At 42.7% G+C, this 110603-nt stretch overlaps 1 protein-coding gene and 1 non-coding gene across 3 annotated transcripts; one reads left to right on the plus strand and one right to left on the minus strand.

Moving 5' to 3' along the window:
• The first annotated feature begins 12458 nt into the window (after positions 1 to 12458).
• On the plus strand, positions 12459 to 88890 carry chst10 (carbohydrate sulfotransferase 10). 2 transcript variants are annotated; one of them, XM_041198960.1, is made up of 7 exons: positions 12475 to 12621; positions 35956 to 36088; positions 58761 to 58855; positions 75076 to 75310; positions 84772 to 84877; positions 85084 to 85185; positions 87334 to 88890. In XM_041198960.1, exons 2-7 carry the CDS (start codon positions 35977 to 35979, stop codon positions 87656 to 87658), a joined length of 975 nt encoding a protein of 324 aa, XP_041054894.1. In that variant the 5' UTR covers positions 12475 to 12621; positions 35956 to 35976; the 3' UTR covers positions 87659 to 88890. The 2 variants fall into 2 exon arrangements, with proteins under 2 accessions (XP_041054893.1, XP_041054894.1); XM_041198959.1 differs by lacking the exon at positions 87334 to 88890 and having other exon boundaries at positions 12459 to 12621; positions 85084 to 86739.
• Positions 63729 to 63801, minus strand: trnak-uuu. Its single transcript has one exon. It is a non-coding gene; the product is annotated as a tRNA-Lys (tRNA).
• Positions 88891 to 110603: the final 21713 nt, after the last annotated feature.

The following is a 110603-nucleotide window of genomic DNA, read 5'->3' on the forward strand; positions in this document are numbered from 1 at the left end:
AACTTTGTGATAACTTTGCTGTATTTAATCTATAAGGATGTTATTGAATGCCTTCTTGAAGATAAATCTTCTACACTCACATCATGTATAGCTAAATTTGTCTTCCCCAGCTTATTCCCACAAATATCTTTGTGTGGCTGCAATAACTTCTCCAAATTACTTTGATGCTTGTCTGGGAGGTAACTCAATATTACATTTAAATTTTCAAGTACTTCCTCATTATTCAATTTGATTAGAGGAAAATCAATTTCAGAATCCTTCATTTCTACCTCTTTCTCCTTATCTACCACCACTAATTCCACCTTTTGGTCCTCTTCCCTGTCAAAGTACTTTTAAAGCATATTTACATGACACTCCCTCTGCTTCTTTCTTCTATCTGGAGTATTCATTTTTTTTCAATCCTGTATGGCCCACCAAACCTTGCCTTTAATGAATCATCCAGTATGGCTAACAAAGCTAACACTTTTTCCCCAGCAACAAAATTATGAGCTGTGGCTCTCCTATCCGCCTTCACTTTCATCACTTGTTGTGATATCTTTAACCTACTTTTACAATAAGTCACACTTATATTATGAGAATTATTATAATTTCATGACAGCTCAAAGAAACAATTAGCCAGTTCACAACTAGATGTCGAGACAAAGGCAAAGATTATGATTTTTCAATTGCAGAACTCTCTAAGGGAATCATGGAGCTGGTAATTGCATCAACTCCAATAGAAGCATTCCAAAAGATCTGCTTGATAAGAAAAAAGGATAGGCCATTGACAATCTACACAAAGTTGGCAGAAAATATGAAGCCATACCTGCGAGCAGGCAATATATACAAGGGCTTGGGACAGCAACAACCAAAAGTTGAGCCAGCCAAGGCACCTAGACAGGACAAGGTATGTGGCAAGCATTGTTTCAAGCATCAGCCACAATACTATCCTGCACTTAGAGACATGCAAGGCGTGTGGCCTAAAGAGACACTGCGTAAGATTGTTTAGAAAGTCTGGCAGTGAAGAAGCGGTCAGATGCCACAGCAAGCCACAGCTCAACAGAAAGCAGATGCCGCCTAGTGGCTAAAGAAAAAAACAGATTACTGAGAACCATTCAAGTATGTCCATGAGGTAGGCAGAAATGTGGACAGCAAAGAAAGTACTTAGAGAGGCATTCTCAAGCTTGAAAGTTAACAAGCGCTCCATACAATGACAATCACAACATATGGATGCAATCACACAATTGGAAGCTTTCACTACAGTTGAAATCATGGGGCCAAATCTTCTGAGGAATGGCAATCTCGAATTGCCATTCCATTCCTATTTTCTTACCTTGCAAGAGAGCTCCACATTTCTGGCCTGGACTTCCAAATCAAGCTTCTTCAGAAATACAGAACATATTTGTTCTTTGAGTCTTCCCTCCTTGCGCAGGATCATCAAAGGAAGTCAAGCCACACCCCCTTTTTGCAGCACTAGTTGCTGTATTTCGACATGTCTTCATTCACTAACACAGTAAAAAGCCTTGGGACGTCTAAATAGATTTTCACTGTAATGAATGTGAGTGAGGTAAGTGGGTAGAGTAGGCAGAGTGCATAGGATGGCAGGGGGTAAGGTGCCAGGGTAATAGCATGGATGGGTGCCAGCTGGGTAGGGTGGCTGGGTGGGTAGGGTGGTGAGGTCCAGTCAGGTCAGATCAGGTGGGGGGAGCCAGAAGGTAAGGAATGTAGTCAGAGGGTCAGGGGTGGGTTGGAAGGTTGTAGGGAGTTGGGGTGATGAGGGGATCGGAGGGTCAGGGGAGACTGGAGGTCGGAAGATTAGTCAGGTCAGGTCAGGGGGGTGTCGGACGGTCTGGGGGATAGTTGGGCGGGTGCTGGTGGGATGGTTAGTTCAGGTCGGGAGGCGTTGGAGGGTCAGGAGGAGTCAGGGGGTCTGGGGGCAGTCGGGGCTTTCAAGGTGGGGGTTGGAGGTCAGGTGAGGGGAGTTCAGGGGCTCAGTGTGAGTGATTATGTATAGTTACCCAGGAAATGTTGGATAGAAAAAACACAGTTCTAACTCCTGGATAACCATTACGGTAATTACGTGGGAACCATCTAAGGTCTCCAACTGCAACTTAGAGGGTGGAATTTTCCATGTTGTTGGCAGTGGGCGTGTTTGGCGGTGTGAATAGACAATATGGCGAGAAGGCCAAAAATCGGTTTCATGATGTCGTGAACCCTGTTTGCAATCGTCTGCTCTGCCCGTCAACAGTGGGCCTCGTTTCCTGCCGTGGGACTTTGGGAACTTCACTGTAATACATCTGCATAAGCCCAGCTCACTGGAATCATTCCCCCTTGAGGGATCGCAACAGCATATATAAGGCATGCACCTGGTGAGCTGCACTTTGAAGGGAACTCGGAGGTGAGTGCACAGTAACGTTGCACAGTGCTCGCCAAGGTTGTCTATTGGGCTTCAAGGTTGAGGCACTCAGGCAAGTGCACAGGCAAGTTGCTTTTTCATGGCTGGCTGACAGTACGGTGCTAGGTCAAGAACTGCGCTGTGGATGAGGTAACTTGGGGGTGGGGGGGGGGGTGGTGGCAAGGGTTGCCCTGCGATTGTGACGAGTTGGGATGGGCAAAGGCAGCCCTATGGTTGAGTCAACTTGGGGGGTGGGAGGGGGTGGGGTGGGGTGCAAGGGCTGCCCTGTGGTTGAGGCAACTTGGTGGGGGGGAAATCAGGGCCTTTCACCCTGCCACCCTACCTAGCTGGCACCCTACTCACCCTATCACCCTGCCACCCTGCCATCTGCCATCCTACCCACCCTGCTCACTCTACCCACTTACCTCATTCACACACATACACCGCAGTGCAGCGCTTGCCTTCCGCAAGGGCTGCCCTGCAGTTTAGGTGACTTGGGGTGTGGAAAGGAAGGGCTGCCCTGTGGTCCAGGCGACTTGTGGGGGGGGGGGTGGCAAGAGCTGCCCCGCAGTTGAGCAACTTGGGCCAGGGGAAAGGGCTGCACTGCGGTTGAGGTGACTTGGGTGGGGGCAGGGCTGCACTGCGGTTGAAGGCAGTGCAAAAGCATGTGTGTGGTTGCGGGGAAGGAAATGGCCACACATAAGGGAAAACTTGCATAAAGTGACCATTCCTCCACAGCTCAGACAGTTCAGACACAGTCACATCAACATGCTTGGGCCTCTAGCTTATCTGCCCACTCAAACAACACAGAGACATCAAAGTGCCACCAAGTGCTCCAAAGCTTTTCACCCCTTGGGCACAGACTGCAAAGTAATAAGCATTTTAGTGGACTGCAGAACAGTTGGATGACAGGGCACGTTGTACAATCTCCTAAAGCTGACCACTGGAGCAGTCACTGGTGGAGACACTCACAGCCCCAGGCAATGTCATTATCCCAGTTTGGACCAGTCTCTCCCTTGGGGGAAGCCAACAGAGCAGCCTTGCAGTGCGGGTTAGGAGAATGCCTCCGCTTGAGCTGAGAGCACAGCATGCAGTCCAGTGGGCAAAGCTGCTGCCAATCAGTCAGGTGGAGTGGGACTGAGTTGGGTGGAGTCTCAGGCAGTCTTGCAGTGCACTAAACTCCAAGTGGTGGCCAGCAATCTCTGGGATGCATTAAGGGGCCTTCAGACTTAACCAAGGCAGGTTCTTAGCACACCCATGCTAACCCATGCATCTCTCTCTTTCATCCTGCAGGAGGAGTGCATCAGGATCATGGAGCCTGATGACCTAGATGTCTGCCTCACAGCTTACAGAGAGCAGGGACAAAGGAGAAGAGAGCAATGGAGGTGCCTGGCTGAGCAGAGGAAGGAGCAGCACCCTCAGGAAGAAGGGGCAGCTGGGGCTCCCACACACACTGGTGAAGAGCCACAGTGAGCCGTCACTGGTCGGTGCCTCACTGGACACAGGGCCAAAGACACTGTCTTTCGTTCCTGCAGATGACCAAAAACCAGTGTCACTGAAGACTGCACATGTCTGGTCGGTCATATCTGCCAGCTACTGCAGAATTTGGCGCCATGGGGACATGGAGAGCATCCACTGCCCGTGGCAGTAAAAGTGACTGTGGCACTCAATTTTTATGCCAGTGGCTCCTTTCAGGGCTCCACATGTGACCTCTGTGGGACATTGCAAGACTCCACCCACAAATGCATCCATGAGGTTACGGACGCCATCTTCGTGAAGGCACACAACTTTGTGCATTTCGCCTGGGACCAGGAAAGCCAGGGTGCAAGAGCGATTGGATTTGCCTAGATCTCTGGATTCCCACAGGTGCCAGGTGTCATTAGCTGCACTCATGTGGCGCTCAGATCTCCATCGCAACACTCAGTGGACTACATCAAACACAAGGGCTTTCATTCACTGATTGTGCAGCTGGTATGTGACCACCAGAAGTGCAGGTATGCGCACGGTTTCCAGAAAGTGTGCACAATGCCTACATCTTCAGTCAGTCACAGGTACATGGAGTCTTCCAGAGTCCACAGAGGCTGCAGGGATGGCTCCTCGAAGACAAGGGCTATCTGCAGAGGCCGTGGCTGATGAGACCCATGTGGCAACTCACAACTTGGTGGAACAAACCGTCGGGATGCTGAAAATGAGGTTCTGGTGCCTAGACCGGTCTGGTGGAGCCCTGCAATACAGTCCACAGAGGGTGTCACACATCGTTGTTGCCTGCTGCGCCCTTTACAACCTGGTGCTGCAATGGGGCAAGAAACTGGCTGAGGAAGAGATGGAGGAGCTGGATGTCTCCTCCAATGAGGACAACGCCAATGGGGATGAGGGCAAGAAGGTCCTCGAAGGTGACGATGACGGCGATGAGGCCAATGCATTGGCCAGACAAGAAAGGCACGTTCAGGAGGTCCTCACAGATGCTAGATTTGTGGAGGATGATGACAACATGCAGTGAGGAGACATCATAGCTCCTCACTTTTCATCTGTGAATGTTTGTCTCTGGTCTGGCTGATGGCAGCGCACATATCCCCTGTACTAAGGCTCTTGTCATGTAGACAAGTGGTGGCCTTAATAATTGCTCGATTCCAGGAGGATGATGATGACATGCAGTGAGGACACTCTGTGGATCTTCACATTGCCTCTGTGAATGTCTGGCTCCCATCTGGCCGAGCGCAGTTCTCTTGCGCTCTGTGATCAGGGTCACATCATAGAGACGCAGCTGTGAAACCTTAAATGAACCCAATCCTTTGTCAGCCTTCAGCACCTGAGCCCTTCAGGAGCACAGAGTCACTGGTCACAGATGCTGAAGAGGTGGGAGTCAGCCCCACCTCAAAGTGCTGAGAGCACACAGAGAGAAAGATGGAACTCTGTGATGCCTGCCCACGACATTCTGGCAGCAATGACAAGCACCATCGAGGTGCAGGGTTCACTGATGTGTCCAGTGAGTGTGAAGCTGGACCATCACTTTGGTCTGAAGGTTACACACTGCACAGGGAAGAGACCCGGGACTGAGACACCTGCCTTTATCTTGTGCAAGAACCGATCTTTCACATCTGTGTGACAGGAACACTGCTCAACAGAAAAAGGAGCCATAGGCAAGGAGACATCTTGGGAGTTTATTTACAATAGTGAACATTATGTACAAGTGATTAACACCCATGCCCAGGCTGTGCAATTACATCTTCTTCACCTTCCTAATCCTGCCCCTACCTCTTGGTGCTCTCCTGACATCTACAGTGGAGGTGGAGGCAGCCTGCTGACTGCTACACCCTGTCTGTGATGACCTTGGCCGGCGTCCACTGGAGGGTTGAGACCTAGAGCCCCCAGCCTGCTTTCTGGGCCCTGCTGTGTGGCGGTGGCACCCTCCTTGGCCTTTGGAGCTGGAGCTGCTGAGGTCACAGGAAGAGGGGATTCGGATGGGCTGAACACTCCCGGAGTCACCTGGGTAGATGGCCCTGGGGTGTGCAACTGCTGATCCTCCTCCCTGTGGGTGCCCAAGGGCCCTTGGCTGACTCATTGAGGAGAAGGGGAAGCTAGAGTGGGATCGAGCTGCCCCGCACTCCTCTCACGTTGATTCTGCTGGAGGCCAACTATGGTGTCAACGATGGAGTTCAGCCCACACAGCAGTGCAGGACTGATGTCCTGGACCAAGGTCTCTAAGGCAACCGCTAGCCTACCAGTGTTGACCCTGGTGCGTTGGCCTACTGGCGCTATCGCCTCTTTCTGAAGGCAGACGGACTCCTCCATCATGCTTTGCAATCTGAGGAGTGCAGCATACATCCCTTCCTGATGTTCCTGAGCTTGCCTTTGCAGCTGCAGCAACTGAGACACAACCGAGTCCAGTGGCTCATCACCTGACTTGTACACAGCAGGTTTCTGGTCTCCAGCAGTCCTCTGAGTGCCGGGGGCCTGGGAAGTCCCTGCTGCCACCTGCTGTGGATCAGATAGTGCAATGTGCTCACCAGGTAGTGAGCCTGAGGCTATTCTAAAGCCAGGTCCCACTGAGATGTGTACCTCTGCGCTCAGGGGAGGGTGTGGGTGAGCACTGGGACAGGACTTCAGCAGGGCTGCCTGCCTTCAGATTCTTCTTCTGATGTTTCTTTTGGCGATTGATTGGAGGCACTAGGTCATGGGCTCCGTCAGCTGTTTCCCAGACGTGCCTGCAAAAGCAAGGGGAGATAATTAGTGCATGGCAGTGGCCTCTGAAACAGGACACACCACTCACAGCATGGTTGCCTGATAGATGTTGCACTGCTGGATTCTCACCTGGTAGAGCAGCGCCGACCTCACAGTCAGCACAGGACCAGTCCAGAACATCGACGGCCAGCTGGATGACTATTTCCAAAGTCCGTGAGGACCTTGATTTCAGGCATTCCTCCGGCAAGTTGTGACCTCTACCTTTTGTCGTGTGCCAGCTTGTCCTGCATGAATACAGATGGAGAGAGTATAAGCAGAACATCTGCCAGGCCAGATGATAAGTCTGCCTGGCAATGTATGGGTGGTGAGCGATCCCATGGATGGATGAGGACAATGAAGGTGTGGTCAGAGAGTGAGTGATGATGTCCCTTGAACCGGCAGTAAGTGAGGGCCCTGTGGATGTGTCGTGGGTTTGTGAGTATGAGAGTTGAGAGTGATAAGAAAAGTGACTTACCCTGGCGGAACAGAAGAGATCATTCATCCTCTTTTTGCACTGGGTGTCTGTCCTCTTTTTCCAGATTGGTGATGTTGCTGCCCCTCCTGCAGCCAGAGCAGGGGTAGAGGTCATCACAGCAGGCCTCCATGGCATCCAAAAGGCACTCGAGGAATGCTCGGGGCACTGCTGACTCCTTGCCTTTCGGGGCCATGTCTTCTTTGCAGCAATCCTGGGCTGGAAGCACTGAGAGGTGTGTGTGGCTGCGCTTTAAATGCCCAGCATGAGGAAGTGACGAGGTGACAGCGTGACGGGCGAATTGGAGGCCGCCCACCATCAAAACAGTGTGTTTCCCGGGAATGCATGATTAATGACGTGGGATTGGGATGATACGGCGTGAAAAGCCGCCATTGCGGCCAGCAGGTAAACGTTCTTTTTTGCCCCCCTGCTACCACATTTAGTGCAAACCTGAAACAATTCCTCCCATAATTGGAGACTTTTTCAGAGGGTTCCAAATGCAGGGAAATTTCCCACTGGAAGTCCAAACTCTCCAGCAATTCCCTCATTATCAATGCATCTGGATTTCTGAGGGGTCCTGTAGCTCATCTTGGGGGTTACCTCTGCGGTACAACCATCTGGAGATTGGAAGTTGTGGGGCTACGTGTCCTAACAAAAGTGGCAAGCGCAAAATAAGATTGAGGATAGGTACTTTTTAAAATTTATTCTTTCATGGGATGTGGGTGTCATTGGCTAAGCCAGCATTTATTGCCCATTCCTAATTGCCCATGAGAAAGTGGTGGTGAGCTGCTTTCTTGGACATCCAAGGTGGTTCCAGGATTTTGACCCAGTGACAGTGAAGGAATGGCTATATATTTCCAAGTCAGGATGGGGAACTTGCAGGTGGTCGTGTTCCCATGCATCTGTTGTTCTTGTCCTTCTAGATGGTAGAAATCGTGGGTTTGGAAAGTGCTGTTGAAGGAGCTTTGTTGTGTTGCTGCAGTGCATATTGTAGATGGTACACACTGCTGCTACGGTATATTGGTGGTGGTGGGTGTGAATGTACAGGGTGGTGGATGAGGTGCCAATCAAGAGAGGTGCTTTGTCCTGTGTGATGTTAAGCTTCTCGAGTGTCATCGGAGCTGCACGCATTCCAGGGAAGTGGAGAATATTCCATCACACTCCTGACTTGTGCCTTATAGATGGTGAACTGGCTTTGGGGAGTCAGGAGTTGAGTTACATGCTGCAGAATTCCCAGCCCCTGACCTCCCTTGTAGACACAGTATTTATATGGCTAGTCCAGTTCAGTTTCTGGTCAATGGTAACCCCCAGGATGTTAATACAGGGGGATTCAGCAATAGTAATGCCATTGACTGTCAAGGGGAGGTGTTAAATTCTTTCTTGTTGGAGATGGTCATTGCCTGGCAATTGTGTGATGCAAATGATACTTGCCACTTGGTCAGCCCAAGCCTGAATATGTCCAGCTCTTGCTGCATATGAAGACAGACTGTTTCAGTATCTAAGAAGTCATGAGAGGTGCTGAACATTGTGCAATCATCAGTGAACATCCCCAATTCTGACCTTATGTTGAAGGGAAGGTCATTGATGAAGCAGCTGAAGGTGGTTGAGCCTAGGAGACTACCCTGAGGAACTCATGCTGCGATGTCCTGGGATTGAGATGATTGACCTCCATTCTCATTGACTTCAATTTTGCTAGGGCTCTTTGATGCCACATTCAGTCAAATGCTGTCTTGATGTCAAGGGCAGTCACTCATCTCAACTCTTGAGTTCAGCTCTTTTGTCCATGTTTGGACCAAGACTGTAATGAGAAGCTGATTGGCCCTGGCAGAACCCAAACTGGGGCAAACACCAACATTTTGCCATTCCAAACACTCAAAGATATGTTAAAAGCAAAATATTGGGTATACTGGAAATCTGAGATAAAAATGGAAATGCTGGAAATGTTCAGCAGGTCTGACAGCATCTGTGGAGAGAGAAACAGAGTTAACATTTAGGGTCTGTATGGCTCTTCTTCTGAGCCTCAAAGATATGTACCTGGTGAAGTGGGAGTCTATGTTATATCCAACAGGAGCTAAACTCACTGCATAGAATGGTTCACTAATCTTCTGCATGGGAGTATTGACGTTGAAGTGCAGATATGGAAGTTCTGCATGATCGCCACAACTCTTCTACATTGTTGACACCAGCGAACCAACGGTAGCAGGACTGCCAGCTTTCAGTGAACTCCGGATTGTGATGATTCATGAAAGCAGTAAAGCACCAATGCTAGATGGTCAAGGCAAGTGACTATTTGAGTCTATTCAAGTTCTGCAACAGAAATACCTGGTTATGTCTACCCAACTCCAAGAAGACAGAAGATATACTGTTGGATGACCAAGTGGAGAAAGATGTGAAAAGAATTGACTTAATGAAATTTGGACAGAAAAGCTGAACAGCCTTAGAGAGAAACTTCCAGGGATCCTGTCCTCAAGACATAATGGCAGCTCATTGTAAATGGATGGCCAGATATAAGAGTTTCCCACAGACCTCAGAAACTTTTGGCCCTACTGTAACAAATTCAGCATTTTCAAGGGCAAACAGATATTGATTCCAAAAATGCTTCATCAATATATCCTTACCCAATTACTCAAGGTCACATGGGCATTGAAAGGAGAAGACAACTTGCATGTGAGACAGTTTATTGGCCAGAGGGAGGACAGTGAGGATGTGTGATGCATTGGATTGGAGTGAATATCTACCAATGGCTGAAGGTAGCAGGACAGATTGATAAGGTGGTTAAGAAGACATATGGAGTTATTTCATTTCTTAGCTGAGGCATAGAACATAAGAGCAGGGAGGCTATGTTGTAACTATTATTATGGCACAGCCTATGGTAAATGTGGAGCTGCTCAAATCCCAAAGGGAAACTTGAAACAACTGCCACAATTATTTTGTAATTTGTATAAATTTCAAGATGCATGCCTTGAATTCAGCAGTAATAAGACCACTGAGTCTTATAGATTTCTTACAAAACTAAATTAAACATTTATTAATTGAAGAAATGACTTTAAGCACACACATAGATCTACAAATTACTGCTATGATAACTTTTAAATCCCCTAGTTAATCTGACTCATTAAGGCAACAGTAAGACATATAGATTTTAAAAGACCCAGGCAGAGAAACACAATACCCTGAACAATCTAATTCAATCGGAGTTTTCTTAGCTTCAGTTTTTTGTTGGCGGCAGCTTGAGGCTTAGATACTGGAGGCTTCTTTACACTTGTTTTAGATCTTAGAATGCCTACCCTTACATGCAGCCGTCTCACCTTTGTACATATTTTCTCCTTTGAATGCAAATTCCCATTGTTTCACTATGTCTTTGGACTTTCCCCCTCTAATAATAAAAACCTCTCATAGTACCAATTTTACCAGTAATCTTTGGGAAAAATAAACACACTGTTTCTTAACTTCTCTTGGCTAGGTGAAAAACTTCACTCCCTCTTTTGAATTCAATCTGTTCTGGTTTATTTAAAAATACAAATGTTCCCTTCATACCTATGTTTATCTACTGAACATTTCAAACCTAGCTTATCTTCTGTTACATCAAAAACTTCAGACCAGCAGCCTTTAATTCAATTAAGTCACACAAACACACACACACACATAGACACAGACCCCACTATTACTCTACCTTACAATAAATTCTGATAACATTATGAAAAATATTATACCTTCCTAACACTATATAAAACATTTGTTAGGCCACAGCTTGAGTACTGTGTGAAGTTCTGGTCACCTCATTACAGGAAGGATGTAATTGCATTAGAGAGGGTACAAGGATGTTGCCAGGACTGGAAAATTGCAGCTATGAGGAAAGATCGGATAGGCTGGGGTTGTTCTCCTTGGTACAGAGGAGGCTAAGGAGAGATTTGAGTGAGATGTACAAAATTGTGAGGGGCCTGGAGAGAGGTGGGAAGGGCCTATTTACTTTAGCAGAGAGGTCAGTGACTCGGGGACAAAGATTTAAAGTGATTGGCAGAAAGATTAGAGGGGAGATGAGGAAAACAGTTATTATCCATAGGTTTCTGGGGGTCTGGAACTCACTGAATGAAAAGGCATTAGAGGCAGGAACCCTCAACTCATTTAAAAGGTCTCTGGATATGTACCTCACGTGCCATAACTTGCAGGGTTTATGGACTAAATACTGGAAAGTGGGATTAGGCTGGATGGCACAATTTTCGGCCGGTGCAAACATGATGGGCCAAGTGGCTTCTTTCTGAGACGAAAACATTCTATGATTTTATGTCAGGGGCCTCAGCTGAGTTGCAACATAAAGAGCCACACCATCCTCATGATGTTCCAACACATCCATGGCGAAGAATAACGATTGATTTATTCAATGTTAGAGGTGATGGCTTCTTACTTGTTGTCGACTACTTCTCCAAATTTCCCTAAAATTTTCCAAATGATGGATACACTGAGCATATCAATAGCAAACATAATGAGTGCCATTTTCAGTCTTTTGCAGTTCACCTAGAGGATCCTGATGCTGTATTGCTGGACTGTATCCGCCAGCAGGATAAAAGCAAAATACTGCAGATGATGGAAATCTGAACCTGAACATGTTAAAAAAAATTTTTCTCCACAGATGCTGTTAGTCCTGAGTTTTTCCAGCATCTTCTGTTTTTGTTCCATCAGGAGGACCTTGGTGCTGCAGTGCCAGGCAGTGTCCATCAGGAGGACCTTGGCGCTGCAATACCAGACTGTGTCTACGAGAAAGACATAGGCATTGCAGTGCTGGATTATGTCCATGAGAAAGACCTTGGTGCTGCAGTGCTGGACTGTGTCCACTAAGAGGACCTTGGCGCTGTAGTGCCAGACTGTGTCCACCTGGAGGACCTTGGCGCTGCAGTGCTGGTCTGTGTCCACTAGGAGGACCTTGGCACTGCAGTGCCAGACTGTGTCCAGCAGGAGGACCTTGGCGCTGCAGTGCTGGATTATGTCCACCAGGAGTACCTTGGTACTGCAGTGCTAGACTATGTCTAGATAAAAACAAAAAACTGCGGATGCTGGAAATCCAAAACAAAAACAGAATTACCTGGAAAAACTCAGCAGGTCTGGCAGCATCGGCGGAGAAGAAAAGAGTTGACGTTTCGAGTCCTCATGACCCTTCAACAGAACTAAAGGAGGACCTTGGCGCTGCAGTGCTGAACTCTGTCCACCAGGAGGACCTTGGCGCTGCAGTGCTGGATTATGTCCACCAGGAGGACCTTGGCGCTGCAGTGCTGGATTATGTCCACCAGGAGGACCTTGGCGCTGCAATGCTGGGTTGTATCCACTAGGAGGACCTTGGCGCTGCAGTGCTGGATTGTGTCCAGCAGGAGGACCTTGGCGCTGCAGTGCTGGGTTGTGTCCACCAGGAGGACCTTAGCGCTGCAGTGCTGGTCAGTTGGCGGTGAAGTTGTTGTTGTGGTTGTCATGGACGGCCGGCTGGAAAGCGGTACTCGGCTCGGTTTTGTGGTGTTGGAGTAGACGGGTTGACGCGGCTTCCTTAGACCCGGGAGTTGAGCAGGTGGGTGAAGGGTGTTTTGTGATTGGTGGCGCTGAGGAGTGCCGGACTGTGAGGTGTGGTTAAGGTCCGGGCCTGGGTCTGACTGAGGGAGGAGCCGGGGGTTTGCTGCTGTTGATCAGCGTCCTCGGGCTCTCACTCCCCGGCTGCCACCTTGTTTCGGGCTGGGAGAGGAGAGTGAGGGCGCCAGGGCTGCCCCGTGGACCCCCCTCCAAGTAAACGGACCGGCATCATTTAATTAAATGGGTGGGGAGATGAGCGATGGATTTGGCCTCCTCACATGTTTCTGGCGATAAGTGAGCAGGAGTGAAAGTGGGAGCGATTACAACCCAGACATTTAATCAAAGATGTTTATGTGATTTCATACACAGAATATTAGCTGGATATTGTGATCAAGATTTAAGATTTACAACACCTCCATCTCAGTTGTTGATACTTTAAATTTATGCGAGCATTTTATTTTCAATACCACTTGATGGAAGGACTTAGAATTCAGGCAAGGCAGAGCCTTTCTTATCTCGTGGAATTGAGCCCGGGGTTGGCAGCAGGAGTGCAGGAGGATGTGTTGAAGGCAATTGGGAAGCAGAGTACCTGAGAGTGGAGAAGTGAAAGGAGGCATGGCCATAGAAGAGAATCTAAGAGGGATAAAGAGAAACAAGTTAAAATAAAGAGTAAAAATGGAATTAATTTGATAGGCTTAGGTCCGGAAGAATTGCCAAATTCCCCACACAAATAGACATGAGAGTGCAAGTTACATAGGTCTCTTTACAGGAACGTGATAGTAAATCGGCAATATGCAGTAGATGGTGATGAGAGGAAATAGTCCCCAGCAGTGTTCCCTCTGAGTTCGGTGCCTGTGCGGCTGCACAACAATCCGTCAAATGTAAATAAAAGCTAAATACTGCGGATGCTGGAAATCTGAAGCAAAAACAGAAAATGCTGGGAAAACTCAACAGGTCTAACAGCATCTGTGGGGAGAAAAAAACAGTTAACATTTCGAGTCCTTATGACTCTTTAGAGCTTTCTGACTCTTCTGAAAACTATTGAGTTTTTCCGGCATTTTGTGTTTTTGAAATGTTGTGTGCTCAGTTATTATAGCCGCGTCATCCTGAGGTTTAATGAGATTTACTGCCATTCTAGCCCATGAGCAAAGAACTGGTGGAATTCCCCACGGCAAGAAATTAAGGGACGGGAGCCAAACCTGACATGATTACTTAGGTGGAATGAGTTCCTGGAGCCTGAAGCTCTGTCAGCACTTGGCTTTCCTGCGGCTTTCTCGCTTGCCAACCCTTCCCCTCCTCGACCCCACCACTTGCCGCTTCTCCCTCCTGCTTGCTGCTTCCCTACCCCCTGATGGCCGCTTTCCCCCCGGAACCTCCCACTCGCAGCCCCTCTTGCTGCCTCAGTCGCTTCCCTTCCCTCAAGTTCTCGTTCACAGCGAGGTTCGGGAGAGGGAAGCAGAGTGTGAGTTGGAGGCGGCAAGCGGGAGGGTCGAGGAGGGAAGCTGCAAGTCTGGAGAGGTGGTGAGCTGGAGTGATTCAGGGGCAAGAATGAGGTAAGTTTTAAGAATTACGAAGAGTTAGTAAGAGGATTTCTGGGCTAGTTAATATCACTGATCTAGTCATTCTGCTGCAGTTGGGTTTTGTAGATTTATTAAAGGAAGATTGATCCCGAAGACACTTGACACATGTAAAAACATTCAAAGACATCTCTAAAGAGTTTGTGAAAAGTTGGATTCGTAGTCCAGATATCCGATTAATAACGCAAAGGGTCTTGTGAGGTTAACTCATGTGACACTAAACCATGCATACTCTCCAGGTTACATATGTTTGCATGCTAGACACAGTTTATTTTTAAAATGGTCAACTGGATTATTACTTCACAATTCATAGATTTTTTTAAATCTAAAAAACGCTGTCGGTGGAATGAATCGCACTACTTCCCAAAAACTACCATAAAACATGTGATTCCAGACTCTCAACAATGTGGTTGACTTTTAAATGCCCTCTGAACAAGGGCAATTAGGAACAGGTAATAAATGCTGGCCTAGCCTGCAATGCCCACATCCCATGAATGAATAATAAAAAAAGTCTCCTTCTAGGAAGAATTCTCTCTTCACAATGTTCTCTCTGTTTTCAGATGAAAGAGTAAGAAAGAGTAAGTTTATTAGTTACTAAACGTAAGAAAAAAAAGTAATAACAATATAACACATGTTGGAGATTAATCACACCGAGGCATCATTTCGTACGTAGAAACCGCATTTATTACTTGTGCACAAGGGAGACAGCACAATGAGAGCACAGTCTCGTAGAAGAATGCACGCAGATTTGTTAAAAGCATTTTTACAGCCAATCAGTAAGTTTTGCAACAAACCTATCTGTTTATTTGCATAAGTTAACTGACCAATCCCTGTTCCAGTAAATTTCTATTTTCCTCACAACGGATGTTTGGTTACGCAGTTGCTTATAACAACCGGCTTGAGAAAGAACAAAATGAAATGTCTCAGGGCTCATCCTACAACTGTGGTCAGACAAGATTGTATTCTTCTCAAGATTGTAGTATTTTTCTCTTAGGCCTAGGCGTACAATCAACTTCTTATTAACCCTTCCAGCACCAAATGGGCTCCCTGCAGTTGCCTAGGCCACCACACTTCCCCCCTTTTGTCCTAAAAGGACAATCCAATGCCTTTAGCCAAGTTCAATGTATCCTAGTCGCCGGGCTTCACCCTCAACGGGGTCCTGATTCCTGAGGAGAGGGAGAGAATAGATAGCTGGCTTGTCACCAGGACTTTGGAGGTTCTTCTCAAGGTTGTAGTATTTTTCTCTTAGGCCTAGGCGTACAATCAACTTCTCATTAACCCTTCCAGCACCAAATGGGCTCCCTGCAGTTTCCTAGGCCACCCCAGACACACATTAGAATTGAGAAATTGAGTCCAAAAATAAAAGTTAAAAAGATATATAAATCAGTCCTTTGGCTTGTCCGTGGGGAGTAGATGGTGAAACACTGCAGCGGTTAAATTGGGGTGAGTCCTTTAGCACTGACTTTGGCGGTTGGGTATTTGGATTGGACATTATTGGTCTGCAGGCTAGCTGACAGGAGTTGTCCTGTTTCCTTTTCAACTGTGGCTTTGCTGACTTATGACTTGCTTCTGACAATTAGACGGAAAGAGTTTTTTTTCACCTCCAAGCTCAGGCATGCCCAGCTGACGTTCTTCAACTGTGACCCTCACAACACATAACACACCAGAAAAGAACACCAGACTAGCACACCAAACTAGGGTTGCCGTTGGCTTTTTTTTAAACCCCTTGTGTATTCCTGGAAGGGAAAGAACAAACATGTCTTTCGCCCAGATCTGTTTTCTTTTCAACTCAGTTCATGTTCCCAGCCTGGGCTATAACTCAACAGGAGGTAGTTTTGGCTGAGATGATAATCATTTTCCATAATCTCTGCAACCACAGGTGATTACAGTTCAGTTTGCATTGTATCTTTTCCTTTGAAGTGCCTCTGTCCGAAGGAGGCTGTGTCACACCTTTTATGTGTGACATTCCGTTCTCTCTGAACTAGTTGGTCAAGTAATCCATATAGGAATTTTCCAGAAAGTGGATACCTTACAGTGTCAGCCAGCTTTTGCTTGTATGTCCTTTTTAAAAAAAAAAACATGCCTTACTTAAAAGTTCAATATGTCTATAAGTCATTTAGGTATAGGATCCTTGGTCATGACCGTATCCATTTAATTTACAGGACAGTGTCTCTCTGTCCTTCACCTCTTTCTAAATTCAGAGACACTTTATCTCAGCCTGAATATATTTTTTGATTTGAAGAAATAACTGAGCTATTTTGCTCACTATTCATAGCAGTTTTAAGTAAATACTCAATACGCTGAAAAAACTAAAAGTTGCCTTTTCTACATTTTCTATCAATTTAAAAGGCAAGCCCCCCTGGCTGGTTCAGCCTGTCAAATTGAAACAAAAGATCCTTATCTTAAGCCATCGCCACCCATTCAACTTTTCTTCTGTCAAATGATTAAAATACAAGCTACAATATAAAAACCAACAAATATCTCTCATGCATGGTAGTGTAGTGGTTATAGTCCTAAACTTAAAACCTAGAGGTTGTGAGTTCAAATGCCACCATGTAACATTTAAATTCAGTAAATCTGGTAATTTGTGGACTAGCATGTTACTGTATCAATGGCTGGCAGTTATATTTTTTCTTTTACTCCCACACCTATGATAACTTTCTAAAATTATATATTGTATATATTTGTTTTTATTTCTACTGGTGGCGCATATCCATGCAGTATCTTGACATTGGTGCACGTAACAAAATTCATTCAACATATGGATGGAAAAAAGTTAGAGGGAACATTGGTCCAGAGTTACAATCAGGAGTCCCGTGGTGGAATAAAGACAACTTAGGAAGGGTGGATCAGCATGAAGCATCAACGAGGTGTTGTTCCAGTTTGGAGACAGGTGAAGCGAGTGAAGTCCAGTAGCAGTTTGAGTATAGAGTATGGGAGGACACACTGATGGAATTATGTTTGTAGGAATGAATATTCAGGAGATGTATAGACACAGTTGCAGAACAGGAAGATGAAGGCCAAGTTGGAGGACACCATAAAATGCAAAATCAGCAGAGTGTTGCTCTTCTGATATTCTGACCAGAAACTGACCATAGCTGAAAAACGAGTCAAGTGAGGAGCCACACCCAGCTCAGTTTATCCATCTAATTGTAGCCAGAGAATCACCTACAATGGCTTCACTTCCCACTCCTGCACCATTAGCTCAGGTCCCCGTTCCCACCCCTTCCTCACCCACTCCAATATGTGGATTTATCCTTAGCCCCCTCCTATTTCTCATCTACATTCTGCTCCTTGGTGAACTCATCTGAAAACACAATATCATTTCCTACATATGCTGACAACACTGAGTTCTACCTCACTACCACCTTTGTTAATCGCTACCTCTACACTGTCAGACTGCTGTAATGGTACAACAGAAAATTCCTCCATTTAAACATTATGAAAACCATAGCCATTATCTTCAGTCGCAGCGACAAACTCTGTTTGCTAGCAACCAACTTGAACCCTGTCCCTGGCAAGTGTTTGAGATTGAGCCAGACTGTTTACAACTTTGGTGTCATATTTAATCCCGAAATGAGCTTCCAATCATGTCCACGTGATCACTCAGGCCTCCTATTTTCACCGCGGTAGGATCACCGACTCTGTCCCTGTCTTGGCTCATCTGCTACTGATACCCTCATCCATGCATTTGTTATCTCCACACTTGACAATTCCAAAGCACTCCTGACTGGCCTTTCATATTCTACATTCCATAAACTTGAAGCCATCCAAAGCTCTGTTGCTTATGTTCTAATTCGCGCCAAGTCCCATTCCTCTATCACACCTACATTGGCTGTCAATTAGGCAATGCCTTGCTTTTAAAATTGTCAGGCTTATTTTCAAATCCTTCCATGGTCTTAGTTCCCCCAGCTCTATAAACACCTCCAGTTTCACAACCCTCCAAGATATCCACATTTCTATAATTCTGATATCAATAGCATCCCTGATTTTAATTGTTCCACCGTTGGTGACTGTGCCTTCAACTACCTTGGCTCAAACTCTGGAATTCCCTTCCAAAACTTCTCTAACTTTCTACCTCTCTCTCTTCCTTTAGAATGCTCTTTAAAACCTACCTCTTTAACCAAGCTTTGGATCATCTGCTCGAATATCCTTATATGGCTCAGTTTCAAATTTTTGTTTTATAATGTTCCTGTGAAGTATGTTGTAACTTTTTACTGTGTTAGAGATGCTATATAAATAATAGTTGTTGTTGGGATCTTTTATAATGTTGTTTTAATGTCTTATCTGAAAACCATTACCTCCAACAGTTCAGCACTTCCTCAGTGCTGCACTCTGTGTGTCAGCCTAGCATTATACACCCGAGTCCCTGGGATGAGACTTGAGCCCATAACCTTCCAAACCAGAGGGAAAATGTTTCCCATGAGCCAAGGTTAATATTTACCTAAAGAAGTCTTATATTGTATAAATCAATACTGGACGAGCAGCACAAATTCATGAGTGATTTGAGTTTTTAAAACGATAATCTGTTCCCTACACTGCTGTGGATGTAAGCAAGCAATATTGAAAACCTGAGAGTTTAAGAAATATGTGTATTTATTGTGATTAGGTTGCATAGGCTATACTTTGGGTTTATTTTGTTCCCTCTTGTCATAGTAAAAGTAGCAAATTTAGTTTTTTCATTAAAATGTAACCAGTTTTATTTTGGAAAGTTTAAAAATTATTGACAGTTCACAAAATTCACAATTATTTGTATTCAAAGATTTTCAATCTGTGATTTAGTACAGATTATCAGGTTTACTAAAATATATCTTTATGTAAAAACTCAAAGTTTTAATATGAATCATTTTAGTTAAACAAGGAAAACCATTATATCATTTAATAGATATGTGTGCAGTCCAGGACATGAGTGAAAAATTAAGCCCTCGTTCACCAGATGCAGTAATAGGTTGAAAAAGTCACTGTTCATGGAAAAAATTAGTAAAATATTCATATATTATGATTGTAGTATGAACTGCCAACTCCCCACCCTTATAAATTTTGAGGGAAGGTGATATGATTTGAAGGTGGAATAGCCATCCCACAAATGGAAAAAAGCATATACTTCGCTTTCAAAATTCAGCTTTCTGTTCCATAGTAAAATAACATTATTTCGACTTTCTTATTGTTACTGCCTGTAAGGAAATACCTATCTCTTCACATTTTCATTTATAAATGGTTCTAGAAATGTGCTGCAACAATAAGTGATCAATTCTGCCTTTTACCTGCTATTCTAACACTGTACCACACTTCTACCCTTTTTTAGGTGTTGGAGGCCAACACTCTGTTCCCTAGCTACCGACTCCATACCTCTCCCTTGCAACTGCCTGAGCCTGAACCAGATTGCTGGCAACCTTGGTATCATATGTGACCCTGAGATGAGCTTCTGACCACACATCTGTGCCATTTCTTAAGACCACCTTTTTCTGACTCTGCTCATCAGCTGCTAAAGCCTTCATCCATGCTTCAAGACTTGACTATTACAATACACTCCTGGCCAGCCTCTTACATTCGACCTATCATAAATTTGAGGTCGTCCAAGCACTACTGCCTGTGTCATTAGTCACATCAAGACTACAACCACCAGCCCTGTGCATGTTGACCTGCTTTGGCTCCTGGTTAAGCAATGCACAATTTTAAAATTCTCATCCTAATTTTCAAATTCTTCCATGGCCTCAGCCCTCCCTGTCTCTGTGATCTCCTCCAGCCTCACAACCCTGTAAATTGCTTCGCACCTCTAATTCTGGACTCGAGCATTTCCGATTTTAATTGCTCCACTATTGGTGTCCGAGCCTTTACTGCCTCAGGAGTATCCTCCCCAAAATTCTTGCCTCCCTATCTTGCATAAAGATGCCCCTTAAAAATGATCTCTTTAACCAAGCTTTCGATCATCTGCCTAATAAAAAAGGAGAGTAACTAAAATATGCATTTTATGCATATTTTAGCCTAGAGGCAGAGAGAGAAGTTATCACAAGGAACAAGGAAATGGCAGAGATGTTGACTAGATATTTTATGTCTCTCTTCACAGTAGAAGATACAAATTACATACCAGAAAAAGAAGATAACCTATGGACAAATAGGAGTGAAAAGCTTTAGGTAATTAATATCAGCAGAGGGAAAGTATTAGAGATACCAAAAGAACTAAAAGCCAACAAATCCACAGGACCTGATGGTATATGTCCTACGGTTCGAAAAGAGGTAACTGCAGAGATAGTGGATGCACTGGTTATAATCTCCCAAAATTCCCTAGATTCTACAATTGGTCCCAACAGATTGGAAGTTAGCAAATATAACTCTGTTAGTCTAGAAGGAAGAAGGAGAGAAAACAGGAAACTACAGGCCAGATAGCCTGATGGCAGTTGTCATGAAAATACCGGAAGCTATTATTAGGAAAGTCTTAGCAATGCACTTGGAAATTCAACATGGTTTTATGAAAAGGAAGGGTGTTTGACAAATTTATTAGAGTTTTTTTGAGGACGTGACTAGTAGGGTGGATAAGGGGTGGGGAGGGTAGGAACCAGAAGATGTATTTTTGGATTTCTAAAAGGCATTCAATAAGGTACCACATAATACTAATACACAAGATAAAGGCGCATGGAGTTGGAGGTAATAGTACAGGTAGAGGATTGGGTAAAGCACAGGAAGCAGAGAATAGAGATAAATGGGGCATTTTCAACTTGGCAGGCTATAACTAGTGGATTTGATTGGTTAGGACTGATGAGCAACTTCTTCACTCAGTTTTGAATCTTTGGAATTCTGTGTCCAGAGATTGTGGATAGTCCATTGTTGAGTATATTTAAGGCTGCGATAGACAAATTTTTGGAGTCTCAGTGAATCAAGGGATGTGGGAGTGGGCAGAAAAATGGAGTTGAGGCAGAATAACCATGATCATACTGAATGACAAAACAGACTCAAGGGCAATATGGTTTGCTCCTGCTCCTATTGCTTATGTTCTTAATATCTCCTTATGTGGATCAGTGTTAAATCCTGCCATATAATGCTCCTGTGTAATGCCTTAGGATGTTTTATTCTATTAAAGGTGCAATACAAGTACAAATTATTGTAGGTTGTGAAGTAGCTACTGAAGAAGCCTTGTAGCCACAGTCTGCCAACATTGGAGGAGTCTAAACAAGTGGATAAGATGCCATTTAAATGGACTGCTTTGGTCCTGAATGCCTGAAGGTTTTTTGCATCTTTTTGCAGATGTATCATAAGAACGTAAGACGTAGAAGTAGAAGTAGGCCATTCGGCCCATTGAGTCTGCCATGCCATTCAGTGAGATCATGGCTGATTTGATAATCCTCAACTCCACTTTCCTGCCTTTTCCCCATAGCCCTTGATTCCCTGACTGATGAAAAAATCTGTCTATCTCAACCTTGAATATACTTAACAACCCAGCCTCTACAGTAAAGAATTCCACAGATTCATCACCCTCTGAGAGAAGAAATTTCTCCTCATCTCTGTCTTAAATGGGCAACCCCTTATTCTGAGATTATGCCCTCTGTTCCTAGGCTCTCCCAGCCGCTCAGCATCCACCTTGTCAAGCCCCCTAAGAATCTTATGTTTCAATAAGGTCACCTCTTATCCTTCTAAACTCCAATGAGTACAGGCTCAACCTCTCCTCATAAGAAAATCCCTCCGTACCCAAGATCAACCCAGTGAACCTTCTCTGGACTGCCTCCAATGCCAATATATCTTTCCTTAGATAAGGGGACTAAAACTAAACTTGGCAATAGTACATTCACTTCCCTTATCCAAGTCATTCATATATATTGTAAATAATTGCGGCCCCAGCACTGATCCCTGTGGCACTCCACTAGTTACAGGTTGCCATCCTGAAAATGCCCCCCTTATCCTAAATCTTTGTCTTCTATTGGTTAGCCAATCCTCTATCCATTCTACTGTACTACCCACAACACCATGGGCTCTTCTTAAGTAGTCTTATGTGTAGTACCTTATCGAATGCCTTTTGGAAATCCAAAAATATCACATCTGCTTCCCCTTTATCTCTCCTGCTTGTTACCTCCTCAAAGAATTTTAATAGATTTGTTAGGCATGATTTCCCCTTCATGAAGCCACGCTGACTCTGTTTGATTATATTGTGCAATTCTAAATGCTCTGCTATTACATCCTTTATAATTGACTCTAACATTTTCCCAATGATGAATGTTAAGCTAACTGGCCTATAGTTACCTGTTTTTTGTCCCCTTCCCTTTTTGAATTTATCTATCTGAGCAAGGGGGAGAGCTTCCATCACACTGGTGACTTGTGCTTTCTAGGTGGCATAGAGACTTTGGGGAGTCGGGAAGTGAGCCATTTTTCTCAGGATATGCAGCCTCTGTCCTGATCCGCTCAAGCAGTGATGGCATTTAAGTGAACTTCTGGTCGATGGTGTGTGCCACAATGTTGTTGATGGGGAACTAAGAGATAATAATGCCCTTGAATGTCATGAGAAAGTGGTTAAACTGTCTCCTTGGAGAAAGTCATTACTTGGCACTTGTGTGGCACAGATGTTTCTTTGCCCAAGTCTGGTGCTTCATTATCTGAAGAATTACAAATGGAGCTGAACAATGTGCAATCATAATCAATCAGCCCCCTCCCCTGACCTTATGATGAAACCTCGGATGCTGTGCGGAGAAGCTTCTGCAGTGATCACCTAGGGCTTAAATGATTGGTCTTCAACAACCCTCAAAATTTCCTTTTTGCCAGTTATGACCCCAGCCACTGGAGTGTGTTCCGCCAAATCACCATTGACTTCAACTTTACTACTGCACTGATGTAAAGGACAGTTTTGTACCTCACCTCTGAAATCCAGCTCGTTCCCATGTTTGCACCAAACATTGTTCTTGCAACACTCTGCTCATTCTTACAATACTCTCTTTGAATAAGTATGTGCCATACTATATTTGAGTCATTCGGACAAAGTCTATTTGCCTTCTAAAGCAAATCTTTCAGCATTCAGAAGGCTAGAGGTATTTCAGATTGTCACTGAAATTGTCTATATTCGACTGATGATGGAATTTATAGCTGATGTATTAACATCAGTGAGCAGAAAACTGAAACGAAAGGAAGAAATACTTGCATTTATATAGCGCCTTTCGTGACATCCAGACACCTCAAAGTGCTTAAAACCAATGAAGTACTTTTGAAGTGGAGTAACTGTTGTAATCCATGAAACACGGCAGCCAATTTGTGCACAGTAAGCTTTTGCAAGCAGCCGTGTGGTAATGACCATATAATCTGTTTGTGTGGTGCTGATTGAGGAATAAATGTTGGCCAAAACACTGGGGATAGTTTCCCTACTCTTCTTCAAAATAGTGCCAAGGGAACTTTTACATCCATCTGAGAGGGCATATGTGGCTTCGGTTTAATGTCGCATCCGAAAGACGACATCTCTGACAGTGCAGCACTCCCTCAGTGCTGCACTGGAATGTCAGCCTTGATGTGCTCAAGTCCTGGAACAAGACTTGAACCCAGAACTTTCTGACTTAAAGATAAGACTGCTACCAGCTGACATACAATTGGTGCTTAGGTGTTGTTTGATTGCACTTTTAATGACTATTTTCATCATTTGGCTGATAATTGAAATTAAGTTGATAGGCTGATAATTGGTCAGGTTGTATTTGTACTACTTTTTCAGGACAAAGCATGCCTGAATTTCCTGCATTTTCAGGTGGATGCCAATGTTGTGGTTATATTTGTATAGCTTGCCTAGGAGCGCGGTTACTTCTGGAGCAGACATGATTATAACACGTTATCTGGGCCCGTAGCCTTTGTTATGTTCAGAGCACTCAGCACTGATGTCAGTGGAGTGAATTGAATTGATAACTGGTATATGTGACTGTGGAGACTTTAAGAAGAAGTCAAGATAGACCATCCACTCAGCTCAGTGGTAGCACTCCAGCGTCTGAGGAGGAGTGGGTTCAATTCCCACTGCAGAGACTTGGTACATTGGTTCACCTGTGCAGTATTGAGGATCACTGCACTCTCAGAGGTATCAGCTTTCAGATTAAATGCTAAACCATGGCCTCATCTGACCTTTCAGGTGGAAGTAAAAAAAAATCCCATGGTACTATTGGGAGTTCTTTCAATAGCCTGAATAATACTTATCTGTGAACCAACATCCCTAAAACACCTGGTCATAATCACATTGTTATTTGTAGGACCTTGCTTTGTGCAAATTGGCTACCCTGCATCCTATATTACAAATAACTACACTTCGAAAGAACTTCATTTTTTGTAAAGCACTTTGGGACACCATGAAAGATGCTAGTTAAATACAAGCTTTTTTTTCACTTCTGAGTAAAGATGGCTGCAAATGCTTCAGGCTTTCTCCTGCACTCAACCGCTAAACTCCACCATCATTGATAATGGCAATGTTCATGAAAGTTCTTCTTGCCATTGGTTGCTTAATTGCCCCCCTCCATTATCAAACTGCTAAATGTTTCTAATATTTTTGGCTACACAATTTAACCATATCTCAAAGCTAAGCTTTGAGTCCATACTTTCCATTTAAGTAGGACCATGAGGGGGCACACTGCTCATTCTTTCATTAGTCCTTTCACATGAATAGGTGGTGTTATACATTACAGTCATTGAGACAGTCATCCAGTTGCCTCAAAAGCAAGTAATAAATCCATATACTTTTCTCTTGGGAAAGCATTGTTATCTAGCTTTGAAAGCAATGAAACCATGATCACATTATGAAAAGGTAGATACAATCAAGTAAGTCATTTGGCACAAGGTGGGAAACCTGCATGAGAGAGGGGGAAAAAAGAACTTATATATAGCATTATCATGTTCTCAGCATGTGCCAAAGCACTTTGCAGCCAATTAATTACTTTTAAAGTGCAGCCGTTGAGCTTTATAGGCCAATCCAGCAATCAATTTGTGCACAGCAAGAGTTTGTAAGAAGCAGTGAGATAAATAGCCAGATATTTATTTTGATGGCAATGGTTGAGGGATAATTTTGGCCAAGACACCAAGAAAATTCCCCTGCTCTTCGTTGAATAGGATTTTTTACATCGCAGGAACTCCACACCTGAAAGGCACTACCTCCAACAATAGCCCAGATTTTTCTCTCAGCAGCAAAGGAGCAAGCAACACTGACTGTTCACCTTGCTGACAGCTGTCCACAAAATTTCTTCTAGTTTGGTGTTTTTGCCAGCACAACGCCTTCTACTGGGGATCTATGAGTGTGGTATGCAGGGCAAGCAGCAGCAAAACTCTTCAACCAATCAGATTGAAGTATCCTCACTGGGACACAGAGTCCAAACCAGAAGTATAAAGCAAGAAATATAAATTAGATTTAAATGATGTTGTTCTGAACATGTGCTATGTAAAATATTAATTTATAATATTATCAGTGGAACACATATATTGAACTTTTTTGAAAAGAACACTTTTCCTCAGCAAAGGACACTGGCTTAAAGCAGCTACTATGTTATACTTGCAAAGGGCACAGGATGCTTTTATGGAGACAGTCTCTACAGAGCTGTCAGAGAGAGGTCATGTGATCCAGCTCTTGGGTGAAAAGATACTGGATTTTGTATTGTCAGAGAGACTGCCACAGGGGCAACAGTCTTATCCCATCTCTCTTCTGAAACCTCTTTTATCAAAGCTGAGTTGTTTTGATTTGAAAAACCCCCCTCATTGCTGCAAATTGACAGTTCTTAAAGCAGAATTCCAAATCATCGGCTATGACTGCAGATCGCCTGCTCCACAATGGAAAGGGACACTTCAGCTGTAAACAAGCATCTGGACGCTCCGTGAATATTTTTGTTTCTGACTTTACTTGTATTTTGCCAATATGAAATACCTGAAACTCTGCAAAATTTTACTTTTTTGCATGCTTGTGAGAGGGATGGGGTAGGAAGATTGTGTGTTTTTTGCGTTAGTGGGTAGTTGGACATATTTGTACATGTTAGGCAATGGAGATAGTTTATGTAAGTTATATTTGTATTTTTGAATGTTAGGAATGAGTTTTAGCTGTAATTTTTAAGTTTAATTTGTATTCCTAAATCTGTGTTAAGAAAAGGTCAAATTGAGTTTTAGTTTCACTTTTAAAAGGTGCCTGCATTTCTAATGAGGCTCTTGGGATTGTTGCAGCTAAGGTAAACAAACAAGGGTGGAAGAATTGGGCTGTTGCCTAGCAACAAGGGTCCAGGGAGGTTGGTCCCTGCCACAAACACACACACACACACACACACACACACACACACAAACTAGAAACAGCAGTTTGTTTTGGAAGTTCGAATTCAGTTGGTTTGAAGACAACTGTCAAGCAGAAGCAACCTAGAAGGGGCAGATAGCCTGGCCCAAGCTAAAGTTGGTTGAAAGTAACTACAGGAAAGACTGGAGCAAAGGGGGCAGATAGCGAGTCCCAAGCTAAAGAAAAACCCCAAGAATCCAAGGGAATGGAACAGGGGACAGCCCCAAGACAAACTTATAGTCAAAGGGAGGACAGAAACTTCGAAAAGGTCCTGGGGCAGGGAGGAAGTCTCCAAGCTTCAGATTTAAAGAGACAAAAGCTGCAGATAGCAGATTTAAAGTGAGAATAACTTACAAGAGGCAAGAAGGTCCAAAGAGACAACTGAAAGTCTGTAACTCTTGCTGTGGGCAAGTGAAGCAGTGGTACTGTTGTTGACAGCTGACAGTGCGTGGAAGACAACTCAAATGCATGTGGTGACCCAGGGAAGAGGAACATCAGAAGGAGAGTTAGAAACCCTGGAGGTGAACCCTTGTGGAAGGCGTCTGAGAGAAAGTGTCAGTTTGGGAGAAGATCTCAAAGCAAGTTCTTGGAGAGTGGAGATTGGAAACCCTCATGTGAAAGACAGAGTTCAATGAGACTGATTGGCTCACGGTGTGACAAGTGTCTTGGGGGAGTTGAGGAGAGATCCATAGCATTTGCTTGAGGTGGCACCTGTCACTTGGTTTTGGAATGTGTTTTGTCTGACCACAGGCTGCTTAATGGTACAGCATAATATAGCTTTTGTAACTTGTGCTATCCTTACAAATCTGTATATATCTGTAAAGGTATAGTTGTGGGTGAAGGAGTATTGTAATATAGTTCATCTTTTCTTGTTGAATAAATGTTTTATTTTTTTGTTAAAAGTTCCTTAACTGACTCCTGTGACTTTACTCAGCAGCTGCTCTCCATGTATCTACACAAATAAATAAAAGTTGGGATCCATCAAGCTGGGTTCTACTCTGGGATCAAGCTTGTCCAAGGGTAACCTCAGCTGGGATCATCGTAGTACATTTTAAACTTTTAAATAATTTCTGCACCTTTACCTTGGTAAGTTTTAGCAATAAAACTAAATCTTTATTCGTTAACTTAAAGAACCTGATTGGCTTGTTTCTTGCACTGAACCACACACTGTTAAATATACATTAAATTTGCAATATTATCTTCCTTTTAAATTCAAACTCTGTTATAACCAACTCAGGAGTAGGACAAAGAAAGGAGTCATTTTACCCCTGCTAACCTGGTTATAGCAAGTGTTTGGGCGCTTATGTCTGGCATTTGAACCCATAGACAAATGAGTGTAATTGGATGTGGAAATTAATTAATTCCTAGACATAATTTAAAAACACCAGACTCGTGTACTAGAATGAGCCCATACTAACCAAAATGCCCATTTTTGAGACTAGTGTGTTTTAGAACAGAGTGAAATAACCTGAAGTAGATTAAAGGCATTGTCCGTTGACAAATTGAAAAGCGTGGCTAGGTGATTGGATTAAGAATTTCGACTGAAAGCAAGGAAACAAGCAATTCAAAAACTAATGGCCAGCAATCGTGAAATTGAATTGGAAGAGTAGAAAAAGGCGTAGAACCAGAAACAGACAAGCTAGTTTTAGCAAAAATACATTTGGAACAGAAGAGGCTAATGGTAGAATTTTAGGAGAGGGGAAAAAGGAAAGAGAGGGGCAGGAGAGGGGAGAAGGAAAGAGAGGGGCAGGATTGAAGGGAAGAAAAAGAATTTCAATTAAAACAACTTGAACTAAGAGGGGAAACTTTCTCTGAACCCAGGGAAATTACCAATAGGGAGAGACCTGCTCCCAACTTAGAGCCAAGTGCAAAGCTGTTTAAATTTGCCCAAGTAACCCCAAAACTATATGATAGGAATGTAGAGGCAGTTTTCATTTCATTTGTGAAAATTTGCAAAACGTATGAAATGGCCTGTGGAAGGTTGGATGCTGAAATGCAAAGCCAGTTAACAGACAAAGCCCACAGGGTTTATGACATTCTTTCTGAGGAGATCTCCGCAGATTATGAGATGGCCAAAAAGGCTATCCTGTAGGTTTTTGAGTTAGTGCCTGAAGCTTATAGATAGAGATTTGAAACCTCCGAAAACAGCCCGAGCAAATTTACATAGAGCTTGAGAGGGTTGAGCAACTTGCCTTTGACGGCTGGATGCTGGTACTTAAATTAGAGGCCACATACGAAAGTCTCAGAGAGGTAGTTCTTGAAGAATTTGAAAACTCACCCCCTACCTCTGCAGACACATGTGGAGAACCAAAAGGTTTCGAAAGCTATACAAGCAACTGTGATGCCTGATGACTATGGCTTGTCCACAATCCCCCCAAGGGAATCCCTTTTTTCTTCAACCCCACAAGCTGAAGATAACTAGAAGGTAGGAAGGCAAACAGCTAGGGGCAAGAAGGGAAAACTGGGAAAGCAAGGTGGTCCCTTCCTCAGGCCAAAAAAGAAAGTGCTGAGAGTAGAAATGATGCACTGAAGTCTATGTGCTCCCACTACAGTAAGATAGGGCACCTTTATGCTGATTGCTAGAAGTTACAGGAAAAGCCTATACAATTTGTTGGGGTTACACCAGGTCAATGCAGGCCCTGACCAAGAGCACAGCAGACAAAACTATGACTGTGACCAGTAAGTCCTGGTAAAAACATTACTGTGGGTGCGGGTGAGGTGAACAAGATCCCTGAGAGTTATCAAAATTTCTTATCTAAAGGAAAAGTGACTCCATACCCCTCAGGTGAAACAGGCAAACCTGCAGTCATACTTAGGGATACAGGGGCCACCAAACTCTTTTCCTGAGGAAAGACATGACCTTTCCACCAGAGAGTGCATTGAATGCCAAGGTTTTAGTAAATGGCCTCGGTGGTGAGTATATACCCATACTTTGTATCAGGTGCACCTAGAGTGCAACATAATGCCTGAGCCGGTAACCGTGGGGATTGTCCATGGTTTACCTGTAGACAGGGTTGACTTGCTCCTTGGAAATGACTTGGTAGGGGCGAAGGTAGTAGATTCCCCAGTAGTTTCAAAGAAACCACGTGAAGTCAAGGAAATAGAGCAGTTAGAGGAAAAGGTTCCTGGCATTTTCTCAGCCTCTGTAGTGACCCAGTGGATGGCCAAACAAGCCCTGTAATTAAAAGCTAAATTGGCACCACAGATGGATTACTCTGCGGTCTGGTTTTCCAAACCCTTTTTTTTTGAAGATTTGGATGACTCAAAGGAAGTGATAAGCAGGCTTTCCACGGTCCAGGCCCAGCCAGCTAACCAAGAGTTAAAAAACTTAGGACAAACTGCCCAAGCTGAAGCTGAAGCAGAGGGAGTTCCGCAGTGCTATTATTTAAAAAATGGGGTGCTAATGAGAAAGTGGAGACCCTCTCACAGACCTGAGTGTGAAGAGTGGACAGTGGTCTACCAGATAATAGTGTCAGCCAGATACCCTAGGGAGATATTGAGGATAGCCCATGGAATCCTCATGACTGGGCATGTGGATATTTGGAAGACCCAGGCCCGCATAAACCAGCATTTTACAGGCCATGCCTCCACAAGGACATGATGCAGTTCTGTAAAACTGTGGGAACACCCCAACCTGTAATAAAACTAGCACCCCTGATTCCCAAACTAGCTTTTGGAGAGCCATTCAAGAAGATATTGTTAGATTGTGTGGGACCCCTGCTGAAAACAAAAGGGGGCCATCAGTATACCCTCACTATTATGGATGTGGCTACATCTCAGAGGTCATCCTCCGAGAACTATTTCTGCCAAGGTAGTGGTAGAGAAGTCAACCCAGTTCTTTGCCTGATGCAGATTACCAGCTGCGATCCAGTTGGATCAGCGTACTAATTTATGTCCAGAAATTTTCAGAAAGTCATTGAGTAATCTGGGTATGACCTGGCTAAAGTCCTCATTAGCCTACCATCAACAGTCACAAGGGGCTTTTAGAATGATACATCAGATCCTTAAGACAATGATCAGGACATACTATCTTGATTACCCCCATGACTGGGACAAAGTACTGGGGTTTCTTCAGTTTGCCATCTGGGATTCACCCAATGAGTCCACTGGCTTTAGTGCCTTTGAATTAGTCTATGGACATGAGGAAAGAAGTCTTCTGAAACTAATCAAGGAAAAGTTCTTAAAGCAAAGAGACAAATCTTCTATGTTGGATTACGTATCTGTATTCTAGAAGTGGCTCACGAGAGTCTATAACATAGCCAAGGAGCACCTTGAAATTTCACCGGTAGTCATGAAAAAACGAGCAGACAAGTACGTCAAGAACCAAACGTTTCAACCAAGGCTCCGTGTGTTAGTGTTACTACCCTTACAGGGTGAACCGCAGAAAGCCCGGTTCAGTGGCTCATAGAGAAGCAAAATGGATTGATGAATTATTTAATTGATACCCAGACCGCAGAAAAAAGACCAGGCTGTGTGACATCAACATGCTTAAACAGTACCACCGCTGGAAGGAGGATTAAAAAACACAAGTCTGTCAGGCTGTAAGGATAGTGAGTATGAGGCAGAGGTCGGCCTGTCAATTCCCAAATTGAACCCCCTAGTATCTGGTTAACTGACACTGAACTATTAGAGAGATTAGATGCTGTATTATCCTATTTAAATGCAAAGCGGAAAGGAAACCTGACAGGCTGCTTACAGTGTTTAAAGAAGAGTGAGGGACAAACCAGGATGTACAACCCCTAAATCATACATGATTTAGATATAGGAGAGACCTCTCCCATAAAACAGCATCGTTATGGCCTAGGTACCGAGAACCTAGCCCAGGTGAAAGCAGAAACCCAGTTCTTGTTGGAAAACAACCTGATTGGACCCAGTCACACTTGTTGAAATTCCACAGTCATGCTACAGCCTAAGCTCAATGGATTAACCAGACTTTGCATTGACTACAGAAAGGTTAATGCAGTGACCAGGGTGACTCCTACCCAGTTCCTCATCTGGAGGACTCAATTGACAGGGTAGGAAGGGCCCCATTTATAACAAAAGTAGATCTGCTGAAGAGATACTGACAGTTTCCCTTGACACCCGGGGTAAGAAATATTGGCCTCTGTCATCCCAGGCAGCCTTTTCCAATACCAAGTACTGTCTTCCAGAGGTTAATGAACCAGGTAGTGGCCGGGCTGCCTAACTTGTGTGGTGTACTTTTTGACCCACTGTAGTATACAGTGACACTTGGAAGGACGCTTGGAACAGCTGGAAGCCCTTTTCGGAAGATAATAGCTGATTTAGTGGTAAATCTTGCACAGAGCGAGTTTGAAAAAACCTGAGCAACACACCTAGGACATATAGTGGGTCAGGGACAGATGTTGCCAAGAACAGCAAAAGTGCAGGCATTGATGGACTTGCCCACCCCCAAGACTAAATGAGAAAATCATGCAGTTTTTAGTGATATGTGGCTTCTATCGCAAATTTGCCCCAAACTTCAGCATTATAGCTGCCCCAATGATGCACCTGTTGTGGGAAATTGAGGGTAGTGTGGTCAAGGGAGTGCCAAGCAGCTTTTGAAAGGCTGAAAGCTATCTTAATCAGCAAACCAGTGCTGGCCACCCTAAACTTCAATAAGCTCTTCAAGATAGTTATTGATGCTAGTGACATGGGAGTCCTGCTCTAAGAAGGGCATAGAGAGGCCAGTCAGGTACTTCTCCAAAATGTTAAATCTACACCAAAAGAGATACTCCACTGTGGAGAAGAAAACCCTGGGAATATTACTGGCTCTTAAACACTTTGAAGTATATGTTGCCACGGATATGGGCGACCTTAGTATATACTGATCTCAACCACCTAACCTTTGTGAAAAAATTCAAAACCAGAATGCCAGGCTATCTTAGTGGAGTTTTTTATTACAGCCCTATTGCTTAAAGATTGCCCACATTGCAGGGCGAAACAATAAGATAACTGATGCTCTGTCTAGAATTTAACTCTGGTCAGAATTACCTGGCTCCCAAGATTGATAAAGATTTCAGCTGTATTACTTGAACTTTAGGTGTGCATGTGTTTCCTATTTTTTCCATTATTATTTTTGACACCTTGTAATGAAACATGCCTACAAGTCACGTTTTGTTCCCTGAAGTGTTATGAGGATGTATTATATTAAATTTTAATTTATAATGTCATCAGCTGGAAATACATATGCATTGAACTGTTTTGAAAAGAATACTTTTCCTAAGCAAAAGTCACTGGCCTACAGCAGCTACTATGTTGCATTTGTGTAGGACATGAGCTGCTTTTAGGGGGACACAGTCTTTATGGAGCTCTCAGAAAGAGGTCACGTAATCCATTTCTTGGGTGAAAAAGTACTGGATTTTGTATCGTCAGAGAGACTACCATAGGGACAACAGTCTTACCCCATCTCTCTATCTTCTGAAACCTCTCTTATCAAAGCTGAGTTGTTTGTGATTTAAAAAACCCACCCAAAGACCTCATTGCTGCAAACCAAAAGTTCTTAAAGCTGAATTCTGAGTCAACCAGCCACAGACTGCTCCACAGTGGAAAAGGATCCTTCAGCAGTAAACAAGCAATAGGATACTCTGATTTTTTTTTCTGCTTTTACTTGTTTAATCCCTGATACTCTGCAGTTTTCTTTTCATCCTTCGGGTTGGGGTGGTGGGGGGGGCGGTGGTTGGTGGTGTTGGTAGAGATGGTTTCAGATTGTATATGTGTTGTTTTTGTATTAATGGGTAGTTGGACATATTTGTACATTTTAAACTTTTGTTAATTTTTGCATCTTTACCTGAGTTTTAGCAATAAAACTAATTATTGTTAACTTAAGGAACCTGGCTGGCTTATTTCTTGCACCGAGCTATACACAGTTAAATTTGTATTAAATTGGTAATATCACTTCCTTTTTAAATTCAAAACTCTGTTATAACCAATTCAGGAGTAGACAAAGGTAAGATTCAGTTCACCCTTGTTAACCTGGTTGTAAAAATGCACAGAAAGCACAATAAAGATTGGTAACTACACATGGGATTAAGAAACAAAAATACAAGAAACAGACAGACAAAGTGAAGTGAAATTTATTCAAGAAACTATCTCCCACACTAATTTTCTTCCAAGGAAATGAGATTCAATACTTGTAAAATTAATTTTACAGGGCTAAAAAGGTTGTTCAGCTGTATTTATCATGGTGTTAGAAACCCACAAAATTGTGAAGGCACCAGCCTTAACTTTTCAAAGCTGTTTTTAGCATGGAACTAGTGGGCAAGTGCACCAAGATCATGCCATTGCCAAATGACAAATCTATCAGCAAGGATTTCAACAGCACGCCCTGTGGAGGAGCAATGTATCTCTGACACCAACGTCTAAATTTCCATGTTTAAATGTGCAAGTGTTATTCCAGAATTTGTTATCAGATTCTGTCCATTATAATGCTGAGTGCTGATGGTCTGACTGTAATTGACATCGTAAATTCTAGGCCAATGTTACACTTCCTCAGTACTGCATTGAATTGTCAACTAAAATTAATTGACTTGAATTCTCTCCCAGACCACTGACCACATGCTGTTACAGATCTGCTGTTCAGGAGGAGCAAAACAATCTTGTAACATAGGTCTTTTTAAATACTGCTTTTAAATCTTTTACTGTTATTCTCAAACTGACAAAAGATTAAAAAGTGATGGATTGTAAGGATAACTATGTCTATAAAGATCAGCACAGTGACAACATTTGGGAGTAATTACTGGAGGAAATGATTGAAAGACCACTAGGATGTGTGTATTGATCAGCTCTTAGAGTAACTTCTTAATGAGATTCTCCTTACAATTCTTTTGAAATCTTCCATCAGTTTCAGAAAACTCAAAGGATTTGAAAGGAACTATAGAAAAGGAACTATCATATTCTCTTGATGCTGTCAGTGAGCTTTTGCTGATCCTGGGGATCTTTCATCCTTTGCCTTCAGCAATATCTTCCTAATTCCTGCCACTACCATCAATCCTTTTGCACACAATTTACCGTACATCCTCCCTGTGTGTATGTGTATATTATATCTCCACTGTTCTACACAGCAGGTCATTGAGTTCCTTCCTAGAATTAAACTTCCTATGTATCAGTCTAATCCTCACCATTGTGATGGTGAAACCAGATTCACTATGCAATGAGACCTCATTTTAGCAAACTTTCATTTAGGCAAATGTTGTTGCGTATTTTGGTTGTTTCTCCAGTTGAACTGTCAGTAATGTTCAAGGCTTAATAGCTGATCCTTCATTAAGAACCAACTTATTAGTGCTTGTGAGTTTTTCCTTTATACAGAAGATTAATAGTATTCGTTTTAGCCTTACTCTGGAAACTGAGGATTATATAGATAAAGGACACAGGAATTCCCTATGATCTAGTTTAGAGAGCTTTTAACAATATTTCAAATGAGGGGAAAAAAGCTTCTATTTAAATTGAAAACCCCAAGAATCCAGGGAGAACATGGAACTGAATAACAAACTGGTTAATAAGTACAGAAGAGTGTTCATGAAAAGGGTAGTGTTAGACTGTGGAAAAATTTTGAGTGAAGGCTCACAAAGGTTGAATGAAGGTAAAATGAACGTTCAAACCAACAGTATTATGCAATTAGGCAGATACATGACAATTTAAAGTTAATACTGATGAATATAAAGTATTACATGTTGAAAAATTGAGGTACATGGAATTGTATTAGTACAAAGTAACTTGGAAAGGGACCTGGAAATAATGGTAGACAAGTCACTTTCAGTTTTAGACTATGTAAAGAAGCATTAAATAGCATAATATTGTTTTCAAGACCATCTAGCCAAATCATTAGAAAATAATTCTGTAGAAATTATGGTAAAGTTTCATAAGTGTTGATCAAACAATACTGAAGAATACTGTGTTTGATTTAAACCATTATTCAACAAAAAGATCTTGAATTATCACTTTAAAGTATACTAAAAATTGTAACATGAGTCACAATGGAAATTAATGAAATTAGAACAAATATCAGTTATCAGTGATAAATACTTGAAATAATCTACTGAGCAAGTTAGAGGCAAAACATTCTATATTATTCAAAGCACAATAAGGTGCATTTTTGATGAGCACGTTAAATGTTATAGAGCTATGGGCTTCAATAGGTTTGATGGCTTTTTCTTGTTTCATAATGACATAAATCTCTAAATTAATAAATAATCTGGTACATTTAATTAAAGTACAAAATGGGAAAAAATAAACTTGTGTTTATATAGCACCTTTAAGTTAATAAAATGTCCCAAAGCAAGGAAAGCTCAATGGTAATGGGGGGAAAATCAGTTTTAAATTGTTACATATTATGAATAATGTTTCTTTCACTCCAGAAATCATTTTGAATTGATTAAGTTGAAAAACTGATGGACACAATGCTGTAAATGTAAGCTTAGTGTCTTTTATGCTTGTTTTTCCTTCTGAGTCTGCAGATTGGGGATATAGATAATGCTGTAATTACTCTTTAAATATTCTATTTCTTTTGCAGAACACATGCGGGCGATGGCTTATGTCTGAAAACATGCGGCACCGATGCTTGCTGCTGGCTGTGTGTGGATGGGCAGTTTTCATGTTGCTGTTTGTCAGTAAATTTATTACCTTAACTCTCAGAGATAAAGAAGGTAAGTCAGGCAAGAATGATTATCAATTTTTGCTTTCAGAATAATCAGCCTTTGGGATTTATCATTTGTGGTCTTAGTTTGTTAATTGTAGCAATTGTACTATTATGAAAAACAAAAACAGAATTACCTGGAAAAACTCAGCAGGTCTGGCAGCATCGGCGGAGAAGAAAAGAGTTGAGGTTTCAAGTCCTCATGACCCTTCAACAGAACTACCTAGTTCTGTTGAAGGGTCATGAGTACTCAAAACGTCAACTCTTTTCTTCTCCGCCGATGCTGCCAGACCTGCTGAGTTTTTCCAGGTAATTCTGTTTTTGTTTTGGATTTCCAGCATCCGCAGTTTTTTGTTTTTATTTTTAGTACTATTATGAAATGTGTTTTACCACCTTGCTGACCTCATTAGAGAGCCTCCTCCAAAGACTATTCCACAGTTGTTCAGGCAGACAGGGTAGTACCCTATACTAGGCCTCTGTTTACGAATTATACATGAGTAGCTCAAGTGCAATACTATTGAAAGAGCTTATCTCAAAAGAGTTTGGAATAGTATTTCAAATAGTGGCTCAAACAAATAACCCTGAAACGTGTTAACCACTATTCCTTCATTCTCATCTTTGCTTTACTGGCCCTTTCAGCTTTTTTACAAACCAAGGATCTAATTGCTGCTTCAGAGTTCACCCCGACTTGTATCTTAACTTCAGGAACATACTTATCTACATTTCAGGCGTACGCCAGAAACGCATATTGGGAAATTGCACATCCCCAGCTGCTGATTTTGCATTAATTTTAAGAAGCGAAATGTTTATCCTTAATTTCTTTAAAGGAGGAAATTGAGGATAACAATTACCTGACAACAGGCAAAGCACTAGGGAGAGGAGTTTCTCAAAGTGGAAGAAGGGTTTTGATGGTCATGAACGTGGTGGATTATTGCAGTCTTTTGGCCTAAAAGTTGCTAAGCACTGTTTGGATCCTATTCTCCATTGGCTCCTACGCAACAAGACTGCTGGACCATGCTCTCCCCCAGTACTGGTAAAACCTAACAGTATCCGATACCCTGTACTGCCAAACTATTCCACCAATGCCTGAAACTTGCTGCTGCTAGACCATAAAACCTTTCCAGACTCTTTCCCCTCACCCTGCCTTCCTCCTATTCCAATCCCAGAACACCCCTCAATCTCTTTGCTACCAGATTCCAGAACCCCTGGACCTTGAAACTACCTAACCCAACATTTTCTATCCTCAGCACCTGTTCCCCAGTGATCTCTTTTTCTGGAAACTACTTCAGTGTTGCTGGAATTCCAGCACTTGTCTCCTGATGCTCCCTGACCTATGTCCTCTCTCAAAGTACTGCTAGACAGTGAAGTCTCATTCCAGTACTGCAAACCCCATGCCTCTTTCACAGGTCACTTAGTTATACGTCAATATTCCTGGAATATTAATTGGTGAAACGCCCCTATTATTAAAGCTTCCAACCTTGAACAACACCACAACAGATCTACTAGTAATGTCTTCGGAAATTTACGTGCACACTTCAAGTTCATCACCTTTCAGACATAACACATTTTACTGTCACACTTCAAAGATAGCTATGGCATAACAAAAGTAAGAAATTTTAATATACAGGAACAAAATGTACCAAAGCCAGAGTGTTTAGAGGCTCTTACTTGACCTTTGTCACAGCATAAACATAGTTGTAATTGGCAGTGTAAAGAAAGTCAACTGTTGTAATAACTTATATCATTAAACTTGGTGATTTTCATGATACCACAGCAATATAATGTTCTCATCTTTGTAAAACAGCACACCCAGAATTTCTGTAAGCTTTGCCACACTATAAAAATGGTATGATGATCTGCACCTTTTAAACATTGTGTCAGTAAACTTTCCCTTTTAAACTTTCTGTCAGTATAGAGATGGTGCACAGGGTTGAGCTATGTTAGGGAGTTTTGAAGGTTGAGAATGAATATTGGTGAAGGGTTTGGCTTTTGCTGATGCACCTAAACATACTTTGTTGTGTGAGAATTTGTCCTTATTTAACTGCAAAAAGCAAGACTGAACCTTTATTAAGATTGCTTATGGTGAAGCCCTTCTTGTGCAAAGTTTGAGATCCACTTGTGGCTTATACATGTGAGAGCTCTGTGTTGCATCAGATTGAGGAGAACGATGATGCACCAAGCTGTATTTTTGGTTGTGCACAAGCTTTCTTCCAGGTCACTGGAGTTAATGTAACTCTAAAGTACTACTTCATTCCTTTGTTCTCTTGCTGAGCTGTATGAAAGGCAAATTAAATGGGAGTTTTTAATCTTAATACTCAGTTATGGGTTCTGCTACAAGGCTGTATTCTAAACTGAACCGGCTGCTTAGTAACAGCACCTGAGACTTAATGAGGCCCATTGCTTTGGGAAGTTATAGGTATCCAAAATAAATTCATCTATACAACTGGAGCAGAATGAAAGAAGATCTGTAAGAAATTCTCATGCTGAGATACAAGAGGATATACTCAAATTGATGAGGTTAGCGTAACAACCCACATAAGCTTCATGGATTCTGCATCTTCATATCATAAGATGCTAGTAAGGTTGTGACCAGTGTGCCATACTTCCAAGTTATACCTTCTGGTCTTGCCTGCAAATGCAAACATTTTAGCAAATCATCTATGCAGCTACAAATGTGGTAATCAATAATGAGGTTGATTATGCACCAGTTATGCTTAAGTCTCTGTTGTGGTTTAAGGGAGGGAAGATGAGTGGATTAAGGAAGCAAAAGGGCTGGGAAGCAACAATTACTTTGCTGGTAGAAAGGGAGTCAGGGCTAGGCAGGCGGAAGTCTGAACTCATGCTGGAACTTTGTTAGCTAGTTTCCTCTGACAAACCCCACAGCGCACACTTGCAGAGGGAGGGATGGGCTGATGCCAATGCAAACAGGCTACCAGTGTTTCCCAGAAGGCAAATGCAACCAAAAACATCCATGTGAAAGGTGAGATAGCTACTGCTGTCCACTGCCCAGCTTTACCAGCTTTGATCCATGTTTGTCCCCACTCTGAAATGTTCAACTACTGTATAAAGATGGACAGCTCTAGTGTGATTGTACTCCCCTGCAAATGTTGTCTTGAATATTTGTCATTCTAATATCAAACGGAAAATGTTAACTTTTTTTCCTGAAAAAGAAATTGAATTCTTAATTACTAAATCAATGTTTTGTTTAAAGGTTTGTTAGCTTTTCTGTAATCTGTAATAATTGGCTTCTTGAAATAAAATACATGTGAACATATGATTTGGAGGAGTAGGCCATTTGGCCCCTCAAAACTCCTTCGCCATTCTATAAGATCATGGCTGATCTGATTGTGGCCTCAACTCCACATTCCGCCTATGCCCAATAACCTTTGATTATAAAATGCTTTTTATTTGAAAAATTAGTATGACACTGTGCATTTCCTATTTGTTGTGCTGCATTTTGCATGTCAGACTTGATGACTTCAATGTGCCAATTTTTAATTGCTTAACTTTTATGCTCAAGAAATCACAATTCCGTAGGTACAAAATCAAAAAACTACAAATAATGCAAATCAGAACCTGAACTACTTGAATTGCTCCAGAAAAAAAGCCATTTTTCTTCTAATTGAACTTTCCAATGTAAAATTAAGGTTTACAATATAAAAAAGAAAGATCCACATTTCAAAGTAACATGATTAAAGGCATGTATTAACTTTCATTAAAGCTTCCCACCTCGGCCTCTGTTATTTTTCCTACTTCTAACACTCAGAGGTTGTAAACTTCTGGATGCCCCAACTTGAAATGCCCAGTCTTTCCCAGCATGTATGACAATATTTTTTAACACATCATTTTAAGCTTTCTGGATTCCTTTTTTTTACCAAATGATTTGAAAACCTGCTTCTGAATTAATTTTAAGGTTTAACTTCGATGAGGTTTGCATTGCTGCTACATGTGTTCCACTTATTGTGTTGCCTCCCTACTGGCAGAATAAAGAACATCATTGAGAGGGTATAGAGCACTTTGAGGAGGGTAGTAGGCGAAGGGGGAATAGCCAGACTTCGTGGTCTTGAAAGGAACTATTGACAGAGGAAGGAAAAAGACTGAGGTCCTGCAGTCAGAGCTTCAGGAGGTAAGGAGGACTTTAAAAAGCAGGCCCTCAAAAGTTAGAAATCTCTAGATTATTCCCAGTGTCATATGCTAGATGACTCCTAAGCGATCAGTTCCTAAGGGAGCTCCTTACTGTGCACCTCTTTCCTTTGCCATCCAGTGCCATATTTTGACTTATCTCCCCCAAATTCCTCTTTTCCACTGTTCAAGTTTTCTGGCTCTAAGTGAATGCTTTTTGACCCTAATTTAGTTTAAGCTGCTGCTGCCCATCCCCCAATCATGCCTACTCTGGGCTTTTCTCAGTGAGGGCACTGGATCTTTTAAATTTGGCTTCCAGATTCTTAGACATCTCTGAAGATCAACACTGCACTTCTATACTGGACTACACCACAAGACTTGGCTTCTGTGTTTCTTCTCTGCTGCTCTGTTACTTATATTTAATTTAATCAGCTTGCAGCTCTTCCTCCTCCTGCTGATGTTACTCTGCTTGTTTGTCCCTACAACCACACCAACCCCCTCCACTTCTCTCTCTCTCTCCCCCCACCCAAACCCCCCCCCCCCAACACACCTTAAACCAGCTTATATTTCACCCCTTTCTTGGACTCACTCAAGTTCTGTCCAAGGGTCATGAGGACTCGAAACGTCAACTCTTTTCTTCTCAGCCGATGCTGCCACACCTGCTGAGTTTTTCCAGGTAATTCTGTTTTTGTTGCTGATGTTACTTGCTGAGCCTGTGGCTACTTTATTGGTTTCCCAACTTCAGCTACAGTCTGGTTCATGTATAGAGATTCATACTCCTGGGTCCAAGTATATTTCTCTGCAGCTCCTGGATGTTATGGTGACCTTCCACTTGGCCACTATTTTTCTGCACCACAACCAACTCTGCACACACCTGATCCTTCATTCCTTTGGAAAGGTCTCCATCACTGTGTCTTCTGATCCTGTACCCTTAGCTTCTGGACTTCACTCCCACCACATCTGTCCCTCAACTTGGACAATAGTTCATAGATGACCCATGCCAACTTCACTCTTCCTACGTGAACTTAATCCCACCGTGGGATCCTTGACTTTAATTCTGGACTCCCTCCAATTATCTCATCTTTCTTCATCGTTTACTCATAATTACTTTATAACCAGGCTGTGTAACTTGTGTTTTCCCTATGTCTGTTTGCATGCATATTTGGCTGCAACTCCAGACCCAAACCCATCGCTTCTATTTCTATCTTTTCCTCCATCCTTTCTCGTTACCTCTTGTATCATCAATTTTCCCTCACTTAGGTACTCAGTCCTCTGAAATCCCAGTCCAACCCTTCAGCATTCCTCAACCTTTCTACTTTCCTACTACTGTCCCAGGCTTGACTCCTTCTTAGATAAGCTTACCGAGCCTCTCTTTGCACCATCTGAAGGGCCCATAGAGGCCACCCTTTGCTGCCTCATTACGAGCAGCAATCCCAACCTGCCATCCAATGCACCAGCTGAGGCATAATCTTGCCAATCTCCTTCCTGTCCTACTCACCTCTCCCAGTGCTTACTCTTCAGAATATATGTTCACTTGTAAATAAAGCCCTTGTCATTCATGAGCTCAGTGGAAGATTGCATCAACTTCATGGCTTTGATGCAGTTTTGAGTAAAGTCTTAACCAACCTGGGTCACCACTACATAGAAAGTGAGATCATGTGCCCTCTGGGTAATAGTGACCATAACTCTATCTTCTGGCTTCCTGATTGCCAGTGCTTCACCATCCCAATTGTTGTGATCCCGCTAAGAAGTGTTAGTGTTTAAAGAGAAATTCGAACACCTAGTGATTAATTAAAATAAATTATGTCACAAGATTTCATGTTTTAAACAAAAACTTTATTGTATATATAAAAGTTAAAGAAAGCAAACACTTTATAGTTTACAATTACATGTGCTATGAATCCAATTTTACTTTTACTTCCCCCCCACCCCCCCCCCCCCACCAAGAGTTCTATTATCTATTGAAATCTTGAAGGTTCAACCACTTTTCCTGAGACCAACCCAAAGGTGTGCCACAGCCCTCTGGAATTCACTTTGATTTCTCCTTATTGTTCCAGCTATTCTTTGAAGTATAGAATTTCATGGGAATCTTTCCGTTAGCTTTTGGCCAATTGACTGTCCAATTTTCTTTTAAGACCTCAGGACTATGGATGACTCAGCTCCTTACCCTGGCTTTGGACGTACACAGCTTCTTTACAGCCCTTTCCAAGCTAACTGCTCAGGCTGACTGCTTTCTGCCACAAGGCTAACTGACTTTCACTGTGAGAGTCAATGTAGATTTATTCCTCTAACTTCAAGCTAAGCAAATCTTCCAGCTTCTTTTCTCCTCATCAACTCCAAGTGAGCTGCAACCTACACGAAACCAAATCTGAAACTGCCTTCTATGAGATACACCCTGATAAACTAAACAGAAGAACCTTCTAATCCCCAGCACCCATCTCCATGGCAACATGGCATGTTTAGGGATATTCCAAAAAGAAGTGCAAACAAATCATCTTTCACCTTTAAAAAAAACCCTTTGATTCTGTGACCCATATGAATAATTTATAACACTAATGGAATTTATGACCCTCTTTCCCAGAGTTGCTGGTCCCAATGAGGAACTCCCTTGTTCATCTGCTTCTAGCTTCTTTCATCTGGGAACTACATAAATAATTAAATCTCTTATGTAGACCACCTGGCTCTATTAAACTCTATTACAAATAGACTTCTTGGACTCGAACTCAAGTTCTGTCGAAGGGTCATGAGGACTCGAAACGTCAACTCTTTTCTTCTCCGCCGATGCTGCCAGACCTGCTGAGTTTTTCCAGGTAATTCTGTTTTTGTTTTGTAGTTAACCCAGGATTGATTGTTTGATTTGATTGCACTTTAGGGTTGATTTCTAGCTTCTTAATCAGGTTTTTCCAATTATCTACTTTAAAAAAAATTCCAATTCCTAAAACTAAAAGTTATATTCTAAAGCAAATTAATTATGAAACTAAATATTTGCAGCACAATGAATCAATGAAGTATATGGTGAGGTTGATTAGGGACTCTTATTTTTGAGCTCTTGGTCATTGGATATCTTCCAACTCTTGGCCCGAGGTACTCCATTCCTCTACTGCTTCTACTAAATATGACACATTTTACACCTCCTTTACTGTTGGCGTTGAATTTATACTTTCCTTGTAGGAGTATTCGAATTCATCAAAATGACAAAGTTTAAATTACCCCTTGAGTGCAATCTTTTATCTGCTTTTCATAGTGGGGACTCCAGGAGTGGAAGGAGTACTGTAACAAGGTCCAATGTGCTATAGCAAATGCAAAAGCACACTTCCAACGAGACCAGGTAATGCAGTTGAAGAAGGTTAATCCATCATCGTTCCAGCCACACTCCATCGCCACATCATTAATAGATGGTTTGCAGACTGGTGATAAGTTGTCTCTGGACCTTTCCCAATTACCGACATTTCTACCAGTGAGAGAGCCTCCTATGATCCAACTGTGGAATGTCTTCTGAATGCTCTTGAGAGTTAAATCTTGGAAGTCAGCTGGTCCAGACTGAGTTCTGGCCAAGATTATCTGATTTTTCATCTATGAGTTTTGTATTCCATTATGCAATGCCTTGAATGCTTCCTTTGCCTAGGGAGTAGTTCCAAGTCAGCAGAAGCAAGCAATTGTTGTTCCAGTGCCAAACCAACAACCAGCAACAATGGTCAAGCTATGCCCATTGCCTTGACAGATCACTTCTCTAAGATTGTGGTGCAGTTCATGACTAAGTGGTTACTATCAGACATTAATCCTTTACTTGACTGTCATCAGTTTGGTAGCAAGGCTGGAAGATTGACAACACACTGTCTGGTCGATGTTGTGAACTTCTTTTGTAAAAATGCCAACAAGCTTGGAGCAACCTCAACCACTATTAAAACAGATTTTTCAAAGGTGTTTGACAGGGTTGATCGTACAGTTGTGGTTATGAAGTTGATTATGTTAAATGTATGTGAGATTCTTTCCAACGGATTGCTGACTTCTTCACTGACCACACTCAGTGTGTCAGATACCATGACTATCTGACCAAAAGTGTTCAATTAACAGCAGGTGTGCCTCAGGGCACTCAGCAAGGACCAATTCTTTTGCTAATTCTCATTATTGATGCTCTCTTTTTCTGGCCTCAAATACTGGAAATACACGGACGACATGACGGTCGCGGAGTCTAGGCTGCAGTGTGCGGTCAGTGAGGTTCAGCAAATTCTCATGCCCTCAATGAATGGCTTAGGGAAAACAATATGCAGTTAAATGCTACTAAATGTAACCCCATCCACATAGACTTTGGTAGATATGAGCATGTGCCTTTTCACGTAAATTAAGGCAACTATGCCTTGACAAAGGTGAAAGCCTTGGAAATCCTGGGTATACACACGCAAGCTGACTTGAAGCGGGACAGCCTAGTGGACAGTATGCTAAAAAAAAACATGTTCATCCTCAGATCCAATGACCTGTTTGATGATCTGCATTGGCTACATCCATCCCTGTATTGAATGCACTATGCCTGTGTGGCACCTGGCCTCTAGCATGAGCAAACTACCCAGATCATAAAGTACAGACCCGTGTGCTGAGATTGATCTTAGTCCCTCAGCACCTGTCATACAACAATGCCCTTCATGTCACAAAGCTTGAAACTCTACAAACAGGAAGAGTTAGTATTTGTATTAAGTTCGGAAAATCCCTTTTGCAATCTATCCAATTTCAGAATTGATTACCCCCACCACACTCAGACCAACAAGGCAACTCAAAAGTTCAACTAAATTCAACTCCAAGATGCAGGATGGAAGTGTTCCTACCTCAGTGGTTGACAGGGCCCTCAAACGTGTCCAGCCCATCTCCCACGCATCCGCCCTCACAGCTTCCTCTCCCTCCCAGAACCATGATAGGGTCCCCCTTGTCCTCACTTATCACCCCACCAGCCTCCGCATTAAAAGGATCATCCTCCGCCATTTCCACCAACTCCAGCATGATGCCACCACCAAACACATCTTCCCTTCACCCCCCGGTGCCATTCTGCAGGGACCGTTCCCTCTGGGACACCCTGGTCCACTCCTCCAACACCCCCTACACCTCAATACCCTCCCACGACACCTTCCCATGCAACCGCAGAAGGCGCAACACCTGCCTCTTTACTTCCTCTCTCCTCACCATCCAAGGGCCCAAACACTCCTTTCAAGTGAAGCAGCATTTCACTTGCACTTCCCTCAATTTAGTCCACTGCATTCGCTACTCCCAATGCGGTTTCCGCTACATTGGAGAGACCAAACGCAGACTGGGTGACCGCTTTGCGGAACATCTTCGGTCTGTCCGTAAGCATGATCCAGACCTCCTGTCGCTTGCCATTTCAACACTCCACCCATGCCCACATGTCTGTCCTTGGCCTGCTGCAATGTTCCAGTGAAGCTCAACGTAAATTGGAGGAACAGCACCTCATCTTCGGACAAGGCACTTTACAGCCTTCTGGACTGAATATTGGGTTCAACAACTTTAGATCATGAACTCTCTCCTCCATCCCCACCCCCTTTCCGATCCCTCTTTTTTCCAATAATTTATATAGATTTTTCTTTTCCCACCTATTTCCATTATTTTTAAATGTATTTCCATCCATTGTTTTATCTCTACCTTTTAGCCTATTTCAATCCCTTCCCCCCACCCCAGCCCCACTAGGGCTATCTGTACCTTGCTCGTCCTGCTTTCTACCCTTAATGTCACCTATTAGCACATTTCTTAGCTAATATCACCACCTTCAACACCTCTTTGTCCTTTTGTCTACGACATCTTTTGGCAATCTCCACCTATCACTGGCCCTCTATCCAGCTGTACTTGTCCCAACACCCCCCCCCAAACCAGCTTATATTTTACCTCTTTTATTTTTCGTTAGTTCTGTTGAAGAGTCACGTGGACTCGAAATTTTAACTATATTCCTCTCCGCAGATGCTGTCAAACCTGCTGAGTTTTTCCAGGTATTTTTATTTGTATTTCTGTTTTTATTCTGGATTTCCAGCATCCGCTTTTTTGTTATGGAAGCGTTCCTATGTAGCCCTATTCCTTACATAGTCTAAGTCCTCAGTGAAGTACTTAAATGATGAAATGTATATGTATTTCAGTGCTGTAATGTAGGAATGGTGTATTGATTTGTAATTTTAATATAATTTAAATTTAGTTTTACCTTTTTAATCTCCTGTTCAACACTTCCCTGTTACCTGCCAAATTTGTTTGTCTATTTTTGTTACTACATATTTGTTACATGTTTACGTTTCTTTTTACCTAATTACTTATCCTTTGTATGAATTTTTCGATGCAAGTTACATTGCGTTCGGGCTGTGAATGTGTTTCTTGAATAAAATATCATTCATACAATTCCTTTATTAAACCTGGCTATGGGATGATAACACCCTCCCCCTAAATGAATTTTCCCCTCCTAACTGTGCCATCGACCATTTATCCTGCTGAGGCTGTCACGGTGGAATGTGGCTCTGATCGCCAAATCACCCCTTGGTCTGTCCCCTTACTCCTCTGGCATTTTCTCCTCCTTTGAGCAAATTACCTTGTTCTGCCACTCACAGCTCATATTTAAATTCTCATTCTTTACAGCCCAGTACCATAAAAATGTTCTCACCGGGACATCTTCACTGCTTTCTTTGCTCAGTCTGTGCCAGCAAGTGACTTCTCATCCTCTGTTATTTCAAACTCATTTTCAATCCTTCATGTCCTTATCATGTGAATCATAGCTAAGGTCATCTCTGATCACTTCACTGTATCTCTCCACCCACATCCCCCTTCCCAATCCACACCCTACCTCATCTATGTTTGTCCCTTGGGAAAAAAATTCTCCCAACATACAACTGCATTTTCAAAATCTCAGCTGTCTACCCTTTGGCCCTCCAGTATCAGCAGAAATATTGGGGTGAATGATTTGCTTAACCACACCCTCACTTTCACCTTTGATGCCCTAATTCCCATTAAAACCATTACTCTTCTCACCCTGCGTGTCCCTGGCATGGCCCTCCTCCTCTCCCCTCCCTCAAGTTCAAGGGACGTGGATTTCAACAGATATATTGGACAACTGAGTTACGTCCAGATCTGGCTGGACCATATAAAGTATCATCAGGTTCTTATCATTTGCAATAGCTTCTCTTTCCACTCAAGGCTTTGTCCTTGACCTTTTTCTGTTTTTCATCTATATGCTGCCCTCAGTGACATCATCTGAAACCATAGCATCAGCTCTACCATCATCACTCTCAACCATTTCACTGTCTCGTGGTGTCATATTTGACCCTGAGATGAGCCTCCGATCACATATCCATGCCATCACTAAGATGACCTATTTCCACCACCATAATATTGCCCGACTTTGCCCCTGCCTCAGCTCATCTGTTAAAATTCTCATCCACATCAAATAGTGGGAAGGAATTAGAGGAGCAAATTTACAGGCAAATTACAGAAAGATTAAGAAAATAGAGTAGAATAATGGGGCACTTCAATTATTTCTATAGAATTGGATGATAACATTCATAGAATCACAGAATATAACAGTTCAAAAGGAGAGCATTTGGCCTATTCAGCCTGCTCTTTCAAATAGCAGAACATTTCATCCCACTACCACGCTCTTTCCTCACATCTCAGCAATATTTTTTCTGCAAGTATTTATTGAATTCCCTTTTGAAAACTACTATTGAACCTGCAATGCATTTCAAATCCTAACCACTCGTTGCACAAAATGTGTTTTCTCTCATGTAACCTCCAGTTCCTTTGACGGTTACCTTAAATTGTGCCCTTTGGTTATCGGCCCTTCTACCTATTTATTGTATCTAAACCCTTCATGATTTTAAACCCAGTACAAACCACCTTTTAACCTTCTCTGCTCTAAGTAGAATAACCCCAGCTTCTCCAGTCTATCTATATAACTGTAATCCCATATCTCTAGGACCATTCTAGTAAATCTCTTCCATACCCTTTACAAAACCATTACATTCTTCCTGAAGTTTGGTGCCCAGAATTGGACACACTATTCCAGCTAGGGTCAAAAAAGTGTTTTATATAGGTTTAGCATAACAGTCCTGGCATTCGTACTCTATACTTCTATTTAAAAAGCCTAGGATCCCATATTGCTTTATTATCTGTTTTGTTATCCTGTCTTGCCACCTTCAGATAAATACAGTCACCATCATCTTGCACCCACTTTAAAATTATACCATTTAGCATGAGGAAGGTGCCGTGTAGTGGTGTTATCACTGGACTGGTAATGCAGAGACCCAGGGTAATGACCTGGGGACCCAGGTTCGAATCAGTTGCCATTTGAATTTGCCATTTGCATTTTTGAATTCAATAATAATTCGATAATTCAACTATTGTCAATTGTCATAAAAATCATCTGGTTCACTAATGTCCTTTAGGGAAGGAAATCTGCCGTCCTCACCTGGTCTGCCTACATGTGGTTGACTCTTAAATGCCCTCTGAAATGGCCTAGCAAGTCACTCAGTTGTATTAAACCACTAAAAAGTTAATAAAAAGGAATGAAATCGGACCACCCAGCATCAACCTAGGCACCGGAATTAACGACAAAACCAGCCTTGTCGACCCTGCAAAGTCCTCCTTATTAACATCTGGGTGCTTGTGCCAAAATTGGGACAGATGTCTCACAGACTAGTCAAGCAACAGCCTGACATAGTCATACTCATGGAATTATACCTTGCAGATCATGTCCTGGATGCCACTATCACCATCCTGGGGTATGCAGAGGTGGTGTCACAGTGGCATAGAGTCAGGAACGAGTTGCCCTGGGAGTCCTTGACATTGACTCCAGACCCCATGAAGTCTGATGGCATCAGCTCAAACATGGGCAAGGAAACCTCCTGCTGATTACCACGTACACCCCCCCCCCCCACACACACACACACACACACACACACACACACACACACACACACAAACACACACACACACACACACCTCCCACGCCCCCTCAGCTTATGAATCAGTACTCCTCCATGATGAACACCACTTGGAGGAAGCACTGAGGGTGGCAAGGGCACAGAATGTATTCTGGATGGAGAACTTCAATGTCTATCACCAAGAGTGGCTCGGAAGCACCACCATAGACTGAGCAGGCTGAGTCCTAACAAACATAGCTGCTAGACTGGGTCAGCAGCAGGTGGTAAGGGAACCAACGAGAGGGAAAAACATACTTGACCTCATCATCACCAACCTGCAGCAATATTGTACTCGACCACAATGTGTAACCTCATGGCCCGGCATATCCCCCGCTCTACCATTACCACCAAGCCAGGGAATCAACCCAAGTTCGATGAGGAGTGCAGGATGGCATGCCAGGAGCAGCACCAGGCATACCTAAAAATGAGGTGTTGACCTGGTGAAGCTAAACAGTGGTGACACCACTGTTTTGCAATTTGTATTTTATTTCGAGATGCGTGCCTTGAATTCAGGAGTGATAAGACCACCACAACTTGAGGTTTTTAGAAAACTAAATTAAACATTTATTAATGAAAGAGAAGATTTCAAGCACATACATAAGTCTACAAATTATTACTATAATACCTCCAAAAACCCCTGATTAATCTGACTCCAAGTTACACCTCCGTTAAGGCAACAGTAAAAACAGATAGATTTAACCAGACCCAGGCAAAGCCATGCAATACACTGGACAGTCGAATTCAAAGTGAGTTTTCTCAGCTTCAGTTCCTGCAGACAGCAACCTGATGCATAGAGTCTGGAGGCTTTTTGCATTTGTATTAGATCTTAGAATGCCTTCTCCTTTGACACACAGCCTCATCTCCTTTATACATGTTTCTCCCTTTTTAATGCAAATCCCATTGTTCCAATATGCCTTTGCAACTTTACTTTTCTCATAATATAAATCTTTCACAGTACTAATTTTATCAGTAACCTTTGGGAAAAATAAACACACTGCTTGGCCTAGCTGCTTCTGGCAAGATGTAACAACTTACCATCTCTTTGAAATTCAAACTAACCTAATTTAGCCATGTTTACATATTTTGCATTTCAAACATAGCTTCCTTTTTGATAAGTCAGAGCCTCCAGACCACTGTCTCCAGTTCAATTAAATTCCTCCCCCACACACTTACATGGAGAAACTATCCAAAACCCTATTATTAACCTAATTTTATAATAAATCACAATATTATGGAAATTATTATATTTTCATGACAGAATGGTGGAATGAGGGACATGCTAGACATGTAGAATACAATTCTGCTGCTACTGATGGCCAACAGTGTCTCTTAAACGGCTAATTTTAAGCTGCTAGACCTGATCCAAATCTACCATATTTAGCAAAGCGGTAGTGCCACACAACACAATAGAGAGTATCTCCATTGTGAAGAGGGAATTTCATCTCTTTAAAAAAAAGCTCTAAAAAAAAGAGTTGGTCACTCCTACCAATAGTGTCATGGATAGATGTACCTGCAACAGGTAGATTGGTGAAATTGAGAGCAAAAAACTCTCCATGGCAATGCCTGTACCAATCAGACTCCACATACCAACCAATCAGCACTGTCTTCTTGTGCAGTATAAATTGTTGTCCTTTTAACAATTTTGTATTCTTGTGAATTGTCCTGATAAGTATGTACAGCAGTTTCTCAGCATTGTTCATTCTGCAACAGTATCAGATGAATCTCAGCTCATCGCCCTGCTATTAGATATTTAGATTGAGTGAGTATTCTTGCACAGAATTTAACTCTATTCTTGGAGGTAGGCAGTGGAATTGGGAGGAAATGCGGAGGTGGGGGGTGTAGAATTGGGGTTGAGGGGAGCCCATAGAATCAGGAGGACAGGGGCCCATAGAATCGGGAGGGGAGGGGAAGGGGGTTCCATAGAATCAGGTGGGGAGGGGAGGGGTGGGGGCCTATAGAATCGGGAGGAGAAGGGAGGGGAGGGGTGGGGGCTCATAGAATCATGAGGGGAGGGGAGGGGCGGGGGCCCATAGAATCATGAGGGGAGGGGTGGGGGCCCATAGAATCGGGAGGGGAGCCCCATAGAATCGGGAGGGGAGCGTGGGGGGGTGCATAGAATTGGAAGGGGAGTGGGGTGTCCCATAGAATCGGGATTGGCGGGAGGGGGGGGCCTTAGAATCAGGAGCGCGGGGGGCGATGGGGCCCATAGAATCGGAAGGGGAGGTGGATTAAGTCAGGGTATGGAGGACAAAAATGGCTGTCCCACAGGGAAGCCAATTGAGTCCCTTATGTGGCCAATTAATAGATACTTACCTTCATCCAGCCTCTGCTGGTATTCTAACAGTGGCAGGAGAACTGTACGCCACACGCGGAGGCCACCTAGTTAAATCTGGCAGCCTCTCTGCGAGCTTGAGAGGATGGAGCAGAGAATGCCTGTTCGGTGCCCCTGGTAGCAAGGTCTCCTTCCGCTGAAAGTTCCACCCTTACCCTCCACAACGAACCTCCCCTTCCTGCCCCCAGGGCTTGCCTTACTTGCCCCATTGAGCCTCATAAAATTAATTCTGGGTCCTCCTCCCTGGTGGCTGGTCTGGACATGTTACAGAGCCAGCAGTGGCCACTGCTCCTGCCCTCTAATTGGCTGGCAGCACTTGGAAGTGGGATCTCTGACCTTAAAGGCATGGAAGACCTGATGGCAGGCAGTTAACTGTCTGATTGCCATTGAATTCGATTAGGGCTTCCAAAAATGGCCGCAACGAGGTTGCCCTGGTTTTGTGACCACAGAGGGACCACCTCTGTGTCCATTAAATTCTGCCCAGTGACTGCGTTTCAAAACTTTCATTAGCTGTAAAGCTCTTTTGAATGTTTGGATTAATGTCATACTATTTGGACACCAACTTGAACACCAGCCTGTGTTCCTCAGGATAGTGTCCTAGGCCCAACCATCTTCAGCTATTTCATCAATGACCTTCCCTCCATCATAAGTTCGGAAGTGGGGATGTTTGCTGATGATTGCGCAAAGTTCAGAACCATCCGCAACTCTTCAGATTCTAAAGCAGTCCATGTTCAAATGCAGCAAGATCTGAACAATATCCAGGCTTGGGCTGACAAGTGGCAAGTAACATTGGCATCACACAAGTGCCAGGCAATGACCATCTCCAACAAGAGAGAATCTCCCCCAATATCAATATCCTATGGGTTACCATTGACCAGAAACTGAACTGGACTTGCCATATAAATGCTGTGGCTACAAGAGCAGGTCAAAGGCTACAAGGTACAAGTCAGGAGTGTGATGGAATGCCCTCCACTTGCCCGGATGGGTGCACCTTCAACAACAATCAAAAAGTTTGACCACATCCAGGTCAAAGCAGCCTGCTTGATTGGTACCCCATCCACAAACATTCACTCCCTCCACCACCAACGCACAGTGGCAGCGTGTGTACCATCTACAAGCTGCACTGCAGGAACTCACCAAGCCTCCTTAGGCAGCACCTTCCAAACCCATGATTGTTAGCATCCAGAAGGACAAGGGCAGCAGGCACATGGGGAATACCACCACCTGCAAGTTCCCCTCCAAGTCACTCAGCATCCTGACTTGGAAATATATCGCTGTTTCTTCACTGTTGCTGGGTCAAAATTCTGGAACTCTCTCCTTTATGCCACATGAACTGCAGCGGTTCAAGAAGGCAGCTCACTGCCACCTTCTCAAGAGCAATTATAGATAGGTAATAAATGCTGGCCTAGCCAGCATGCCCACATCCCATGAATGAATGAAAAAAAAAACCTGCTGTTACTTTACTTTTCCAGCTCAGACGTCTGCACATCAGCATTCAAGGCATATTCCTGTATTGGATTTGCTGTGAAGCTGTAGATGGTGCTTGTTCCATTGGTGTTAGCTAAGGAACTCCTTACCGAGCGGCAGGTGTCAAAATTGAATCTTCCCCATGAGAGGAAATGTTAACAAAGCTATTGATATCCACTATGAGTTAGAGGTTGGGGGGTTGGGAGAGTACTTTCTATTCATTTACTTCATATATAGTTTTCTTTTACTTCAAGGTCTTCTGATTTTTGATGTGGAAACTTGGTTTATGAAATTTAGAAATGAATGTTTTGATGAACCTGAAAAATCTGACCGTAGAATCACAACCTTGTCAAAAGATATTTTAACTGATGCTATTTCAAATACACTTTCCAGATTCCACGTGTTATTGCCATTTCTTATTTGGTTACCTTCCTAAACAATTAAATTAAATGCAACAATCTCATTACTGGTAATTGCATCTCTAAATGATGTGTGATTTTAGGTTTTGGTTTTAATTTTTCAAATTAATGTTTAGTTCAATTATACGGCTTTGAAACTGGTATAAAGCTGGAAGTGACATTTCTGGGACTTACAAAACATGTTTAAAAAATCAACATTTTACAGTGAAAGCTGCTCCACAGAAGAACTTGTTAAAAAAAAAGAAACCAAAACCTGCCATCTAATACACCTGGGCAGAATTTTCACCCCAGCGGGTGGGTGTGCGACAGACCCGCTCAAGCGTGAAATGACGCACGTTGATTTTTTGGCGGGCACGCGTGGGAGACGGAGCCACGCTCGCCATTAATTAAGAGGCCAGTTAAGGCCCATGACACCCCAATTGTCGGCAATTTTACATTGCCGGTGCGATTTCTCGGCTGTCGCATGGGCAAAACGGGCAGGTAGGCAGGCCACAATTTGCAAAAGATCATCCACGGCTGGGATAAGAAGGGTCAGCAGCATTGTCAATGTGAGTAATGAGGAGTGTTGGAGATGGTTTGCTGCTGGTTGCTTGTTTAAACTGGACAGCTTCATCTCGCTTCAGAGCTTCGTCCTGAGCATTTCTAGCCTTCATTTCAGGACTCATAGTTGTCTTCTAGGCCCCTGGAGGATTCAGACTGCGTGGGCCCTTCCAGGTATCAGACAGCCCTCTATAATCCTGGTAATGGGGATTGTAGTGTCTGCTGGAGGCACCTCCTTGGAGGAGGAAGAGAGGGCCAGAAGGGAGAAGAGGCCAGGTGTCCCAATGCAGCTTCAAGAGGGGGTACCTGTGAGAGAGGTACAGGCACAAGGGACGTAGGGGCAGCAGGAAGTCCAAGGCAGAAGGGGCCACAGAGGATGGCACTATCCCGCTGCCAGGGTTTACAGGCGGCAATGCAGCTACCTCAATATGTCTGAGGTGCAGTGCCGAAGGAGTTTTTGCCTCTCGAGGGAAACCGTTAACTCCTTTTGTCAAATGATCGGGTCTGAGATCAGCTCCGACTGTGTAGGTGGACATCCCATGCCAGTGACTCTGAAGGTCACAGCGGCCCTCATCTTCTATGCCTCCAGCTCTTTCCAGGGCTCAGTAGGGGATCTATGTGGAGTATCCCAATCAACTGTCCACAGTTGGTCAAACTGGTGACAGAAGCTCAGCTCAGGCATGCATTGACTTTCATTCATTTCTGCACAGACGAGGCCAGCCAGGCACAGCGAGCCAGAGGCTTTGCAGCAATTGCTGGCTTCCCCCGCATCCAGGGTGCAATCGACTGCACGCAAGTGGCCATCAAGGTGCCAGCAAGTGAGCTGTGTGTCTTTGTCAACAGGAAGGGCTTCCACTCCATGAACGTGCAGATAGCGTGTGATCACAGGATGCTGATTCTACAAGTCTGTGCAAGGTACCCTGACAGCTCCCATGACGCTTATATCCTGAGACACTCCCAGGTGCCAAAGCTCTTCAGTTCTCCAGCCTGACTGGATGGATGACTGCTGGGTGACAAGGGCTATTACCTGAAAAGGTGGCTCATGACGCCTCTCCGCCACCCAAGAACAGAGGCGGAGCAGTGGAACAACAGGAGCCACGCCTCCACAAGGGCGGTGGTAGAGAGGACTTCTCAAGATGCACTTGCAGTGCCTGGACCGTTCAGGGGGCGCACTGCACTAATAGTGGTTGCATGCTGCACTCTCCAAAATCTGGCACTGGTAAGGGGGGACCCACTGGAGGAAGAGGATATTGACGCAGCTCCACAGGCAACAGATGATGATTCGAGTAGTGAGTCTGAGGACGCACACGCTGAGGAGAATGCTGAGGGCATGGAGGCAGACCTGGGTAACCTCCAGGGAGGCAGGGACACCCAGGACGCATTGATGCAATGCTCTTTCAGCTAGGCTACCAAATAAGAACTGCCACCTCATGCCAGGGCTGCTGCCTCCACCCTCGATCCCAGAGAGGAGCATTTCCTTGGCCACCAAGATACTAAGTGCCTGTGCAATAAAGTTTCAAGCAACACACATCCATCATTAAATTTTGGCCTACTCTGTACCTACAGAAAAACGAAGCATATTCAGGCCAATAACACAAAATCAAATGTCATTTAATGTTGGAAGTTACAGATTTCTGAACTGAATTTTAACCAGTGTTGGTAACCACACCATTAAAAAACTAAAAGCAAAATGGGGGAGCAAAATATCACCCGTGACCAGCCTGTCTTGTCCTTAAGTTGCTTTAAACTTACGTTTAGGGGTGATATATCTAAGTGCTCCTCCTTCACTGGCACCAGCATTGGAGATAGCCTGCTGACTCTGCTGTCTTGTTGGCTTTGATGACCTTAGCAGTCATCCTCTGGCCAGTGGAACCTGTGGTGGCCCCGCCTGGGTGGGAGCAGCCAGTGCCATGGCTGGCATCTCCCCAGTCTTCGCAGCCTCATCAGATGCCACGGTTTCTGGCAGAGGGATGCAGGAGCTGCTGCCATCATCCGGAGCGCCCTGAGAAGAGCCCGCAGAGACAACAGGCAGCTCGTGCACCAACATGAGGGTGCTCTGGACCTCCCTGCTCACCACTGATGGTTGGGCACCTAGCTGGGACACTGGGTTGCCCATCTATCTCTCACATGGATACTGGCCAGTTGAGGTCATTGTCTTTGTGTGGACTTGCAGGTCCAAGCCCTTCCACAGGCACCCCTATTATGTCCCTGGAGCTGCCTTTCCATAAGAGTCGCCACCCTCTCAATGGAGGAGGCATTGTGCTTGACCATGAGGGTCAACGCAGTGGTCATGCTCCGCAGGGTCTCCTCAAAAATGGAGACCATGGCATGCACATGAATCTTCACCAGACCCTCCTGCACACCCTACTGGACATCCAGCATCGGCTGCCTAATGGATGACTCCAGAAGCCCATCATCAGCCTTTGACTGAGCATCGTCCTGGTCATCAGCAGCCCTCCAACTGCCAGTACCTTGGGCACTCTCTGCCTCCACCTGCGCCTCAAACGAGTGTGAAGTGCCCTCACCAATGTGCACCAAGAGACTAGATGGTGATTTATTGCCCACCGAGGTGCCGGTATCTGCCCTGGTGCCTGCTTTAGAGAGTGGGTGTGACACAGATGTGTGGGGAGCATGATGGTCCTCCGGGGTCGGGGGTGTTCCTTCAGGGCTCTGAATATGACTGCCTGCTGGTGAACCTAAAAGGGAGGAGAACAACATGTCATTAGTTAAAGTCATCACACTGTCACTGTGCATGCCAGGCACCCCACCCTGATGAGACAATGGAGATCTGCATCATAATGCCCTCGTCTTTCGATTCTCAATGGGGAGTTCAGGTTCGAGGCTCACATCAATGAAGAGGTACACTAGTATTGGTGCACAAGCCAAAATTCTCACCTCAGTGCACTGCACTCTTACCTTTGTCTGACACTCCAACCTCACCATGGCCGGTTGACCAAGGTGCATGTCGCTTCTCAAGCTTCAAGGCCTCCTGCTGATAGTGGGAGAGGATGAGGGGGTGTGGATATCCCCTGCCAGCCCGTGACCTCTCAATACTGTTATGGCATGTCTTCTCCTGAAAGGATAGTGGGGCATTGATTCGTCCACTCTCAATCTGCAGCGCCAGTGCAGCCTGGCCAACCCCACCTGAGGAAGACCTCGCATGGCATGTCCAAGCCGTGGCCCTCGAGCCACAAGGCATTCAGTCCAAGCAGCCAGGGCTCACCCCCTTGGCCAACTCTGGCATCATTGACAGGTGACACTAAATCTCTAGCATCCCTGAGCTCCACGGAGGGATGGCCAGCCCTTAACACTTCTCCACACTGACCCATGCCAACACGGCACTCACCCTTACTGAGCACAGCAGGTCATTGAAGTGCTTCTGGCACTGGACCCAGGGCACGCTGCACATGATGTGGCTGCTCACCCAGGATGCCATCTCTCCCCATGCCGCCTTGGGGAGGTGCAGTGGCTTCCTCCTCCCACCTCTGGGGACAAGGGTGTTCCTTCTGGCAGCCACCTCCTCCAGGAGGGCAGCAAGACACTTGGAGAAACACGAGGCCACCTGCCCTGCCGACCACACCTCCCGCACAGGTTCTCCTTCCTGGGTTGCAGCCATGTTGCTGCTGCAAATTCGACGCAGGCAGCCTCCCTGAGACTGCCTACGCTGCTTTTGAATCGACCATTGGACCCGGCGGATAACAGGCCCCCACCCCCGCCTGCCCCTTCTTGGAGATTCTCCAGCTGGCTTTCACGCTGGGCAGGCCTTAATTAGCCCACCCAGCATGAAATCGCCTTCTGGCATTGATCGCGGGCAGCGGTTGGACTCCCGACTGCCAATGCACACCCCCGCCGAGCCTGCCTGTCAAGGTCAAAAAAGTTGTTTTGTTTGCTGTAACTTAAAAACAACAATTTGTATTTATAAAGCACCTTTAACGTAATAAAACATCCCAAGGCGCTTCATTGGAACACGTAAAGTGATATTAGGGCAGTTTGGTCAAGGAGGTAGCTTTTAAGGAACGTCCTAAGGAAATACAAAGAGTTTTAGGAAGGGAATTCCAGACCTTAGGAACTTGGCAGCTGATGACATGCCCATCAGTGGTGGAGTGAATAATTCTGGCTTCAGGAGGCCAGAATTGGATGAGTGCAGATACCTCGGAGGGTTTGGGGCTGGCTATGATTACAAGGACAGGAAGGGGACGAGGCCATTGAAAGCAAAGAAGGGGATTTTAAATTGAGGCACTGCTTAACCTTTGAGTGACCTTGGTAACCACTGCAGTGATTCCCTTGTGACTTCCCTCGTGTATCTTGTTACAATGAAAATGAGCCCATTCAGTACAACAGTCTTGCTGTCAGTTCTATTTATGTAACAGCAATACACCTATGTGTGCTGATGTCCTACTGTTTAGAAAAGCACAATAGACTATACTGTCTTGGCAGAGCTCATTTAAAAATAAACGCTGCGGTGATCTTGTTAAATTTCCAATGAAACAATGTGTAGTAACTCTGAAAAATATAGTGTCAGGAAAAAATATACTTCCTCACAATTAGCTTTTGTCAGCAAAATGTGCTGTTGCTCCCATGTGTTATACAGTGCCAATGATAAAGATGTGAAATAATAAGCAATATCTGTGAAGACTGATTTTTTTTTTACTGTTTATTTTCAACCCAGTGCATAAAATACATCAATACCTGACATAAAGACCACTTATTTCCACTAGTTACAGCAATAAATGAATGATTCCCATTTGAATTGATAACGGACCACCTGAAGTAATTGGTGAGCGCGGTAGTTGCTGACAGACTGCACTGCCCTGATATATCTGAATTGAATGTTCAATTTTACAGAATATGGTACTAAACCACAAATATTGGATAAGACTGTGACCAACTATGTTAAAAAATTAAAGCCTCAAGAACAGACTTTATACACAGACGACCAGGTAAGAATAATTATTTCCTTTTTAACCTTTTGAGAATTTAAACCAAGTTATTATAAGTTAAAACTTTGCATGACAGTATCACTTTTATTTAAATTAGCACATTTGAAAGCAAATTAAGATTATTCAGGAGAAAAAGACACTCAGTATTTTTCTTTTAGAACCTGCACAAGCTCTACTTTGTAGCTCCAACCATTGATATATATATATATATCTCAAAAACTTTATATACAACCAGCAATAACTATAGAACTAATTTAACACTAAGCCGCATAAAGAGATATTAGATCAGATGACCAAAAACGATCAAAGCACTAAGATTTAAGGAGTGTCTTAAAGGAGGAATGAGAGGTGGAAAGGTTTAGAGAGAGAATTCCAGAGCTTAAGGCCTTAGCAGAGGTCACAGTGCAGGACTGGGAACAGAATCCCTTAGATATTAGATATATAAGAATATATAGATTAGATACATAAGAATGAAACCAGGCGAGTACAATCCTATCCAGCTGGATGACAGTGGAAAGGCAGTGGAGTAGGATGGTGTAAATAACTGTGTCAAAGGCTGCAGACAGGTTGAGAAGGGATAGCTTACCTTTGTCATATTCACATAGGATGTCACTTGTGACTTTGAGATATGTTTTGGTATTGTGGCAAGGGCAGAATCCTAATTGAGGGATTCAAACATGGTGTTCCAGGAAAGATGGATATTTTAATCCAGAAAGCTAATTGGTGGATGATATAACTGGAGCCAATCTTTACAGACTTGTAACTCTTTCGAGTACAAACACGTTTCCATCTGTCTTTCAGGTGAAGTTACATTGTTTCATAGTTTGCCATTGTGAGATTTGAACTCTTGATACTCTTTTGAGTAAACCTGTTTCCATCTGTTTCAGATGAAGTTACATTGTTTCATAGTTTGCCATTGTGAGATTTGAACTCTTGATCTTGGGGTTACAAACCCAGTACCATAACCACTTGGCTATTTAGGCCAAGCTAAAATGAAGTTACATTGTTTCATAGTTTTCCATTGTGAGATTTGAACTCTTGATACTCTTTTTGAGTAAACCTGTTTCCATCTGTTTCAGATGAAGTTACATTGTTTCATAGTTTGCCATTGTGAGATTTGAACTCTTGATTTCAGATGAAGTTACATTGTTTCATAGTTTTGCCATTGTGAGATTTGAACTCTTGATCTTGGGGTCACAAACCCAGTACCATAACCACTTGGCTATTTAGGCCAAGCATTAAGATGTAACTCTTTTGAGTACAAACCCATTTCCATCTGTTTCAGATGAAGTTACATTGTTTCATAGTTTGCCATTGTGAGATTTGAACTCTTGATTTCAGATGAAGTTACATTGTTTCATAGTTTTGCCATTGTGAGATTTGAACTCTTGATCTTGGGGTTACAAACCCAGTACCATAACCACTTGGCTATTTAGGCCAAGCATTAAGATGTAACTCTTTTGAGTACAAACCCATTTCCATCTGTTTCAGATGAAGTTACATTGTTTCATAGTTTGCCATTGTGAGATTTGAACTCTTGATCTTGGGGTTACAAGCCCAGTACCATAACCACTTGGCTATTTAGGCCAAGCTAAACGTAGCTCTTTCGAGTACAAACCCGTTTCCATCTGTTTCAGATGAAGTTACATTGTTTCATAGTTTGCCATTGTGAGATTTGAACTCTTGATAATCTTTTAAATGAAAACCAAATCAACAAAATTGGGATAAATCAGGCACAGCCCCTAATTCAGGTCAGCTGTAAAACCAAGAACAAAGTTTAAAGGAAACTTACAAACTTTTAATCAAAATGTGATTAAAGGGGTCAACAAAACACCCCAGTCCCCGCGGTGCCCACCGAGCACGGAAGGCCTCGAGAGTGCCAGCAGACACCGCGTGCTCCTTCTCCAGGGACATCCGGCAGCGAACGTAGCCGCGGAAGAGGGACAAACAATCGGGCGGGACTCCCCCGTCGATCGCCCGCTGCCTGGACCTGTTAATGGCCAACTTGGCCAGGCCCAGCAGCAGGTTCACGAGGAGGTCCTCCTCCTTCCCGACCCCCTTCCGCACCGGGTGCCCATAGATCAGGAGCGTGGGGCTGAAGTGCAAACAAAACATCAATAAAAGGTTTTTCAAATAACTAAAAAGGGAGTGCAGCCTACAACACCCTATGTATACATGGTCCATGGACTCCACAAGACCGCAAAAAGGGCATGTGTCCTGAGAGTCCGTGAACCTATGCATCCTCTTATTATAAGGGACTGCCGCATGCAACACCCTCCAACCCAGGTCCCCGATAGAAAGGGGGAGGACACCTCCGTAGAGGGCCTCCCATCGAGGGCCTCCGCCGCCGGACGGCAACAAGGCACGCCAGGGCGTGTCCGGTCGACGGACAAGGGCGAGAAAATGGAAGGTGTGCAGCAGCAGTCCATACAAAAAGCCCCTCTTTGCCGTGCCAAAAGGCACAGAGGGCATGTCCCCGAGGCGGCTCATATTGCGGGGCACCAGCACCCGAGGGAGGGTTCGGGGCTTGGGGCCAATGTGGAATTCCGTCCGAACAGGGGAACGCTCAGACGGAAGACCACCGCGCACCTGGGCCACCTCAAGACCCAAAATAACGTCGGGTCCGAGCACGACCGTTCTCAGGTCTTGGATGGCATCGGCTGCGACCTGGACACTCACAGACGCGCGTCGCGCCAACTCCTGCGGGAGCATCCAGCCCAGTCCTCCGCCACCCAGCACGTCCCCGATCCTGGTCACCCCTGCGGCCACAGCCCTCCTCTCCGCCAACCACTGAAAAGGACGGAGGGGCGGATTCCTGAGCAGCGGCTCTCTGACGATAGCCGCTACTCCTGACGGGGGAGAGCTGCGTCGCGAGGCGACCACTTTCCAGACTTTGATCAGGTCCTGGTAAAAGACGGGCAACGCCTGCAAGGAGCCACCGAGGCCCAGCTGTTCTATAAACAGGAGCTGCACGTCATAATTCAGGCCGTGCACCTGACGGAAGAAATACGTCATCAGGGCACACCATCTAGGAGGAGGCTCAACGTAGAGGTATCGCTGCAGGGTCTGAAGGCGGAAAGTCGCCACCTGTGTGCGTAGGCACGCTAGCGCCTGACCACCCTCCCTAAGCGGGAGACTCAGAACCTCGGCAGCGACCCAGTGCAATCTTTTGTCCCAGAAGAAGTCGACTAACAATCTCTGGATTCTTGTGACAAAGTCCGGGGGAGGGGTCAAAGTGACCAGCCGATACCACAACATGGCGGCGATCAGCTGGTTTATGACCAGAACTCGACCCCGGTAAGATAGCACTCGGAGCAGTCCTGTCCAGCGCCGCAGGCGAGCGGTGACTTTCGTCTCCAGTTCCTGCCAGTTTGCCGGCCAGGATTCCTCAGCGGGGCAGAGATGGACCCCCAGGTAGAGGAGGCTGGTCCTGCTCCAGGTGAAAGGCCTGAGCTCCTCGGGTAGGGGATCCATCTGCCACTGACCGACCAGGAGTCCAGAACACTTACCCCAGTTGATCCTGGCAGAAGAAGCGGCAGAGTAGACCTCCTGGCACTCGCGCATCCTCCGCAGGTCAGCCGGGTCACTAAACATAAGGAGCACGTCATCGGCGTAAGCCGAAAGGACCACCCCGATGCCCGGCCCGCGCAGAACCAATCCCGACAACCTCCTCCGCAAGAGGCGCAGGAAAGGCTCCACGCAAATAGAATACAACTGGCCAGACAGGGGGCAGCCCTGACGTACCCCTCTCCCAAAGCGAAGGGGCGCCGTCAGGGACCCGTTAACCTTCACTAGACACTCCGCGGCAGTGTACAGAAGTCGGATCCGGGCGACAAAATGCGTCCCGAACCCGAAAGCTCGCAGAGTTCCGAGTAAGTATTCGTGATCCACCCTGTCGAACGCCTTCTCCTGATCGAGAGACAGGAAGGCGCTCGACAGACCAGCCCTCTGGGAATGGTGGATGATGTCCCGGACCAGATGGATGTTATCATAAATGGTTCGGTCCGGGACGGTGTAGGACTGGTCAGGGTGGATCATGTGGTCCAGCACGGTGCCGAGCCGAGAAGACATGGCTCGGGCAAAGATTTTGTAGTCCGTGCTGAGGAGGGAGACCGGGCGCCAGTTTTTAAGAAGGCGGAGATCCCCCTTCTTCGGCAGCAGGGCAATCACGGCCCTGCGCCACGAAAGGGGCATCTCCCCGGTAGCAATGCTCTCCCCCAGGACCCCCGCGAAGTCGCTCCCCAAGACGTCCCAGAACGCCCTGAAGAACTCCACGGTCAGCCCGTCTAGTCCCGGGGTTTTGCCCCTAGAAAGACCGTCGAGTGCGCCGGTCAGCTCCCCCAGACTTATAGGGGAGTCGAGCTTTCCGGCGCACTCCGGGCCGACCTTCGGCAGGTCCTCCCACAAAACTCTGCAAGCTTCCTCACTGGACGGATCCGGAGAGAACAGGGCAGTGTAGTAATCTCGGGCAATGGCCCTGATGCCCTCCGGATCCGAGACAAGGGATCCGTCGTCGGCCAGCAGCGTAAAGAGCTGCTTACGGACCCCGTGCCTTTTTTCCAGTGAGTAGAAGAAGGGAGAGCCACGGTCCATCTCCTTAAGGAAACAGATCCGCGACCTCACGAACGCGCCCCGAGACCCGACCAGTTGCAGGTCCCGCAGCGCGCCCTTCTTCTCATCGTACACCGACCGCAGGGCCGGGTCCGCGTCGGGCTGACGGAGACGTGCCTCCAGGTCGAGCACCTCCTTCTCCAACTCCTCGACCCTGGATTTGCGTCTCTTTGTCGACCCCAAAGTAACGCCCACACATGGGCTGGAACGTGAATCCTCAGGTTGAAAGTCTGATGTGCTACCGCGTGCGGTAAAGTTACAGCGCCCAACATGGGGCTTGAACCCACGACCCTGAGATTAAAAGTCTCATACTCTACCGACTGAGCTAGCCAGGAATGTACTTTTGTGAGATTTGAACTCTTGATCTTGGGGTTACAAACCCAGTACCATAACCACTTGGCTATTTAGGCCAAGCTCTTAGGTTCTCTGACAGCTCGTGACAGTTTTTCATAGTTTGCCAGTGTGAGATTTGAACTCTTGATCTTGGGGTTACAAACCCAGTACCATAACCACTTGGCTATTTAGGCCAAGCTCATAATTTTGCCATTGTGAGATTTGAACTCTTGATCTTGGGGTTACAAACCCAGTACCATAACCACTTGGCTATTCAGGCCAAGCAAATTACATTGTTTCATAGTTTGCCATTGTGAGATTTGAACTCTTGATCTTGGGGTTCTAAACCCAGTACCATAACCACTTGGCTATTTAGGCCAAGCTCTTTACAGACTTGTGTAAGCACTTGTTTAGAGTTTCAGATTACAAGCAAACATCACCTAAACTAACAACCACAGTTTAAGCCTGTGATTATTTAAAGGGGCACAAGTATGTCTACAGGTAAACACAATTAATATATGATTAACAATAGGATTTAGGAGCAACAAAAAGTTCAAGATCTTTGGAGAGGAAAGGGAAGTTAGATTGGGTGATAGTTTACAGGAGAGGAGGAAGTCAAAAGTTGGTTTCTTGAGGAAAAGGATGATAATGGCAGATTTTAAGGGGACGTGTCAGTACCTGAGAAAAGGGGTGAAGGACACTAAAGGACCAGGTTATAAATAAAAGAATCATACATAAACATAACTGGAAAATAAACTACTTCAAATTTAAGTTAACTTATGGAACAATCAATCTGGAATTGGTTAAAGCACTGGGAAGTTAAAGGGACAAAATAATTATATTGTCAGTGGGTAGTCTGATGCAGTAATGGGGTATATTTGTGGGCTGGGGTAAATAGCCTCTCATCTGTAGATTATTGTTATGAAAATTAACACTCATCTGGCATGAAAAGCAGTGCAATGATATCTAGAATGTAAATAAATGTAATCCTGGCAGGAAAAGATTACCCTTTTTTAAAATGTGATTAGGAAAATATTAAATTGGTGGTTATTAAGTGATTTGGATATTTCTTAGTACTTTAGGTAGTCAAAGGTTGAATTTGAACTAAAAAAAGAGCCACAATTATTCATTTGTTGACAAATTATACAATTTCTTTTGTTTCCAATAATAAAACAACAACAACTTGCATTTAGATAGCATCATTAACATATAAAATGTGGTTCACCGTGTTAAGAAAATGGGCACTGAGTCACAGAAGCATACATTAAAAGGAATGAACAAAACCTTGGTCAGAGGTTGATTTTAAGGAAAGTTTTTAAGAAAGGAGAAGTAGCAGATCAAATAGGGAATTTCAGAGCATGGGATCTAGGCAGTTGAATGCTTAGCCAATGATGATAGGGCAAAAGAAAGGATGCATAAAAAGGTGGAATGCAGTTTCTAAGAAGAGCCGTGTTAGCTCTTTCTTTCTCCACAGATGCTGTCAGACCTGCTGAGCTTTTCTAACACTTTGTGTTTTTAATTTAACTCCTGAGGGTTTACTTCTGTTCTTTTACTTTCCCAACCTAGTAACTTTTAACTCCAGAATCTGCTTTCATTATGAGGGTTTTTCGTCCATTTAATTTCCTCCCTTTAGCTAAAGCTCTTCGAAACTTCCAGCCTCATTTAAATCCTCATAAATCTGGTCTTTACAATCTGAACTCAAGCTTCCACCTGCATTCCTGCACAGTGAACTTTAGACATTTTCAGCCTCTGCTCGGCTGCTCTCTCTCTCTGTCCTGGATCCTGGAAGAATAACATTTTCTGTGGGTTTTCAGGGATACCCTAGACCCTTCCCCTCTTAAAACCCATCTCCGTGGTAATGTGGATCACATGGGCCTTGCATCCAGTAGACATGCTGTTTAGCAATCCTTGAGACCCCTACTCTATTTGATCTTAAAGTAAATGTAAAGTAAAGTTTAAAGCAGTTTACAACCCATCATTCTCAATGTATCTAGGACTTTGGAGACTCATAATCTAACCACTATTAGCATACAGATGCTCTTGCCACTGTCTCCAAGTGTAAACACCTTCTTCCAAGCAAGACAATCTAGGCTTTCCTATAATTTTCAACAGCCCCTCACCTAGTCATATTATCAGGCAGACATTAGAACAGGTCACATGACCCCCTTCGTTTTACCCTAAATTAAAGACATAGTCCCAAAACATAACAATCCTAAATCTCATAATTGTAACAATCTTTAGACACAAAGTAAAAGTGCTACCAACTGAGTCACAGTTGATCTACTAAGGAACCTAAAAGTAGAATACTTGAGAAATGGTGATCAGAACTTAATTAAGTTAACATTAAAAGTAAAGAAAAAGATGAATCCAATTTATAGGTTTTAGACTCAAAATTACTAACTTCATTAGGATGAACCGAAAAGAGAGCTGAACATTGCCTAATTGGTGTAATGATGTGGCTTTGGATAGCGGGCTAAAAATGGAAAGGACAATACAAATCCAGTTAATTTGGACCACGTACAGTGATAACAAAGTCTATACATCAGTATTAGTCAGTTTCTTTACATTCACGATCTACCTAGAATGCAATCCATAGGACAAAAGCAAAATACTGCAGACGCTGAAAACTTTAAATAAAAACAGAAAATGCTGGAAATACCCATTGGGTGAGATAACATCTGTGGAGAAAAACAGAGCTAATGTTTCAGGTCGATGACCCTTCATCAAACTGTATACAATCCAAAGGCATTTCTTTTCTTCTTTTTTCCCCTTTGTACTCCTGCAAGGTCACTCTTGGTGTCTCTCAAAGATCTATCCTTGGCCACTGCTATTTCTTATCTACTTGCTGCCCCCTGGCAACGTTATCTGAAAGCACGTTTTCATGTGTATGCTGACAACACCCAGTCCTACCTTACCGGCACCTCTCTCATCTCCTCCACCTTTACTAAATTATCAACTGCCTATCCAAAATACGCAGTATTGGATGAGCAGGAATTTCCTAAAATTAAATGTTGGGAAGACTGAAGCCACTGCTTTCTGTCCCAAACTCCAAACTCTTGTTTCCTACCTACCAACTCCATTCCTTTCTTTGGCAACTGTCTGTGACTAAACTGGACTATTGCAACCTCGGTCGCATATTTGGCCCCAACATGAGCTTTCAACCGCATATTTGTGCATTCACTAAGACTGCCTATTTCTACCTCCGTAATATCAGCCAAATTCAGCTCATCTGCTGCTGAAACTCTCATCCATGCCTTTGTGACTTCTAGACTTAACTATTCTAATGCATCCGGTTGGTTTCCCAAATTCTATCTCTCTAAACTTGAGGTCATCCAAGACTCTGCCACCATGTCCTAACTTGTGCTTAGTCCTGTTCACTTATCACACCAATGGTCTCTGACCTACATTGGCTCCCTGTCAAGCCATGTCCTGATTCTAAAATTCTCTTCCTTGTTTTCAATTTTCCCCATAGCGTTAATGCTCCCTATTCTCTGTAATCTTCTCCAGCCCCACAACCCTCTGAAATATCTGTGCTGATCTAATTATGGCCTCTTGAGCATCTCTGATTTTAGTCATTCCACAGTTGGTGGCTGTGCCTTCAGCTGCCTGGGCCCTAAGTTCTGGAATTCCCTCCCTTACACCTCTCTACTTTGCCTTCCTCCTTTAAGAGACTCTTTAAAACCTACCTCTTGGACCAAGTTTTTTGGCATCTGACATAACATCTTTTTTATGTGCCTTGGTCTAATATTTTGTTTGATAATGCTCCTGTGAAGTGCCTTGAGACATTTTATTATGTTAATGGTGCTATGTAAATATGCTTTATTGTTCTTGTTAGAATATGCCCTACCATATGGAACACCATCACCCTGCGACTAATTTGTATTTCAGGGAGAAAATGTCATAATTGAGAATGGACTGCACTGTAAGTGGAAAATGTTTCACTGCTTTATTGGGACAATTATCCAATCAGTGTACCAATTTATTTCTGATTTTAAATTAAGTTATACCTAGCATCGATAATTATAATTATTTACTAATGTGTGGCATGATTAGAACAAATTACACAGAATCTTGGGATTTGATCCATTTCCCACTCGTGAAACTGACAAATTTAATTTGAATTTTTTTAGTTTGTACCATACCAGGTGAGACCATTTATGGGATTAATATTGTATCCCATAGACCCTTCTTATTCTCATCCATGATCTAGTGACCTCCCCTTGTAAAAGAGGATTACAAGCATATTTCTGAATATTATTAAACTGAAAGGAAATTGGGAAGAAATGTATTCTGTACTCTGTTACATGCTCACAAGTAATTGCCTAAGGGAGGAATATCTGAAAATCTTCTACAGAATATGTGCTAGCTGAGATGAATAATTTAGAAAGATTGACGGTAGAGTGAAAGAGAGATTAGCTAGCTACACCTTCTGACCAATTTATTAATATTGAAAAATCCTTAGAGCATGTTCTTTTGTCTGCTCACCCTTAATATTATGTGGATTGTGGAGAAGAAATATAACCAAAGCAAACATTGTAAACATATAAACCAAATAAAACATTTAATTTTATTAAGCAAGCAATTAGATTGTAGGGAAACATCTGCAGAGTATTTGATTTTTGTAAGTCCATTTGCAAAATATACACCATTACAGTACCTTTGGCAGACTCATTTGAAAAACCTACCCTCTGTGATCATGGATTGATGAAAATGGATTGATGAGATATTAGTAACATTTAGGGAATTTAATCTTTTTTTCAAAAAAGTAGGAATATATTTAATATAACCTTTGTAGAAAAGCCAACAGGGATATATTGGTTATACTGGGGAAATGCATTTATCTAGTTATTCATTACCCAAGTTTGATATTGGCATTTACTCTTATGTAGTTAAAATATTTGAAAGAGAGCTAAATAACAGCTGTCTTGAATTATGAGCATACCAGTAGCTAATTATTCCTTTTATTGGATTTTTTTGGAATATCAGTGAAATGTAAATTGATGATTTTGATCATAGCAATGAACCTTAAACTAAATTTTATTTTATAATGCAGAATTTTTTCTAATGCTTCTGTAATATTTTCATATCCCTCATAGTCCCTATGATAATGCAGTCTAAAAATAATCTGTAAATAAGGATATTATGATGGAAAGTTGAATGGCTACTGTTTGGCTATTATTTGAAAGAAGCAGCTCAATAAGTATTGCAGAACTCAATTTTCTCTAATTGTGGAATTAGTAACTTTGAACTTTCTTAAGGTTCCATGTCTGTCTTCCTTTCTGTGCTCCAGCATAAAAATTTAAAAATTATCACCCTTGCTTTCATCACTCCCTGGCTTCATCTGACCCTACATTAATGATATCTTCCAGCCTGTGTCTTTGTACACACTCTCCAATACTTTAACGTTGAACATCTCCTCACCGCTCCTTTCCTGCTACACAAAGAACCACACATTTGGTACACTATTACCCATTGGAATTCAGTTTTTAGCTCCCTTCACTTTGCTATCACTCAGTGTTTTCAAAAACACACTGAGAAGCAGTCGTGACTCCTGCAGTCTCTTTTCTAGAAGCAACCCTTATACTGAGCCAAAAACCTACCCTCTGCAACCAATCTTGGAACAAAATTCAAAAGTACAATTTTGGCCTTGTAGAACAGAGTATAGGCACATTCAGAAAGAACAGTCCATTAAAGCTGTTTCCTAAAAGGTAATTTTGCAGAACTAGATAGACTCATAGGGAAAGCAGCTATACCATTGGCCAACTCATGAAACATACATGGAATAACATCAAGCTAACTCTTAGGACCAAGATGCTGGTTTATGAGGACTGTGTTCTCAGCACCTTGTATGGCTGTGAAACGTATGGTTTACAGCCATCAAGAAAGGAAGTTCAGTAACTTTCATCTTCACTATCTTCACTGTTTGAGGCGCATTGTGGGTATCTCGTGGAAGGACAAAACCATGAATGCAGCCATTCTTTCAAAGGCAAAGCTCTCATGTATGTTGGCACTTATCAAGGAGAGACGACTTCGCTTGCTCAGGAATGTTTGCAGGATGGCAGAAAGATCGCATACCTAAGGATTTTGTGTGTGCCGAGGTAGAATGTCCAAAGCCCACTTCATGCAAGCATGACATAAAGCCCTCACACTGGGAGACACTAACTGTTGACTGAGGAAAATGGTGACATCACTGTGGTTTGAAGTGCACCATCATGATGATCAGCAGGTACAGCGGCTTGGAAACAGACGCCAGCACCAAAACAACAACTGACAGCGTTACCTGATAACCACTTTATATGCGGCACTTGTGGGAGAGCCTACTTCTCACAGTTTGATTTCTTCAGTCATTAGCAAAAGTGAAATTACCCTGTCCCTAACATGTTCGATTTGCTGCATTTCCATCATCTTCTGCAGATAGAAGGATGCTGAATATGACGAGTTCAACCAAGTGGACTTTGAGTCAAGTTAGATCCAAGTAAACTGTTAGACATTTAAAGAGGTTTTCATTACAAGTTAAGATAGACCTAGGGATACTAATCCTTATGACATCAAACAGAGAGCCCTAGCAAAACTGGGGTCAATGAGAATCAGAGGGAAAACTTTCCACTGGTTGGAGCCATACCTAGCACAAAGGAAGACGGCTGTGGTTGTTGGAGGTCTATCATCTCAGTCCCGGGATATTGCTGCAGGAGTTCCTCAGGGTAGTGTCCTAGGCCCAACCATCTTCAGCTGTTTCATCAATTAACTTCCCTCCATCATAAGGTCAAAAGTGGGCATGTTCACTGATGATTGCACAATGTTCAACACCATTCGTAACTCCTCTTTTACTGAAGCAGCCCATGTCCAAATGCATCAAGACCTGGATAATATCCAGGCTTGGGTTGGTAAGTGGCAAGTAACATTCGTGCCACACAACTGCCAGGCAATGACCATCTCTAACAAGAGAGAATCTAACCATCGCCCTATGACATTCAATGGCATTACCATCACTGAATCCCCCACTATCAATATCCTAGAGGTTACCATTGACCAGAAACTGAACTGGATGAGCCATATAAATACTGTGACTACAAGAACAAGTTAGAAGCTGGGAATTCTATCGAGAGTAACTCATCTCCTGACTCCACAAAACCCATTCAGCATCTACAAGTCACAAGTCAGGAGTGTGATGGAATACTCTCCCCTTGCCTGGATGACAGCAGCTCCAACAACACTGAAGAAGCTTGATACCATCCAGAACAAATCAGCCTGCTTGATTGGCGCCCTATCCACCAACTTAAATATTCACTCTCTCCTCTACCAATGCACAGTAGCAGCAGTGTGTACCATCTACAAGACGCACTGCAGCAACTCACCAGGGCTCCTTCAACACCATCTTACAAACCCGTGACCTCTACTCCTGAGAAGGACAAGGGCAGAAGATGCATGGGAACACCACCACCTGCAAGTTCCCCTCCAAACCATACACCATCCTAAGTTGGAACTATATCTCTGTTCCTTCATTGTTGCTGAGTCAAAATCCCTTCTTAACAGCACTGTGTCTGTACCTACGTCACATGGACTGCAGCAGTTCAATAAGGTGGCTCACCGCCTTCTCAAGGGCAATTAGGGATGGGCAATAAATGCTGGCCTAGCCAGCAACGCCTGGAGCGTTATGAATCTGAGCATTATGAAGCAAAATTGGACACCAAGCCACATAAGGCAGTTTTTGTAATGGCACAGGAATATGGTCTAGAACTGAGAAACATATACAGATCTCGTGTTGTAAGGTTGGTGCCAATCGGTTCCAGTGCAACTGACTTGTAAGGTATGTTTACAAAATAGGAGGTAGGTAAACGTCACTGCGTAAACTGTATTCTACTCATTTGTGTGTATTATAGGAAAAACATATGAACACTGTAAGCATTCCAAACTTCTACCACCCATTGTGTGTAGAAATGGTTCCTAATTTCACTCCTGAAAAGTTTGTCTCTAGTTTTTAAACAATGACCTCTGGTCCAAGATACTCCAACAAGCAGAAATAGTCTCTCTCAATATCTGTTCCTCTTAATATCTTGAAAGCTTCGATCAAATCACACCTTAACCTTCTAAATTTCTAGAGTACAACTCTAGTTTGCGTAATCTCTCCTTGAAATTTAGTCCTTGGAGTCCAAGTATCATTCTGGTGAATCTGCATTGCACTCCCACCAAAGCAGTATAGCCATCATAAGGTGTGGTGCCCATAATTGCTCGCTGTTCTCCAAGGATGGTTTAACCTGCATTTTGTATAGCTGTAGCATGGAGACTTAAGTTATAGTCATAGTTGTATTCTAGTCTTCTAGATATTAAGACCAGCCTCCCCTAAACCTTTTCTAATCATTTTCTGTACCAGTTCATAACATTTTAATCACACATGTACCTGGATCACTGCAAGTGTCTTTGGACCTCTACTGTCTCTAGCTTTTTCACTATTAATAATCAGTTTTAGGACCTAAATGATTAATCACAGCTGAACTCATATTTGCCCGCTTTGAAATCCATTCATCACAGTTTTGCTCAATCACATAATCTATCAATATCTTTGTAATTTTATGCTTCAATCTACATTGTTTGCAATGCCAACCTGGAGATGTGGCTTTCTATCCTACCATCTAAGTAATTAATACGGTAAATAATTGAGACCCCAACAGACATCCTCGCTGTCATCACTAGTCATATCTTGCCAATTAAAATACCTGCTCATTATCCCTATTCTCTGCCTTTTGTTACTCAGCCAATTTCCTAACCAGGTCAGTAATTTGCCTTCAATTCCATGATTGTCAGCTTTAGTTAACAGTCTCATGTCCTTGTCCATTACTTTGGTCACCTCTTTAAAAGAAACTATTTGCAGGGCTATGGGGAAAAGACGGGGAGTGGGACTAGCTGAGCTTCTCTCACAGAAAAATGCCAAGACAGAACAGGCCAAATGCCTGTAGCTGTAACCATTCATAGAATTCTATGATTCTAGTCAGACATGACCTACCCTTTACAAATGTTCAGCTGTCTCGCTGAACATTTTCAATGTGTTCAGTTACCCTATCTTTGATAATGGACTCTAGTAATTTCCCACCAACAGATGTTAGGCTAACTGATCTTTAATTCTCTGGCCTCCCTCTCTCAACTTTCTTAAATAGCAGGATGACATGCATAATTTTCTAGTCATAAGAAGCGGTTTTTAAATTGAGAGAACTTTGGAAGCTTATAGTTAGGACACCTGTACAGTTCTCACCTATATTCTTTAAAACACTGGGATGGAAACCATCTGGTCCTGGGGATTTGTCACTCTTTAGTGACATTATTATCTTCATTACGTTAGATTGCTCGGGTCTGTGGCCCTGATTCAATATTAGTTTCCTTGGAGCGTCTGAAAAGGTAACCTCTTCCTCTATTGTAAATACTGACTCTATGTAATTATGCAGCGTATCTGCCATTTCCTTATTTTCATTGATGGTATCACAGTTATCAGTTTTTAGTGACCCCTATTGCTGTCTTCCTCCAAATAGAATTGTAAGTTTTTTGTGTTGATTTTGATATCCCTTGCAAATTTTTTTCATACCCACTTTTTTAGCTTTTACTATCTGCTTTGTCACCCTTTGATATTTTTTGTATCCCTCCCACTTGCCAGCATCTTTTTGCATGTCTTTTCTTTCATATTTTATATTGTCTCTTATAGTTGCCAACATCTGTATATTGGCAAGTGAAGGTCTTGCCCTTCAGAGCATAAGTTGATTCTGTACCACATTAAATTATTTTTAAACATCTCACACTGATCTTCTGTTATTTTACCCAGTTTAACTATAGTCAGTCTCTGTCTCATCACACTGAAGTCAGTCTTACTTAAGTCTAGAATCTTAGCTGTTTTCTGTTTCTTCCTATCAAACGGTACTTTGAACTCGATAATCCCCATCAGGTAAATGTTCACACACTGTTAGACTGTTAACTAAATCTGATTCATTACTAAATCTAATATGGTATGCCCCCTTGTTGATTTTAAGACATATTGTTACCTAGGAAATATGCTACTGGTGGATTGTATCAAACAGCACGTCCCTTCAGCTTTCACAACAAGCCAAGTACTGACCGTACCTAACCAACATGGGCTTGCAAAACAATACATAGTGTCCAACATTAGATGTGATTCTGCAACTGCACAACACTTGCTAAACAATCCTGATTGTCATAATAATTACTCTGAAAACTAATTTAAGATTATCAATCAGGCTTGCAGTGTTGCTCATTTATGCATGCTAAAAGCCACAAATGTTCACACACAGGGCCTTGCCCTTTGCAGACAGAAGGAGCATGTTCATGCATTACATTGTTTGCAACTAAACAAAAGCTTGGGGAACAGCCATTCCCAGGTTCATTTCCCATGGCAGTGCCTTGACCAATCAGAGTCCACTTGCCAACTAATCACTCCCTTCTCATGCGGTATAAATTGTTGTTCCCTTTACTGTTGGTTTATCCTGCATGGCTGTCCTGATGAGTACAAGAAGAAAAGCTTCGATAGCATGTCTCTTTTTTCTGCAATACGTAAGCTTCTGTGCCTGACCAGTATCCAGTATTCACTGAAAATTGTGGCTTTTTCTATTCTGTAGTATGCATATGATTGTTTTTCAGAATTATTTGAAGAATAGCTAGGACACACATTTCAAAAACCTTGCTCAAATAAAGTTTATTTGGTTTTTTAAAATTTCAGACTCTGACCTTGAATTGTAGTATCTCCGTTTGTGTAATTTTCATACTGATTTGAATACAAGCTGGACAGTGAATTTAACTAAGCTGTTGAGTAAAAGCTATTAATTTCACTGGTTTTACTCCAAGCTGAGAGAGAGAGAGAGAATCCCATTGTTTGCATTCAATTAGTTTTTAAGTTTTGTTTGTAGAGCTGTAGTTGAGTGGAAAGCACAGGAGGTTATGTAAAGTAATTTTTTTGGTACAGTAGCAGTGTCTGGTGCTGCTCATGTTGAGTTAGAGGGTCTGCTGTTTATAATAGTTGGGATCTTCTCAATATGAAGGGGGAACTATGTCAGGGAGAGTTTTGCAGGAAGGAAGCATGGCGTCAATAGGAAGCATGCACTATGGGGAAGCAGTTATTGTCCTCTCTGTGCCTTCTCACCTCATTTAAAACTACATTTATTAACTTAAGTGGATTATTGATGGTGAACACATTCAAAAACATAATTTTAAAGTTTGGGGTGGAGCTTTTGTTTTGTGGAATTGATTAACAATCTTATAAGAGAAATTTTCATTTTCAGCCATCTCAAAGTACACTGAATAAAGTGGATCCTCACTGGGATACAGTACATGCTGAACGCTTCAATCTTCTGAAGAACATCTGCAGAAATACTTCGTTAAGGAATCTGACACATTCTCCTATCACAAAGTTTGTCTTGGACCGTATATTTGTGCGCGATAAGCACAAAATCCTGTTCTGTCAAACCCCAAAAGTTGGTAATACACAGTGGAAGAAAGTTCTTATTGTTTTAAATGGTAATTATGAAAACTTGTGATATATTATATCTGATGTAGTATTTTGCTATCAGCAGGGCTTTGGGTTAAATGCATATTCTGGAGTAAATATGTAAATTTAGTTTGTAACTTCCCAAAGTAGATTATTCTTCCAGTTTTAAAAGGACATTTGGCCTGCAGTGCCAAAATACCAAATCATTCAGATAAAAATATTTTTTTAACTCGATGACTTTCATGTTTTCTTCTATTGACCCATGAATCTAAAAGCAGTGACATTGTTCCAGAAGTAATATGTTGTGGTGCAGCTCCAACATTCTTGGCACTGTGACATTAGATGGCACACACCTATTTTACAGGCACAAAAGGAATGCCTAAGCATCCAATTGGGTGGGGGTGATACAGAAGCACATTATGAATCATAAGTGCATTGACTGCCATGTCGATTAGGGCAATTCTATAAGTGTCCAGTGTGCACACCAGAAATATTAAAATAACAAATAAAATATATAGATAAGGATCCTACCCTTGGTATGGGATCACTTCCTGATATTGGGTTGCCCCCAGTGTCTGACTCACCATGCAACAAACTCAGCTAGCAATTTGTTACACAAACAAGCAGAAAGGACTCTGAAGGACTACTTAAAGATTGGTTGTCAGTTTGTGATTTAAGGCTGCTGATTAACTTTTAGGTAAGTTTCTGGTCTATTTTCTGACTCTGAAAATGTAATCCTGATTGATGGGAAAATTGATTTTTGCTGGTGTTGTACTCTTTTTGGCTGCCTTCAGTAAAGGTTATGAATGGTCTGATAGGGCTGCCTTTGGGGTTTGAGGATATGGAAAGCAGCAGGAGGAGAGCACTGCACAGGAAGCCATATTTCAAAGGGTCTTCAGGGAGCACCTCACTTATCTCAACTTCTAGGAGGAGCAATGTATAAGGAGTCTATGCTTCACAAAAGGGGCTGTCACCTAGCTATGTCACCCAGTGCAACCAGAACTCGAACCTTGCACTATGGCATGGACAACACTCCCTGTGGCTGTTAAGGCTGCCATGTCTCTTATCTTTAATACAACAACAACTTGCATTTAAATAGTGCCTTTAACATAATAGCTGCCACAAGGTGTTTCATAGGTGCATTGTAGAATAAAATATGGCAGCAAGAAACATAAGGAGATACATAGGGCAGATGACCAAAAGCTTGATCGAAAAGTTAGGTTTTTAGGAGTGCCTTAAAGGAGGAAATGAGGTAGAATGGCAGAGAGGTTTAGGGACAGAAATCCAGAGCTTATGGCTGAGGGAATTGAAGGTATGGCCACCAGTGGTGAAGCAATTAAAATCAGGATACTCAAACAGGTTTGTAGGGCCGAAGGAGATTACAGAGATTGAGAGGGGCAAGGTCATGGAAGGATTTGGAAACAAAGATGCAAATTTTAAAATTGAGGCATTGCTTAATTGATGGCAGTGCAGGTTAGTGAGCCCAAGCCTGATGGGTGAACAGGATTTGGTGTGAGTTAGGACATGAGCAATTTTGGATGACTTCAAGTTTACAGTGAGTAGAATGTGGTGCATTGGAATAGTCAAGTGAGGTAACAAAAAACATATGTGAGGGTTTCAGCAACAGAGGAGCTAAGGCAAGGGAAAAGTCAGACAGTGTTACGGATGTAGAAATAGGTGGTTTTATTGATGGTTTGGAGATGTGTTTGAAAGCTTAGGTTACGATGAGAAGGAAAAGAAAGACTTTTAGCAGGTACAAGGGATGCAAATCAGCGGAGGCATTAGTGGAGTACAGAAAGTGCAGTTGATGTAGTTTATATGGATTTCAGCAAAGCCTTTGACAAGGTCCCACATGGGAGACTTATAAAGAAGGCAAATGCACATGGGATACAGGGTAATTTGATAAGGTGGATTCAAAATTGGCTTAGTTGTAGGAGACAGAGGGTGATGACAGAAGGATGCTTAAGTGACTGGAAGCCAGTGTCCATTGGCGTACCACAGGGATCTGTGCTGGGTCCCCTATTACTTGTCATTTATATAAATGACATAGATGACTATGTGGGGTGTGGGATTAGTAAGTTTGCAGATGATACAAAGATTGGCTGGTTGGTCAATAGTGAGGTTGAGTGTCTTGGACTATAGGAAGATTATAGACGGGATGGTCAAATGGGCAGATAAGTGACAGACGGAATTTAACCCTGAAAAGTGTGAGGTGATACACTTTGGAAGGAGTAATTTGACAAGGAAGCATTCTATGAATGGCGTGGCACTAGGAAGTTCTGAGGAACAAAGGTACCTTAGCGTGTGTGTCCATAGATCTCTGAAGGCAGAGGGGCATGTTAGTGGGGTGGTGAAAAAGGCATATGGGACACTTGCCTTTATCAATCGAGGCATAGATTACAAAAGTAGAGAGTCATGTTGGAGTTGTATAGAACCTTGGTGAGGCCACAGCTGGAGTACTGTGTACAGTTCTGGTCGCCACATTATAGGAAGGATGTGATTGCACTGAAGGGGGTGCAGAGGAGATTCACCAGGATGTTGCCTGGGATGAAACATTTAACTTATGAAGAAAGGTTGGATAGACTTGGGTTGTTTTCGCTGGAGCAGAGAAGACTGAGGGGTGACCTGCTCAAGGTGTACAAGATTATGAGGGGCATGGACAGGGTGGATAGGGTCAGTCACAAGGGGACATAAGTTGAAGGTGAGGAGCAGGAGGTTTAGGGGGGATGTGAGGAAAAACCTTTTACTCAGAGGGTGGTGACGGTCTGGAATGCACTGCCTGGGAGGGTGGTGGAGGCGGGTTGCCTCACATCCTTTAAAAAGTACCTGGACGAGCACTTGGCACATCATAACATTCAAGGCTATGGGCCAAGTGCTGACAAATGGGATTAGGTAGGTAGGTCAGGTGTTTCTCACGTGTCGGTGCAGACTCGATTGGCTGAAGGGCCTCTTCTGCACTGTGATTCTGTAATAACTGTAATAACCTCAGTGTGATGCCTTGGATCGTATGAACAGGTATGTGTAGTGTGCATCTCGGCTCTCCCTGCCTGCCTGCTTTCAGGCATAATCCAATTTTTAGGCCCATGTAAACATAAAGGTCACAAAATTGGGCTCATTGGTACCATAGGTGCCAGTGCTATGGAAGCATTGGAGTCCTGAAATGGCATCAGCTGCGTTTCCAGCCATTTGCAGCACAGCCCATTCCAACTGATTTGACATTTGCTTCATTAACTTGGTCCATTGAAAGCCTGAGCTCAGCAGTCACAGTTGAACATGCAGTCAGCAGCTCGAGTGACCCCCACCACCACCAACCCACCCCCCGCCAATACCATTATTTAAAGAGCCAGCCAAAAGCTTGTAGGTGAGGCGCTTTTGACTTCTGCTTCAGCAATGTTAGTGGAAGTACTGTGACTTGTTTGGAGGTGTTCTAGAGAGCTGCTGCATACATTTAGGGAGGTAACAGGATTTGGTGACCCAATGCTGCACAGGGTATGGATTCTTAGGTGGCAGTGCCTCTTTGCCTCCAACGTGACCAGCAAATGGGGTGAAGGCTGCAGAGAGGAGAAGTTCTGCAAAGCAGGAGGATTTAACAGACTCTTCACTGCAGGCCCTACCCACCAATAATTTTTTTGAGGGCATTTCTACTTGCACCTGACCCAGTAGCAATGTCTGAAGCAATACAGGTTCAACAAGGAGATGATCACAGAACTGTGCCATCTTTTTCAATCCAGTCTGAGTTTGCACCAGGGTAACGTCTGCTGCCTGTGGCCATAAAGGTCACAGTGGCATTGAACTTCTAAGTGTCATGAGATTTCCAGTTGGGAGCAATGACATTTCCAACTTATCCCAGTACACTGTCCATCAATATATCTGGAAAGTGATAGAGGCAATTTATGCCAGGAAAGCCAAGTATATTGTTTTCTCCCTCAACATGGAGAAACAGGGTGAGAGGGTACGTGGCTTTTCCAGGATAGTGGGATCTACAATGGTGAAGGGTGTCATCAGCTGCATATACATGGCTCTGAAGGATTCCTTGTCAACAGAGAGAGGTATAGAAACTGTAATGGCTACCACTGTATCCACATGCAGTTGGTGTGTGACCATACACAATACCTCACCCCATTGTTATGGCACAATCCCATTATCATGGCAGCAGTCACAGTGCTTTCATTGGAGGCAATCTACAATTCTTGATGTCTTCAGACCTCCATTGAGAACCAGAGGCTGGCTTCTCGATGAGAAAGGCTATCCCCTGTGTAAGGGACCATATGAGGTCAACGCATGTATAGTGAGAGCCATCTGGAGCATCATGGAGCAGACTATTGATGTACTTGAGGAACATTTCAATGCCCGGACCTCTCAAGTGGGGGCGTGCCCTTCAGTACGTGCGAGTGCATTGTCCAAGTTTGTCTTGGATTGCTGCACTCTCCATAATATTGCCATCATGAGAGCACAGCTGTGGCCACCAGGAATCCAGAGAACATCTTAGGAGGAGCAGGTAGAGAAGATTTACCTAGGGCCCTTCACTTCGCTTGGGCTGTCCGAGAGCACCTGCTGAGGATCTACTTCCACCTGCTTGAGAGCCCAGCTTCAGACTGCATCACATTGGCAAAGGCAGCAGCAGTAGTCTGGGCTTGTTGATAGACAACAGCAAAGTCGCTGGTGGAGCGATAGTGGTGGGAGCATGAATACTTTGTCATCCTAACAGAGGACAGCAGGTTCATGTTTCACAGGGCCACTGCTACTGCTAAGGGTCTGCACCTCTACAAACCTAATAACTTTTTAAAATTCAATCACAGGATGTGGGCTTCGTTGGCTGGGCCTCATTTATTGCCCATCCCTAGTTGCCCTTGAAAAGGTGGTGGCGAGCTGCCTTCTTGAACCGCTGCAGTCCAAGTGATGTAGGTACCCTCATAGTGCTGTTAGGAAGGGAGTTCCATGATTTTGACCCAGCGACAGTGGAATCATTAAGGCTTGATTTGGCAATTTGCGATCTGCTCCCGCTTGTACCTGTTGAGACAGATAGCATGCCAATTTTGTGCTGTCTCCTTATTTCCATGATTTTTGTCAGCAGCTGCACACACATCAGGTGGCTTTACAGTATGTGAGGCGAGCACGTATAACAGATAGCCTCCAGCTCTTAATGGCAGTCTGTCCCTCTTAAAGGGAAGCTGAATTAAATCAAATGTAGCTGCTGCTGACTGTCATTGCTACAAATGGAAAAACTGGAAATGAAGCACCAAGACAGAGAAAGGGCTCGTGATTCACAGATGTGGTGCTGGAAGCCTTAGTCATAGAGTTGGCCTGAAAGTGAGATGCCATGTGTTCTGCAGGGAGCCAGGAGACCCTCAGAGACCCACTCTGAAAGGAATAAGAGCAGTTGGTCAGTGAGGTCAACTCCCAGAGATTGGCCCCGAGGACTTGGAAGCAGTACTGGACGTTTATTGACCTCATGGGGTGGCCAAGATTGGAGAATGCATTTTCACATGACATTTCATACTACATGCTAACCTTTCACACTGCCCAATACGCTACATCCCCACCACTCACCCAGCTGCAGTCCATAGCTTTCAGAACTCAGGCCTAACATCCAGATATTCCACTACACTTTCCAATGATGCCAGCCTCATTACTACCTCCAGCTATTAAGCTATGGCAGGCACATGACCCAAACACAGTGCAGCACAATCACTGACATTCTATCCTCTGCCTTGCAGGGCAAGGTGGCACGAAATAGAAGGGAGCAGCAGAGAACCAGCAGAACGTCTTCATCCCCTAACCCAGGGGAGGAAATGGGACCCCACATCTTGAGGCCAGCTGTTATAGAGCCTGTTGCATCTGGCGAAGCCGAGTGCATTCAGGATGACTGTATGTTACTGTCTACTGTTCTTTTCAACTAACGCCTTACCTTCATCCTCCTATAGGGCATGAAGTGCAGCCTGCTGGTGCGACCATGGACCTCTAGTTTTACACCCTAGCCCTCTACCTTCTCCTCAACAATCCCTTTCTAATTTTATGCTTTCAGATGCCCAAGTACTGCCACTTGGCCAGCCAAAACAGCCTGAGTAGGAAAATAGACAGCGGCATTAGCAATCCGAGGAAAATGCACCATTCCTTGAACTGACACTTGCAGCCACCAGCTCAAGTACTGGCACTGCACAAATGACAGAGGCTTGTACAGAATCGAGATCTGCAGCCGGACCATGAGGAAAGAATGGCTCATCTGCCAGCTCTCTGGAGGTTGAGATTGCAGATGAGTTCTGCTTCAGGGGATTCAGATGAGAACTACTATGGTGTGGCATACAGGAGAACACTGATGACATGCACACTGAGACTCTTCTGCTTTGACATGCATCCCATACAGCCTCCTGTTACTGTCAAGGCTCATGGAGGAGTCCGGTTCCAACAAGGCACAGGGCATTACACAGTACTTGAAGCCCATCATCACAGTGTGAAAGTGGTTGGCCAACTCCATGGCAGCTTTGCCATGCCCAGCTGTGATGCAGCATCTAGTGGCAACTGTCTCAGCTTCTACTACAGCAAAGGTAGAAGGCACCCAGCAATTCAGTGCTGTAGTGGAAGATGACGAGATCCATGCTGATCTTCACTGTCCTGGACCATATCCTTCAATTAACACAGAAAAAAAGATAGCCTGGTTATTATCACATTGCTTTCATGGGAGTTTGCTGTGTGTGAATTAGCTGCTACATTTTCTGCATTACAACTCTTCAAAAGTACTTAATTGATCGTAAAGTGGCTGGGACATCGGCGGTCATGAAAGGTGTTATATCACTGTAAGTTTTTCTATAAGTGCAAGTCCATTATAACGTTTGTTTACCATTATACCTTTTAACCTATTTGCTCAAACTTTGTCAGCTTTCCCCTCATACAAGAACAATTTACGCTGATCCCAGTCTGATTTAAGTGGAGCCCATCCCAGTAGAACAGCTCCCTCTTTCCTCAGTGCCAGTGTCCCATGAGTCAAAATCCCTTCTTCCCAAACTACCCTTTAAGCCATGCATTTAATTCTCTAATCTGTTAACACTTTGACTTATGGGATGTGAGCGGTGCTGACAAAGCTAGCATTTATTGTCCATCCCTAATTGCCCTTGAGAAAGTGGTGGTGAGCCACCTTCCTGAAGTGCTCTAGTCTATGTGCTGTAGATACACCCACAGGATTGTTAGAATTCCAGGTTTTTGATTTGGCAACACTGAAGGAACAACAATATAATCCTAAATCAGGGAGGTTTGTGGTTAGGAAGGGAACTAGGAGGGTGGTATTCTCATTTAATCCAGAGATGCTTACCTTTGAGGTTCTGTATTTTACTTTGGACTCTTAACTCCTCAAACTCTCTCAACAGAACATCATTCCTAGTTCTACCTATATTATTGGTGCCTACATGAACTACGACAATTGGATCCTGCCCCTCCCAATCCAAGTCCTTAACCAGCCGTGGGGAGATACCCTTATCCCTGGCACTGGACAAACAAAACAACCTTCGGAACACATGGTCATGGCTGCAGAGAACAGTATCTGTCCTCCTCACTATACTGTCCCCTATCATTACCATATTCCTTCTCAGTACCTCCACTTGACTGGATTCCTGTACCATGATGCTATTGTCAGTTTGCCCATCCACCCAGCAATCCTTGTTCTCATCCACACAGGTACCAAGTACCTTGTACCTCTTAACTTTTAGCCAAAGTCAAGGACTGAGGCTCCTTCATCCCTGCTTCCTGGATTCCCATACCTGCCTGGCTCCTAGTCACACCCTCCTTTCCCTGACTATTAATCAACTCTAAAGTTCTCCACTAAGGGATGTGATTGCCCCGTGGAACATTGTTCAGGTAACTTGCCCCCTCCTGATGCCCAGCAATGTCTGTAGCTTGGGGATAGTTTTTCCCCAACTTCAAGGTTCCTCGAGCTGCAGACACTTATTGCAGAAATGATTGTTGGGGATCACAATGCTCTCCCATGTGTTGCAGTTTCAGCACACCACTTGCCCTGCCATGTGCATTGATTCTTAATTATTTATTTGGATAATTAGTTACTAATTTAGTAAAGTAATAGCAAGTTAGTTTCCTAGTTTAGAGACAGAAAAATACACCAGGAGGTGTGTTGTGTAATGGAGGAAAAATAAAAAGCAGCACCTCCTTCCCCTTCTGCACCCATTTCCAACTTGCACTAATTTCCTGACTTTAACACATTGTTTATGAAACACTCTTTTTTCCCATCGCTCTGTGCTCCACATTCTCAGCCCTTATGAGGCTAGTTACCATGTTGGTACTCCTAATTATCTCAAAATCAGTGAGCACTGGCATCTACTAGTTATGGCAAGTTAACATAGTCACAGCTAGGGGTCACACAAAGCTTCAGATAAGGCAGGGCATCTTTATGTCATCCATAACGAGCTATTTCTGTGTCTTTATTCATAATGGTTTGCCGTGTTGTTGTAGTAAGGAAAGATTTGTTTGTTTAAGCTTTCATGGTTGAATTAATATTAGTCCTTTCCTAGCATTTAGTTTCACGGTGGATGCCATTTTAAGGGCACCTTTCTAAGGTGATTTTTAAGGCATTTCCCTTACATATTCTCTACCCCTGCTTCCTCCTTTCCCCAAAAAGAACAAGAGACTAATATACCCTTCTTCACACAAGTGTAGATTAGTTAAGGAATCCTGATTCACGATGCATATGTGACCAGTCAAGGTCTGGCTCACCCTGTTTTTCACAATGGGCACCAAATGGTGCTCAGACTTACACTTGGATCATAGCCTCATATTGTACACAACGAAAGAAGTTGACTAAGACTCTTCTAGTTCATGTCATCCTTCTAGATCCATAGAATTAAAGCATAACTCTGACGACTGGAACAAAAAAAGGTGGTACCCAAATTTCCATTATCATGTGTCTCAAACCATGTGAGCATGGATTAATTAACATCATCGCTCACTTCTACCTTTACGTCTTCCCCGTAACTGCTGAGACTTCTCATTTGTAATTTTATTACTTCCAAAATCAATTTCTCCAGTGCCCTTTAGTAACTCCAGCTCACCCAAAACTAAAATGTCCACATCCTGCTTCATGCTAATTTCTGCTTATCCATCACAACTGTTCTTGTTTACCTCCGTTGGCTTACTGTAAACCATTACACCAAATTCATTTCTGAATCCCCCCATGGCCTTGCCTTATTTTACAACTTACTTCTGTAGGAGCACTGAGGCAAATAGCAAAGATACATTTAAGAGATAGTTAGATAAACACTTGCGGGAGAAAGGGATAGAAAGATATGTTGATTCAGTTAGATAAAGAAGGGCATATGAGGCTTTTTTGGAGCAAAAACCCTGGAATGGACCTGTTAGACCAAATGGCCTATTTCTGTGCTCGAAGCGCTCAATGCAATCTCTTGTGACCATGTGATGTGGAGTTAGGAATACTAGATTTTGGAATATGAAACAGTTGTATTTAACAGTTTTATCTTTTTTTTAACAGGAGAATTTAAATCTATTGAAGACATTCCTGAGCCTTTGATCCATAATCATGAGAGGAATGGCCTCCCTCGCTTGTCATCATACAGTGAACCAGAAATAACAAAAAGGTTGGAATAAATTTATTTTGACAGTGTTTCCACACAAAATATATCCTGATTAAATCATCTATTTGAGCTTTATTTATTGAATTTGAATGCTAATACTCTGCCTACTGGATCACAGTTGCAAGGCTTGTTTTATTCTTAGAGCATTTTTAAATAAGTATCAGGACCTGATTAGCATTGTTATGATTTTCATTTCTGTTCTTTTTCAGATTGAATACATACTTCAAATTCTTCATTGTTAGGGATCCCTTTGAAAGACTTATATCTGCATTCAAAGACAAGTTTCTAAAGAATCCTCGATTTGAACCATGGTACAGATATAACATTGCTCCAGCAATTATTCAGAAGTATAGAAGGAATCGCACAGAGACTAAAGGACTCCAATTTGATGATTTTATTCGCTATTTAGGCGATCCTAACCATAAGTGGCTTGATATTAAGATAGGAGAACCCATTATTCACTGGGCTACATATGTAGAGCTTTGTGCACCTTGTGAAATCAAGTATAATGTCATAGGACATCATGAAACACTGGAAAAGGATGCTCCATACATTTTAAGGAAAGCAGGAATAAATAATCTGGTATCCTATCCCCCAATCCCACCAGGTATTACAGCATACAACAGAACCAAGGTCGAGCAGTATTTCTCCGGAATCAGTAAACGAGATATAAAACGCCTTCATGCTCGTTTCCAAGGAGATTTCAAACTGTTTGGTTATGATGAGCCTGAGTTTTTGTTAAACTGACTTGAGACATGTACCAAGTCTAATAGGAGTACAATGGGTATTTACATTTCTTATTTTTTTGTTAAACACTGAGTATTTTAATGCTACCACCAGCAGAGGTCAGTGAAGGCACAGGTAGTGAAAGAAAACTTGAAACATCATGCATGTATGCAGTAATAAATGAACCCAGGAATAACAATATTTTATGCATTTTAGAGGTAGATAAGCAGTTGTATCATGCATTGAGCACATCAACCATCATTATAGGCCATGAAAATGTAGTGAAAGTATTTCCAAGAACAAGGACAGTAAAAATCAATTTAATTGCCGAACAACACATCATTTAGAATATGTTTCAGTATATGCCTTTTTACCCCTTTGTTGAGTTGTCACTGTCACATATACAGCACAGATATTGGCAAAATTTTTTAAATGACTTATTCGAATTAGTTGAATTTAGGTGTAAGCATTAGAAAAGTCTTTTAACACAATAGATAATAAAACTAAAATTTGTACATTTAAAGCTGCAGTATCCATTTTCAGGGATGTCTGTTTGTCAGTTTTATTAATTAGCTGGTTGTCAATTGGTACTTTAGGTGAACTTGATTTCAATTCCCTCCCTTCCTCACCCTCACGACTATCCTGCTCACAATCTCTCTCACAACCTTTTTCGCTGGGTTGGAGAGTTGGGTGAGAAACAAATAGATTTTCAGAAATCAGTAAAAGAAAATGCTATTGGTCAACAGAAGATCTGATTTAGTAATTTTTTTCATTCAGCATCCAGCACCTGTGGGACTAGGAATTGGTGGAAATTGCTCAACCATACACTAAGCAAGTTGGAAAGGTAGCAACCTTGGAACTCGAATATCAAGTGGCCAACTAATTAAGCTACCAAGCAATTGTTATTTCTAAACTTTAAGGTTAATCTACTGATAAATGCATAATATAACATTAAAATTAATTTCACAGAAAAACAGATTTTATTTTACAAACCACATTGAGAAATACATATTTGAACTTCCATGCGTCATGATTCTGATATTTTTGTGCTAGCTGATGTGTGTACCGTGTTCATGTAAGTAGCTGACTTCGTAAATATATTTAAACTGGTGCACAAAATACATACGAAACTGTTTTAACCTCTTGGGTGTCAGGACCTTTTCTTCCCAAATGCATTATTCTTAGATCTATGGAAAAACATTGTTGTAATACATGACTGCATCATTCTTGTGACATAAACTGGCAACTTCCAATCATACCTCAGCCTGTCTGCAACTGAAACCCTTATCCTTGCCTATTCCAATGCTCTTGCAGATGGCATTCCACCCTCCATTCTCCAAACAGTTCACTTCAACCAAAATCCTGCCCCATGTCAGGTCTCACTCACCCATCACCCTGTTCTTGCTGACCTACATTGGCTCCCAGGCTCCACTCCCTCAATTTTAACCACGAACTCGCATGCAATTCTCTGAGAACTCTAAATTTCTTCAACTCCAGCTTTTTGTGAATCCTTCACTCCTTTTTTCCCATCATAAATAACCATGGCTTTAGCCATCTAGACACTAAGCTCTGGGATTCGCTCCCTAAATTTCTACACCTCCCTCTTGTCCTTTAAGATTGTCCTTAAACTCATATATTTGACTAAGCTTTTGTTCACCTCCCCTAATATCTTTGTCGATCTTTGTCTGAATAAGACTTTATAAAGCGCCTTAGACATTTTTTCTATGTTAAAGGTGCCAAATAAATGCAAGTATTATAAAAAGAAATCGATGCACTCCATTTCAAGGAACTAACCTTCAAAAGGGTGTACAGAACCAACATGGGAACACCACCACCTGCAAGCTCCCTGCAAAGCCACATGGCAACTTGACTTGGAACTATATTGCTGTTCCTTCACTGTTGCTAGGTCAAAATCCTGGAAACCCCTTCCTGGCGGTACTGTGGATGTACCTACACCACATGGACTGCGGCAGTTCAAGAAGGCAGCTCAACACCACCTTCTCGAGGACAATTAAGAATGAGCAACAAATATTAGCCAGCAACATTCTCATCCTGTGAACGAATCATAAAAATACTGAAATGTTTTTAAGCCAAACATGCATATTACTTGTATACAGATGGAGACATCATAATGTTATTAACACTTAGTTACACAATGCTTTGAAATGCATTTTCTACATATTTTAAATTTGACTCTTTCAGGAGTTTATTATAATATGCTAAAAGTAACTTTCATTTTGAAAACTCTGTTGCTCAATTTTAATACTTCTGTCATTACTGTACTGTTTAAGTATTCTGAGGGATCTAATAATTACCTGCAGGACAAATAAGATAACGCATTTAAGAATGAGCAACAAATACTAGCGAGCAACTTTCACATCCCAAGAACATATCATAAAAATACTCAAATGTTTTTAAGTCAAATATGCATATTACTTGTACACAGATGGAAGCATCACAAGGTTATAAGAATAAAAGTAAGCTCATAAAAAGGAAAATGGATACTATAACTCTAATTCTGAAATATTAAAAAAGTAAATAGCTTGAAACGTACAGCATACAGTAGGATATGAGTTCCACACCTACAATGATAAAGTGGTTCCCATTTAGTCTACTTATTGCCTGTAGAATTTTTTTCCTTCATATTCAGTCAAGCTTGACTTTTGACTCTCAAGTCAATTTTAACTCTCAAAAATATTGATAGATCATGTCAATGAAGAGCTTTATGAAACTATAATCTGACCCAGTTAATAAGCTGCAGGAGTTCCAGTGCTTAACCTTGAAATAATTGCAGGTAGTAAACCACCACTAGACATGATATTTGAAATACATTCTCTCCAATAAATAATGTTATATTTCCAGGTACAATTATTGAAGAATTGAAAAATATATAATACTTAAATTGCATTAGAGCTAAGGATTAAAACTTTGTTACAATTTAAATGCAATTTCCAGTTAGAGGCCTAAAGCCACTTTAGAAACGAGTTAGCTAATATTGTCTGGCTACAATATTCATAAATCCATCTATTTCTAAAACATACCTGATTAAGGGAATATAATTCTCATTTGATTTTTGTTCTTCTGTAAAATTCTTTGTTAATTTTATCTTGAGTCTGGTGCAGTTTTTTTATAGGCTCTGAATTTAACATCTTGGGACACCTAGTTGGCTTATATTAACAATAATTTTTCACTTCATGAATATTTGCAATAATTTTCTTTTTTTGTTGGTTTGTGTTTTGTAATTCGAGATTTGGAAGCAATCCTGTCTAATAAATGGGTGTTGAAACTCGTGTCCTGTGACTTGTACTGAAGTACTTATGGTTTTATAGACATCGCCACATAAGAATTGAGATCTTGTGTCTCAGTGGGTAGCACCCTGCCTTGAGCCAGATGGTCTGGATTCAAATTCCACTCCAGGATTTGTTGACCATAGAAGGAGCATTCATGACAAGATGATCAGCCTGGTAATCCTTCCACCACTTCTGCATTATTCCCCAAAGAGACAAAAATGTCTGAAGATATGAAACAAGCCACACAAGACTGGTAAGAATTTGTGATTTAATATTTAATAAACATTGATTATGCAATTCAGAAGCCCTATAAAACTTACCTTAAATTTTAAACTAAATTATGCTATCTCATATTCCTGATCTTTGTATTGCCTCTCTGTCAATTTCATCATCAGCAGCTAAGCCTTTGAACCATGACATGCTAGCACTTGTTCCCTGAACCCCTGCATCATGCTATATCTCTGCCAGCTTCAAAAGTCTCATCAAAACCTGTTCTTTTACTGTGACTTTAGTCCCTTTATCCTGTTTCTTTAAGCAAGCTTGATCTCTATGGCAGAATAAAGGTCCTTGACCTGGTAATTCTGTTTCCTCCTCCACAGATGCTGCCAGACTCCCAGAATATTTGCAGAATTTTCTGTTTTTATTTCAGATTTTCAGCATCCACAGTATTTTGCTTTTGTTCCCTATAGCATGCCACTTTAATTTCATTTCCATTTCCTATACTGAAGTCTCTGTCTTTGACTTCCTACACTGTTCAAACCAAGCTCAATGCACAAGTACACAAATGCATCTCCTGGGTGCCCTGCAGCCCTATGAGCATTGACTTTAGCAACTTCAGATCTTGCAGTATCTCTGATTTTCTTAGAGGCTGGGAATGTGGTGGAGTGGGGGTTGGTTTCTCTTATTATATGTAAGAAGTTATTGTGTCTGCAGCATATTCTGTTTTTAGGTTAAGATTTCTTGCACTTGGAGTTGTATTCATTTATTTCTCCCTTCTATGTCTTTTCAATGCTGTACTTAGCTATTCTCATGCATTTTTTATTTTTAATGCTCTTTTGTTGTTTCATTTGACCTTCATATATCTTTTGCCAGCTTTCACCTCTTTCAGGTCTTCAAAAAAATCCTGTTTGAGCATTCAATTCAGCATCTTTCTTCCTTCCACACTCCTTCCCTTTGTTTTGTTCCATTCCATTTATCTTCCAGTTTCCAGCTCTGTAGAATGTCTAAAACTTTAACCTTTTTTTCACTTAGGTAGGTGCAGGCTATAATTTCTACTTTTATTCAGTTACATATATTTGAATTTACAGCACATAAATGGGCCATTTAGTCCAACCATAACAGAGTATTATGACTTAAAGAAAGAAAATTGCACAAGTTCCCGGGGACTACTACTATTGATCCTTGTGTGGATTAAAAATATCTTTGGAGTTACATTGGATAACCAGACTGCTTAGAAATTCTGTTCCAAAGTCCAAATGCCACCACCACACAAGTCCACCGTAAATAATAGGCTGTATTGTGTTTCATTTACTTAGTATGTTGGCTTGAAATGTCTGACAGCTACTGAAATAAAGCTCAATAATGAAAGTTGTTTAAACATTAATTTATGTGTGATAAAAGTTATTTTGCTAACACTCCTGTTAATTATAATGTAATTATGTGGTGTTGCAAAGAATGTAAAGTTATACATATTCTGAAAAGAAAATGTCTGATAATTGAGGTGTAATGTTTCAAATTATTTCTTCTCTTGAATAATGTTAGAGTACTTTAAATTCTGTTAGATCTGATTTATTATTTCCTGAAAGTGTTCCAATCATTGTGTCTCAAGTTCTTGCTCAGCTTGTATTCAACATAAAAGAACAGACTTGCGTTTATAGATTACGTTTCCCATCCCTAGGACACCTCAAAGCATTCAGCATCTGATGAAGTATGTTTGGAGTGTGGTCACTGTTGTGCTGAAGGGAAACAGAGCAGCCAATTTGCAAACAAGTCCCACAAAAACATAGATAAATGACCAAATAATGTATTTTTAGTTGTGTTGGCTGAATGCAAAAAGTGCCATGGAATTTTTTACACCTACCTGAGAAGGCAGCCTGGCCTCAATGTTTAGTGTCATCTGAAGGACTGCACCTTTGACGCAGAGCAATCTCTCAATACTGATGTGTCAGTATTAATTATGTGCTTCAACTCTCTGGAATGAGATGTGCATCCATGATCTTATGGCTCAGAAGCAAGATTGCTACCACCAAGCCAATTCTGACACCATGGCATTCAATCTTCTTCCATTTGTATTACAAAAACTACAAATAGCAATTGACCAAAAAAAGTTAGCCTTCTGGGTTCAGTCTTGGTTTTACAAGGATCTGACATTATACTGTATATTTAGGGGTGGTTAGATTACTTAACTCCTGGCAGTGTCTCATAGCCAGTTAGATTCTTCAGGAGTGACTGTGTTCCAGGCATTTTTTTTGACAGATTTATGAGACCCTCATTGGCAGCATTTCCAATGGGAGGAAATCCCTCAAGATTACTCCTTAGCTGAGGAGGTCATATTTATTTACATCAAATTTGACGATAGCTCATTTCAAAAGCTTGCCTTTTGATAGATTAAATCTGTTTGGAAGAAAAAGAAAATGCTCACCACATTTAAACAGACAAGAAAGCCAATAGATACAGAACTGGGGACTGGCATTCTGTTTTCTCCCTGACATAACACCAGCAAAAGCTGTGAGATTTCTTACAATCAGATCATTTAATTCTATTATTATTACCCTGTCCTCAAAAAAAGGACCCTAGATCACTTCATCCTTGCAAACTACCACTTCATCTCCAACTTTCCTTTCCTCCCCAAAGTAATTGAATGTGCTGTCACCTCCCAAATTAATGTCCATCTTTCATGGAATTCCATGTTTGAATTCCTCCAATCTTGTTTCCACCATGCCACAGTACTAAAATGGCTCTTACCACGGTCAAAAACAACATTCTATGTGTCACTAACAAAGGTAAAGTATCCCTCCTCATCCTTCTTGTCCTATCTGCAGCCTTTGACACAGCTAACCACACAATCTCCTCCAACGCCTCACCACCATCATCCAGTTGGAACAGGGTCACCGCACTTGCCTGGTTCCATTCTTATCTATTCACTCATAGAGAATCATCTCAATGGCTTATTTCTCTGCTCCTGCACCATTACCTCTGATGTCCCCCAAGGATCTTTCCTTGACTCCTTTCTCTGATCTACATGGTGTCCCTTGGCAACATAATTTGATGGAGCTGTGGGCTGACAAGTCTCTGGGTCCTGATGGACTCCATCCTAGGATCTTAAAAGAGGTGACGAGTGAGGTAGTAGATGCATTAGAGTTAATTTTCCAAAATTTGCTAGATTCTGGAAAGGTTCCATCAGATTGGAAAGTAGCATATAGAACCCCTCTATTCAAAAAGAGACGGAGGCAGAAAACAGGAAACTATAAGCCAGTTAGCTTGATGTCTGTTGTGGGGAAGGTGTTAGAGTCAATCATTAAGGAGGTTATAGCTGGGATCTTAGAAAATTTCAAGGTAAATGGGAAGAGTCAGCATAACTTTGTTAAAAGGAAATCATGTTTATAGGAGTTCTTTGAAGGAGTAACATGTGCTGTGGATAAAGGGGAGCCTGTAGATGTACTGTACTTGGATTTCCAAGGTCCTATATCAAAGGTAATGGTGGAAAATAAAAGCTCATGGTGTAGGGGGTAACATATTAGCATGGATGGAAGATTGGCGGGCTGGTAGAAAATAGAGAGTAGGCATGAGTAGGTCTTTGTCTGATTGGCAGGATATGACAAGTGGAGTCCCGCAAGGGTCTGTGCTGGGTCCTCGGCTTTTTAGAATTTATATCAGTGACTTAGATGAGGGGAGCAAATGCACAGTAGCTAAATTTGCAAATAACACAAAGATAAGTAGGAAAGTAGGTTGTAAAGAGAATACAAGGAGGTTGCAGATAGATATAGATAGGTTGAGTGAGTGAGAGAGAGATCTACGGATGCACACGCCAAGGTACCTTTGTTCCTTAGAATTTCCTAGTTTTGTGCTGTTCATTTAATACTTCCTTGTCAAATTATTCCTTTTAAAGTGTATCACCTCACACTTTTCAGGGTTAAATTCCATCTGCCACTTATCTGCCCATTTGACCAACCTGTCCCCATCTTCCTATAGCCCAAGATACTCAACCTCACTGTTAACCACCCGGCCAATCTTTGTGTCATCTGCAAACTTACTAATCCTACCCCCCACATAATCATCTATATCGTTTATATAAATGACGAATAATAGGGGACCCAGCACAGATCCCTGTGGTACGCCACTGGACACTGGCCTCCAGTCACTAAAGCATCCGTCATCACCCTCTGCCTCCTACAGCTAAGCCAATTTTGAATCCACCTTATCAAATTACTCTGTATCTCATGTGCATTTGCCTTCTTTATAAGTCTCCCATGTGGGACCTTGTCAAAGGCTTTGCTGAAATCCATATAAACTACATCAACTGCACTACCCTCATCTACACACCTGGTCACCTCTTCAAAAAATTCAATCAAATTTGTTAGGCATGATCTCCCTCTGACAAAGCCATGCTGACTATCCCTGATCAAACCTTGCCTCTCCAAGTGGAGATCGATTCTCTCCTTCAGAATTTTCTCCAGTAGTTTCCCTACCACTGACGTGAGACTCACTGGCCTGTAGTTCTTTGGCATATCTCTACAACGCTTCTTAAAAAGCAGAACCACATTAGCTGTTCTCCAGTCCTCTGGCAGCTCCCCCGTGGCCTGAGAGGAATTAAAAATTTGGGCCAGAGCCCCTGTGACCTCCTCCCTTGCCTCCCTCAGCAGTCTGGGACACAAATCATCTGGACCTGGAGATTTGTCCACTTTTAAGTCTGCCAACACCTCCAATACCTTGTCACTCCCTATATCAGTTTGCTCAAGAACCTTGCAGTCTCTCTCCCCAAGTTCAATACCTTCATCCTCATTCTCTTGGGCAAAGACGGATGTGAATTATTTGTTCATCATTCTACCGATGTCATCTGGCTCCATCCATAGATTGCCCCCTTGGTCCCTTATGGGCCATACTCTTTCCCTGGTTACACTCTCCCCATTGATATACTTATAGAATATCTTGAGATTTACCCTACTTTTACCAGCCAGAGCTTTCTCATATCCCCTTTTTGCTCTCCTAATTGCTTTCTTAAGCTCCACCATGCACTTTCTGTACTCCACTAATACCTCTGCTGATTTGCATCCCTTGTACCTGCTAAAAGCCTCTCTTTTCCTTCTCATCGTAACCTGAATATCTCTGGTCATCCATGGTTCTTTGGGTGTGTTACTCCTTCCTATCACCCTAGAGGGAACATGTTGAGCCTGTACCCTCCCCATTTCCTTTTTGAACGTCCTCCACTGCTCCTCTGTCGATTTCCCCACAAGTAGCTGTTCCCATTCTACCTTGGCCAGATCCTGCCTTATTTTACTAAAATCCACTCTCCCCCAATCCAAAACATTTTTTTCCAACTTGTCTATTTCTTTGTCCATAACAAGCTTAAATTGTACCATGTTGTGGTCGCTATCACTAAAATGCTCTCCCACCAGCACCTCAGCCACCTGTCCGGCTTCATTCCCCAGAATTAGGTCCAGCACATATGTTCATATGTTTGTAAAACACAGCATCAGTTCCCAGATGTATGCTGATGGCACACAATTCTACCTCGCCTCCACCTCTCTTGACCCCTCCACTATCTCTAAATTGTCAGACTGCTTGTCTGACATCCATTGGAAAAGTAGAAATTCTTTTCAACGAAATATTGAAAAGATCAAAGCCATTGTCTCTGGGTCGCATGACAAACTCCATTCCCTAGCCAGCGACTCCATCCGTCTCTCTGGCAACTTTGAGATTGAACAAGATTGGTTACAATCTTCATGTCCTATCTAACCCTGAGATGAGTTTCTGAGGATGTATTTATGCCATCACTAAGGCTGCCTATTTCCACATTGGTAACATCACCTGACTCTACCTCTGAGACAACTTACCCGCTACGCTCTATTGTGAAGGTGCTCCCAAAGTGCTGTGAGTTCCAGGATTTTCACCCTGCAACAATGAAGATATAATGATATATTACCAAGTCAGCATAGTATGAGACTTGAAGGGGAACTTGCAGGTAATGGTGTCCCTGTCCTTCTAGACAATAGATGTCATAGGTTTGAGAAGTGCTGTTGAAGAAGCCTTGGTGAGTTGCTGCAGTGCATCTAGTAGATGGTATAAACTGAAGCTACAATGCTTTGGTGATGGAGGGATCAAATACTTAAGTTGCTGCATGGGTGCCATTCAAGTAGCTGCTTTGTGTTGGATGGTGTCAAGTTTTTGAATGTTGTTATGAATGCAGAACTTAACTAGGCAAGTAGAGAGTAGTACATCACACTGACTAGTGCCTTTTAGATGGTTGAAAGGTTTTGGGGAGTCACTCGCTTTAAAATACCCAACTTCTGGCCTTTTATAGCCATAGTATTTATGTAGCCAGGCCAGTTAAGTTTCTGATCAATGGTGATCTTCAGGATGTTGATGGTGGGGGATTCAGCAATGGTAATGCCATTGAATTTCAAGAGGAAGTGCTTAAACCCTCTTTTGTTGGAGATGGTCATTTGTGTAGCACTAATGTTGCTTGCCACGTGTCAGCCTAAACTTGAATATTGTCCACGTCTTGCTGCACGTGGACATGGATTACTTCATTATCACAAGAATTGTGAATTGAACTGAACACTGCAGTTACCTGCAAATATCCTCACTCTTGACCTGATGATGGAAGGAAAGTCAATGATGAGGTAGCTGAAAATGATTTGATCTAGCACATTGCTCTGAGCAACTCCTGCAGTGATGTGCTAGGATTGGCTTCCAGCAACCACAATCATCTTCCTTTGTGCTAGGTATGGCTCCAGCTGGTGGAGATTTCTCTATGATCCCCATTGGTTTCAATTTTACTAGAGTGCCTTGATATAAAGGGCAGTCACTCTTACTTCATCTTCAGCTCTTTTGTCCATGTTCGAACCAAGGCTGTAATGAGGCCTAGAGCCAAGAGGTCCTGGCAGAACCCAGACTCAGCATCAGTGAGCAGGTTATTGGTGAGTAGGTGCTGCTTGATAGCACTGTTGAGGACACCAGCACTTTTCTGGTGATTAAGAGTGGACTGGATTGGATTTGTCCCGCTTTTTGTGTACAGGACATGGTAGGACAGTGAAGTAAATGGCTGATTTTTCAGAATGGAGGATGGTGGACAGTGGTGTTCCCCAAGGTTCAGTGCTAGGTCCACTGCTGTTTTTGACAGTAAGGATAACACCAACTGACTGCTACAGGACATAGGCTGGCAGAATAGGCATTCAAGTGGCAGGTAAAATTTATTACAGAAAAAGTCTGAGATGATGCATTATGGCAGAAGGGATAGGGAGAGGCAGCATACACTAAATGGCCAGTTCTAAAGAGTGTACAGGGACAGAGGAATCTGGGGATCATGTGGATAGATCTTGGAAATTGACAGGAGATATTGTGAGAGCCGTTAGCAAAGCATATGGGATCTTGGGCTTCATAAGTAGAGGCATTGAGTACAAAAGCAGGAAAGTTATACTGAACCTGCATGTAGCTCAGGTTTGGCCACAACTGGAGTATTGTATCAGTTCTGATCGTCACACTTCAGGGAGGATGTGAGTGTCCTTGAAGGGTGCAGAGCAGATTAACCAGAATGATTCCAGGGATTAAGAATTTTAACTACAAGGTTTAGGTTGGAAAAGTTGGGCTGTTCCCCTTGGAGCAAAGGGGATTGATGGGAGATTTGAGAAAGGTGTATAAGATTATAACAGGTTTAGGTAAGGTAGACAAAAAAAGTTGTTTCCATGAGCTGATGGTACAAGGACCAAGGGAGACAGATTTATGGTTTTGGGCAAGAGATGCAGAGGGATGTGAGGGTGAATTTTTAACTGGAACTCCTTGGATGTCAAGGTGGTGGAAGCCGAGACAATGAATGATTTTAAAAGCAAATTGGATGGGCAGATAAAGGAAATAACCTTACAGGGCTACATGGATGGAGTCATGGAATGAGACTGATTGGATAGCTCTACAAAGAAACAGCAATGAACCAAATTGCCTCCTTCTGTGCTGTAATGATTCTATGACTATATGACTTTATGATTCTATGATGTCATAGTCATACAAGCCCAAAGTGCATTACCATGTCTACATTTGGAGAATCAATATAATGTGTTCTGCTTAATGTTATCTTTTCATGCCTGGTTATTAGTCATGACATTTTTCCCCATCAGGTACTCCACTAACAGATATAAAAACAAAAAAACTGCGGATGCTGGAAATCCAAAACAAAAACAGAATTACCTGGAAAAACTCAGCAGGTCTGGCAGCATCGGCGGAGAAGAAAAGAGTTGACGTTTCGAGTCCTCATGACCCTTCGACAGAACTTGCGTTCGAGTCCAAGAAAGAGTTGAAATATAAGCTGGTTTAAGGTGTGTGTGTGGGGGGCGGAGAGATAGAGAGACAAAGAGGTGGGGGGGGGGGGGGGCTCCACTAACAGGTCTTGTTATGATGGCCAGGATAGAGATTATAGAAATAGCCACTCTTTTGTTTGCTGTCAGGTCACCAATTCCTAGTTGCTCTTAGAAGGTGCTGATGGGCCTTTATTGTATTGCTTTTACTGAATGGTTTGCTAAGCTACTTCACTGGGCAGTGAAAGTGAATCACGTATACTGGAGGAGTCCATTCTAGCCATAAAGTTGGACACCATGCCAATGGTGCCTTGTTTGTTCTTTACCCGCTTCCACCTAACCCCACTTGAATATTACCAGCAGCAGGGGAGGTGTCGGTGGCCCATTTGTCTGTGGGCCAATTGAGACCCTTAAGTGGCCAATTAATGGCCACTTAAGACCCTTCTCTTGCCACTGTTGGCATTTTATCTGCAGCACGAAGAGGCGAACACCAAGTGTCCAGTCCGCCAGGTGGAACTTAGCAGATGGGCCGGGCAGTCCAGCTCCATCACAGCATGCTTCACTCTAGGACTAGCTGCAGCCCCAGCAATTGCCACCACTCGTGATGGTGCAGCAGGGACCAGAGAGCTACCGGCCATTTGATTGGCCGACAGCTTTCAGAAGTGACTTCCCCCCAGATGTGAACAATAGGCCCACCTCAAACCAATTAATGGCCTGATGACTTTTACACCTTGGAGTGAGGGTGGGGAGGAATTGGCAAGGCAACAGCAGATGATTTTAAGGCGGTGAACCTTAATTGATTTTAATTGAAGACATTAGATGAATCAATAGATATTTTAAAAGGCCTGGCTAGATTAATACTCTTTTGAAAAAAAGTCTCTTAACAAGATACATGACACTGCAATTTTGTAAAACTGTTAAGTTCAACATAATTACTGCATGTACCTTGCAGTGATATAATGTATAACTATTTATTGAAACGTATATCAAAATTGTAAGCAGTATGTCTTTTAATGACAATCAAAGATTTAACTCTGGATCATTAAGAGAACTGGTATTATTAGCTCACCTTTTATAAGTATGTAACTTTAGATGTATTGTATTACTTTTTGTCTTTACAATTAAGATTAACTTGCTGGAATTATTTTTGTAGTTTTAAAACAAACTAGCTAAATCTGCATTATTAGAACGCACATATCAATGCAAACAACAGAAGAGGCCCACTGGCAGTTGAGATTGGTCTACCAACTCATATGAATACAAAAAATGCTGGGAAAACTCAGCAAGTCTGACAGCATCTGTGGAGAGAGAGAAAGAGATAATGTTTTGAGTCAGCATGGCTCTTCTTCAGAGCTAAAGGGAGGTAGCGTTGTGGTGAAATATATACTGATTAAGGGGGAGTGGAACCGGTGAAGTTGGATAGAAGGCCAGCGATAGGTGGAGGCAAAGCAGAGATGGCAAAAGATGTCATAAGCAAAAGATGTCATAAACAAAAGGTCAAAGAGCTGTTAATGGTGGTGGTAACTGGCTAAATGAGGCGCCAATGATGACATTAAGAAAGTGAAATGTGATAATGGCCGGAGCAGGGTAAGCACTTTGTGCTTACTCAGTGTTCAATAACTTCAGACCATGAACTATCTCCTCCATCCCCACTCCCCTTTTTCATCCCCCTTTTTTCCATATTCATTTTTATTTTTTTAATTTTTATTAATTCTCCCCCCCCAACTTATTTTCATTATTATTATTCTTAATAAATTTATTTTCATTTTCATTAATTGTTTTATCCCCAGCTTTTAGCCTATTTTTGATCTTTCTCCTCCCACCCCCACTAGGGCCATCTGTCTCTTTCCAGAGTGCTTACCCTGGTCCGGCCATTATCACATTTTGCTTTCTTAATGTCACCATTAGCACCTCCTTTAGTCAGTTACAACCATTAACAACCCTTTTATCTTCTAATTATGACACCTTTTGCCATCTCTCCTTTGCCTCCACCTATCGCTGGCCTTCTATCCAGTTTCACCGGTTCCACCCCCCATTAATGTATATATTTCACTGCATCTCTACCTCCCTTTAGCTCTGAAGAAGAAACATACTGACTTGAAACGTTATCTCTGTCTCTCTCTCCACAGATGCTGTCAGACCTGCTGAGTTTTTCCAGCATTTTTTGTTTTTGTTTCAGATTTCCAGCATCTGCAGTATTTTACCTTTATTAACTCATATGCAATAGTTGGACCACAACCCACTAACCAAGATTGAGCATCAGTTATAACTAAATTACTATTGGGCAGGATTTTCAGGTCATCGGACGGGCCCGGGAGCAGCCGGGAAACGGGCCACCGCCCGTGATCGGGTCCAACTGTGATTTCACTCTGGCTGTCAATTAACGGGCAGCCAGCATGAAACACGTTCTGAAAGGCCTAGCGCTCCTGGGGTGGGGCAGGAAGAGGGCAAGCACTGAAGTCAGCATGGGCACGGGAGAGCACGCAGTGAAAGCTTCCTGAAGGCAGAGAGCTGCCTCAGGAAGCCAAAGAATTTTAAAGCCAAAAATAAACATTATGAAGTCTACAAAAAAATTACACCCATAAGAATCACTCACCTAAACATATTGATGATAAAAATCCTGTCAAAGCATTTTTACTTTTTTAAGTTAATATAGAACCTTATCCCACCTTTGGATGAGGTTTCCTCAAAAATCCAAAGGCCGCCTGGCTAATTCGCCTGACCGTCAACTGTAACATTCAATGGGCAGTGAAAAATCCATGTCGATGACTACGTTAATGGCCTTAATAGGCCTCTTAATTGTTAACAGGTGCGCAAGAGTCGGCAGTGCACCTGCCGACCGAGTGTACAATGATGTCGGGATGCTCGTCTGACATTGTGCGCTGTTTTACACCCAATCGGGTCAGGCATGCGCCCGCCCATGGGATGTAAAATTCTGCCTTTAAATAATTAGCAGTTTTATCACAAACTTGGTATTTAAACTTACACAGGTTAATCCTAAGTATGTTCCTAAAGAGATTGTATGCTTGATATAAAGTATTCTTACAAACTTTAAGTTAAAATGTAGACACAAAATCACTACAAATTATGTACTTAAATCAGATTAGAAGAAGTCTAGAGACCAAAGGTTATACAAAATATAAAGTCGCATGTCTGAAATAGGATTAAAAGAACACGTTGAACAAGTTCATTGTTCTATGATCAAGATTAATTAAGCACAATGGCCAAGACCAATTAAGCTAAATTAAGGAATATGTCAGCCAATCAATGAGTGACATGATCTCATTAACACATTAGGCAAGAGGGTCTCGAACCTTCTCTAAAGATTAAAGATCCCATCTCCAGAGACACTGTCAGCTAGCTGTATTTTGACTGAAGCTACTTATCCAAAAGAAGGAAGAAGATGCACACTTTAGTGGAATCGATCACCCATCAAAGTTGTAAAAGTCTTATGGATAAGATAAGTATGCTTAATGTTTTGGGTGATGTACTTGAAATTAGTTTAGTGTAGAAAGAAGACAGAGAATGATACTTATGAGAAGGTTTAATTGTATGGATGTATGATTCTTTAACTAATTCTGTATTATAATTCCATAATTTAAAAATTTTTATCTTCATACTAGAACATAAGCTACATGTTTTAGTGTTAGGATTCACTCCATAATTTCATAATTCTACATTATAACTATGTACTAATTTATATTTTTCTTTAAATAACACTTCTTTGAATTCACTATCTGAAGAGTGGGTTTAAAGTCTTGTTCGAAACCCAAAAATTAATATGAATTACCAGTGAATTGGATTGAATCCAGTTGGTATCCATCTAAAATTTCAACAGATGTCTTTCTGCAGCTTGGAATCGGTTCTATGCAGTTCTGTGCTATCCAAAAGCTAGTAAAATCACTCCCTTTGCTAATTAGTTTCTTCTTGTTGTTTGATTGGTGATCTTTTTTGCTCTTGTTATACTGTCACAGTCAGCAATCCTTTGAACATTTTCTTTTGTTCATTCTAAATGCTCAGAGGTACACGTGTTAATTTTACAGTAATTGAGTATTTAGTTATATTCGGGTGGCATGCATTAATCAGAGGGTCTCTTGTGTTCCTATCTATAGGAGCAGACTGAAACTGTGGTTGTCGGGTTAGCAGATGCATGTTTGTAGTGCGTTTGTGTCTGTGTTTGTTGTGTCATGAGGTTATGCCCCTTTATTTTTGAAATATGGCTTTTCAACTGACTGGGAACTTTGCAATTTGAAATAGGACAGAACAAACTACTTACAAATGCAAGGCCACTTTCCAAGGTGAAGGTGTAAAAGCAAACAAGACACCCTCAGGGGAATGTGAAGACAGAGACATTTCCTATAATGCAAAGATCCATTTAAACTCATCACTCTAATGAGTAAAGGGGGCAGTCCTGGACTTAATTTTAGGGAATGAAGCTGGGCAAGTGGTAGAGGTATCAGTGGGGGAGCATTTTGCAGATAGTGATCATAACTCCATTAGATTCAAGGTTGTTATGGAAAAGGACAAGGATGAACCAGAAATCAGAGTTCTAAATTGGGGGAAGGCCGATTTTAATACGATCAGATATGATTTGGCCAGAATGGATTGGGAGCAGCTACTTTTAGGTAAATCTGCGTCAGAGCAGTGGGACTCATTCAAGGAGGAAATAGGGGGAGTACAGGGCCAACATATTCCAGTAAAGACAAAGGGTGGGACCAACAAATCCAGGGAACCCTGGATGTTGAAGGATATACAAGATTGGATAAAAAGAAAAAGGGAGGCTTATGGCAGATACTGACAGCTCAAAATAGCAGAAACCCTAGAGGAATATAGAAAGTGTAGGGGGGAATCTTAAAAAGGAAATTAGGAGAGCATAAAGGAGGCATGAAAAAACATTGGCAGGTAAAATAAAGGAAAATCCAAAGTTATTTTACAAGTACATTAAGAGTAACAGATAACTAGGGAAAGAGTAGGCCTCATTAAGGACCACAGTGGTAATTTGTGTGTGGAGCCGGAAGACATAGGTAGGGTTCTAAATGAATACTTTGTGTCGATGTTCACAAGCGAGAGGGCTGACATGGGTATGGAAATCAGGCAGAAGGACTGTGATATAATTAAAGAAATTAGCATAGAAAGGTGGGGGGTGGTGCGGTTCTATGTGGTCTGGCAGGCTTAAAAGTAGATAAATCTCCAGGCCTGGACGAAATGTATCCCAGGCAGTTGGTGTTGCGTGAGGCAAGGGAGGAGATAGCAAGGGTGCTGGCAATAATTTTCAATACCTCTCTGGCCACAGGAGAGGTGCCAGAGGACTGGAGGACAGCCAATGTGGTACCATTATTCAAAAAGGGAGGAAGGGATAAACCAGGGAACTACAGGCCAGTCAGTCTAACCTCAGTGGTGAGGAAGCTATTGGAAGCAATTCTGAGGGACAGAATTAATCTACACTTGGAGAGGCTGGGATTAATCAAGAACAGTCAGCATGGTTTTGTTAAGGGGAGTCATGTCTAACCAATTTGATTGAATTTTTCGAAGAGGTGACCAAGTGTATAGATGAGGGCAATGCATTTGATATAGTCTACTGGGACTTCAGCAAGGCTTTTGATAAGGTCTCACATGGGAGACTGCTAACAAAGGTAAGAGCCCATGGGATCCAAGGCAATTTGGCAAATTGGATTCAGAATTGGCTGTGTGGCAGCAAGCAGAGGGTGATGGTTGAGTGGTGCTTTTGTGACTGGATGCCTGTATCCAGTGGGGTTCCACAGGGATCGGTGTTGGGTCCTTTGCTGTTTGTGGTATATATAAACGATTTAGTCTCCAATGTAGCAGGGTTGATCAGTAAGTTTGCAGATGACGTGAAAATTGGTGGGGTGGTAAATAGTGAAGAGGATATAGACAGGCTGGTCAGATGGACTGATCAGTGGGAAGTGGAAGTTAATCCAGATAAGTGTGATGCACTTGGGCAAGACAAACAAGGCACAGGAATACACGATGAATAGTAGGACCATGGGAAGTACTGAGGATCAGGGGACCTTGGTGTGCAGTCCACCGATCCCTTAAGGTAGCGGGATAGATAGATAAGATGATTAAGAAGGCATATGGGATATATGCCTTTATTAGCCGAGGCATAGAATATAAGAGCAGGGAAGTTATGCTGGAATTGTATAAAACGCCAGTTAGACCACAGCTAGAGTATTGCGTGCAGTTCTGGAATTCGCATTGTAGGGAGAATATGATTGCACTAGAGAGAGTGCAGAGGAGATTTACTAGGATGTTGCCAGGGCTGGAGAGTTTTAGTTATGAGGAGAGATTAGATAGACTGGGGTTATTTTCCCTGGAGCAGAGGAGATTGAGGGGGGACATGACTGAGGTGTATAAAATTATGAGGGGCATAGATAGGGTAGACAGGAAGGAACTTTTCCCCTTGGTGGAGGGATCAATAACCAGGGGGCATAGATTTAAGGTAAGAGGCAGGAGGTTTAGAGGGGCTGTGAGGAAGATTTTTTTTTACCCAGAGGATTGTGAGAATCTGGAACTCACTGCCTGAAAGGGTGGTAGAGACAGAAACCCTCATAACATTTAAGAAGTATTTGGATGTGCACATGCGATGCCATGGCATACAAGGCTATGGACCTAGTGCCGGAAAATGGGATTAGAATAGTTAGGTACTTGTTTGACTGGCGCAGACTTGATGGGCCGCAGGGCCTTTTTCTGTGCTGTAGACCTCTATGACTCTATGAGTAGACATTAAAATACAAAGTGCTGGATGTTGAAACATAGGTTGCCACAGACAGACCCACCCAAAACCCCTTGGAAATACACAATAGGTGGAGTATAACAGGCTAGGCTGCCTGTCACTGCAGAGAGATTGCAAGTGACACAGGTAGTGTCAAGAAAGTTTTTAGCAGAGGAAACAGACTGAAAAGCTACATCCTTCCCCTCTTTCTCTTTTGGAAAAAAGTGTGTGTGTCATCCGGTTCGAGAAATCAACTATTAGAAACCTACTAGCGAACCTAGATCTCGTAATAATCGCAACATCCTCTTTGTGTGTGTGTGTGTCGTGTTTTTAGTGGGTTTAATGGTTAATAAATTTCTCTTTCTTTTTCGAGAAAACCTTGTTTGATTGGCTTCCTATTTCTCACAGCATTAATACATTTGGATTTGGAGAAGGCATGTCCTCATGAGAAAGAAACATAAAACTTCTGTTGTGACCAACTGAGGAGGCTGAATAGAGGGGAGCCAGTTCAATGTTCCTCACCTGGTCATAGATTCACTCCTTCTCACCTGTTGCAAAAGATTAGGCTCCAGTTCTATTATCCTTCACTGCTGGCCGTCTAGATTGGACCAACATGCACTCACTTCTTCTGGCATTCCCACTGCATTGAATTTAAGACAGAGCAAAATGTTTACTAGAACCTCAGATCTGTGGAACTCCTTACCTCCCTCTTTTCTCTCTTTTACAATATTGGAATTTTTAAAACTAAAGCTTGGTATCTGTTTATGTAACTTGAGCTTCCCTGTGTCAATCTGCGTGTGGATTTTGGCTGCCACTCTGGCCTCAAGACCATGACTTCTATTTCCCCTTTTTACTCCCTTTTTTTTCTTTTTTTTCTCTTTAATCCTCCTAGATACCTCTCCTGCATCGTGTCTCTTTAAATTTCTCTCCTCTCAGGCACTCAGCCATCCAAAATCCCTAACCCTACCCTTCAGCATTCCTTGCATTTCCTATTCTCCTGTTGCCATCCCAAGCTTGACTCGAGATAAGCCAACATGTTCCCTCCATGCCTTCTTGGCATCCTCTGAATGGGCCATAGAGACACTCATCACTGTCTCCTTATTACCACCAATCACAACTGCCCCATCCTACTCCTATACCAACCCCCCAGGGGGCTTATCTTTCCAACCTCCTTCCTTTTGCACTCATTCCCCCCTCCCAATGCTAACTCTGTAGGATCCGCTGAGAGATCAGCCATCACCACACCTCCCTGTACCTCCCTCAAAAAGGTCCATTCAGCCCCCACTCCAGAGACTTGAGCACAAAAATCTAGGTCAAGACTTCCGTGCAGTAATGAGGGAATGCTGCACCATTCATTGGCTGAGATGTTAAACTGAGGAACCATCTGTTCTATGAACAGAAAATGCTGGAAATACTCATCAGGTCAGGCAGCATCTGTGGAGAGAGTTACAAAGTTAATGTTTCAGGTCGATGACCTTTCATCCCCATCTGTTTTCTCAGGTGGACATAAAGGACCCCATGGCATTATTTCAAAAACAGAAGGGGGGTTGTCCCTGGGTCCTAGCCAATATTATCCCTCAATCAACATCACAAAAAACAGTTTATTTGATCATTATATTGTTGTTTGTGGGAGCTTGCTATATGTAAATTGGCTGCCATGTTTCCTACATTACTAGTGACAACACTACAGAAGTACTTAATTGGCTGTAAAGGGCTTTGGGATGTGCTGTGGTCATGAAAGATGCTATCAAACGTAGACCCTTGATATTTATGATCAGCCTATGGTTCTGCTCTACAATGCTTCTAGCATTTAGGTGGTTTCCTTGTTTCTCAGTGAACTGACACAGTAGTCAAGGTTTGTTCAGAGCAGGTGAACATTATTCCATTGCAGGTGAAGTTAATAACTGAAAGAGGAAGTGTAATGATAAGAAAACAACAGAGAAGTTAAGAGGAAAAGCAGCATAATATACTGTGTTTATGCCAATCCATCCTGAGATGTTTATGTTTCTTATTTGTTTCTTGGCTTTATACATGTATAATTTTTTTTTAAAGTTATCAAACAAATTTCTCATTACATTGCTGATTATATTGCTGTTCATGGGAATTATGTAAGAAGTAGTCAAATATTTGCCTTACTGCACTATTATACAAATCTATCAGTCTGTCTTCCTGCAGCTTTACAAGTCTAATTCCAAGTTGGACAACCAAGTCACATCACTATGTTTTGTTTGGTGGATTGAATACTGCGGCAAATTTTCATAGGCTATAATCATGAAATGTGGTTATACTTTATCTATTTCCATTTATTCCTCCTACTAAATTTCTAATTTTAATGACTTTTAGTAACTTAAAAGTTGGTTATAGGATATAAAAGAATATATGTGGCTCCATTTCTTCATCTTTGAAATCTTACTTTGATATTCACAGGAAGTCACTCTTTGAACTAAAAAATGTTTTGTAAAGACAGAAAGAGTTTCCCAATCATTTTGAGGAAATAAAAAAAACATGCCAATGTGTTATGTTGATGTGATTTTGATGAAAATTATGTGTGGTTTAGATGTCTGGAATTTAGAAGAATAAGAGGTGACTTTACAGGGTGGATATGGAGAGTAAGTTTCCTCTTGTTGGAGAATCTTGAACTAGGGGTCACTGTTTAAAAATAACGGATTGCCTATTTAAGACAGATGAGGAGAATTTTTTTCTCTTGGGATCGTGGATCTTTGGAACTCTCTTCCTCAAAAGTCGGTGGAAGCAGAGTTTTTGAATATTTTGAAGGCAGAGGTAGATAGATTCTTGATAAGCAAGGCGTGAAAGGTTAATAGGGGTAGATGGGACTGTAGAGTTGAGGTTACAGTCATGAGCTTATTGAATGGCAGAGTGGCCTGGAGGGGCTGAGTGGCCTACTCCTGCTCCTAATTCGTACATTTGTGTGGTTGCCCTGGCTATTCTTTCTATTATTAATAGCATTTCATTGGTTTCATGTGGCAGTGAGCTGTAAAGTTGGACATGTTAAGTACTGAACTAGCTTATAAACATCAATACAATTGTTTAACTTGTTTCTTCACAGAAGTGTTTTATAAGTAAAGGTTCACAAGAAACTAAAAGTAAAGCCAGAAAAAGATCTGGGCCAGAATTTTCCCGTCAGCGATTTGGGGGTGGAGCCCGCTCGCCGACGGGAAAATGACATGGAATGACATCATGAGGAACCCCCAACGTCATCCTGGTCCCTTTAAATTTTTAGGAAGGCGGGCGGACAACGAAATCAGTTGTCCGCCCACCAACCTGTCAATGGTCAATTAAGGCCATTGACAGGCTAATTAAGATCAGTAAAGACCTGCCTGTCCAACCTTAAGGCTGGTGGGAAGGCCAGGAGCCCCAGCGGGCTCCTGATAATACAGGAAACCTCATCCACTAGCGGGATGAGGTTTCACGTCTGTTTTTAAAAAGATTAATAAAGTTTATGTCGTTTTTATTAACATGTCCCTTCTCGTGTGACATTGTCACATGGGGGGGACATGTCAATAATATTTTTATTTTTCTATTTTTTAATTTTGTGCACTGTCACTAATCTCCTTGAGACAGCACTTAGTCTCAGGGAGCAGTGCTAAAGAATGTATTTTGACAGCTGGGAATTTCCTCCCCCCCAGCACAGGAAGCGCATAGTGCTTCCCATCGGGTAGGCAGCTGAGCTGGCCTTAATTGGCCCGCCCACTCAAAATGGCGGTGGGCCCGTTTCGGCAGCGGGAATCACTGTCCGCCCGCCACCAAGCCAGTGGGGCCTGCACGCCCACCAAGGGCAAAATTTTGTCCCTGGTGTTAACTGCTCTTCTCTCTAAACAAAGGCTGACCTGCTAGTAGTTCTAGCATTTTCTATATTTATTTCTGATTTCCATAATCCATTGAAACTTATAGAACATATATGGCAAAGAAGAAGGTTATTCGGTTCTTGTGCCAAACCAGCCAAAATATATCTATCCAGCCTAATCCCACTTTCCAGCTTTCGTTCTGTAGCCCTGTAGATTATGCATTTCAAGTGCATAGCCAAAATTTTATAAGTGTGATGAGGGTTTCTGCCTCAAGCACTCTTTCAGGCAGTGAGTTCTGGACACCTGTTCAAGGTGTTGGACAAAGTTCCATAGGTCTTATTGAGGTATTTGTAGTCCTAGGTGGTTCAACAATAAGTATTTATGAACTACAAGAAACCATAAACATGGGTACTGTCAAGGTCCAAGCTAATAGCTGTCTCCATGCTTGCTTCTACACATGGCTGTGTCCAACACTACACTGACCCCTAGATGTGGGTCATGTGTTATCTTACATTACTGTGTGGATAGTACTGTACTCAGTCCCATGTAAACCCTTTATGTGCCAGACCCTTTTACTACAACACCCACACCTTCTGATGAAAAAAATTCTCCTCCACTCCCATACAATGCTTCTACCAATTGCTTTAAATCCATGTCTCTGATTATTCACCTCTCTGCTCGTGTAATAGGTCATTGCTATCCACACTACCTAAGCCCCTCATAATTGTATACACCTCAATTAAAACACCCCTCAGCCTCCTCTATTCCAAAGAAAACAACACAACCTATCCAATCTTCCCTCATAGCTAAAATTTTCCATTCCTGGCAACATCTATGTAAGGCTCCTCATTACCCTCTCTAAAACAATCATATCCCTTCCTATAATGTGGAAACCAGGACTGTATGCAGCAGTCTCAGCTATGGCCTAACTAATTTTTATACAGTTCTGGCATAACCTCCCTGCTTTTATATCCTATGCTTGACTAATAAAGGAAAGTATCCCATATGTCTTCTTAACCCCCTAACTATCTGTCATGCTAATTAAGGGATCTGTGGGCAAGCACTTCAAGATCTCCCGGTTCTTCGGCATTTCTCAGTATCCTACCATTTGTTGTGTATTCCCTTGCCTCGTTTGCCTTCCCCAAATGCATCACCTCACACTTCTTCATTTTGAATTCCATTTCCCACTTTTCTGCCCACTTGCCCAGGCTACTGATATCTCCCTGCAGTTTACAGCTTTCTTCCTCACTACGAATTGCACAGCCAATTTATGTATCATCTGCAAATGTTTTAACCATACCCTTATATTTAAGTCTAAATCATCCGTAGTATTTTGCTTTAGTAGAAGTAAAAGAAATTAGTTGGATTTTAGAGAAGGGTTTTAATCTTCTGAAAGTGAAATTTGCAGTGTATCTCTGTGCGATTAGTCCTGAAACTAAAGATCACTATAATGTGGTTCACTGATCAATAACTGCATGTCTTGTTTGATTTCATTTGACAGTGGTAAGATTTAACTTTGTCTAAAATCCATTTAATGGGAATAATTGCTTCTGGAGCAGAGTTTTGCGTGATGGAAGCTGATATTGGGAATTCAAATGCTGTCATCAGTGCACGCTACATAATTTCCTATCTGTTAAAATTAATGGAAAATCATATGGAGTGCACTGACCTTCATGCCTGAAATCACAATATGCGCTCCAGCAGTCCAACTTAGTCCCAATATGACAATTATATAGACAATAACTTGGTTGAATGAAGCTCTCCAAAATATCTAGATGATGTTATAAGGCATTATTTAAATACAACCTTTTCTTTCTTAATTCCACTTCTGGAAGTTAGAAAAAAAGTGTCTCTGATGAAGTTCATGCTTAATGGATATTAAGCTGGTGAGTGAATGCTCTCCAATTTCAAGCATCTGGGGGAGAAATATATTCACGTAGTGCCACTTCCAGCTGCATTACACAGACTTATGTCGATTGCTCAGGGGCAGGCAGCACCATGGGCCCTACCAATGTGGTCCACAGCGCTGCTGGCCTCCAGCGGATTGGAATAAATGTGTAACACTGCTTGAAGCAGTGCTAAGTGAACACATTTCTCTCCCGTAGTGTCAATATCAGCTACTCCCTGCTCATACATAATGCTGTCAGCTGCAGAATGATACTCTTTCTGCTCTGCTCCAATTTCAGAGGAGCATTCTCTATTAGTGTGACACAGTCCATCATTCCGCATTTGTGATTTACAGTTTTTATATCAAATTGGTGTCAGTGGTCTCCTTTGGTCCCAAGGCCCCAAATTGATTGGGAACTCGGTTTAAACTGCTCATAATTACCAACTAGAACCCTTACATCTACATCTTACATCTACATGCCAACCTAGAAAACTACTGCTGCTCCTAATTCATGTGTTCGCAACAGCTAAGTAAGCTACAAAAAAGCTGGCCCAACTCCTAAAAGCAGATGGCTTAAAATAATTCTAAATATAAAAGACAAGTTGCACTGAAAGAGTAATGGGATATACAAGCTAGGCTGCAGATGTACTTGACAGTCCACCACTTTTATTGCAATATACAAAAGCACAGTTGTGATTTAGAAATTATTTAATGAAGATATGAATGTTTATGGCATGAGGCTTCATTTGTCTGCTAGTATGCACCCTCCAGAACATTTT

The sequence above is a fragment of the Carcharodon carcharias genome, chromosome 11 (genome assembly GCF_017639515.1).
Source record: "Carcharodon carcharias isolate sCarCar2 chromosome 11, sCarCar2.pri, whole genome shotgun sequence".
Classification (NCBI taxonomy): domain Eukaryota; kingdom Metazoa; phylum Chordata; class Chondrichthyes; order Lamniformes; family Lamnidae; genus Carcharodon; species Carcharodon carcharias.

Coding starts and splice junctions, on each gene's coding strand:
- chst10 (XM_041198959.1), top strand. CDS start 35,977: ATGTCTGAAAACATGCGGCACCGATGCTTGCTGCTGGCTGTGTGTGGA. Junction 75,311..84,771: donor AGTTCTTATTGTTTTAAATG/GTAATTATGAAA, acceptor TTTTTTTAACAG/GAGAATTTAAATCTATTGAA. Junction 84,878..85,083: donor GAACCAGAAATAACAAAAAG/GTTGGAATAAAT, acceptor GTTCTTTTTCAG/ATTGAATACATACTTCAAAT.